This window comes from Rhopalosiphum padi, chromosome 1 (assembly GCF_020882245.1).
Source record: "Rhopalosiphum padi isolate XX-2018 chromosome 1, ASM2088224v1, whole genome shotgun sequence".
NCBI lineage: Eukaryota > Metazoa > Arthropoda > Insecta > Hemiptera > Aphididae > Rhopalosiphum > Rhopalosiphum padi.
The window spans coordinates 9,244,347-9,361,366 of record NC_083597.1 but is presented as its reverse complement, the minus strand read 5'-3'; the positions used below and the strand labels follow the sequence as shown (position 1 = coordinate 9,361,366).

The window sequence follows — 117,020 nt, the reverse complement described above, 5'->3', positions numbered from 1 at the left end:
TATCAAAATATAATGCAGATGTTTTAGACTATAGTGCAGTTTAGTTTCAATACAATATATAACTAATAAGACTATCTTTTACAATAAAAATAAAAATAGTTAAAAATTCAAAAATAGCCATATCGCAGTTATTTATTTGTTATATAGAAAAAACAATTAAATTTTGAATGAACAAAAGAAACTTCTATTTCAAAAAATACAATCTAATATTGTAAAATTGTATAGTTTTGGTAACTATAATGCTAGATAGTCCAAAAGGTAATAAAGAATAGGTGCGCTATTCATTGAAATTATATTTAATATTTATTTTAATAATATTGTTCAATATATTTACTATAATATATTGCTAATTCTATCAAAGTTAACTCCATTGTGGTCTTAATCTAAATAAGTATAGTCTTATCTATGTTGTATTTAAATTATAATTGGCCTAAAAATATTCAAAAGTAGGTACCTAAATAAATAAAAAATCATACATAAGATATTATCAATGAATTGTGTGTTCTTTATAATTTATTAAATTATCAAATTAGTAATTAAAGTGTAAAAACACTAAAAACCATACAATTTAACATAATATTAAACTGCATTTTTTAAAATAGAAGTTTTTTCGTTTACTCAAAATTATTTTTTTCTTTGTATTACAAATACACTCTTCAAAATTTTCGAATTTTTAAAATAAATTTGATTTTTTTTTAAATCTTAGACTATTGTAAAAGGTAGACTATTAGTCATTATTAATTTTTCGAATTATAGCTATTGACTTTCCAATTCATTTACATAATGTGTGGTCTATGTGACTATGTATATGTAATTTTTGAAAGTTTTAAATACTTAAATTTGTGTCTTAATCACGGGGGTATATGTAGGGAACGGAGTTCGTTTTTATTTAAAAAAAATATATTTAAGCGAACTTCTTCTAATTATTTCTTAATAATACATTTTTCTTACACTTTTTCATCTCCCTTCAATTTTTCCCAGATTCAATCAATATAACTAAAATGTTGTAATTTATGTATAGAGTGGCTAAATTTTTAATTTAAATTAGGTAACCTGCTATAAGCATCCAGCTCACTCTGAAAAGAAATATTATTGTTTTGTAATCAAAGGAAATTATTTTAATAGTAGTATTAAAATGTGTTATTTGTTATTAGGTATAATACAAATATAACTATATAAGTTATAATGTTATAAATTATTATATAAAGCCGTAAAGCCTATAAAGGCATAGTAATAGATTATCATATTGTATTGATCATCATAGTATTTTATATTATACATTATATAGATATTACAAATACAATATTAAAAACCCTACAGTTCGACTTTGTTTCTTCTGTGTCTTGATACTCAATTTAAACTATAAAATATTATAAATAATAATAAATAGTGTAAAAGTACTAATAATACAAAAATAAAAATGTATTATTATTTAAATTTTCTGTGTGTATAAATAATATTACTAATATATAGTATTTGATTGTCTGAGTTTGGGGTATATTATAATACATGTATACCTGCCGTACTATTAACATTTTTGTTCCAATGTAATCGATCAAGCAAGATGACTACGGAGTATCGGACACGCGCGAACTCGCAAACAGTGGCGGTCCAGTCGTCCCTCCACTCATCCCGGAGACTTGGTGACGCAAGGCCGCGCTATCGCTGCAACCCCATCACAGGTTGCTGTTATAGCGGAACAGTGCGCATCGTTCTCCCATTCTCTCCTATACGGTTTATTCGGCAAGTACGTGTCGACCGATTTTTACTTTTCGCGCGATAGATTACGGCGCCCGTTCGGACGTTGTGTCGGACAGTCGCCGCAGTCGTCGGCTGAATTCATAGGACATAGGTTAATTATTATTGTATTATTATTATTTTATTACTGCTATACTGTTATAGATAGATACTACGTCCGAGTTTGTTTTTGAACAAGATTGTCACTGATACAGGTGGTAAGTAATAACAATAATATTAATATATATACATGTATATAGGTGTACCATTTTTATTTTGTTTTAATAATTTAGGTATTAATACGTATAAGTATAACTATAGTTTAACCTAGCTTGTTCATTTTTTTGTGTACAGTTTCCGTAGAAATTTAATAAGTAGTATTATATTATAAAACTTCAGACTTAGACACTTAATTAAATTTTTATTTTACGTTTAATTAACATCGAAATCTAGGTACTGGTCATCTGCAGGACTCCTGCGGCTTTAGGGCGCGAGAGGTCCAAATTTTTATTTATTTATAAAAATGATCATGACTCGATTATTGTTTATGATATGATTTCGATTTTGATGAATAATAATACTTCAGTAAGTACCACCCCGCCTTACTTGTTCAGTGTAGTCCATTTATATTTTCTGTTTTTTTTACAAACTTCTAATTCACTTAAGAGTAAATAAATAGGTAATAGGTGGTGGTTACTTCAGATAAAATCATTTTTTAAACTGAACCATTCTAGTACCGTATTTACCCTTTTATTTTGTTATTATCTCCCTTAACATTTACTTGTACATATTGTAATACATAATTATTATTTATTTCCTAATTTATATTGTATTGCATCTTATTTATATTTGAGGGCTTTGGACACATTATAATAATTGGTGTTTTATTTTGTGTCTTGTGATCACTCTTTGCTATATTTAACAATATTTAAATTAAAATAATAATGAAAACACGGGCTTCCGAAACTATATTGAATGGTTTGTTGACCTACAGTTCTGCCGAGTATACTGCGAGTGGAAAATCGATAAGGCCTCAAAAGGAAAAGTGTTTACTCATAAAAGGAAAAGTATTTACTCGTCACTATCCACCGCGCCATCATTATCTGCCTCTTGTTCTATATTGATATTACTAATATAAAAACATTTGAAATAGAATATATTCGCAAACAGTATAGGTACTTTTAAACATCTAGGTGGTATTACGTGTATGAAAAGTCTTACACCGACATTTTTCTACGCAATGATTTAAATAACTGTACATAATATAGTAATATGTTTAAACACCATACTACGCCATAGTCGCAACTAAATATTGGTGGAGGGGGGGGGCTGAAGACAAACAAATTCGTGGGCCCTATAGCTTCTACGCCCCCAAACACAATTTCAATATTTATTTTTAAATGCATCTTAAATACATACACACTCTGATATTTTAGAACCTATGTAAATAGTAACATATCCTACTTTTTTCATTAAAATATAATATCATAAATGTCTATTATAAGGTCATAAAGAACTAAGTAATAAACAGATTAAAAAAAATATATATATTGTTAATCAACTTCTGTTAAAATAATTATATAAATTATTTTGAATTTTCAGTCATTACATATAACCAAATCTCTCTAATTCGATAAAAGTATATATTTACATTAACTATATATATTATTTATATAATAACATTGTAGTATTTCATAGTCTTATTTTGCGATTACTAGTGGAATTTGAATACTTTTCCAGTATTTCTGAAAAAGTAATTTTATTGCAAACATTTTTCAACATTTATTATCGATTTAAAACTTGTTTATTATAATATTTTACCAAATAGCACCTAAATGTGATAAAAAAACTTAGAAATCCTGCTGTAATATTTCCATTTAGTCCACAAGATGAACTTTGACAAGGGGCTGCAGGGTCATCGGTCATCAATATTTTCATCTTCCACAGACTTAAAATACTTTAACACTTCACACTTCACACAAGAGATAATATTTTAATAAAGCAAATATTTTATTTAAAAAAATATGTTTAAACGTTAGATAATCATAACGAGTAAGAACATATAGATTATTTTTCGATTTTTTGTGTTTTTGAACGGGGGGTGCTAAATTATAGCTTGGGGTGGCATAAGCACCTCCCTAAGCCCCCTCCCCTAGTTAAATTTATATTCTATTATTTGGGACAGCAGAAACACACTCTTCCTTAGTAGAACGTGTTCGGCGTAAACTTCGTCAGTTACAACCTAAAGATTAATGGCCCCCCTACCGATTATACACCCATTCTCAAATCCCTCAGTTTTGCCTCACTAGCTGGCAAGAGACCATGCCAAAAAAAAAGTTTTTATCAAAACTTATATCTGTTGATGTTGATTTCCTCACTTTTGTGTATATTATTCAAAGCCTCTCCTCTTATAGGACACGTCCAATATATCCATTTCATATTCCTCCATCTTTTACGCTCTATGGTTCAAATAAACCTGTTATGCATTGTATGCCATTGTAAACTTCGACGCTTATTTCTCAATTTTTACATGATAAATTAGAATTTAAAACTTATATTATCATTATTACAACTTTATTTATTATTAAGCATATGAACACAGAATACAACATATATATATGTCTATTTTACTTCTTGTATATTACCATTAAATGTTTTATATGATATATATATAATATATATTTTACTTTCCTGAATACAGTGAAAACTGTTTATAACGAATCTGAAGAGACCAAGAGATTTCTTTCGTTAAAGAGAGTTTTCGTAATAGAGAGGGTTTTAAAAAAAAACAAAATTACGTCGATAATAAAATGAATATATTCGATATCGATAATAACGGTATTATTATGATTAGAGCACGGATTTCTATGCAATTGCATAATTTTTTCTTTTTAATATTTTTGGATTTTTATCAGTTATCTCCACAAATCATCAAAATTAGAAGCTAATGGTGAAAATTTTTTTTGCATATTTCTGCATATTTAAAGGTTATTGCATATTTTTGTATATTTTGGAAAAATTCAAAATTTATTGCATATTGAAGCGAAAATTTAAAAAAATGTATAAAATAATATTTTGTCAAGTAGAAAAATTAAAACCAAATTTCATAGTCACTAAATAATAATTTATACATATATTTCGTTATAAGATAAATAATCGATTACAACGTAAAAATTAATTCAGTGTTATTAGGCGAAAACATTCAGCTCGAAGATCAAGACCCGACAATACTAAGTTGCTTCAAATATGCCCCAATAACTTCGGTTGACGTCGAACGTTCGTTCTCAGTCTTTAAAAATATGTTAACAGATAAGGCGATAAATGACACAGCTTCACAGAAGAAAAACTTGAAATGCATATGATTATTCATCTTAATAATAAATACAATTTTAAAAATAAATCAAGTTCAGAAAATTCCCTAAATTTATTTTTATTAAGTATTTAAGTAATTAATTATTATAAGTTTTATTGTAAATTTTAAATAAATAAAAAATTTTTGCATATTTTTTACATATTTTCATAATTTTGACTGCATATTTTTTGCATATTTTCATGATTTTTACTGCATATTATATGGCATATTTCGATACTTTTAAGTGCATAAAAATCCGCGCTCTAATTATGATATTAAAAGTAGATAATGAAAGAATGTAATCGTTCTTGGTAATTTTGGCATTTTTGCCGATTACTTTTATAATTTATAATACAATAAACCATAATCAGGTAAATTGTAACATAAAATATTGTTTCGTTATTGAGAGTTATAGAGAGTGAATTGACTAATGGGTTATATAGCAAATCAACCATTATTATGGAATGTTTACGTTATATAAAGTTTTTCGTTGTAAAGAATTTCGTTATAAAGAGTATTTAGCTTTACAAATGCATGCTGTAATTGAGCAAAATGCCCGTAAATAATTCAAGTAAATAAATATAATATACTCATCGCTCATTAACGTGAATTGTATAGGCATTTTATACATGGGTTACTATAACTAATATGATACTTAGTGACTTGGTTCATAAACATTTTTTGGGGAGGGGGGGAGTTGAGACCCATTACAATATCAAGTTAATGTGTCCCACGGAGGAAATGTCCCGGTAACCCATTGGCGCAACCAAGGGGGGTGTTTTGGGTGTCTGGACACCCCCTTTGAACCGTAACTTTTTTCCATAGTATACTGCAAACAGATTTGAAAATTTATTGGGGAACTACTGTATACGCTACTGGCGGACATCCCCTTTGAAAAAATCCTGGTTGCGCTACTTCAGTAACCTTATATATCTATTATACTTATATCTTAATTGTTTTAACGTTAACTACATTGAGTAAGACATTAATTCATTTTGTTAATTTGTATTGATATTGACTAAAAAAAGGCTTGTTTTGTTGGTGGGGGGGGGGGGGTAGCTCGCCCCCTTTCGCCAATCAATTACATCACTGGTGATACAGCGATTGTTGTTAGATTTTCTAGTATTTCTGTATTTATTTCGTATATTGAATATCGTAGATTGCTATTTTTACTGTTAATGTTAATACTCGTATTTTTTCAAATATTTATTATTATACCCTACGATTATTTTTCATAAACTGTAATATCATATTATTAAGTTACTATTATAGACTTTAATTAATAATTATAGTATATTTAACATTTTAATACGTAGTAAGTTGGTATTGGTTTACCGGCTAGATCTAGGTGTTTCTAGCATAGGTCAGGATCGGGTATACAAAAGGTATATTGTACGGAATAATATGTCGTCCAATAATATATTATTTTCACCACTATTACATGACCTATTCAATAGGTACACTTGAAATCTATTGTGCAGCAACGTTTGCTCACCTATTTGCTCATTTATTTTCAATTTATTTCCATTATTTTTATTTTTTCAGATTAATACCTATAATGGACTTCCGCTTTTCTAAGTGTTATTTTTTACTATTAATTTATGATTATTGTATCAATATCACTGAAGAAGAAGTACGCAATTGGATCATATCAACAAGAATATCCATAAAGCTTGTAATTAAGGTATTAATATGTATTTATAAATAATAAATTTACATTGTTTAATAACTAATTAATTTCGTCTTGATCAGTAGATACATTTAACAAATTATTTTATTTATAAATATATTGGGACACATCATCAGGCATTAATACATTTATTATTTTTTAAATTAATTTTTGTATAATCAAATTAAAACTATTCCAACTATTAGGGTTTTAGTATCATCTAAATTTCAAAATTGCTTGATATTATAAAATCAATACCCCTTGTCCAGTGAAAATTATTTTAACATTGGTATTTGCCATTTTCAGCTTTTTTACTTTAATATTAATAGTTTTTATAACATCTGCCAGTTGTTATTATAATGATTAAATCAAATATTTAACTTTCTTGTTGGTATTTTAACCGGATTACTTAATATTTTTGTTTATAATATGTCTTTAGTAAGTATTGTAACTGTAAGGTGCATTAGGACACTAGTTGTGCAGTAGAAACTATGAAATGTGCTGTCGACTAAATAAATATATGCCCTTGAGAAATATAAAAAATATAAAGAAGTAAATTTGTTGTAATGGACCTATTTGCTATATTGTTTGTAAAAAAAAAACAAGTTAATTGCTAAAATAAAAATAAACTTTTAGCTATTAAAAATAGCTTAAACTAGCTTATTACACAGGTGTTGATTGTTTACAGCTATAGTTATCACAGCTATTGTTTTGCTCACTATATGACTGTTTAGATGTTTTTATTTACATATAATTTATAATTTATTAGGGTACATACTTGCCAGTAGGTACTTACTGTGTTATTGAGTGACGAGTGTTCAAATAATGGCGATATAGTTAGTAACTTTCCATTTTAATTTCTAAAAACTCTAGATATGACGTTTATTTGTTTTTTTTATTTTTTTCTATTTTGAAATTCTTTATTAATAATAACCTTAAAATAAAAATAACCACTTTGTGATACTTTTTGGAAGTTTTACAGCTAAAATGTACTTTTTTATTCAGTATATCAACATATATAGACTATTATAGTAACAGTAGATATAACTCATCATTCAGTTTGTTTAAAATATACATGGTGGCAAGTCATAACTTTGAAATTAAAATATAGTATAGCTTACTGTTTAGAATAATATACACTTTAAATTATTCATTTAATGATATATTTTGTATAAGTAAATTTTTTGAGGGGAGGGAGGTGAGGTTTTGTGTTAAGCCCCTATAACATAGACAACTATGATATACGTCACTATAACATTAATTTATTAATTGTTCAGCTAAAAAAATTCCTTAAAATAAAATCTGAATTTACAAAATAAAATTGTTATGTTATCATCATTTTAGATTCCGCGTAAATTTTATTTTTTATTGATTAAACTTAAATCATAATTATACACAATTGAAAGGTTTAATTTTATCTTATAGTTTAAATTAATACTTATCATCTAATAAAGTAGATTTTTTTAATTTAAATTATTTCGATTATTTCCAAATGCTATATTTGATTTTATGCTAACTAGCTACTGCTAATTAATTTAAGACATACGGTTAGGTTAAATCCAATATTTCTATTAAATATATTTATGTAAAAATATGTATACTGAATATTTGTTGTTTACAAATTATTGCCTTATCTTAATATGTGTGATTATTATTGTAGGTATGCTGAGGTACTGATATATTTATTTTTTCAGAAATATTTACGGAGAGTATTGGGCATACTTACAGTACTAATTGACTCTTACTATTTATATTTATTGGTACCCAAACTAAATTTATTTCAAAATGGTAAATAAACTAGTTTTAATATGCAAAATAGTAAATAATTTTATTAATTTTATAATTGTACTATATTTTATTGTTGTAGGAGTTTGTTATAATATGTCAAATCATGAAGTACCAATGAGCATTTGTGATATCTTCTATCTTAGTCTATCCATATTATACTTACATTTTTACTTAAAATATTATACGTATCGAGTAAGTTACAAAAAGTTCTAATTTTAAACTCTCTAATACTGTGTTATTGTGTTATGATAAGTCTAGGTAATAGAAATAAAATATGTATAGTTTTGTTAGTAGAAAATTTATTAATTTAGTTATAATTATATAAATGCTATAGTCATTCTGTTCTTTCTCAAAACAATGAATCATTGTGTATTTTATTTATAATAAGACTCAAGTTTAACTTTTAACTTAAGACCAGAAAAACTAATATATTATGATTAAAAATATTTTATTTAAATTATAAAAAATTTTAATGAGTTTTAAATTTTTAATATTTTATTTACTGATGGCAATTTTTAGAAATTTATTTTAATTGAATTCTTAGTTTTGAATATTAATCTCGATATTTGAATATAAACAGTTACAGTTTCTGTTAAAGATAATCTATTTAATAGTTATGATTATTTTACATACATTTTTTATTAATAGTAAGTATGGTACCATGTTTTATATAATTCTAAAAATATTAATTAATCATTTGTATTAATTTTTAGCGTAAATGGAAAAGTTATAAATGGCTAGAGAATTTCATAATTGTTGGATCATACATTGGAGTTTTCATAATAGTTTTAATTTTGAGCTGTACAGTCTTAATTATAATACCAAACACTACATTTGAAAAATTAGCATTTGTTATTTTGATAGTTCTAAGTTGTAAGTATAATATCAATATATCATACATAGGTAGCAAAAAAAAAAATTGCAAATTATTAATTGTTTTTTTTTTTAGATTTTGCTTATTACACAGCTTGCACAACAGATTGGTTTGATAAGTACATATATTCAGAGTGTCATACCTACACTTCTACCGTTAATCACATCGTATTTAAAGATAAAAAATATTTAATAATAACTAACTTGGCAATACGCTGGCGTCGTAGAAAAACAAAGAAAATTACTCAAAAAAAAAAAAAAATTGTCCAACTAGCTCCACAAGATCCGAGATTAAGTATCCATCAGTTGGTGAGTAAAGGCTTAAATGATAATCGTCATCGATTTACATCCTTGAAGACATCTCAGTCCCTAGATTGTGAAGGTGAATATATTCAATCCACTAGGATTGTCCGCTCAGATACTTCTTATAATCAACCAGATACTTTTGGTACGTGTTCAAACTTACTTACTTTAATAGATCTTTTTATAAACTTCAGTAGGTAAAATAACGTACCTATTGGCTATTTATAAGTAAAATTATGTTTAATTGAAATAATTATATATGTTATTGTAACACGCTGTTTAGTGATGAATCATATTTAAAGTATTTTATTTAAATACAGTTTCTATTAATTTTAATATGGAGTAAGTTTATACAATTTGTTTTTGTTAGTATTGACATTTAAAATAAATGTGAATGATTGTTATACTGCCTAGGTTTACAACAGTATTATAATGACATAAAAATATAATCAAATCAATCAATAATAATCATATCATAAGATTCAGTCATTATAGTTAGAAATATTATAGTTTTATTTTTTTACTCGTTTTTCATTAATAGTCATTTTTGTTTTTAATTATTATAATAAATTTTATGATATGTGTAAATATACACTAACAATTTCTATTGTAAATTCTCATTTGCAAATTTTTTCTTGATGTATATTTTATATATTTTTCAGCTTGGGGAATGTCTGATCTGAATGAATACTCTAACAAATTTCGCCAATACAAGCTTATTCCGTTGTAAACTGACAACTGTGTGAACACCCAATACTATTTCTTGTTGATAGTTCAATTGTATTATGTAGTTTTTTGATAGCGTGTTTTAACTATAAAATATTTAATTATTATTATCAATATTTGACATAATATAAGTACTATTAATAAATTAACACAATAATTATGATAATTAATTTTTGTATAACCATAATATATAGTCTGCAACCGAGCAATTGAGTTAATTATGTATAATCTACTGTAATCGTTTGGTTGTGACTTGCAGAACAATGTTTTCATCTAATTTACATTTATACAGATTGAAAATTACTATAAAAAAATCTATTATAAAATACAAATAAAGTATCACTTTTCTATAATATTAAACATACTCTATAATTTATTGTTCCAAAAGTTATAACCAATAAGATAGGAAAATATATCTAAAAACATTTTAGGATTTAATGACAATGAATTTGTTTTAAAGTGGCTGTATACTTGTATACCTAGTTTTATTACTCTAAGCTGTGTACTATATATGTTCCAAATTAAAAATTATTTCTGTTGATTCAATCAACTATATAGGTACCTATCAATAAATAAAAATACACAATATAGGACACAACTTACGCGATGTCTGCGACTGTCAACCTGATAAATTTGTTATTCTTATAAAGTGAATCGTATATTGTTGAATTTTTTTTCAATTGTTCTTTGTAAATATTACATTCACTGAATCTCTTCAGAATTATTACATGGATATCTTAATGTAAACTATTTTGAAAGAATTATAAAAAAAAAAAAAAATACTTATCATGTCAATTTATTATAATATATGTTTTTGTGTGTTATAAAAAATGTATTTTTATTATTTCTACTTATTAAGAAACATTTTTTTCATCTAGGTATAAAAAACCATTTTAATTTAAGGTCATCCAACTAAGATGTTTACTAGTACAAAAATATGAGTCATTATTCTATAATATAATATTATAATGCAAATAATAAGTATATAATATTATTTTATTTAAATATTATATCACATAGATAATAGCCAATAAACAAATTGTTTACCAACTGAAGTTAATTAATTAGTATTTAGTGTCTATTGAATGTGTGTTTTAGTATTATTATTTATATATATATATAAACATAATGAAATACTAGATCGACCGGTCGATCGCAAACGATTTCAAAGTCGATCGTGTTAGAATTTATTTTTAGGCTACGTACAAGAAAATTAATCATGGTGGTAGTTAACAACATAATCGATAAATGAAGTCGATCCTCTAAGGTGAAGTATATTTTTAGTAGATCACAGCCAAAAAAAATTTGGCCACCCTTGCACTAGAAAGTACTAAAAAACTAGATATTTTATTAAATGCTTTTATATTTTATAATTCAATTTAAAAAAAATAATGGTTATAAATTCACAAATGATTATAACTATTTAATTTCCAAATTATATTCATTATTGATTGAATGTGAAGTCTTGGCAAATTTCTTTATAATATTTATAATCATTTAAAAATGACCGCTTGGATTGGTTGTTGAATTGTGCCATAAACTCATTAATGATCCTATTTCTTGCTGATTTTGTGTTGTTTCAACTAAAACGTTAAACAATTTAATTAGTGGTTGGAGATTCTTAATTAATATCTACTTAATTAGTTAAGTAACAAATATATTGATTGTATTTTATTAAATACAATTATTAACATAACATCCATAAGATTTGCTGAAAATTTAAGTTTTATAAAAGTTTTTAATTATGTAGTAATTAAATATTTTAGCTTGATCAGAATTTTGCATTTTTACTTTTTAGTTAAGTATTTAAAAAAGAATATTTAATTAGTTAGGGGTATTCAATGTTCAGTTAAAACTTAAATTTTAATAAATATCCATTCAACAATAGAACTTATAGATGTAAAAACTATAATATAATTTAAGCTAAAATATATTTTATTACTAAGACCAACCAATAAGCCTAAACAAGTTTATTTACTCCTAAAGGATAAGCTTCGCTGAAAAATATTTCACTGATATCAATTGTTGAACTTTATGATTTTACAATATGAGACTGTAATATTGTTTTTTGTGTTATTCATTTATCAACTTGCCTCCAAAATATGCATCTTAATAATAAGATTTGTTATCAAAAACATAAAATTTCTATACCGCCAATATATGGTGGGCAATATTGAAAGGTCTTATCAATTCTGTGGTGTTGACCTAAAATTTTATAAGAAATATTTTTAATTTAATATATATAATACACCAGTATTGACACCCTGTAACACAGCATGTTATGCCCACATGATCCATGGGACATTGTACTATATATCATACATGGTAATAAATATTTTAAATAAAATGTAGTGATAAATAATTATATTTAAAATTATTAAAAACAATTTATAATACAAAACACAAGTATTTCCAAAAATTTTTAAAAAAAAAAAGTGAAAATAATTATAAAAAACCATAAGATAACAAAATACGGCTTTTGTCGTCGAATGATGCTAACTAACGAACATAAAGGATGATTAGTTTGAAAGGGAGTTGATTATAAGGGCTGAAATCGTTAAAATTTTAAATTTGTTTACAAAACAAAACATATTATCACAGATTAACTTCAGTGATAAGCACGTTAACTAAAATTCGGGTGGCCAGTTTCCACTCAAAATTATCAATCAATAAATAATACATACTTGCATTATTGCGTCTTTTAAATTCTTGTTGTTCATCAAAGCTTCACCATATTTTACAGTAATTTCGCGATATCTTGCTTCAAATGATTTAGTTTCTTCCAACTCCTTTGAAATTTGGTCAAGTCTGAAATAATTAAATTCTCAATAAATGTTCTGACACATTATAAATAACATTGTTCAGCTCTATAGTAAAAAATATTTTATATTTTATTATAACGAATTAAGTATTGTTTTAATAATACCTCATTTTAAGTTAATGAATGAACAAGTAAGAAAAAAAGTTTTTTTCACAATTTGATATTAGCTAGGAATCAATAAACATGTTTATGATGGTATTTTTTTATTATCTGACAATACATTTTTATCAATATCATGTTATCAAATTAAAAAATCAAGTTTAACATAATTTTATGAATGAAAAACGTAAAATATGTTATATTTTTAAAATCTATGTTTAGGTTAGTAATTTTAATTTTTCTACTCCAATATTATCATTATTTTTAATATTACATTTTAAATTATTTAAAATTAACAAGAAATTGATCACAAATGGTCGTGGTACTTACTTTGTATTGAGCTGTTTTATTTTGAAAATATGACGCCTATTCTCTAACTCGAGGCGGTTCTTTTGTTCAACTTCGCGTTCTAATTCATTTCTAGTTTTATCAAATTCAGATTTACATGATGCCATAACTTCGGACACCTTCCGGGTTCTCACCTCATCTGAAAAATGGAGCTTCTGTGTTAATTTTGAGTTGTTGGCTTCCAAGAACTTAACGCGTCTACTGTAATCAGCGATATGGTCTTTCAAATTCTGTAGCTCGTGATTCTCCTGATTACGGCTGAACCTGGTAGGGTTTAGTGTCGCTGTCCTTCTGCTCTTATTACACAACTCGTCCAGTTGCGGAATGTTTTTGGTCCCCTGTTTCTCACCATCTTTTCTTGATGCAGTCTGCGACATTTCAATGGCTGGTCTTCGATCACTACCACTATTATAGTATTCGAATAAAACGTATACAAAATAAAATGTATGATATTAACACTTCGAAATCGGGCGCGAAGAAGATCGATTTTTATAATTAGGTACAATTATTATAAACGAAATAACACGGTCACTAAAGGAATAAAACACTAAATATTTATCATAAAATATAAATCAACCGCCGGTATAGCTATAGTATTAGTATATACACAACAATTTTAATGGTGGTCGGAAACCCACGCCATCAAACCGGGAGATGCCGACTCGAATTTTTCAGTGATTCCAACTTAATTATGGAAACGGTTAGTATTTTAGTATTAGCAGCCCGTGTAACTTGGTGTAATTGATTACCTACCCTATGTTGGAGAGGGATGGAGTTCTCCCAATTACACATTTTGTGATATAAAGAAGTTTGGAATTCATTGAAGCCAGCTTTGAAAAATGAAAATCCCACCAATTCCATCTCAATGGTGACACCAACCTAACAATAACAAAAATTGCCGCGTTTAATATTAATTATAATATTATAATCACAATTTTACAATTGAATAATTAATATTATTAAAACATAATATTTTAAAGTAAAAATCTATTAAATTAAATTAACAGCAATGATCGAAAAAAATATAACATAATGATATTTTTTTTCAAATATGCTAAGTACCCAAACATTGGTATGTAAGCAAATTATGCACATTATACGAATTTTAAGAATTTTAAAAAGTAAGGACCCCCCCACTAATTTATACACTGTTTAAGGGTTTAAGTATCGATCAATAATAGAAATTATGTCATTAACGATTAAGAATTAGATTTGTATAAGGTGTGATGTGGGACTTTTTCTCCCTATATTCGTTTAGCCATAAGGGTATTTCCATTTGTATTTTTATATAGGTATTGAAAAAATAAGATACCTAAAATTGTAAGACTTGATCATGATAGGAATTTCTGGGACCTAATATTTAATATTTAGTGTAAATAACACCATTAAGATTACACTATCCCAATCACAAGTGAATTTTCATTGTTATAGTAGACAGTAAAAATCATTTTTATATTTTATATTTTAATTGATAGACTACAGACATAATATATAGAGTACAAGATAATATGATTCTTTCAAGTATCTCTAATGTTCAACACATACCAGTGTAGACAGTATAATTGTACATGATATTACATACTTTATACATCATACAATTTATATTTTAAACACAGTATTTTCATATTATATTAAAAAAATAATGGAAAGTTGCAATTATGATGTGTTGAATACATATGTTGATATTGATAAAATAGCAGTAGATAATCACTTAGTTGATCACAATTATTACATACCAAGTAAATCAATTTAACTTTTTATTTCCAAATATTAAAAAATAAATTTGATTAACTATAATATGCTTATATATAACATTAAAATATATTAATTAACAAATCAGTGTTTTTACAGTTAATGCAGTAAATAATATTTATTATTAGTATGTTTGTAAAGAATGATTGAACTTATTGCTCAAACATAAAAATGTATTACTTTGTAAAAATACTCATTTATTTATATTATCTAAAAATATATACCTACATATATGTATAATGTTTAATATAAAAGTAATTGGGTTAGTTTAGCTTAAATTAAATTTTTTTAGTTGAAGATAGTTCAAATTCAGAGTTGGATGAAAGTATAAGTAATAAATATAATTGTCCTTACTACAGTCTACAATATCTTTACATAAATATAATTTATTCTAGTAATTTAAGAAAATGATGAACCTATAATTAATAATGACACCAGTAATTTGTATTTATATTTTATAAAAACAATTGTTATTTATTTAAACATTGGTATTTAATTTTAATTTTTTTAATTTTAGAAAATGTAGAACTCAATCGTACATATAGAATCATACTAGGAGTACAAAATAATTCAAATATATATATATTATACATGGATAATTACTATAATAAATATTATAAGAGAAGTGTTGTAAGGAATAAAATGTTAGTTTATTAAACTAATCCTTTATATTTTGTATGTTTTAATAGTTATATTTTATTCATAAGGTAGGTACTTGATTTGTGAAAAACAAAGAAATAAAAAAGTGGAATAATATTGTCCAGTTAAGTACAGCAATTATAAACATAAATTATGAGGGAAATAATTTAGTTCTTTGGCCTGGTGGACATAACCATGGAACTGTTGAATTGGATATGCCATACTTGAGGTAAGCAGTAGACAGAAGATCGACTGGAATAGGCGCTTATGTTTCTAAAAATTAGAATATATATAAGAAGAAATCATTAGGACATTAGGTAAATAAACTTATTGAATAGTCACTAATAATAGATGATTACCTTATACATAAATAATTGTTTAGTTATCCTCGAGGAAGTTGGGCGTATACTTTTCAGCAGGCCCAGTTGAGATAATAAAAAATAATAGTAGTTAATATGTACAGCTATAAGGAATAATGGTATATAACTGTTATTATTATTATTATTATTATTATTATTAACACGAGAATATATTGTGGTGTTGGCACCGGCTAAGTGTGTAGCTGGAACCACTTGCAAAGAGCTCCATCGATCCGTTCGTTGCGGCTGGGTGTGTTCATTGCTATGGATACCGAATGCCGTGACCGAAAAGGTGTGCGCAAGGACCGTAGGTGATAAGTAATTCATGTAGTGTTGGCCTAGTTCGCGGTTCATTACTCATTCGTTTACCGTCGTCCTAGGTTTTGTCCGTCACGTTAACACCGCCATCAGTGAAAATGTAGTCGTTTCGCGCGGAGACGTTGCTCAAAGAGCGTGTCAACAATGCCTGAAACAGATACATCGATCAGGACAAACTTACGGTCGTTTAAGACGTGACTTATTTATATATATTATAGCGCGATGACAATATAATATAATACGACTGCCACGGACTCAGTGAACTACAACTGCTGCAGCTGCTGTTGTAGTGAGTATCTTTGTAAAAATATGATTTATTTCTTTATCAATATTATAAAATGTATAAAAAGGAATTGCCACTCGTCTTTTTTAGTGTTCATAAATAATATATATATATATAATATTATAATTTTTTATTAAGTAATATAACAATAGCTAAATATTAAATAATATGTATGATCTATAATATTATTAATTAATATACCTAAATAAATAATACGGAGAAAAATATAAATGGTAAATAAATAAATATTATTAGCAAGTATAATAAAAATTGTTACTTTTCATTAGGTATATATATATCTGTAAAGAGACTCATATTATGTATACTATAGGTAGGATGATAGAAGTGCATTGTGATACATTTGTTTTTGAATGACCACCAAGAAGTGTAGGTAGAAGACGTGTAGATAACTACTCTGCATGACTGCATACATTGGCGCACATACGGGGGTGCTTAGCATCTCAAGTCTTAAACTGGCACCATCGGCTTATTTTGAGCTAAAATGAAAGTATTCAGTATTGATTATAATATATTGGACAAAAAAAGATTGTTTATTGAAAATCACATTTACTAGGTACTTCGATTTTTTTTAATGTAGTACTACTAGTACTTAATTTATATATTTTTTTGAAATTAAATTAATTTATGTCTGGTATATGTATAACTGTATAGGGGGGGGTATAAATACAACTGTATAGACTATAAGGTAGGTAGGTATGTGGGGGAAGCCACGGGTCACTTTAGCACAGAGGTTCCCAATTTTTTTTCCCCCGTAAACCACGTGCCAATTTTTTCAATTTTCATAGACCCTTAAAATTGAATTTTTTACAAATTTATCTAGATATTTTTTATACCTTAAACAGAGCTGTTCACTTGAATAGGGTTTACTTATAGAGTGCAATTTTTTAAATAAAAAACACGTTAAGTTTGTTTTTATTCATACCTTTTTTTCTTTAATAATGACAATATTTATTTAATTTTTTTAATAATTTAAACTACAGGAAATGTTAATTAAATTAAATTACAATAATCGCATTTTTGACTTAATAACTCTCGGGACCCCTATTTAAACCTTGTGCAGCCTCAATTTTTTTTCGTTTATATAGGCCCCTCGCATGTCAGAATCGACCATATGAGGTCGATATAGACCACTATGGGAATCTCTGCTTTAGGGTAAAACATTTTAGCACTCACTAGTTTAAGACAGAATGTGCGCCTATGTCTGCATAATAATATTATTTAATAACATTAAATTTACATAATACCCGTAAATATATTGTAGATATACGAATATATATAAATATATATATTATATATTTCACATACTGTAGAATGCCATACTACCCTGCAGCCAACCATTTCGGACATGCGCTTTTACAGCACCCTCCAAACTTAGACGCAGTGATAATATACCTAATTTATAGATACGCGTTGCTTTATTGAGAATCCGTTTTCTATGGTTATTGCGTGATTTAATGGCTAACTAAAATATCATCAAACCTATATACAAGTGCATATACTATTTTCCCAGATAACCACACGACCACCCACCAATATTAATATGTTTTATTTTAAATTATTGTAAAATAATTTATTTTTAGAAATAACTATTAAATAAATATTACTATTATACAATGAAGATGATTTACACACAATCCTTCACATAGATTACATATACCTCGTTTATTAATTTTCAATATAATTTTTCGACTTTCTTTACAATCCTTTTAATTTGAACATCAAACATATAAATACTTCACTTCACTAGCATTTTACGATAAGAGTATAAAATTAATCGTACATATTGTTATTTTTTTTCAATAATTTTAATGACATCACTCATTTGTTTTCGAAATATAGTAAATAGTAAACCATATCAGTGGCGTATTTACAACTAGTTTTTTTTTGGAGGGGGGATGATCTGAAAAGTTTATTTTATTAAATATTTATATGTATAAATATAGTCAAATTATAAAATGAAACCAATCTTTCTATTCTTATTTGCTTAATCATCAATCCCTGATGGAAAACCTCCCGGCCCCAATAAATACGCCACTGAACCATAGTAATTTTATCACCAATAATTGGCTTAGATACTTAAAAGTTAAAATGTATATTGATAATTTATCAATTAGTATAAATACCTGAATTTAGTTTTTAATAATATTTATAATAAAACAGCCTAGGTACATAAATTAAATCTAAATTATTATTTATAATATATCTATTACCTACCTATACTTAGGTATAGTAGATAAACAGGGTTTAACTGAAATGACTAACAAATGTAAATTATGATGAGCGTTAACTATAAGTAATAACTCATTTTTTTTTCAATAAAAATTTTTTTTTTTAAATATATGATTAGCATTAAATTTTATAATAATTAAATTAAAAATATATTTTTACATTAGTGGATAATAATACAATTTGGTAATTTGGAAGGTGTTTTTCTGTCATGTGTAAATTCTTATGTTATAGTTGTTATACTCTGTATTGTGGCTGTATCCTTGTATTTCTACATATATGATATGTATAAAATACAAGGGGATTTTTTTTGAATATATCATATTATTTAAGCAGATATTCAGGTCGTTAGGTTATTTAAATATGCATACAAATTAATCATATTAAATTTTCTTTCTATTTATTTACAGCTAAATTCTAAGATACCTGCCTAGTTACAGTGCATGACTGAAACATTGCCAACGAAGTCTGCTGTATAAAGTATTTGTGAATTGAGAATCTATAGCAGGAAGAATGTGTAAGGGTTAAACCTTATCGAAAATACTGTTCAACCACAGATCTTTACAATCAATGTACCGGTAGAAGATATACAGAAATATTCACTTCTAGTGGTGTCAACATTTGTGATTTCTCAACCAAGTACATGATGATACAAGCTTTGGGCGTAGTACGCTTAACTACAGTTCAGCTGATCAAAGTATTGATTTTAAAGTAGAGTTGCTGTATAGACACACAAATGTGTATTTACAGTCTTGCGATACTGGGTGTTGTGATGATAAGGTGCAGTTTTCAGTCCCTATTTCATAATAATAATTTTTGCAATTTTATAGAAGGAACAATGGCAATCTTTGGTCAGTTTTCTCCGATACAACACAGAAGATATCAATGCGAAACGAGGCCATTACTATTTGGCAAAAACATTTTGCTGTGGTATACTAATTCTTGTTTCGTTTCAAACTATTTTACGGGAATGAAACTGATAAACAAAAACATGTTCAATTACATAAATTCTTAGGACATAATAAAATATAGAGTTAAAATAATGGTCTATGCTTATAACTATTATTTATTAATGATACACAATAGGGTGGAAATAATATGGTTAAATTAGTTTATGTTCTAATTTCTTTAGAATAATATAAATAACTGGTGTATAATGAATAAGTACTTAATATTTTATTATTAATTGTAGTAAGACATTAAAAATGTAAAAACAAATTAATGTATTAATATGTAATTAATAGGTAATACAAACTATCAATTGTATTTCTTTATCATGTAACCTTAGTCGCATAGATACCTAACTAGATAATTATAAATAGGTAATAAAATACTAATATGCATGTTATGCAATTGTTACCAAATTATTAATTTATAATATAATATACATATATATATATTAAACAAACTTAATTTATTTATAATTATATAATAATAAACATTACTTACAGTTTTCTCTATATAAAATACAGTACTTAAATGTTTTCAAAGTTCATATTTTGGTATACATTCATAACAAAAATTATCATAGAGAATGGTTGAACATTAAGCATTGTGATACCTGACATTATTGTTAAAAGAATTCTCTATAATTATCAACATTAACTACTTACTACTAAGTCAATATATTTATACTCAAATTAACAATTTAATAGATTCATTAATCATAAGTACATACTATTTAGTTTGACTAATTTTTCAAAATTTAAGTAACTCAATTTGAATAATTTGAAACATACAAAAATAAATAGCAACAAGATAATAAAACTTAAAAATATAAATAAGTAAATAAATGCCAAAGAAATTATATTTTATTAATTATACATTCATAAAAAATGTATTGAGGATGATTAAACATAAAATTCTTTACTATATTCAACATCATTAAAGCCATTCTCTATAATTATCAACTATGAACTAATAAATAGAAAATAAAAACTAAATTATACTTGAACATATATATTCCAAAAATCATGTATAATTTCTCTCAATTAATTAAAAAAGTTTATTTTAACTGATTTTTCTAAAATAATTTCAATAATTTAATATAAATTATATATATGTGTACAAACTACATTGATAAGAGATTAACCTAATAGATATTCATACAATATGAACCTATATTATTTCTTAAGTATAATAATGAATAAGTACCTAATTATAAAGGTAGATCAAAACAACTGTGATAACTATTTAAGATTAACTTATGATTTTATGTTTTAAATATTAAGCTAATTGTAATAATTATTAATGTTATAACAATATAAGATAGAAATATATCTAATTAATAGTTAATATCTGTAAAAACGTTATTGTATTTTATCATTCTATGTATGTATATAGGGATAATTTTAAAGAATAGCTAAACATAAACACTTTTGGAATACCTGACATTACAATTTATTTAGTCATTCTCTAAAATTATTAACAATCAACTTAAATCAAAATGTGTTCACTTCAAAAATTATATTCAATAACCCTATTACAATATATCTTCTAATCACAATTAAAGAGTATTTTAAATTGATTTTCCTAAACATTTTATAGTTTTAAATTTTAACTATGTATGTAAACAATAGGCAAAAATAAAATAATGTAAGTTTAATTGTATTGCTAAAAAATATGTATTTTGTCATAAGTTTAGGAGCAATTAATATATAAGGAGAATGACAGCATAAACATCTTAGTGATACCCAACCTCATAATTAAATGCCTAATGATTTACCACTATTAACTTATGTCAAATGTACTTATTTCAAAATTTATGTCAGGTACATAAAATGTATTTTAACAGATTTTCTAAAACCACAACAACTTAAATTATAAAAAAATAAAAGATAAACCATATTAATATTTGTATATAATGTGTTTTCTTGCAATAAAGGAATAATAATGGGAGGCAGATTAAAATTATTACATTAAGCATAAAAAAAAGTCATTAAAATTAAACACCTTCATCTCACAATTAAAAAGGCCATGTTATTATGTTAATAATTATTACTACATGTATTAAAAACAATTATAAAATAATTATAAACCTTTATGACTTAAGACATATTGAGAATTTTAATTAATATTGTAAAATTCAGATTTAAGTATTTTTTTGTGTGATCATTTAATAATTTATAATATTATATTTTATAACTCAATTATAAGGATAATTATAATGTAACACTGTTAGAATAATTTTTTTTAAAATTATGTCATGACTTATTATTTAAGGTTGGTTTTGTGTCTTCTAAGGAAAAGTTATAATTTAATATTAAATAATATCACCATATATGATTACTAAATCCAAAGGATTTAAATGTAAAGATGTTAGAATAATTTTGTAAATTTATGTCATGAGTTAATTAAGGTTGTTTTTATGACTTATAAGTAAAAGTGACTATTTAATAATATATAATATTTCATGTTAAAATTCAATTATAAGGATTTGAATAAAACACTGTTAGAAAAATTTTATTAAATTATGTCATGACTCTTAAGTTATATTGTTTTTGAGGCTCCTAAGCAAATGTGATAATTAATTATGAAAAATTATAACCTTACGTGGTTATTAAATTAGAAGGATTTCAATATAATGCTGTTAGAATAGAATTTATTAATTAGTGTAATAACTTTTATCTAAAGTTGGTTTTGTGGCTTATAAGTAGAAGTTATTATTTAATACTATAGAACAGATATAGGCAACTGAAAGTTATTAAAGGGCCAACGTTTAGGAAATTAAAATTTTAGCGAGCCAAAGTATAGAGAGAAAAAAAATGCATTTTTATTTAGTATAGACGTAGTTAGAGTATAGACAATTGAATTTGAAAATGTAATCCTGCTATAGAATATAACATGTAATAATTTAATTATAAGAATATAATTGTAAAGCTTTTGTTAGAATAGTTTTTGTTAATGTATGTCATGACTCTTTATTAACGTTGATTTTTTGTATGCAAAAGAAAAGTTATAATTTAATATGAAATAATATCACCTCATGTAATTACTAAATTATAAGAGTTTCAATAAAACACTATTAGACTAATTTTATTAATTGATGATTTGAATCTTAATTAAGGTTATTGTTATACCTCCAATCAAAATAGATAATTAAAAATATATAATAATACATATAATAACTAAATTATATGGATTTGTGATTAGGATTGCCGTGATATTAATTACCAAAACTTATGAATTGTTACCAGCACATACAATTTACTTGAATGTAATTATAATATTATACAATATCATTAAATAAATGAATTATTAAATGCATATAATAGCATGTGCTTAAAACCAAACATAATATAAATTGTTACAAACACGTGTTGGTTCTTATTTAAACGGCGAACAATTTACTATTTAAACTTTAAAATGTTTGAACTTCTACTTTCTAGTAAAATATTAGTATATAAATAAAATATAAAACATTAAAAATTCTCATATCGGTTATATCATAATACTAACTATTATTTGAAACATATCTACTTAATTTACCAATTAATATAAATACTAAAAAAATATAATTATACGTTTACCTTTTTATAATAATGTTTTTTGTCAAAAGAGTGTTTTATATAATGGTATTAAATTATACCAAATGTTATTATATATTAATATGCATCGTTTTTGTAATTTAAAGTTATTCAAATGCTATGTTAAAAGTCTTGGCTTATATAGTTTGTAATTAATATCAATAAACTTTTTTAGATTGGTACTATATGTTTATTCTATTTAACCTTTACTTTTTTCATACTTGACAACCATTAAAAAAATAAAAATAAAATAAAATGATGCATTTTAATAATATTGTATTGATAAGAAATGCTAGCGCAAGCTTTGCTTGTAGAGTTGTTGAGATTACTGCAATATAATTTATACTTAATTTTATATATGCAATGTATCATATTGTTTATTTTTCAAAATATATTATTATTATATTTAGCTTAAAAATTAAAGTATTGAAAAAAATCCAACACTACGATACTGATAATGTTCTAACTTTTAACTTTGATAATAAGTAAATTCACTCTTATATTAAAGCTAACGACACATAATGGATTCTACTGAATGCAAATTTGCCATTCAGTATAGACATAGAAAATACAAACGGCCGTGACGTCCTATACGACTACAAAAAATAGAAAAAACGCCACAGACCATGCAATCCTGTTACTTAGATCGCGGTTTATAATGGTATGCTCGTAGTATTATCATTATAATTGCAAGTCCATATTCTCTTATTACCATAACAATAGAATTTATATTATACTTCGACTTTATTCGCGCATCAACTGCGGTTTGATCTATGCCGCACCGCGAGTTATGTAATATTGCCGGGGTTCGGGTACCAGGGTTACATAGGGCTACTGCTCAGTTGGAGAAAATTGTAATGTGCCATAACTAGGGCTGGGATTTCGATGCACTTAGCATTGTTTTTCAAAGCTTACTGTGCAATGCTCGTCTTGTCACAAATTTGTTTTATGTACATTTGAATAAGAATAAGAAAGTTTATTTTGCATTTTTTTGCATTTTTTGGCATTTTTTAGTTTTTAGGTCATTTTCTTAATTTTTTAGGGCATTTTAGAGTTTTTGGAGCATTTTTTGAGTTTTTGGAAACCAAGTGCATGAATTTGAAATTTTATTTTAAGATTTTTACACCAACATGGTTTTTAAATAAATATAACAGATTATAAGTAGGTACTCGTAATTCGTATTATATTATCGGTTTGTCACCATTATCGGAGTATTATCGAGTAACCTCTACCCGCATTTCCTGTTAAATAATCTTAAATCGGTAAAATCGACGTCCGATGATATCGTTCGACACTTCGACGTTCAGTACGAGTTTTGTCGTGGTTAACACCGTTTTATTACTCAGGTTAATTTTTTTTGGTAATTTAATATAAAAATGCCAAAAGTCTATGAGATTAAGTCTATGTGTACAACTTTTTTTTTAGATTTATACTAAAAATATGTATTTTTTAAGGGCATTTTTCGAGTTTTTTTAGGGCATTATTTAGAGTTTTTAGATCATAAAAGCATTTTTTTTAGGACATTTTTCGGGGTTTTTTAGGGCATTAAAATCCCAGCCCTAGCCATAACGGTAAACGTCGTAACCGTTTTATAACAGACTAATAATTCGGATTGTTTACTCCTACGTTAGGTTAAAACATTTGGCAAATGTTGCACTCATTCATATAATATAATATGATTTAGCGTTTCGTCTGTTTATTTCAAATAACCAATATCGTGTTTTATAACAATAAAATACATAGATATTTGTTACTACCATGGAGTATAATTATTTATGACTTATTTTTTTGTTTATAAAGCCCGCTGGGCATAAAGAACATATATGTTATTTCAGAATACATTTAAAATCATGTTACAATTAACCAAGGTGGAGGAGGGTTTTATATTGTGTATAGTCTAATAAAATTAGGGGTGTATTACACACCACCTGTAATACACATGCACGTATAATATTTTAAATATATGTGTACTTACCTATTTATTTAATAATTTAACCTATTAGTTCAATCTTTTTAAATTGTAATACAAGTATTATTAAGTACACAAACATTAAGGTAGGTAAAATATTATATATACATTTCTGCATATAAAAAGGTAGGTAGGGGTTACATCATTATTGAAAATGTACAAATTTTTTACATGCATTTAAAGCTGTGTATATGTTTTTAAGTAACTCCTAATATATGTTATCTGTAAGAAGAAGTATCTAACTTATATTAATAATTTACATTTTTTTATATTTGTTTACTCCCTAAATAAATATACTAGATACTTTTGTTTTAGGTTATTTTTTACCATAATAGATGTTTTCGACAAAATATTTGACAACAAGAATATTCAATTACAATATTGTTGTACTCAGCATTCTGTGAATATAAGTTGTTCAATGATTTTTTTATGGATTACATCTGAGGTAGCCAATTAGTTTTATTTTAATAAATATATATGTTTAATAATAATATACTTTTACATTAATACATGTGGATATAGTAAAGCACTAAAGCAATATAGAAATTTATTTATCGAAACTAATATGTAGCATTAAAAGAAAAACATATTAACTATTTTTTTTAAATTTTATGTTGAAATTTGTATTATTTTAAATAAATGATTACATAGGCACATAGGTATTGGATAGGCTAAATTATTATAAATTTGTTAATGTTATATATATTAAGATAAGTAAATTTATCATATGGATATAAGCAAATGGCAGTACTTGAAGTGTCAAATGCTGTAGCATTTCTTATGCACAAGGGCCAATCATGTGATAACAATAGAAATGCTTTTGGGCTTCTGAAAAAACATAACACCCACTATGCACCCATGGAATCCCTAGTGTTCGTTCGACTGGTCATTATCATTATTTATACGACAACTGAAAGGTCCAAACGACGCCACAGACCATGCTACCCTGTTACTTAGACAGCGGTTTATAAAATGGCTCGTAGTCTAATTATTTAAATTGTAAGTCTATATTCTCTTATTATAATAACAATATAATTTATATTATACTTTGACTTTACTCGCGCATAAACTGTGGTTTGATCACTGCCGCACCGCGAGTCTTATGTAATATTACCGCGGTTTGGGTACCAGGGTCACATAAGGCTACTGCTCAGTCGGAGTAAATTGTATAGCGCCATAGCGCGGTTAACGTTGTAAGCGTTTGACTACTTTCAGACTACTGTATGCTAACCGACGGTGTAACGTTGGCAAATATTGCAAACTCCATCATGGTATAGCTTTTTGTCTGTTTAGTTTAAATAAACAATATCATGATATAAAACAATATAATATCATAAATATTCTTTTACAATCACGAGTATATGTATTTATTATTTATTTTCTTTTATTTATAAATGTCCGGCAGGCCTAAAGAATAGATATCTTATGTTATTTCAGAATAAAAAATAAAATCTGGTTACAACGAAACATGTTTGTGGAGGGAGGGGTTATTAATTGATTTTGTCCATGGCAGTTTAGCTTACAGTTTATATTTTTTATTTGAGGTGACTACAACATACAATTTAATAGTTACACTTACCTAACATTACACCATAACATATGCACTTCATTACTATTATTCTAATATATATATATAACATTAATGCTGATGGGTGCCACAAGTGGGTGCACTTTCACCCACTGGCCTTCAAAAAATAAAAATAAAAATAATTGAATGGTATTGATAATATTTAATTTTGCATAATTATCTGTTGGAGTTAATTCTATTATAATACTTATTTTAAATAATTTTCTTATTGTAGCCACTAGCCTACATTACTTCGTAGCCGTTGAAAAAAACTAAAATAGCATTTTATCGTCTTATATTTTGAGAAAAATATTTCTACGTATTTAACTAAAATTATTTATTTATGTGAATATTTATTATATATATGTATGATTATTTTATAGTTTAACAAATCCAATTAGTTCAATCTTTTTAAAATGTAATACAAGTATTATGTACACAAATATTAAGGTAGATAAAAAATAATACATGTAATAATACATGTATTCCTGCATATACAGAGGTAACATCCACATTGTAGGTGTAACAATATATTTAGAAACATTTAAAGCTGTGTATATGTTTTAAAGTAACTCCTAGTATATGCTATCTATAGGAAGAAGTACCAAACTAATATTAATAAATTACATTTTTTTATATTTGTTTACTCCCTTAATAATTTTATTAAATACTTATGTTTTAGGTTATTTTTTTACTATTAAGGACGTGCTTTGACAAAATATTTAATAAAATTAATTTGAAAACAGATATATTCAATTACATTGTTGTTATATTCAGCTTTAATGTTATATCTCCGTTCTCGCTGTAATAATAATTTTGAAAGGTCTAGTATTTTCAGAAATTTTTTGTCAAAACATAACTGTAATAGCAAAAAATTACCTTAAACCAAAGTATCTTGTATGTTTATATAGTTAGTAAACAAATATTAAAAAATTATTAATATTAGTTAGATACTTTTTCTTATAGATAACATATATTAGGAGTAACTTTAATACATATTATACACAGCTTTAAATGTTTGTAAAGATATTTGTACATTTTCAATGATAATGTATCCTTGACTAATGCCTATTTCATGCCAGGCAAATAATAAAAAAACATTTTGTATTATTTTAAAAATTTAAATATATTTTCTATCAGTTATTTATTGCTATTTTATATATAAAAAAAGCTGTGTATTATTTATTAATATGAAAAACTATGATAACTATACTGAAAATATGTACTCGAATATGAAATAATATGTTTAATTTTGTGTTAATTATTATTTAGTATTGTTTTAAAAATGAAATCATAAATATATTCAGGTAATAACTAATTAGATGTGATAGACATAAATGATGGTACGAGTATATTGTACAGCATATATAGCCAGTATAGTCTATAGTACGAGCAGTGAGTTATATATATTTTTATTAAATAAAAATAAAAGTTCCATTGGTTTTTACCTTGGAAAATTAACGTAGGTACTAGGTTGTATGAGAACCTTATCTATATTGAGTACCGTGGGACAAATTATAATCTTATCGATTATAACGATAAAAATATGATGTTACGGAAAAAGATACAGAATATGCGATTGAATTGTACAATAATTTAGTTTAGTACGTCTATTACGTTTACGTAAATCGTATGTAGTGTGATCGTGATTGCATGTAATATTGTAACATAGGTATACCTATTGACATTTTTTGTATATTTAAAATTTTGATTGTTTTTATTTGTATTATAAAATATAATATAATGTCACACAGTGTATTGTTTTATGAAAAATTAAAATCAATTTACGACAACCAAGATAAAAAAAAAGCCACGGAATCAGGAAGACTACGACAAAGCTCTAAACGAAATCAATGATGCGAAATTGAATCCAGGTAAAACTAAAACTCAAAACCAATATTATTTATGTCGTAAATATGATCTGATTGAAGTAGGAAATGTTAAACATATTATTTTAAAACCAAAAACTAAAACCGAAAATATTATTTATGTTGTACCCTATGAAAACTATTTTGAAAAAATCGAAGAAAGTCATAAAGCGACTGGTGACTAAATGTCTAGGCGGATAGTGAAATTGCATAAACATTAAATTCTTTGACTATATGCCTAGGCATTTAATAAAATGCCTAATTTGACTATATGCCTACGACATATATATACAGATATATTTACATTATATTATATGTGCATGTGTGTTACATCTTTTAATGTATCCCCAATTTTATTAGACTACCTATATAATGTAAGATATAAATTAAAATAAAAGTTATAAGACATGCATTAATATTATATATATAACCACAACATATAAAGTACCTATCGAATGCTCTATCCATACAGCTGAAGCACTTAAAATATACAATGCGGTGTTATACATATTACAAAACAAAGTAATTACAACCAACAACTACCTTGTAATCAGTGACTCACTCAGTAGCATTACAGGAATCCAAATCATAACACACCCATCAGGCATATCCAATCTAATCCAAGACAAAACACAAGAAGCTCGTGATATGGGGATAGATATATTTTTTTTATGGGTACCCGCCACTCGAACACTGTGGTCTGTGGCATACTCAACAACAAAAAAGCAGCTTAGAAGCGTCAAAAGCAGCCTCATCAAAGACACCATATTTCACAATATATATACATACAAATACAAAAAAAAATACCAAGCAAATCTAAACCACAAATGGCTCAAACTGTTAATAAACAAGAACACAAAGTTAACCCAAATAAAAAACCACATAGATACATGGCATATCACAGGACTTAAGAAGAATGAGGAAACCATACTAAATCGACTACGAATAGGGCACACATTCATCACACATAAGCACTTCGTAGAAATAAAGACCTACCCATATAAGAAAAGAGTGTACAGTCAAATACATAATCACCGAATGCCAAAAATATGAAGATATAAGAAAATACCACATATCACAACAAATAGGAGAAACGCTCAGACCCTCAATCAACTATCATACAATTCATAAAACAGATCCAGCTAAATACGCTAATCTAAGCCATACACTAATATTATTCGATAAAGATACTAATATAAACTAATTATAAGCTAATGTTAAACTAATGGCCACAGATGCCGATGTTTTGTACAAAGATCAATAAAAAAAAATTTAAACAGAAGTTACCTCGTGTAACTATTAAATTGTATGTTGTAGTTTCCTGAGTTAAGTACTTCAAATAAAAATATAAACTGTAAGTGAAGCAGCTCTGAATTAAATCAATTAATAACCCCCACAACAAACATGGTTCGTTGTAACCTGTTTTTATTATGTATTCTAAAATAACATAAGATATCTGATCTTTATGCTTGCTGTGAGAGTTTATAAATAAAAAAATAAGTAATAAATAATTATTCTCTGTGATAAGTCTGTGATAGTAAAATAATAACTATGATATTATATTGTTACATATCACGATATTAGTTATTTGAACTAAACAGACAAAGCGCTATACCATGATGGAGTTTTCAATATTTGCCAACGTTTACACCATCGTTTAGCTGCTAAACTTTAGCATACAGTAGTTCGCGTTATTACTCTTTTGTCAAACGCTTACAACGTTAACCGCGCTATGGCTACACAATTTACTCCGACTGAGCAGTAGCCTTATGTAGCCCTGGTACCCGAACCGCGGCAATATTACAAAATACTCGCGGTGCGGCAAAGATCAAACCGCAGTTGATGCGTGAATGAGGTCAAAGTATAATATAAATTATATTGTTATTATAATAAGAGAATATGGACTAACAATTTAAATAATTAGACTACGTCACTACGATCATACCATTTATACCATTTATCAATACCATTTTATAAACCGCGATCTAAGTAACAGGGTTGCATGATCTTAGGCGTTGTTTCGACCTCTCGTAGTCGTATAGGATCGTATAGGTCACAGCCGTATGTATTTTCTCTGTCTAATATTATACATATTACATATTGAATGGCAATTTTGGATTCTGTAGAATCCATTATGTGTCGTTCGCTTCAATATTAGAGAGAATTTACTTATTATCAAAGTTAAATGTTAGGACATTATTAGTATCGTAGCGTTGAATTTGTTTCAATACTTTAATTTTTAAGCTAGATATGATGATATTATATATAATATTAATATAATATTTTGCAAAATAAACAAAGTGATAAATTGTATACATAAAATTAAGTATACATTATATTGCAGCAATCTCTACAAACAAAGCTTGTGCTGGGGGAGCATTTCTTATCAATACAATATTATTAGAATGCATCATTTTATTTTATTTTTTTAATAGTTGTCAAATATGAAAAAAGTAAAGATTAAAGAATAAATACATAGTACCTATCTAAATAAGTTTAATGATATTAATTATAATCTATTAAAAACACTCTACTTACTACATACTCTACATACTTATATTTTACTAGAAAGTAGAAGTTTAAACACATTAAATAGTAAATTGTTTGCTATTGGAATAAGAACCAACCCGTTTTTGAAATACTTTATATTATATTTGGATTTATTGGTTTTAAGCACATGTTATTAATTGCATTTAATACATTTATTTAATTATATTGTTTAATATTTAACACTAACTACTATTATATAATATAACAAATTATAAATTTTTATTTTTTATTTTTTTTGCATTATTCTTAGTTTGGTTTTTGTTTGAGTAATTATATAGTGTATTGATGAATTCATACTGTTATTTAGTGTATGTATTGTGATTTATGAGCGTTATATAGAAAGATAGTTACTTGTTATATTCAGAATAATCACTTCTTGGTTTAAATGTAGATAATTACTTAACATGTTGGTTATTTAAAAAAAAAAGTAAGGACTACATTAGCATTTAATTTTTCTAATGCAATGTAAATGTATAACATTGTAAAAACATTTGAGTTAGTTGTATGTACTGGTAATAAATAACAATTCATAAGCTTTGGCGATTACATAATACTTGAATGGTATTACATTTTAAAAAGGTTGAACTAATTGGATTTGTTAAATTATTAGATAATCATATATATAATATATATTCACATAAATAAATTATTTTAGTTAAATACGTAGAAATATTTTTTCTAATTATAAGACGATAAAATACTATTTTAGTTTTTTTCAACGGCTAAGAAGTAATGTAGGCTAGTGGCTATAATAAGAAAATTATTTAAAATAAGTATTATAATAGAATAATAGAACACCAACAGATAAGTATGCAAAATTTAATATTATCAATACCATTCAATTATTTTTATTTTTATTTTTTGAATGCCAGGGGGTGAAAGTGCACCCACTTGTGGCACTCATCAGCATTAATGTTATATATATATTAGAATAATAGTAATGAATTGCATATGTTATGGTGTAATGTAGGTAAGTGTAACTATTAAATTGTGTGTTGTAGTCACCTCAAATAAAAAATATAAACTGTAAGCCAAACAGCTCTGGATAAAACCATTTAATAACCCCCCCCCCCTCAACAAACATGGTTCGTTGTAACCTGTTTTAATTATGTATTCTAAAATAAAATAAGATATCTGATCTTTATGCTTGCTGTGGGCGTTTATAAATAAAAAAATAAGTAATAAATAAATATTCTCTGTGATAGTAAAATAATAACTATGATATTATATTGTTACATATCACGATATTGGTTATTTGAAATAAACAGACAAAGCGCTATACCATGATGGAGTTTGCAATATTTGCCAACGTTTACACCATCGGTTAACATACAGTAGTCTGAAAGTAGTCAAACGCTTACAACGTTAACCGCGCTATGGCGCTACACAATTTACTCCGACTGAGCAGTAGCCTTATGTGACCCTGGTACCCAAACCGCGGTAATATTACATAAGACTCGCGGTGCGGCATAGATCAAACCGCAGTTGATGCGCGAATAAAGTCGAAGTATAATATAAATTCTATTGTTATGGTAATAAGAGAATATGGACTTGCAATTATAATGATAAAACTACGAGCATACCATTTTATAAACCGCGATCTAAGTAACAGGGTAGCATGGGCTGTGGCGTCGTTTACACCTTTCAGTTGTCGTATAAATAATGATATAACCAGGCGAACGACCTCTCGGGATGCCACGGGTGCATAGTGGGTATCATGTTTTTTCAAAAGCCCAAAAGGATTTTTATTACTAACACATGATTGGCCCTCGTGCATAAGAAATGCTGCAGCATTTGACACTTCAAGTACTGCCATTTGCTAAAGTCTAGTAGCAGCACTCATTGCATCCTTAAAATACATATGAAATACTTGTTCCACCATAACCAACAAAACTATTTAATTTAACATATATTTTAAATTATTAATATTAAATAATATCATATCCATATGATAAATTTACTTATCTTAATATATATAACATTAAAATAATTATGTTATAATAATATGTGTCTTTGTAATCATATATTTAAAATAATACAAATTTCAACTTAAAATTCTAAAACAATAGTTAATATGTTTTTCTTTTAATGCTACATATTATTTTCTTTAAATGTAGATAACACATATTAGGAGTTACTTTAAAACATATCCACAGCTTTAAATGTTTGTAAAAACATTTATACATTTTCATCAATCATGATGTAATTCTTACCTACCTTTGTATAAGCAGGAATGCATGTATTATATTTTACCTACCTTAATATTTGTGTACCTAATACTTGTATTAAAATCTTAAAAGATTGAACTAATTTGATTTGTTAAATTATTAAATTAACATATACATATATTTATATACATATATATTTAACATATTATATGTGCATGTGTGTTACAGGTGATGTATAATACATCCCTAATTAGTAAAATATTATCAATGACCTACATTATTTTTTTAAACATAATTCGGTGATATCATTTTTTAAATTTTTGGGAGGTCTAAAATTTGGAAAACCCTGATAGTTTATTACGATAATGTACATAAATCAAGCATGACAGGTTTTTCGGAGTTGGTAAGTTCTTGATGTGCTATGACCCACCTCTATAGGTTAAAAATTATAATATAACAGCAGTGAATTCAATTCTCGATAGTCTCTTTATAATAATTTATGATAATGTTGTTAAATACCTGTGTGGTATCGGCTGGTGGAACGCCCATGTTGGACGTTGACGGGCTCGCCGTGGCGGGCGGTATGAGGCTGGGATTCCATATGCACGATCCCTTTGCGTTCGTGAGTGGCGGCGGGGCCGTAGCAGCTGACAGCGAGAATTGCAGGGACAACTGGACAGAGTAGTCGAACGGATTCGGGTACAGCATACTGGTGACTGACACCAGAGGACACCGCCGCGGTGATGGTGCTGCCGGCGGATACGATTTGGACTCGAACAGCTAAACGCCGTTGACCGTACACACGTTACACCTGTTCTGCTGGGATGAGTGTATCACCGTCGTCGTCATACGTGCCATACAGATAGGTACTGCTGATACCTGCGGAGAAAGACAGAAAAAAGATATTGAAATGCGCATTTCGTGGAGAGGCGTTATTCGGGAAAAAACGTGTTGGGGTCGCGTTATTATTATATTATATTTTTTTTCCTCCGGACTCTGAACAACTATCACAATACATCCATCAGGGCCCAGGCGAGGGGGTGGACGTTATAACACATACATATATCGATGGCCATTTACAAATATATAGGTATATACCAACTCGTATACATATTATACACGATATATATAATATATAATGTGTTTGTATATTATAAAATATATAGAGTTAGGTGGGTAGATTACGGTTATATTGTATTGTATAGAGATATCTATAGGTATATCGCGGTCATAAAATAGGAGATAATATGAAATGTATACATGTATAATGTACACGCATGTGGAACTAATATTATAATTATTATATGCTACTAATAAAGTCATTGCCGCCGCCGAAAACGTAAAAGTAATTAAGGCACCATGGATTGTGGTGGATTCCTATCGTTCGTCGTTTCTTTATTTTTTTTTCTTAATCGGAGACTCGGATTCATCTTCGATTTTTTTTTTATTATTATTATTTATTCGAATCCGAACAATACACCGCGTCGTCTGCGTCGGTTTCTAGCTGTTATAACACAAACACACACACGCACACACATACGCATTATACTATTGGTCCGGCTCTGGATGCGCGTTTGTATTCGTTATGTTATTACTTATACCTATAACATGATCACAGCCACCGGAGGCCTAATGATGATAATTAACAATAATTTAATCAAACGAATAAAAATTATCATTTTTTAACTATATTATAAAGTCGTAGGTAACGATAATATTTTTAGCTCTAAAAATGTAGGTTTAAAAGTCGAACACTATAGCTAGCGGATACTATATAATAAATAAGTAGCAACGAATCTGACCCTAACCTCATGATTTAACCTAACATAATACATGGCGACTACAACGAAGTTCGATCAGTCGGCACACCGTCGAGTCGTATATGGCTAAGAAGGGTTGTAGACTTTTTGGGTGTATGTTTGTTTGTACCTACGCATAACGCTAACGGGTTATTATAGTCAAACACATCACGAGCACACGCGTATAATATAACCATCGCTCCCTGTTATTACGGAGGCGGTGTGTTTCGTGTGTTGACTGTGAGTAAATTTACACAGGAAATAGGTCACATAATATTGTACACTGGCATCATCGTCGTATGACTCGTATGAGCTATGACGGCAGCAGACGTTCAAATAAGAATACTACACCCAGTGGCGTAGCCAGGATTTTTTTTAGGGGATTTTTTTTAGGGTGGGGGGGGGGGTAGTAATAAAATAAAATAAATCTACAACCGTTTTAAAATAATAAAATAATTGAATGATATAATGATTATTATCACCAGTGCAGTCGATAACGTGAATACGGCATAACAGAATACATTTCACCACGAATAAATGATTGTATTCCTATATTATAAACATTATATTTTTGATAAAAATACGATCGATGGGGGGCGGGGGGGTTCAACACCCAAAACCCCCCTGGCTACGCCACTGACTACACCGGTCGCGTTCTATCGAAACGTTTTTATCCGCTCGTACGGAAGAATATTGTAATTTTTTTTTACGCGATATTGAAGCATAATAAGAGTAGAAAACATTCGTTCTCGAGTCCCTTACGACTGTTTTTAATTAATAAATAAGGCTTTTTGTTTACGCGCCCGTCTGTCACCAGCATATAATATTAGCGAGTTCTATTCCTTAAACGACGATATTAAAAGTTGCAACACAGATGTGTTAATACACGGCCATTATTATACAATATACATGATATTATACTAACCTACACTCGAACTATCGAATCGCAACGAATCTATCCGATTTCGATCGTCGTCGTCGTTTTCGCGTGACGATAATAATTAAGTGTCTCTTTTTTTTCTGTTGTCAATAATGCTTATTATATATACGCAATGTACACACAACCGTCGTCGTCTCTGGACTATCGTGGTTCCATTTATTATATTTGCACTGTCTTGCACGATCCACTGCTATTAACTCTCTCTCATGCACACACGCGTGCTCGTCTATATACGATCGCGACTCGCGCTCGAGTATGTGTGAATGTGAAAAAACATAAAAAATAAAATCGTCTCCTCGTCATCTGGTCGCCGCAAGTTGAGTGATAAACGGTGTTTCTCTCGCCGAGATTTTTATCGTGTCGGACACGTTTTTCTGCGTAAACCATAGGTTCATTTTATACTAGTTATAATAATAATAATAATACGGGGCATGTTATCATCTGCTATCCCGACGATGACGACTACACAAATGCGTATTTCACGCGCGTATATTATAATAATCATGGCAAAATATATATAATTATAATAATATAATATTATCTATGAATAATAAGCCATAGACTATAGAGTATAGAGGTACCTTTAAATATGAGATCGATTATTTTTTCTCGTAATTTTTTTTTTTTATTCTCCTTTTTTTCTGTTTTTCTATTGTCTTCCGGAAAATAATATACAGCGTGCTCTGTATTACATTATTCCCGCTTGATAATAATCACTAATCACCAATAATATATCGTAAGATTTTCTTAAGAGGACACCATACCCGCATGTGTTGTGGTTGTTTCTGTCTTACTAACGTACATGTACATCATAACAAATTTTCATTCAGTAGAATACATTTTGTGATGTTAGCTTTAATATTAAAGTAGATAAATTTACCTATTATCAAATGTAAAGGTAAGAATATTATAATAATCTTTTTGATTTAAATAAAAATTATCTAGACAATCACATGTGCATTTAATGATACTATATTATTTTAAACTTTTAAAGTGAGTTACAGCTATGTAAAATATTACAACTTTAAAATGATAATATCAATAAAATCATATGTCTAGATAATATTCTTACCTTTAAGTTTATTTTAACTGATTTTTCTAAAATAATTTCAAAAATTAAATATATATTATCTACATATGTACAAAAACATTCATATGAGATTAACTTAATAGATATTCATACAATATGAACCTATATTATTTCTTAAGTATAATAATAAATAAATACCTAATTATAAAGGTAGATCAAAATCACAGTGATAACTATTTAAGATTAACTAAAATCATTCTCAATAATTCACTAATAATACACAAACCTATAATATTCATAATATGATGTACCATCCAAAATATAATGTGATTTTATGCTTTGTAAAATGTTTTAAGTATTAAGCTAATTGTAATAATTATTAATGTTATAACAATATAAGATAAAAAGATATCCAATTAATAGTTAATATCTATAAAAACGTTAGTGTATTTTATCATTCTATGTATGTATATAGGGATAATTTTAAAGAATAGCTAAACATAAACACTTTTGGAATACCTGACATTACAATTTATTTAGTCATTCTCTAAAATTATTAACAATCAACTTAAATCAAAATGTGTTCACTCCAAAAATTATATTCAATAACCCTATTACAATATATCTTCTAATCACAATTCAAGAGTATTTTAAATTGATTTTCCTAAACATTTTATAGTTTTAAATTTTAACTATGTATGTAATGTATGTATTTTGTCACAAGTATAGGAGCAATTCATTTATAAATATAATGACAGCATAAACATCTTAGTGATACCCAACCTCATAATTAAATGCCATTCTTCATGATTTACTACTATTAAGTTATGTCAAATGGACTTATTTCAAAATTTATGTCAGGTACATAAAATGTATTTTAACAGATTTTCTAAAACCACAACAACTTAAATTATAAAAAAATAAAAGATAAACCATATTAATATTTGTATATAATGTGTTTTCTTGCAATAAAGGAATAATAATGGGAGGCAGATTAAACTTATTACATTAAGCATAAAAAAAAGTCATTAAAATTAAACACCTTCATCTCACAATTAAAAAGGCCATGTTATTATGTTAATAATTATTACTACATGTATCAAAAACAATTATAAAAAAAGTATAAACATTTATGACTTAAAACATATTGAGAATTTTAATTAGTATTGTAAAATTCAGATTTAAGTATTTTTTTGTGTGATCATTTAATAATTCATAATATTATATTTTATAACTCAATTATAAAGATTTAAATGTAACACTGTTAGAATAATTTTTTTTTAAATTATGTCATGAATTATTATTTAAGGTTGGTTTTGTGTCTCCTAAGGAAGAGTTATAATTTAATATGAAATAATATCACCACATGTGATTACTAAATTAAAGGATTTAAATGTAAAGCTGTTAGAATAATTTTGTGAATTTATATCGCGAGTTAATTAAGGTTGATTTGATATCACCTTACGAAAAGTGATTTTTAAAATGAAATAATATCACCTAAAATTTTAACTAAATTATAAGGATTTCAATTTAATGCTGTTAGAATAGAATTTATTAATTAGTGTCATAACTCTTATATAAGGTTGGTTTTTTGGCTTCTAAGTAGAAGTTATTATTTAATACTATAGAATATAAAATCCATTTAGTTTGACCTTTTTAAAATATAACACAAGTATATGTTAAAGCTTATGAATTGTAATGATCACAATACATATACTAAATTACAGTAAGAATACATCAACACACCAATTACTCATACATAAACCATAATAAAAAGAATGCAAAAAATAAAACAAAAATATAAAAATTTATAATTTTGTTCATATATAATACAAATACAAGTAGGTAGTAGTTAGTGTTAAATATTGTACAATATCATTAAATAAATGTATAAAATGCATATAATAACATGTGCTTAGAACCAATAAAACCAAGTATAATATAAATTGTTACAAAAACATGTTAGTCCTTATTTAAATGACAAATAATTTACTATTTAACTGTTTAAACTTCTACTTTCTAGTTAGATATTTTTATGTTATAAAACTATATAAAATTAAAAATTCTCATATCAGCCATATCTTAATAGTAACTATTAATTGAAACATTAAATCTACTTATTTTATCGATTCTAATAAGTACCAAATTTTATGTATATTTTTAATATTAATAATTTAGTAGAAACTTATACAAACAAAATATAATTATATGTATACCTTTTTTAATAATGTTTTTGTCAAATTAGTGTTTTATATTTATATAATGGTCTTAAATTATGCCAAATGTGATTAAATATTAATATGAATCGTTTTTGTAATTTAAAGTTATTCAAATGCTATGTTAAAAGTCTTGGCTTATATAGCTTAAAATTAAGATCATTAAACTTATTTAGTTAGGTACTATATATTTATTCTAAAATCTTTACTTTTTTCATACTTGACAGTTATTAAAAAAATTAAAATAAAATAAAATTATGCATTTTAATAATATTGTATTGATAAGAAATGCTCCCTTCAGCACAAGATTTGCTTGTAGAGTTGTAGAGATTGCTGTAATATAATTAATACTTAATTTTATATATGCAATGAATCATATTGTTTATTTTTCAAAATATATTATTATTATTATTATATTTAGCTTAAAAATTAAAGTATTGAAAAAAATCCAACGTTACGATACTAATAATGTTCTTACTTTTAACTTTGATAATAAGTAAATTCACTCTAATATTAAAGCTAACGACAAACAATGGATTCTACTGAATACAAATTTGCCATTCAGTATAGACATAGAAAATACAAAAACGGCCGTGACGTCCTATACGACTACAAGAAGTCGAAAAAACGCCACATACCATGGAACCCTGTTACTTAGATCGCGGTTTATAAAATGGTATGATCGTAGTGACGCAGTCTAATTATTTAAATTGTTAGTCCATAATCTCTTATTATAATAACAATATAATTTATATTATACTTTGACCTCATTCACGCATCAACTGCGGTTTGATCTCTGCCGCACCGCGAGTCTTATGTAATATTGCCGCGGTTCGGGTACCAGGGTTACATAGGGCTACTGCACAGTTGGAGAACATTGTAATGTGCCATAGCGGTAATCGTCGTAACCGTTTTATAACAGACTAATAATTCGGACTGTTTACTCCTACGTTAGGTTAAAACATTTTGCAAATGTTGCACTCAACTCATATAATATATGATTTAGCGTTTCGTCTGTTTATTTGATTATTTCAAATAACCAATATCGTGTTTTATAACAATAAAATACATAGATATTTGTTACTACCATGGAGTATAATTATTTATGACTTATTTTTTTGTTTATAAAGCCCGCTGGGTGCATAAAGAACATATATGTTATTTCAGAATACATTTAAAATCATGTTACAATTAACCAAGGTGGAGGAGGGTTTTATATTGTGTATAGTCTAATAAAATTAGGGGTGTATTACACACCACCTGTAATACATATACACGTATAATATGTTAAATATATGTGTACTTACCTATTTATTTAATAATTTAACCTATTAGTTCAATTTTTTTAAATTGTAATACAAGTATTATTAAGTACACAAACATTAAGGTAGGTAAAATATTATATATACATTTCTGCATATAAAAAGGTAGGTAGGAGTTACATCATTATTGAAAATGTTCAAATATTTTTACAAGCATTTAAAGCTGTGTATATGTTTTAAAGTAACTCCTAATATATGTTATCTGTAAGAAGAAGTATCTAACTTATATTAATAATTTACATTTTTTTAAATTTATCTACTCCCTAAATAAATATACTAGATACTTTTGTTTTAGGTTATTTTTTACTATAATAAATGTTTTCGACAAAATATTTGACAACAAGAATATTCAATTACAATATTGTTGTACTCAGCATTCTGTGAATATAAGTTGTTCAATGATTTTTTTATGGATTACATCTGAGGTAGTCAATTAGTTTTATTTTAATAAATATATATGGTTAATAATAATATACTTTTACATTAATACATATGGATATAGTAAAGCACTAAAGCAATATAGAAATTTATTTATCGAAACTAATATGTAGCATTAAAAGAAAAACATATTAACTATTTTTTTTAAATTTTATGTTGAAATTTGTATTATTTTAAATAAATGATTACATAGGCACATAGGTATTGGAAAGGCTAAATTATTATAATTTTTTTAATGTTATATATATTAAGATAAGTAAATTTATCATATGGATAGTATTTGAAGTGTCAAATGCTGTAGCATTTCTTATGCAGAAGGGCCAATCATGTGATAACAATAAAAATACTTTTGGGCTTCTGAAAAAACATAATACCCACTATGAACCCATAGAATCCCGAGTGATTGTAAACTCGGCCCGAAGAAAAAAAATGTTTAAAAGGTCCATTGTAACGAGTTTACAAAATATGCTGAGTGCCCATATTTTTTTCAGGTAAAAATTATTTAGGTGTAAGTTCGGCCCGGATAAAAATGTTTTTATATAATTTTCTTATAATATTTTTAAGAACCATTTAGCATTACTCAAAGGATACCACGAGGAGGCGATTCTCATTATCCTCCAAACATTATTTTCATTTTTGTATTATTATTCAAAGTATGAAAATCGTTATATAACTGTAAAATATATTTATGTAAATTTGTAAGTGTAGTGTTTAACGTATTCACTTACTGATATTTCCTCATTTTAATATTTTGTTAGTGTTCTTTCTAAGAGTTTTTTTTTTTAGTTTTTGTATTCTGAAATTTAAATGGCGCATCTAGGCTGTTGATTTTAATGTACGTTTCTGTTTGTATTTCTTTTAATTTCGCAATGACGGAATATATATTGGGGTGAGTGGAATTGAAACTTGAATCAAAATGCGCATGAAATAATTCACAGGCATTAGTTGTTATTTATTATTTTCAGATTAAATTATGTCGTATATTTTATTGGTAAATATTATCGGGCCGAGTTTACAATCTACTTATTTTTACCTAAAATTTTCGGGCCGAGTTTACATCAAAAAAAGGTAATCGCGGGCCCAGTTTACATTTGCCCGGAATCCCGAGTGTTCATTCGACTGGTCATTATCATTATTTATACGACAACTGAAATTTAACTAGATACTTTTGTTTTAGGTTATTTTTTACTTTTACGGACGTGTTTCGACAAAATATTTAAAATTATTAATTTGATCATAAGAATATTCAATTACATTGTTGTTATACATAGCATTCTTTGAATATAAGTTGTTCAATGTTTTGTTTATAGATAACATTTGAGGTAGTCAACTACCTTATATTTTAATATAGTTTTAGCTCCACTAGCAGAAACCGGGGCGATGCTGGAGAAACGTTTCCCCAGCACCCCTTATCAGAACCGATGGCATCATTTATCATTTAGTACGTAATTTGTGTGAATTTGTATGCCCATTACCGAAATTCGTACGCAAATTGTTCCACGAAAGAAATCCATTTTTGTGTGGGCGGGCTTGGGTAACGTTATCCCAGCCTCCTAAACTGCCTAATCGAAATACAGAATACAAAAAATTTAAATATGAATATAATTACAAATGTATTTTCTTAAAAATTGATATTTAATAAAAAAAAAAATTGAATAAAAATTGATGTTTAGTATAAAAATCAATTGACTAAAAAAATATGAATTATTTAATTTGGCGTTTTATATTTAATTTTGTCTTATTTTATTCAGATTTTTTTTTATTCAACGTCATTTTTATAACTCATTAAAATTATTAATAAAATTGATATATTTTAATAAAAATAATAATTAATAAACACAATCTTTAAAATTAATAATTGAATTTGACACGTACTAATTATGAGTAAGATTAATAATTATCCTATATTCATAATTAATAAAAAAAATAAATAATAAAAATAATAATTTATAAAACAAATGTTTTCAATATTTCATAACAAATAATAATATTTTAAAAGTTCATATGAGTTATAAATATAAATAATTACAATTTTTTATTAATATTATTAATATACATGAATTTTATGGTTTTTTAATGAGTTATAAAAATAACCTGTTGAATAAATAAAAGTAAATAAATCCATATAATTTAGTTATAATATGTAATATTATATATTTTTTAAATAATCTCTTCCTATAGATAACATATATTAGGAGTTACTTAAAAACATATACACAGCTTTAAATGTTTCTAAATATATTTTTACATCATGTGCATTAATACGTAGACAATTTTTTTCAAAATATAGAACTATAAAATGTTATTTTAATTTTTTTCTACAGCTAAAAGTAATGTAGGTTAGTAGCTACGATTAAAAAAATATAAAAAATAAGTATCATAATAGAATTAACACTTAAAAATAATTATGCAAAATTAAATATTTTCAATACCATTCTTACCATTTTTATTTATTTTTTTTTTTTTAATGGCCAGGGGGTGAAAGTGCACTCACTTGTGGCGCCCGTGTGCATTAATATTATGGATATTAGAATAGTAATGAAATGCATATGTTATGGTGTAATGTTAGGTAAGTGTAACTATTCAATTGTGTGTTGTAATTACCTCAAATAAAAAATATAAACTGTAAGCCAAACAGCCTTGGACAAAGTCAATTAATAACCACCCCCCCACAAAAACACACATGGATCTTTGTAACCTGTTTTTATTATATGTTCTGAAATAATATAAGATAATTGTTCTTTATGCCAGTCTGGTTTTTATAAATAAAAAAATAAGTATTCTCTGTGATAAGTCTGTGATAGTAAAAGAATATTTATGATATTATATTGTTTATTTGAACTAAACAGACAAAAAGCTATATGATGATGGAGTTTGCAATATTTGCCAACGTTTACACCATCGTTTAGCTGCTAAACATTAGCATACAGTAGTCCGCGTTATTACTCTTTTGTCATTCGCTTACAACGTTAACCGCGCTATGGCGCTACACAATTTACTCCGACTGAGCAGTAGCCTTATGTAGCCCTGGTACCCGAACCGCGGCAATATTACATAAGACTCGCGGTGCGGCAGAGATCAACCGCAGTTGATGCGCGAGTAAAGTCAACGTATAATATAAATTCTATTGTTATGGTAATAAGAGAATATGGACTTGCAATTTAAATAATTAGACTACGTCACTACGATCCATTTTACGATACCATTTTATAAACCGCTGTCTAAGTAACAGGGTTGCATGGTATGTGACGCGTTTGGACCTCTCAGTAGACGTATATAGAAAATAATGATTGTATGTCCCAGAGACCGGACGCAACAGTCAAACGACCACTCGGGATGCCACGAGTGCATAATGGGTAATGTTTTTTCAGAAGCCCAAAAGCATTATAGTTATCACATGATTGGCCCTAATGCATAAGCATCGCTACAGCACTTGACACTTCAAGTACTGTCATTTGCTAATGTCTCCTAACAATTTTCATCCGATAACATTTTGCTATCATGTAAGCGTATCGCCTTAGCAGCCATTGCATCATTAAAATACATAAGAAGCACTTGTTCCCCTATTTAATAACAAACAAAACTATTTAATTTGACATCAAATTATTAATATAATATACATATGATAAATTTACTTATCTTGCTATAAATAACATTAAAAAAATTATAATAACTTAACCTTTCCAATATGAGCCAATGTAATCATATTATATTTAAATTATACAAATATAAACTTAAAATTCTAAAACAATAGTTAATAGGTTTTTCTTTTAATGCTTATTAGTTTTGTTAAATGTATTTCTACATAGCTTTAGTGCTTAACTATATTCATATGTATTAATATAAAAGTTTATTATTAAACATATATATTTATTAAAATAAAACTAGTTGACTACTTCAGATGTAATACATAAAAAAATCATTGAACAACTTATATTGACAGAATGCTGAGTATAACAATAATGTAATTTAATATTCTTGTTGTCAAATTAATAATATTGAATATTTTTTCGAAAAACATCTGTAATAGTTAAAAATAACCTATAACAGAAGTAACTAGTTTATCTATAGGTACGGTACAACACGATTACGCAGTTTCTATCTTTTTATATTTGAGAAAATACAACACGATTGTGCGAACCTTTTACCCTTTTGCTTTGAGAAAACACAAATATTAAAAAAATGTAAATTCACGGTCAAAGAATATAAAAATAATAATAGTACTTATATATATTTTTGACGCGTCTTAATAAATTAGTGTGATGTATTATTTTTATTTTTTTTTTTTTGACTACATATTACGTTATTATTAATTGTTGATAAATGTTTTGAATTAAAGAATTGTGTTTACTCAAAGAAAAAAGGTAAAAAATGCGCAACCGTGTTGTATTTTCTCAAATAATATATATAGGTAGGTAAGAAGTGTGCAATCGTGTAGTATTTTTTCAGGTAAAAAGGCAATCGTGTTACCCACCGTTTAGCATACAGTAGTCCAAAAGTAATAAAACGGTTACAACATTAATGGCACAATACGATTTTCTCCGACTGAGCAGTGGCTCTATGTAACCCTGGTACCCGAACCGCGGCAATATTACAAAATACTCGCGGTGCGGCAAAGATCAAACCGCAGTTGATGCGTGAATGAGGTCAAAGTATAATATAAATTATATTGTTATTATAATAAGAGAATATGGACTTACAATTTAAATTATTAGACTACGAGCCATTTTATAAACCGCTGTCTGAGTATCAGGGTTGCATGATCTTTGGCGTTGTTTCGACCTCTCGTAGTCGTATAGGATCGTATAGGTCACAGCCGTATGTATTTTCTCTGTCTAATATTATACATATTACATATTGAATGGCAATTTTGGATTCTGTAGAATCCATTATGTGTCGTTCGCTTCAATATTAGAGAGAATTTACTTATTATCAAAGTTAAAGGTTAGGACATTATCAGTATCGTAGCGTTGAATTTGTTTCAATACTTTAATTTTTAAGCTAGATATGATGATATTATATATAATATTAATATAATATTTTGCAAAATAAACAAAGTGATAAATTGTATACATAAAATTAAGTATACATTATATTGCAGCAATCTCTACAAACAAAGCTTGTGCTGGGGGAGCATTTCTTATCAATACAATATTATTAGAATGCATCATTTTATTTTATTTTTTTAATAGTTGTCAAATATGAAAAAAGTAAAGATTAAAGAATAAATACATAGTACCTATCTAAATAAGTTTAATGATATTAATTATAATCTATTAAAAACACTCTTTTGACAAAAAAACCATATTATAAAAAGGTAAACGTATAATTATATTTTTATTGTATAAGTTTCTAATAAATTATTAAAATTAAAAATATACATAAAATTTAGTATTTATATTAATTGGTAAAATCAGTAGATATGTTTCAATTAATAGCTACTATTAGGATATAACCGATATGAGAATTTTTAATTTTTTATATTTTATTTATATACTAATATTTTACTAGAAAGTAGAAGTTTAAACATTTTAAAGTTTAAATAGTAAATTGTTCGTCGTTTAAATAAGAACCAACACGTATTTGTAATAAATATATAGTACCTATCTAAATAAGTTTAATGATATTAAATATTAATTATAAACTATATAAGCCAATACTTTTAACATAGCATTTGAATAACTTTAAATTACAAAAACGATGCATATTAATATTTAATAACATTTAGAGTATTAAAATTAAAAATATACTTAAACTCATTGACTAAGTTCCTGATCAATTACTTTGGTACTTGTATGAATTGGTAAAATAATTAGATATTTTGTGTTTCAATTAATACTTACTATTAAGATATGACTGATATGAGAATTCTTAATTTTATGCATTTTATATACATACTTATATTTTACTAGAAAGTAGAAGTTTAAACACATTAAATAGTAAATTGTTTGCTATTGGAATAAGAACCAACCCGTTTTTGAAATACTTTATATTATATTTGGATTTATTGGTTTTAAGCACATGTTATTAATTGCATTTAATACATTTATTTAATTATATTGTTTAATATTTAACACTAACTACTATTATAACAATAATATAACAAATTATAAATTTTTATTTTTTATTTTTTTTGCATTATTCTTAGTTTGGTTTTTGTTTGAGTAATTATATAGTGTATTGATGAATTCATACTGTAATTTAGTGTATGTATTGTGATTTATGAGCGTTATATAGAAAGATAGTTACTTGTTATATTCAGAATAATCACTTCTTGGTTTAAATGTAGATAATTACTTAACATGTTGGTTATTTAAAAAAAAAGTAAGGACTACATTAGCATTTAATTTTTCTAATGCAATGTAAATGTATAATATTGTAAAAACATTTGAGTTAGTTGTATGTACTGGTAACAAATAACAATTCATAAGCTTTGGCGATTACATAATACTTGAATGGTATTACATTTTAAAAAGGTTGAACTAATTGGATTTGTTAAATTATTAGATAATCATATATATAATATATATTCACATAAATAAATTATTTTAGTTAAATACGTAGAAATATTTTTTCTAATTATAAGACGATAAAATGCTATTTTAGTTTTTTTCAACGGCTAAGAAGTAATGTAGGCTAGTGGCTATAATAAGAAAATTATTTAAAATAAGTATTATAATAGAATAATAGAACACCAACAGATAATTATGCAAAATTTAATATTATCAATACCATTCAATTATTTTTATTTTTATTTTTATTTTTTGAATGCCAGGGGGTGAAAGTGCACCCACTTGTGGCACTCATCAGCATTAATGTTATATATATATTAGAATAATAGTAATGAATTGCATATGTTATGGTGTAATGTAGGTAAGTGTAACTATTAAATTGTGTGTTGTAGTCACCTCAAATAAAAAATATAAACTGTAAGCCAAACAGCTCTGGATAAAATCATTTAATAACCCCACCCCCCCCCTCAACAAACTTGGTTCGTTGTAACCTGTTTTAATTATGTATTCTAAAATAAAATAAGATATCTGATCTTTATGATTGCTGTGGGCGTTTATAAATAAAAAAATAAGTAATAAATAAATATTGATAGTAAAATAATAACTATGATATTATATTGTTACATATCACGATATTGGTTATTTGAAATAAACAGACAAAGCGCTATACCATGATGGAGTTTGCAATATTTGCCAACGTTTACACCATCGGTTAGCATACAGTAGTCCGAAAGTAGTCAAACGCTTACAACGTTAACCGCGCTATGGCGCTACACAATTTACTCCGACTGAGCATTAGCCTTATGTGACCCTGGTACCCGAACCCCGGCAATATTACATAATTCGCGGTGCGGCATAGATCAAACCGCAGTTGATGCGCGAATAAAGTCGAAGTATAATATAAATTCTATTGTTATGGTAATAAGAGAATATGGACTTGCAATTATAATGATAAAACTACGAGCATACCATTTTATAAACCGCGATCTAAGTAACAGGGTTGCATGGTCTGTGGCGTTTTTTCGACTTCTTGTAGTCGTATAGGACGTCACGGCCGTTTGTATTTTCTACGTCTATACTGAATGGCAAATTTGCATTCAGTAGAATCCATTGTGTGTTGTTAGCTTTAATATAAGAGTGAATTTACTTATTATCAAAGTTAAAAGTTAGAACATTATCTGTATCGTAGCGTTGGATTTTTTTAATACTTTAATTTCCAAGCTAGATATGATAATAATAATAATAATAATAATAATATATTTTGAAAAATAAACAATATGATTCATTGCATATATAAAATTAAGTATTAATTATATTGCAGGAATCTCTACAACTCTACAAGCAAATCTTGTGCTGAAGGGAGCATTTCTTATCAATACAATATTATTAGAATGCATTATTTTATTTTATTTTTATTTTTTTAATAATTGTCAATTATGTAAAAAGTAAAGGTTAAATAGAATAAACATATAGTAGCAATCTAAAAAAGTTTAATGATATTAATTACAAACTATATAAGCCAAGACTTTTAACATAACATTTAAATAACTTTAAATTACAAAAACGATGTATATTAATATTTAATAACATTTGGCATAATTTAAAACCATTATATAAAACACTCATTTGATAAAAAAAATTATTATAAAAAGGTAAACATATATTTATATTTTGTTTGTATATTGTACTATGATCATGATCTAAGCCGATAATTAAACGATTAATTTTATAAAGTATTAAAATTAAAAATAAACATAAAATCATTGACTTTAAGTTCTTGACCAATTACTTTGGTACTTTCATGAATTGGTAAAACATATACACATCTTTAAATGTTTGTAAAAATATTTATACATTTTCAATGATGATGTAACCTTACCTACGTTTGTGTATGCAGGAATGTATGTATTAGATATGACTGATATGATTATTTTTAATATTTTATTCGCTAGAAATTTAAAATCTTTAAATAGTAAATTGTTTGCCATTTAAATAAGGACCAATACGGTTTTGTAACAATTTATATTGTATTTGGTTTTATTGGTTTTAAGCACATGTTACTATATGCATTTAATACATTTATTTAATGATATTGTATAATATTTAACAATAACTACTTTTATATATTAACAAATTATAAATTTTTTGCATTATTCTTATTTTGGTTTATGTTTGAGATATTGGTGTATTGATGCATTCTTACTGTAATTTAATATAAGTATTGTGATTAAAGAGTGTTATAACTGATAAAGAAGGTAAATTACTTGCTATATTCAGTATAATCACTTAATGGATAAAATGTAGATAATTACTCAACATGTTGGTTATTTAAAAAAAAAGTAAGGACTACATAAACATTTAATTTTTCTACAGTTAAGTGTAAATAAGTGTATAACATCTTAACAACATTCAAGTGAGTTGTATGTACTGGTAACAATTCATATGCTTTGGCAATTATTATCACGGCAATATGTTGCTTATTTTTGCTAGTTTCTACATAAACTATAATTGTCTAGTTCATACAATTTAAAAACATTTGACCGATTTGAATACACAGTGACTTTAAATTTCATCTATACGCCACATAATGTGAAATTACCTTTAAAATATAAAGGCTAAATATAATATAATTATTAAATATAATACAATCAATTTTTTAAATATTTCCAAGAAAAGCTCGAGAAGCATAAAAACTCCAACGATATAAGAGTTTGTACCCATATTATAATGATTGACAAGGAACTAGTACTGGTTTTTAGATACTTAAGTTTAATTTTGTGGGCAGGTTAGATGTATGTTTATAACATAAATCCATTTAATTTAGTTATAATATATAATATTATAAATTTTTAAATAATCGCTTCTGCTAGAAATAACCTCTCCCTATAGATAACATATATTAGGAGTTACTTTAAACCATATACACAGCTTTAAATGTTTATAAATATATTTTTACACTTTCAATAAGGATGTAATCTATATATATATATATGCGGGAATGTATGTATTATTTTTTACCTACATTAATATTTGTGTACATAATACTTGTATTACATTTTAAAAAGGTTGAACTAATTGGATTTGTTAAATTATTAAATAAACATATACACATATATTTAACATATAATATGTGAATGGTTACACAGGTGGTGTATAATATATTTATACATCCTTAATTTTATTCAACTATATAATGTAAGATATAAATTAAAATAAAAGTTATAATACATGCATTAACATAGGCGCCATCAGGAATTTTTTTCAGATGGGTGCATCGTGCATAGTATACGCTGATTTTTAAATAATGCTTAAATTATTTAAGTTAAATACATAGAAATATTTTTTCAAATTATATAAAATAATTATTATAATAGATTTAATACAGATAATTATGCAAAATTAAATATTTCCAATACCATTTGTTTTTTCTATTTTACCCACTTGCATTAATATTATATATATTTATATTAGTATAATAGTTAAATAGTGCATAGGTTATGGTGTAAAGTTAGGTAAGTGTACCTATTAAAATTGTGTGTTGTAGTTACCTCCAATAAAAAAATATAAACTGTAAGCCAAACGCCCAGGACAAAATCAATTAATAACCCTCTTCCCACCAACTTGGTTTGTTGTAACCTGTTTATATTATGTATTCTGAAATAACATAATTAAGATATCTGCTCTTTATGCCCGTTGGGCATTTATAAATAAAAAAAGTCATAAATAATTCTACTCCGTGATAGTAACAGAATATCTATGATATTATGTTATATATCACAATATTGGTTATTTGAACTAAACAGACAAAACGCTGTATGGTGTTGAGTGCAACATTTGCCAACGTTAAACGAAGGAGTAAACAGAAGTCCAATTATTATTCTGTTATAAAACGGTTACAACGTTAACCGCTATGGCACAATACAATTTTCTGACTGAGCAGTAGCCCTATGTAAGCTTTGGCGATTAATATCACGGCAATATATTGCTTATTTTTGCTAGTTTCTGCATAAACTATAATTGCCTAGTTTGAACAATTTAAAAACATTTGACCGATTTGAATACACATTGACTTTAAATTTCATCTATATGCCACATAATGTGAAATTACCTTTAAAATATAAAGGCGTAATATATGTGACTGCATGTGTGAGTATATAGTGTGTCAAATTTAGAATCTATGTAAAACATATAAAATAAGACAGTTCAGAGTCAAAATGAATGAAAATTTATTAAATATAATAAAATTGATTTTTAAAATATTGCCAAGAAAAACCCAAGAAGAATAAAAACCCCAACGACATAAGAGTTTGTACCTATATTATAATGATTAACATAGGAATTAATACAGGTTTTTAGATTCTTAAGTTTAAGTACCAACTATTACAGATAAATTAACAAAATTATTATTATTATTATTATTTTAGTTATCACATACAGTTATATTATTTCATATTAAATAACCATTTTTGTTTAGGAGCCACAAAAACAACATAATTAAGAGTTATGATATAAATTCACAAAACTATTCTAACATCTTTACATTTTATCATTATACATATTACATCTATACATTGGAATCTAATTAAACAAATTAATTATAGGTACCTACATAATATAAAGAAAACAATAAATTATGGTTTATACTTTGATAATACCTAATATAAAAAAAACATTAGAAATTTATAGTGATGCAGACTATGCTGGCTGTATACAAACAGGTCGATCAATATGAGGGTAGGTACTTATTCAAACTAGGATCGTCAGTAGTTTCACGGACATCACAGAGACAAAATAGTGAATCTCTATTATCAACAGAAGCAGAATATATCACAGTAAGTGAGGCAATTAAAGATTCAATTCGATTAATACAATATATTCACAGCTTAACGACCGAGAAAGAAGCTCAACCAACACTTTATATTGATAATCAATCAGCCATTATATTTATAAAGAATCCAGAATTTTACAAACGAATAAAACATATAGATGTTCGTTATCATTTTATTAGGGGAAAATATGAAGATAACATTTTTTAATAAGAATTTATGGGAACAGAACATGGGGCCTGTTTCATAAGAAAAACAAGTTGTAAAATTATAAGTGACAAGTAACATATTGTAAAAACAGACAAGTCCAATGAATAGGTGTTTCATAAAAATGTAATCCAGTATGAAAATGACTTGTCAAATTAATAGCGTTTTACATACTGATAGCTGATAAGCGATGTATGATAATATTTCAGTTTATCAATCCTAAATTTTGAACAAAAAATTATAATTAAGAAAACATTTAAACTTTTTAATATGACCAAAATAACCAATCAAATACTTCTTGAATGCACTACAGAGCATAAAAAGATGTGTTGTTTGATGCTTTTTCAAGTTAATTTACTCACCAAGGCAATGAAAAATCTCGGAAAAAAGTTTTAAACTGCTAAAAATGTGAATCACAAATTACCTGAAAATAAAGAAAATTATTGGATCTATGGTATGCGATACATTTTGGCAAAACCAAAAAAAAAAGAGCAATGGTAAGTTATATATCTAGATACATTATAAAGTTAAAATTTATGTGAAAACATAATGATACATGATATTTGAATATTTAATATTTATAGTACGTAGTATATTACTTTTTTATTTGGTGCTAAATTATTAATGACCCTTAAACTTTGGTTGTGCATCACTATTATACAATTTAATAAATTTGCATATTTGTATCCCCTACTTAATTGTTTTATCTATATTTATTTATGGAAATACAAGTATGGATGATTACTTATACATATTTTTTATTGTAACTTAAAATTGGACCTAAAACTGGCTCTGCAGGAGGAAAAAATTGCACTTATCACAACCGATGAATCGGTTTTAGACATCATTGGTCGACAATCACCAATTGTACAGGGTCTAGATGAGTGTGGTGGCTCATTCAAATACATTTAATGATACTGTTGAATTTGGATCAGTCTAATTTACCAGCAGACACATCAACCATAAATGTCATTACAAATGCATCACCAAAAGATAACGTTAAAAATATTGAATAATGTAAGTTTGCATCATGTAATCTAGTCATGGTTAATAACCAAGTCCAAGTAATCTAAATTATTCTTATATTGCATCACTATAATTGTTTTTTTATAGCAAAGAAAAGAGTGGTGGTAGCCAGTTCTTCGAATCAATATAGTGATATAGATACAATAAAGGTATTAAAACGCTGGAAGTTGGAACGTCAAGTAGAATGACTTGAAAAACAAAACAACAAAGAAACACTGGACATATTACAATTAGGAAATAAATTATTACTGGAACATTCTAAGTATACATTTGATTTAGTACTGGATCTTAATACTGATCAATAATGTCCGGATTTTTATGCAAAAAAATATTTTTAACAAGCATATACTGTTTGATGGGAGTAAGAAATGTTTGCATTTCATAACCTGAAGAATCTGTCAAAAAAAGTTTTTTGCATATTAGTGCATATTTTGACTTCAGAGAATATTTCAGGATATTTTAGTTTATGGTACATATTATAGAATATTTTAGCATATTTCCGTTATATTGGATTATATTAAAGGATATTCAGTATATATAAGACAATAATCATGGACCTCCGTACTGACTTTACTCCGGAAAATTTGGAATATTATTGTACATTCTTTTAAAAACATTGTATAATATATATTTTTTTTATGTTTATGTATTGCATAATGTAACATAAGATATAATTAAATAAATAATAATAAATTATAAATTCATAATCATAATCAATAATCATATTGCATTTTTTTTTTTTTTTACTTATTAGTTGGTATTATCAATATTTTTCAGAATATTTTTGGGAATATTTCATCAATTTTAGATGCATATAAACTTAATATTTCAAACGTTTTAACAGAATATAAATCCGGACTCTACTGATCAATCATATACTTAAGTTATTTTTATGTATATAATGTAATATATATTTTAGATTTGTATTTGTTGTTATTTATTATTAAACTTAAATACTAGAATATTGTGATAAAGCTATTACACTCCTTAAGTAAGGATATCAATTAGTCACTTGAAATCCTATATAAGTTATTTCTATTAATGTGCAATAATATATATTTTAGATTTGTGTTTGTTATATTTTGTTCTTAAACTTAAATATTATGATATTATGATAAAAAATATAAATCAAATTCAAATAACGTTAATTTATTTTAATTATGTATGATTTTGTTTGTATAATATTCATTATTAATGTTATAAATATATTATTAACTAATTATTTTATTGATTATATAATTACATCAATTATTACTAAATATATTATAATTATATTCTGTGATTTATTTTTTTGTTTTAATTTTAATTGAGATTTTAATTCTTATAAATTCTTATTATTATTATTTATTTTCATTTAAAAATTTAAGGTATACATTCATGAAAATTTATACAAATATTAATACTTATTATAATAACATTATACATAAATGATTGTCTCCATAAGCTAGGCTGTTGTGGAGACAAGAGTTCTTATTATATCTTGTGCAGTTACTAAAAATAATTAAATTATATTTTAATAGCCACATAAGTCGATCGTGGTTGATATAGTGATTATAAGCTTATCATAACTATATATTTTTAAATATTTTAGAATTACATAATAAATATAACAATCTGATTGGAATACAGTTAACAAAATTATCTATAATAATAATTTAATTTTTTCATTTACCATTTTCTTATATAACCTGAAGATTTTAAACAAACCAATGTCTATATTTAATTCCAACATTAATGGGGTTTCTTTATCCAAATTCCGTTCTACACATAGGAATTAAATACATATTGGTTTGTTTCGCTCTTGTACAATAGTTATGTTTAAATTTTAATTTTTGAATATCAAGGAAAAACATATTTGATAATATATGTCGTGTATATAATTGAGTTAAATTTAATAGATTACATTCTCTATATAACAACACAGTGCTCATCTTATAGGGTTTTTTAAAAGATATTTTAATAAGAGAATTTAGTGGTTTCAAGTGAATTAAGATGTGTATTGTAGGCACCGCCCCAACCAACTCCCAATACCATATGAATAAATTAATTGAGCCATAGCTATAAAAACCATTCTCATTGTGGTGGGTGATAGTATGTTACTAAGAATTTTAAATTTAAAGAATAATAATCTGATTTTTCTAGTTGTATTAATAATATGATTTTGCCATTTAAGGATAGCATCTATAGTAATACCTAGGTATTTTACTTTTTGTACTGAAGAAATAGAAGTGTAATTACATTTACTGCCATTACTAATAGCAGACACTGTATTCATATTAAATTCATTACAATTTTTGAGATGTGCCATAAGATAATTAATTCCAGTAAGTGACAATTTGTTTATACTAAAGTTTATAAAGCAAGTTTTTTGCAAGTTCCAGGAGGTTATTATCAAACCATGTTTTGACGATACTTAATACATGAGTAGATTTATTATGAATATGATTTTTATTTATGTCATCTATAATGATTGATGTGTCATCAGCAAAACTGAAAATTGATCCGTTACATTTAATACTCAATAAGTCATTAATATAAAAAATAAAAAGAAGAGGACCCAATACAGTACCTTGTGGTATTCCATGAATTTAAATCAGATAATCGCTTAAACTATAATTTACTCTAACTATAAATTGTTGAATACGATTTTCTAGAAAATTACATATAAGGTTATTTGCATTGCCCCTGATACCGTATTTTTCTAATTTGCCTAAATTTAGCTAACAATATTGATTGGTCAACAGAATCTAAAGCTTTTTTAACATCTAGAAAATTCCTATTACTGCTCTGTTCTTGTCTAATTTGTTATAAATATGACTAATTACAGCCATTAAAGCTTTATCGGTACCTTTGTTTCTCCTAAAACCAAATTGGTTATTAGAAAATATTGAGCATGTTTCTAAAAAGTTATAAAGCCTATCCTTGATGCACTTTTCTAAGACTTTAGATAGTGTAATTGTAAGAGCTATTGGTCGATAATATTTTGTACAATCATTTTTGTTAAACTTTTTATGTAACAGGATAATAATAGTATTTTTGAATTAATGTGGAAAAACACCAGTATTAAGAACTAGGTTAAATGATTAAAAATATATTGTAATGGTGTAAGAATATTAAAAATAATAGCTTTTAAAATTGTGTTTGTTAATTCCCACCTATTGAATGAACATATTAGTTTAATATTTAATATACACTTTTTAATTTTATCAGTTGTAATAGGATTATTTTTATCATTTAAAAACTTACATTTTCTTATGCTTAGAGATAATTTCAGTTTATTCAAAATATTAGTACCTATAGACACAAAAAAAGAGTTGAACTCATTTGCAATACTAATATTATCTGTTAAACATTGATTTTGATGATTTAGGATTGTTGGTATATAGTTTGTTTTATTACATTTATTATCTAAGGCTTCATTTATAAATTCCCATATTTTTTTAGTACCTATTACCTTTTGCATTAGAAAATTGTTTATAGTAATATGCGTCTTTTGCTATTTTTATGGTTACATTTAGTAGATTCCTATTTTTTTTATCTCTTGTAATTTAATGTTAAATGGTTGATTTTTTAATTTTGCATGTTATCTATAGAATTAATAATACCTAGTGTTATCCAATGTTTTAATCATTTTCTATTTTTTGGAATTTTTTTTTATTTTAGTTTCTTGTGATTTATTTATACCATTTTCAATGATATTGGGAATAAGTCAATAACTACATTTACATCAGTTGATTTTAAAAATTCTATCCATTTTATGTTTTTTAAGATATTATTTAAATTATCTATATTAACAAATTTATAATTAATATTATCAGTATTATTATCAACTGTAGTTATATTATTGTTTCGTGAGGTGGATAATACAGCAATAGTACTGTAATGATCCATAATAGCACTTTGATATATGTGTTAAGGTGTATGACCGCAGTAGGCAAATGTTGACAGTCACCGGTGTATGTCGACATTTACCAAAAATCATAGTGAATGTTGACAAATGGTCTTAACGCGTTCTTACACCGATGATTGTTCAAATTTACAATTAATGTTAGCAAATGTTGACCAGTGACCACACATGAAGCACGATGTAAATCATTATACTAAAAGGTATTTTCTTATTATTTTATAGAATTAAGACGTTATTGTCCAGTCACAATATGCGTTGGAGACGTTTTAACGTTAGTATAATGTTATGGCATGATTGGCATGAGATAATCCGAATGATATTAAGGATAAACTAATCGTCCCATTGAAACTAAAACTATTCATTATGTAAAGAACGAAGAACTACTCAAAGTTCATAAAAAAACATATGATCAACGAATTGCGGAACCAATTCAAAAATATATTGTAAAAAAATATAATACAAACAAATGTAACCGTATAAGAATGGGGGAATACTCTGTAACAGTAAATGCCACGATAGTTAACCGTGTTGTAATAAATATAACTTAAAAAATTAATACTACTTAATCTATAAGTTAAAAAATTAATTTGTTAAACTACGAGTATATTTATTTATGAATTTATTACCTATATATTTGATTATATATGTTGTCAGGCATGTCAATATTTAGTAAATAACTATTGTGTTTATCAACAAACACAGGTAAAAGTCTACATTCTAAGATATTTGTAAAAATTGATAACATTCACTAAAATGATCGGTAAATGTCAACATACACCGGTGACTGTCAACATTCACTGCCATGCGGTCATACACCTTAACATATGTATCCATAAATATTATTTAAAGGAAATTTGTTTTTGATGAATATATGATCAATACATGTGTTACTATTACCAAAGCTACGTGTAGTGCCATTAATACATGATTTAAATCCATAGTTACTAAGTACATTAAGGTATTTTATACAAACTATGTCTTCGATCTTAATATTTAAATTTATGTCTCCACAAATTATATGTGATTGAAATTTAGAGTAATTGTTTAAAAAATCTTCTAGATTATTAATTAAATCAATTAAATTCAAACTGGGTGATCTATAAATGCATGTTAATTTAATTAATATATTATTATAGGAAATTGAGAAATCTAATGAGCTACAGTGATTTACCGCTCCAGTTATTACATAATTTACTATAATTGAGTCTTTAATGTAAACACTTATTCCATTTGATATATTTAATGATCTATAGTGATTATAACAATTATAACACTTTATATCAAAGTTACCAATGTTATCATCTAACCATGTCTCAGATAACATAATAATATCAAATTTAATATTAGCTGAACTTAAAACCACTAATAATTTGTTAAAATGTTTTCTGACACTTCTAATGTTCAGTGAAAAGACAGTAAGATCATTATTATGTATACTAAAATTGTTACAGTCATTAATAACAAACGTTTAGTATTTTAGTACGTTAGTATTTTTATCATTACATAAAAAATTTAGTTCAAAGTTATTAAAGGGACTCATTATAACTATTCATATTTAAACATTAAATGTCATTAAAATATTTAATATTACAAAAAAAAAAAATGAATAAATAAGCAACTTAAAACAAAACAGAATAAAAATTATACTATTCCCAGTACACTAATTTTTTTGTCTGTATTATGATTTTGAAGAATTTGTGCAGTTTGTATTTTAATAACTTGTTTCCCTTCTTGTTTTTTATGTAGACACCGCTAGAATTTGACCAGACAAATTTGTAACTATATGTTTTTGAAATTTCTTTTGCCAACCAGAATAATCTTTTGTTTTCCTTGGTAAGTTGATCGTTGATAAATATTTTAACATCAGGAAAGTTAGTACCTACTATGTAAATTATTTGCAGTTACCGGATTTTATTCTTATACCGTAATTTTATCAATTTAATAATACAGTCTTTTAAGGTCGTGGAATTGAATTTAGCTATTATTTTGCCATCAGTATTCTAGTATGGTTTCAATCTGTAAGTATCAGCAATATCTTTACATAATTTTGAGGTAATCAATTTCTTTTTCAAGTTTAGAGCATCTAAGTTCTATTTCCATTACCCTATTTTCCATACCATTAACGATGTTTACAACAGTGTCCATTTTCTTCTTGATTTCATCAAGTGATTAACCATAGAATTTAATGTTTCTATTGATGTGACGTTAGTAGTAAGTAATTCAATTTTTCTGAACATTTTTTTTATATCAATTTTTATTGATCCAAAATCATAATCTTCCTCATCACTCCGACTCATATCTTCAATATAATTCAATTTCATTCTTTGTGTAATATTTTTAGTGTTATAATTACAATATTCACAAGTCCACTTAGTACTAATCTTATTATATTCAGCAAGCTATTCAAGATTTGTACATTTCACATGAAATTTAAAATCACAAATTTTACAAATTACAGTTTTTTTAGGTGATATGTTGATATTACATTCAGCACAGCATAATAATATGAATATATGATGAACACATTATAATACACAACTGGCTTTGACGAGAAGTAGATAAGAACTATAAATATTTAATAAGTATAGGTTAGTATATTTAATAAGTATTGATTTACATTATTTGTTTCAACATTTATTAACCAAAGTACTAAAAGTTATTTCATTTACTTAGCTATGATAAAAATGTGATTTCAATTATCTATTGCAACCAATGTTCTCCATTCCCTAATGGAAAATGTTTTAATTCTTTGTCTAGTTTATTATCGTTTAATTAATAATTACTAATGCTATTTACATATTCCTCCAACATAATATCTTTATCATTGAAAATTTTATTTTGAATAAATCTGATAATGCTACAGAGGAAAATTATTTAAATATGGTTCTTTTTCAATAATTTCTGATTCTAATTTTTAAATATAACGAAAGTTAATATACCTTAAACTGTTTAGCATGATAAACTGTGAATAGTGTCAGGCCTGTAGCTAGGAATTACAAGAGGGGGGGGGGGTGTTATTCAAAATTAATTAGAATAAATTATACACATAAAATTAATAACTTTACGTATACTTTATTTTACAAACGTATTACAAATGAATAGATAATGGTTAATGAAAAAAATTCAAATATTATTAAAAAAAGAAATGTTAATCTATGAGTATACCACAATTATTTTTAAAAACAACATTAAAACTAATATTACAATTTCTATGACCATATAATCCTTATGTTGTAACTCTTATTCGTAAATACCTCCTATATTTTAATTTATAATAATTAGCATTTGATTTAATAACTTAAGTTTTTGTAAATATTTCTTATACACTTTTAAGAATGAAGATAATCTAACCACATTGTTAATTTAAAATTTATACTTACAATTTATAATATCATAATTATAAATGGTTGTAACCAATTTATTTTCATTGTTTTTATTCATTTCAGATGGTTTCATTTTAAATGCATTTTGGGTAACTAAACCATGATTTATTATGATAAATTATTTTTTTAGTTTATCATTTAACACACAATTAAACCTTTCAACAATTGAGGTCTTTTTTATTTATTTAGTATGTACTAAATATTTTAATATTGTTTATTTAAAATGTTTTTTAATTTCTAGTTATAAAATTCTTTATCTTTATCAACATGTAATTTTTAAATATTAGAAGATTTTTAAAAGAAAAAATATTGAATACTTCTAAACCAGTTTCTAATTTTAAAGAAATAGTCCAAAGCTACTTATAAAATGTATCTATAGTAAGAACTTCACAAGATTATGTAACTCTTATTAGATTTTAACAATGTTTTATGGTTATCTATAATGGAAATTATTGTGTTTATTTTTAAGTTTGAAATCTTAGGTCATCTGTTTTCTTTTTTTATCTATAGAAACGATATAAAATCAGCTTGCCAGGTATCTGTTTGAATAAAATGTCTTGATTCATAATTTTTTCTAGCTGGTTTAAATAATTAATTAAAAAATTGTAACTAAATATTTTATGTTAATTTTATTTTATATTAATTAAGTACTAATAAAATAATAAATAACAATATAGAGGTAGGAAACATTGTAAAAATTTGACAATTACTCACCCGTATGACCATATAAAATATATCAATAGCTATGAACCCACAAAGTTACATTGAATAATAGCGGACTTCTTAGAACCTCATTAGTTTTTACATATTATTTAATATTTATTAATAATAATTTATACGATTGACAATTTATAACATACATAGTACATACGTACAATTTTATTGACATTTCAAACTAATTTACCGTGATTGAAAAAATTGGCTATTTATTTTATATTTATAAATTATTGACATTGTATTATATATATTTTATAATTAGGTAGTAACACATAGGCGCAACTAGACCTCTCAAACATGGAGTGCTAAAACTGTTGACAGTTTACCAATTGATGGTACAGTAAAATCCCGTTACAACGAACTTCAGGGTCCGAATTTTTTTTTCGCTATAACGGAAATTTCGTTGTAATGAAAATTCGAATAAGCTTTTTATAAGCCCTGATTTTCGGCAGAGGACTTCTATAACTTTCGTTATAACGGGATTTTTCGTTTTAACGGGAATTTACTGTATTTCATTCAAATAATAATAGTTGGGTTTAAAAAACAAGGGGCGCGGATATTGAACGCGGATTTCAACCACCATGTCATACAATCCTGATACTTACATTGTGGTTTATTTAATGTCGCACACTCGTAGTCACACACATAATGTACAATTTACTAACATCCGTAGAACATAATAGAAGCGACAGTCAAACAATGATCGGCAATGATGTTGGTGGATGTCAAGGTCAAATGAAATATTTATCAGTGATTAATGGGAAATTAATGGGATTTTGATAGCTGTCGCTTCTATTATATTCTAAACTATCGTGGTTACTATACATTATTATAATAACAATATAATTCTTAATATGACCATTGATATGACTTACTTCGCTCAACAACTGTAGCTTTGATCTCTGCCGCACCGCGGGTTTCATGTAACAAAACCGCGTCTTGAGTACCAGGGTCTCATGACATAATACGCGGTGCTTTGACCGCTCAATAAGACTAAAAATATAATAAAATATAAATTATATGACTACGAGCGTACGAAATTATAAAAGCCACAACATGAATATCGAATTGCATTGGCCGGTGGTGGTGCTTCTTCGACCGTTTTGTTAGTATGTATTAAAATTCTAGGTATGTCTAAAGTAGAAATCGACAAAGTGCCGTCGATCATTGTGGAGCACTGTACGAGTAGAACTCAGCCGTCAATAAGAGAGTACACTTTTCAATAATATCAAAGTTTTAGTTCGCTGCCAATAGCAGTCAATTAATTGGTGAGGTGGAGATCCAGGATCAGATTATTCAGATTTGTATTATAATTATTTATAACAAGTTATTTCATACAATAAACAAATTGTTAATTGTTTTCTTTGCGGAATATTAAATATTTTTAAAATGTTGGCTACCAAAATTATAATTTCTATTACAGCGATATCAAATTAAATTAAAATAAACAATAATCAAAAATTTACGTTTAAAAAACATTATTTTTATAAAACATAAAATTCCTCATTATGATAAAACCATAGCGTCTTAAATACTCAAAAAAAATATTAATATTAAATATGCATAAATAATAATAATAATAAAACGATATTACTATATTAGGTAAAATATTAAATTTAAAAATTAAAAAATTAGTAAAATTAATCATAGAAATACAACAAAAATATATTTTTGAGGTTCTTAGATACATGATTAATAATGTATTTATTTTATTTTTTATAACAAATTTACGGATGTAGCCCTTGTTTATAATATATATAATAATATAATACAATTATTTATTTATAATTATTAAATACATTATTTTAATCTATGCTCTATTTGAAGTTTACAGTTGTAATTTGTAACTATTAATTTGTGAAGCATATTATGATAATGTAATCTAGTTCTACAAGTTTCCATTAAGATGATACTAGTAATGCTACCAAAGAAAATACCATGCACTCCGATAGTTCTATAATATTTCATGGATTAATTCGTGTCTGTCTCATTGGTGCACATACGGGAGTGCCAGGGGGTGCTTAGCACCCCAAGGCTTAAACTAGCACCATCGGCTTATTTTGAACTAAAAGAAATGTATTCAGTGTCGGTTATATTGGACAAAAAAGATCGTTTATTGAAAATCAGATTCACTAGGTACTTCGATTTTTTTTAATGTAGTAATTTATAATTTTATTTGAAATTAAATTAGTTTATATCTGGTAGGTACGTATTACTGTATAAGGGGTGTAGAGGAAAGCTACCACATAAAGGTAAAAAATTTTAGTACAGACAGAATGTGCACCAATGTTTAGTCCTATATATCTTAATCCATGAAATTCGTTATAATTTAAAAAAATGTTAAAACTATCACAGATGTTTAATGTTTTTATTATTATTATTTATTATTAATTATTTTGTTTACAAATATGAAATTACAATACAATACATCATAGACTTTTAATCGTTGAGCGCTTTGGATCAACTAGTATTCCAACTCATCAGATTAGGTAACCTACCTATTTAGTAGTTATAGTACTTATTTACTGTGTTGAAACGTCAGAAATGCTAAAGGGCGACAGCGCCATTTTCGTCTGCCCCGTCGATTCATACCATAGCTATGTTTTGTCCAAAAATCCATGTGTAGCGTCTAGTTTACCTGCATATTCATTATATCATAGCCCCCACATCAGTTCACAACCGGCTAAAGAAGCGAGTGAAACTCAATTTTCATGAATACATTTACCCAAATAGAAAGCACCTCTAATAAAAAATAAAACATTATTGTTACCTACAATCTACACAAGCATTTATTTTAAATGTATTATTCATGCTCTTGTTTATACAGTTCCCATTGTTATGCCGTTACGTTTTAATATTATAAATACAGTATAAAAACGTTTTGAATATTTTATCCCATTTTAACAATTGATATAGGTAGATTAGTACATCATTCAGTCAGTCTTATTAGATAAATATATTATGTAATGTAGTACCTGTTGAAAATATTTATTTTTAATTATGTTTAATTACTATGTTATGCTAGAAACATAAATTGTTTCTAATTGGATTCACAATTCAGGGTCATCATTTGATATAAATCAAGTACTTCGACAATAGAGAAAAATCAAATTGTAATTTAGACCTCATATATTGAATTAATTTTATTTATAAAAACTATAGGTATATAGGTATTATTAAATTATTATTTACACAAGGAACATAGAAAAAACTATTAATAGGTTTTAACAAGTCAAACTAATTTATGAGTCGAGTATTAAAAAAAATATTTACATCAGTTAAATATTTAATTTAATGATAATTGCTAGTTCGTATAATCATATTTAAAGCCACCATATATATCTAATAATTTATAGGTATAATATTAAATTTTTATTTCATATAAATTATAATTATTAATAAGTTTGATTTAAACTGTGTGGAAATGGAAAACTAAAAACATTTCTTTTTACTTATAGAAATTTTAATATACGCGCCTATTTCATATTCATTATTTTATCTATAATAAATATGACTAAACAATATTTAAATTATTTTATTAGTACCTATGTGCATTTATAGATAGTTTTGAATTTACTTACATTGATTAAACCTAATAAGCAATTTTAATAATTGTAAATTATTTAATTATTAATGATTTTAAATATTTTAATAATTTCAAAATTTTAACTATTAATCCTAATATAGTAAAACCTAATAGTCTTTTCTTAGAATTATTGAAATTTCTTAAGACATGGATTACACGACATAAACATAATTTCAATATCAACAAATATTATTTGTGTGTATTAATTATATAAATTACTTCTTTTTGTAATCAGACCACCACCATGGTTAACAAGTGCTCTTCAATGACATGCAGAAAACGAAAATTATATAATACACATGTTACATACCATAGGGTAATAAGTAATTAAATACTATAAACTCGTAAACATCTTTATAATATATTCAAGGTAAATTATTACAAAAAATATGCTGTTTTAAAGTAAATAATACATTTTTATATTTTTTATTTAGATTTCCGCTCAAAAATAAAGAAGCATTTCCACTGTGAATTTCATTTACTGGTAAGCTTATAGAATAGATGCCTACACAGTAGCAGATAATGTAGCAAACATTTTTTAAAGTCCGATTATAGAACCAAGTACAGATTAAAACCCACTGCTGTACCAACTATCAAATATTACATCTATATTCCGATAAAGTGATTGATATATTGAAGAATAAATAAACATATTTTTAGTTATTTATTTTATGAATTTTTAAAATATCTAAATTTCGTATTATTATAAACCACACAATATTATATATATTTATATAAAATTTACAATAGATCACAAGAAAAATCTATGCAAAATGCATATATGTTGTATAAATTGTCCATATACTAATATAAAACAAATATAAACTATCATTATGTGAATATGTTTTTGACTAAAATAGTTCTAAAATAAAAAACTTTGTTATACCCTTTTATGTGATTCACAATCACAACATAAAAGTTGTGATATGTTTGTATAAAGTTTATTATGAATACAATTATCAAAGTTAAATCAATATTAATTAATAATAATAAAGTTGCAATTATATAATAAAAATTAAAATACAATTTTGAATATATAGATGATATGCACAAAATAAATGTTTGTACTGTGGCAGATGCACAGACATATATATTGCCACAGCATTACAGATATGGATAATAAGATTGCTAACTATTATTTATTTATTTATTTATTTATTTATACTTTATTGATATGATGTGATGTTGTTATTTGCTATTTTGAGTATGTCCAACACATGCCAAAATTCCACTAAAGTTGTATAAATGAATGACTATTTATTAAAATTTAATTTAAAATTATTTTAATTTATTAAAAGTTTTGAGACTAAAAATTGTGTTATAAAAATTATGACGTGATAAGATATAAATAACCTACTATTAATGACAAATATTATGATTTCAAATGTTTATATAGTAACATAGGGAACTTGAAAATTTAGTTTATTATCTTTTATTTATATCTGTGATTATTATAGAACAAGGTGGCGATGTTGCTCATAATTACTGTGAGGTTTTAAGAAATAGTACAGCGACCAGTGGTGGTAATTTTTTAGCCATCTAGGATGTTGCCCAGGGTACACTACATGGAAACGAATCCCCTTTATACCTATCGAAACAAATGTCAATACTCCGCTACCAGTTGAAAACACTATTGGAAGAACTGATTACCTTTAAAGTGATGAAATTATGCTTGTACATACAAGATATTGAATAAAATGCAATTATAAAACGTTAAATAATTATGTTAATTTAAAATAACTTGAACAATATTTAAAATGAAATTGCAGCTCTAAATAAAGATTTTGTAATGCTAATTGCCAAAATTCATACATAGTACGTAGTGATTAAGGATAGTAAGTAGTGTTGGGTTGTTACTGCATGGGCGCAACTAAGGGGGGATCAAAATTAGTACTCCCAAATTTTCTATACTGTTTTTTTTTTTTTACAATATTTGTATCTGTTTTTGATAATTAATAATTTATGAGTATTGACCAGTATAATTGATAATTTATCAAAATATTATAAAAGGAAATTTCAAATGCGTTTATTATTGTAGGCTGTAAGGCGAACAGTATACACAAATACGTAGAATCAGTAGATTTTATTTTTAAGAGGACGTAGTACCCGCATTTGTTGTCTCCGTCTTACACACGTACGACATAGAACATTTTTGTTCACCATTTTCAATATAGTAGTGTTAGTTTTGATATTAGAGTGAATTTACCTATTATAAAATTTAAAGGTAAGATTATTATCTAGGGCCCAATGTAGCTTTTTAATGATATTATTATTTTTAAGTAAGTTATGATCTTTTTAAAACTGTACATTTTAAAATCTTCATAACTGTTAGATCCTTGCAGTTAACAATTGCCTGTTAAAGTCTTTTTCTATAATGCGAAGAGTGAAGAATTGGCTTCTAACAAGCATGCAACAAAATCGTTTTAAAAATCTAGCTTCAATATGTATTGAAAGAGAAATTACCAATAACATAAATACTGAAAACATTTTAAATAAGTTTGCACTAACTAATAACAGAAAAATTAATTTATTATAACAAAGATGAGCATTAATGATATTATATGCTATATTAGGTATATTAAAATTTTTTTTGTGTATAATAATTTTGCTTATCATAAATAATGGGGGACTCTCATGTGGTACTATAGGTTTAGCACTCCCATACATTTTACCCTAGTTGCGCCCAGGGTCGTAAGTCGTTACTGCTGTAATCGGTACAATATGTAACTTATGTAACGATTACATAGGTGGAATGAGTAGTAACGAGTACATTGATCGTTTCACAGTCGTTGCATCGGTACAAAGTTTCTAACTACAAAATGGTCCCCATTACTGGCGATACCAAGTACCGACGATGGTTGACTGATTACAAGTTGTCACGATACAACAGTTGCCGGGCATTCTGTCGCGGTGTACCTACCTACTAAAAATAAAAAATAAAATCGAAATCAAATATTGAATACTATGGGACCTATGGGTTTTTTTTAATGTTTTTGTTCACTTGAAGAACATTGATGAGAATAGTTAGGTACGATTAAACTGTTGAGTTAGTTCACGATTTTCGATAAGTGACATATAATCGAAGCAGTTAGTCGTATCGTATTTTCGCTTACGTTAATAATTTTTAAGTATAAACTATTAACCGTATCCCTACATTAAAATAGATGAAAAGAAAAGTAACATTTAGTGTCATTTTCGTTTAATTGATGGTGAAAAAGCGAAGGAGGCTCTACTAGTAATTTGAGTACACACCTTAAAAGAAAGCACATTGTTCAATACGAGGTAAAACAAAAACAGCGTACTAATAGAAAAAATGTTCTCAAACCTAATAAAGTTCCCGAAATTTCCAATCAACCCGAAACATTTACAAGTACGACCTTCTGTGAAATCTATGCATACTTTGCAAGCAACTCAGACACGTATGGAAACTTATATTTCAAAGCCCCTTTCTATTAATAAATTTCAAAAACTTGATGAACAAATTGGAATTATGATTTTATGATTGCTACGGAATTTTAACCTTTTAGCTTAGTGTTGAAAATACAGAATTTAAACGCTTTGTCCACATGTTGAACCCAGAATAGTCATTACTCATTACTAGGGCCCGGATTCCAATGCAAAATGCATCATTTTTTGATTAATCCTAGACAATGCTTTCCAAGTTTATAATTTGATTCATGTAACAGAGACTTCAAAGGTGAAATTTTTATTTTGCATTTTTTTGCTTTTTTTTGCATATTTCAATATTTTTTCATTTTTAGAACATATTTTAGCTTTTTTCGGTCATTTTTTCGTTTTTAATGCATATTTGTATAATATACAAGTATAATATATAGACATATAGTATTTATACATTTTACTGCCAAAGATTAAATATACTAGCAGTATTAAATCTCTGATACAATATTCTTTACTCTATGGAAGAAGTGCGAGAGCATTTTCCTAAAGTGGATGCATTGATATCAAATGTAAAGAAAATTTTTTTAAAAGCACCTTCTAGAGTTCTAAAGTTTAAATGTATGGGCCCAACTATTCCTTTACCACCTCAACCAATACTGACACGTTGGGGTACTTGGTTAGAAGCGTCGGTATACTACTGTGAATATTTTCAATTTGTTAAAACAGTTATTGATGGATTTGAAGAAAACGATGCCATAGCTATCAAAAAAGCGCAACATTTAATGGCAGACAAAGAAATTGAAGCTAACTTGATATTCATAAAATCCAACTATGGAAATATACCAAGCTGTATAACACGCCTTGAAGCATCAGATATACCTCTAGTTGAGGCAATTGGTATCGTAAATAATGCCAAAACTTGTATTTTAAATAATACAAGCAGTTATGGAGAAGCAATAAAAAAAAAATTAGAAGTTGTTTTAAATAAAAATAATGGTTATACTGTAATGGAAACGATTTCAAGTATTTTAGAAGGTAACGAAACCGCTCTAAAAAACATACCAGGAGAATTAACACCAGATGACATTTGTCATTTTAAATATGCTCCTATAACATCAGTGGACGTCGAACGAAGTTTTTCAACATATAAAAATATTCTTTCGGACAACAGAAGATCGTTGGTGTTTGAAAATATTAAACAATATATTATTGTTCAATGCAATGCTGAACATTTTATAGGTAAAATAGCTTAACGTAGAATTTAACATAATCTTAAGTGTATATTTTGGTATGTTTAGAATGAATAATATTTCCCCTAAAACGGCCAAAACATGCGTGTCAACATCATATCAGTCAATATTTCAAATTTTCAGTTTTTTTTTAATAAAATAATTATTATGTCATTTATAAATTACAATTTGTATAAAAAAATATATATGGCATTTTTAAGGTCATTTTTGTGGTAAATTGTATTTTTTAAGTGCATTTTTAAGGTCATTTTTGTGGTAAAATGCATTTTTTAAGGGCATTTTTGGCTATTTTTTAGAGCATATCTGTATGGTTTTAAGTGCATTTAAATCCGGGCCCTACTCATTACCCTCTAGAAGAACCATTTCCAAATCCATTATACCGCAGTTATATGAAAAACTAAAGAAATTGTAATAACCACAACTTGGAACAATCAAAACTTATTTATTTTACAACAGATGGGTGAACGTCATTAAATAATGATATTCTTGTTGCTGTAACAGTTCATTTTTTACAAGAAGTAGACTGTGTACTAATATCGCATTAATTATTGAGGTGCTATTATTTTGAAAAAAGTCATACAGCGTCTCACTAATCGGAATTTATGAATATGTAAACACTTTTTAGAGTGGAAAATATTAGATACAATTAAAGTGGGTGTAAGTGACAATGCCACTAATATCATAGCAGCTATACATTTAAACAAACAATAGAAAATAATTGTAAATACTTGAAATTTTCACCAAATGTTTATATTAGCGTTATATATTTACGATTAAATTTTCAAAATATTTAGAACTTTTTCAAGCTACTTATAGACAATTGAAATTTTTTACTTTTTTAAGTTTTTTTTCTTAAAATGCCGATAAAAAAAATTTGGCTATCCAAAAAATCTTTAAAATTTAATACAAGGTTTATTATAAGTTGAACTTATCGTAGTAAAAAAAAATCAAAAATCGTCAGTCACAATTTTTGTTTATAAGCATTTAAAATTCAAATATTTACGAAATATATCAAAATCGCGAAAATTTGCAAAGAATTTTGAAGTTGAAAATTCATAAAATTTTTGTGATTTATACTTAAGGTTCAAAAATCAAATACAAGGTTATCCATAAGTTTTCCTTTAAGTAATTGTAAAAAAAAATTCTAGCGTCAATATAGAAAACATTTTATGAGCGTATGAAATTTAATTTTTTACGAAATCGCGTAAAATAACGATATATTACAATTTAAATATAAGTAATAACAATATAATATAATATCCAACTAATTATCATTGACTGACAAATCATCTCCGTTCAGAATCGTTTTTCGTATACAATGATACCCGTCATTGCATTCAAATTTAACACATCCATACGACCAGTGACCTACTCTCTATCTCTACTATACAGCAGAGCGATACCCACTTGCCCACTTTTTTTTTAATATTTTTATAATTTTTTTGAAGCAATAAATATACATATTTTATGTATAAATACTATTATTTATATTTATTCATGTATCTATATATTGTTTAATCTCAATTTTCATATGTTAAGATATGTTATTCAATATTGTATAATCTGAGTATAAGTATTTGTTTTGTATTGCTCAGTGCTCACCGATCTATTGTCGTAACAGTTATCATTCCATGAAAAGTTCCAAAGTAACGAGAAATTTGTATTCATTACTTTTATGTACCTGTAACAACAGTAACGATTTCAGGAAGGTAATGAAAAATCCCCATTAGTGATGGTAAGACCAACACAACTATTACTGCTGTTATTAATGCTTATTAATTATGCACTATAGTGATAAAATGAATAAAACAACAATATTGAACTATGAGATAATTATTAATATTTTATTGATATTTTATCAATCCATTAAATATATATTATATATATGTGTATATTGTATATACTAGGGTGTTCCCCAGGATGTTCCTTAGCCATATGAGAAAATCATTTCAAATCATTTATAAATTGTAAGTCTTGATTAGGAGCTTTTTCTGGTAATGGGCAAGTAAACCAAGCTTTAACATAAAATATAATGATAAAATCACAAATCTCTCCAATTGCTGTTTTAGTAGACTCAACAATATTATAATAATTTCTAAACAAAAATATTTTCAAGCAATAAATTGCCTGTGCCATCCACCGAGCTTGATGCATAGCACCAGGAGGATGAATGTAATATTGTATTCCAAATCACCACCAAGAAACATTATAGTACTAATTCTAAAAATTCACAGAGTAAATTCCACGAGTGTTTAATTCTTAGTTTATTTTTGACAAAATTGAGAATATCTTCATTCACATTTTCTAAAATAGCACCACATGCTTGATCTTCAATCCCACTATTATATTTATTAATATTTATTTATTTTATTTATTTATTTCAGCCAAAAATTAATTACAATTATATAATAACAATAAGTAGATTATTACATTAAGAATACATTAATAATAGCTGATACGTATACCAACTGAGCTAAGCTCGTATCTGGTACGAAATATGTATTTCATACCATTGTTTTTGAAAGTTTTTAAATAATGGAATACTCGGGCTTGTTGTAACTTGAGGTATTTTAATTTCAAAAACGGCTCTTAAAATAGGCTTGTAAATATATGTCTACACGGAAGATATAATAAATCTCTACTTAATATTTTTTCAATTTAAATACATGAAGAATCAATAACACAAATAAGTAGATAAGAAGTATATAATATTACTGTGAACATTTTATCATTTTACTCAATATTGAAAGTTACCTATGATTATTATTATTAAACCTACAGTGAAATACTAAAATGTAAATAATACATTTGTGGAAAAATTGTGTATTTTAAGATTAAAGGTTATGCATCTTATAAATAAATAATAAATAGATTTATCATAAAATGTTATTTTACAAAACATATTGAAAATTTAATTTACTTGAAAAATTACAATTTTCATAATGGTTTAGGAAATATTTACGGAAATACCAAAAATGTCTTGAATTATTTAAAAATGTATTAAGCTCAAACTTCAACTTCAAGTCTGCATACTTTAAGTCTGTTAACTTTATTTGATTGACCTAAAATTTCTTGCATTTCATTTTTATATGTATACACAACAATATGGCTAATTTTCAATTTGACAATTACTGTCAGGTTATAAGTAAAACTGTTTCTAAAATATTTTTGAAAGCCAAACTAGAATACAGTCATGAATCATATAGTACTTCATGTGATTAATGGATTCAGAAATATTCTCTAGAAACCAAAACAAATTGGAATGTTAAATGTACTTATCCAAATAAACAAAGATATTTGTATCGCAAAAACTATTCTTGTTAACACTATTCAAGAAATAAAACTCTATTGAATTTAAGTAATACTAACAGAACCCAACTAAGAAATATGAATTTTAATGCTAACATTAAAATAATTTTAAAGAAAGACACTACAGATACAAAAAAAAAAGATAAATATATAAGACAAGGATTAAATATTGAAATAAAGGTAAATTAATGTGTTATATGTACCTTATAAGGTAGTTAAAAATTTAAAAAAATAAAATAATGATTATTGATTAATATATATGTACTATGAATTAATGTACTATAATAATCAAATCTATACCCGTGTTACAAATAGATTTATTCACATAAAATAAAATATGATAATATTGATAAAAATATTATAAACATGGTTAACATAATATAAAATAATAACAAAATATAAGCAATAAACATATATAAACAGTAGACAGTATTTTACCAAATATGATAGAAAAAATAAAAGTATTACATTTTTATATTTAATCCTTATTGACTTAACTCATTATTTACCAAATATAATGTATTAAATAATATGCATAATATCCTATATAATAATAATATAACCTATTCTTATGCATATTATAAAAATTAAAAGTAATATAGTATAATATAATATATTAATATGGATGAGTGCTGAATACCAGTAGGGAATGTATTTAATTTATTAATTTCCAAACCGTACCTGTATTTAGCATTATGGTGCTCGATTCAAGTAGCATATGTAAATATGTGCCCCGGTCATAAAAATACTTCATACGCCACTGGACACCAACCAACCTGTGTAAATGTGTATAAATCTATTTAGGTATAGCACTTAACAGGAAGAGGACAGGATCACCGAGCAAATTCTGTGAGTGATGTGTGGGTGGTGTGTGTATGTGTGTAGACTTAAAGTTAGTGAACAGATATGTAACTCGAATAAAAAAGGAAGGTAACTCAGTGGCAAATATAGGTAGTAATAACATATAGATATAACATAATAAGCCTAACCAAAATGCCGGTTTGGCACAACTTGTGATAATAATAATAATATGTAATAATTAATTAGGGCAAGTATACAAAGAAATCATGTTAACAGAAAGGTATAATAATAAATATGGTAACTGCACGACCATTATGGCCAAACAGAATAAAATATAATAATATAATAATAAATATCAATAAGTATAAAAAATAACTCACGACTTTGTCGGCGTACTGATGGCCTGCAGCTGCTACCTATGCCTTTACACTAAGTGCAATTTACTCACAATAAATATATTATAATTACAACGATATAAAATATAATAATATAATACGAACGTGGTAATTCGCGCACACGTATATAAAGTAGAAAATGTGGCGATTAGCGCATACACAACAATATAACCAATATTAAAAACAAAATAACGATTAATGAGTGACGATTAGCGCCCGTAAAACCAAAAATTATATAAAAACACGGCACACGATAAAATATTATAAATTTGTTAAACAATAATTAAAAAAAGGACCACAGACGTTGTTAACGCGAGACGTGCAAACGGTGCAGTGCCAGAGAGAAGGTGACAATCATGACAAAATACTAAATGGATCTATTTTACAGTGTTCCATTGCGCGCACCAGCGTGTAGCGACCCGGCAGCGGCCGATAAAGCATCGATGCAATCTGCATTTTATTATATAACTCTCGATAAACATTACTAATAGAACAAAAATAATCAATAACGAACGAATTGGTTCACGTGTGTTGATGTGTGTGTGTGTGTGTGTGTGTGTGTCGATTGGTGGCGACGATGACCGTGAATTTACCATTTAGTTTTTATGTCTATTTATAATTTGCTATTTTTCAACGGCGGCGCAAACAAAATGAACACATCGTGTGAATGTACTTCGGTGTGGCGTCCTCCACGGGTAAAACCTGATTATACTTTTGATTAGACTCATTGGCGAAACTAGAGAGGTAATTAGCATGTATTTATAGTTTATACCATTATTTTTAATCGTGTAGAAACTAGAAATTTGAATTGCAAAAATGAAAGCTTGATAATTTATCAATTTACAATTTATAATAACACAATGACAATTATTTTATAATACAACAATTATTATGTTGAATTACTTGAATTTAATGTACCTATTGATAAATAAAAAATCACCGCCACTCTGCCTAAGTTATTTTAAATTGACTAATGACTATACTACAATATTGTATTGTTATAAATATATTAATCATTTAAATCAGTAATCTAATTTTATCTGAGACACGGACATTTTCGTCACGATCAGGGACGTATGCATAAAAAAGTTTTGGGAGTGTTTTTGAAAATTAATTATTGAAAAGTAGAACTTTTTTTAATATATATACAACAATTTTTTATGAAAATTAGGTATAGTTAAAATATTTTTTTTTAAATACAAACATTGATATAACAAAATTAACATAAAAATTGAATAAGTAAATAATCATACAAAAACCCAAGTATTTCCGGGGGGGGGGGGTGTTTGAACACCCAAAACTTATACTAGTGTCTATTTACATGCTATTTACTATACGGACAGCACACTGTTGTACTGTACAGTGTACATCACGGACTAGATAATCTTATACATAACCTGCATTGCAGGCTTTCAAACTCGTTGCCAAATCGCTATTCGTTACCTTACCTACCTAGTCATTATTAGGGCTAAGAAGTTTGGAGCTAAAATGGACATAATATGCATGCAAATATATGCTAAAAAATTGTAAAATATGCACAAAAAAATGTTAAACTCAAAATGTATTCATCATACTGAAAAAAACATATTTTTAAAAAATACTGTAGAATGTAAAATCTGACAATTTATCAAAGAATAAACAATAAATAGATTTACGATAAAATATTATTTCACCATATTAGCGAACGTAAATTAAAAACATATCGTATACCGTTATCAAATTAATATACGACTGTGACGACGACAATTTATTATTTAAATTAAATAGGTAATACGGATAATATTGATTATTGAGTTTTAAATTCAATAGATATACCTAATACCTACCTATTATTTAATATATCGTCATACCGGTGATATTGAATTGGGTCCATGATGCTACTTTAATTTTTACTGGAGCAGACAAACAAATATATATATATATAAATCCTGAATAACGCTAATAGACTGAAGGGACTTAACTCGAACACAACTTAACTATATTGGTCGCACTCAATTCCGATAACCCAAAAGTATTTGCGGGACTTAATTCAATATTTGGGACTCAATTCAATGTCAGCCTAATATACGTAGGTTAAGAAAAAAAATTTAATTTTTTTAGAAATTATTAAATATTCTTAATATGCGTATGAAAATCAATGACGGTAATCGTTCAAAAAGTCCATTTTAAAAAAAGTTGGACAAAAGTCCGGATTCAGTTTTTATAGTCGAACAAAAAGTTCAAAAATACAAAATATTTTACATAATTAATATTTATTTTAAAAATTTAAAAATTTAAAAATGTTTGTAGACATTATATATTATATACATTATATTATTATATTTTTTCTATTTTCTTATTTTAATTTATAATTATATAATTTATTATTAATTGTAATTAATTTTAATAGGTACGTAGTAGAATGTAGAATGTATAGATACATATTGTATTTAAAAATATTAGCATACAATCACACAATATCTTAGAGTCCTTTTCCATGAGCGTTTGAAAATAAGCGTAAAATAGCGTTTTTTTCGTGGAAAAGGGCACTTAGGAACAACAATATCAAAATTTATTTGTACCTAACTAAATACCTATACATTTCAACAAACAATACATTTTTTTTTATATAAAAACGTCAACTATAAACTTAAACTAAAAAAAAAAATAGTATATATATTATATTATAATAAAAATATATAAATTTGTCATTACTATATAGATACCTAAACTATAGTGGATTTCTGTTATATTTTTTTTAGTTATACGAAAATATAATAAAATAATATGTGTACAAACATTTTTAAATTTTTAAATATTTAAAATAAATATTAATTATAATAATTATATAAAATATTTTGGATTTTAGAACTTTTTGTTCGACTATAAAAACTGAATCCGGACTTTTAGTCCAACTTTTTTTAAACGGACTTTTTGTCTAAGGAATTTTTGTCCCTAGACTTTTCGTCCACGATTCATCAATGACATATAGGCAAATATGCATTTTAAATTTTGTGATCTACCAATAAATGACTGGTCTAATGTGCAGTTTTCTACCGACTAAATGTATATATGTACTTATGCAGTATGCGTATGCTATTTAAAATAGGTAGGTAGTAATGTTAATATATTTACTCGTACTATAATGTTGATTGTTATATTCATATAGCAAAAGTTATTTTTAAATCTGATAAAATAATCATCAAATATTTGAGTTTTTTAGGTTTTATATAGTACTGAAGGTAAAACGTACTGTAAATTATATTGACAATTTTGTGGATCCAAAATCACTCAAACAATAAAGTCATTGTGGAAATTAGTGAAGTCAAATATAATATAAAAATTAATGATGAATCTCCACTATTAAACTGCCAACTTAAAGAAGAATGGGAGCGATTATGACACCCGATAAAAACTCTAATATTTAATGATTTTTTACCAGATTAAAAAAATCTTTTGTTGTATGAATGTAATAAATAAAAATCAACATTATAGTACGAATAAGTACATTAATATTTTAAGTAGAATATAGGTACCTACATAAATATTTAGTCGGTAGATCTCTCATTGGATTAATCATTTATCGGTAGATCACAGATTGGAGTGATTGAACCGGTCCCAATTTATATAATTTTTTTCTATTGATAAAGAAGCATTACTCTGTGAAATGACTGTAGGTAGCACTCAACCGCGCCATACTGTAGATATAACCACATTTTAATTTAGAAAAATATAAAAAAAATAATTTTAAAAGAAATGTATTTTAATATTCATTATTTTCTTTAAGTATAGCTCTGATACTACCGACCAGTTATGTAAATGATTTTTCTCAGCCATTTGTCGTACCAAAAACTTGACTTAAACACATCTACGTATGAGACAAGATCGTTTTAAATATTTCAATAATCTTCTCTTATTACATATCATTGATATCAAGAGAGATATCATTGATAATCTTGACATTAATATAATAATATTATAATAGACGAAAGACGAATATTCCAAAGTAGACGTTCGTATGAATTTAATATTATGCATAATATTTACTATGCATATTATTATTATGTAATAATAAACCATGTTTTATGACAAATAATTTGATAATTTGCATAAAGTATAAGTTCTATTAATTAATTATTAATTTCAAAAATGATTGTATATTATAATATTATTATTTATAAGCGATAAATGAAAAAAATTATTTTTCTTTGAACGATGTTTTGTTTTAGTGTAATCGTGTTTACATATTATATACAAATAATGGTTTGAGGGGACTAGGGGAGGAGGTCTACTGACGAGTTACAAATAAATTAAGAGCTTAACCCTTAAGCACCCCTTTGTCCAATTATCTAGTTGATCCTATGCGTATCTTCGTTGTACACTGTTTTCACTTTTCGGTTTTTGATAGATTTCGTCTACTCCTTGACACTAAACTATTTTCAAACAAATTATTTCGATTAAATGGTTTAGTAAAATTATATCTATATAATTAATTATAACTTAAGAGTAAATATACGGCCACGGGTACTTTATAATTGTATCTGCATTAATGCATTAAAATATTAAATTATACATCGCAATACACTATAATATTGATTGACATAGCAAATTGAAATAACAAATTTATTTATAGAATTTATAATTATTTAAACAAATTCCATTAAGTTAAAATATTAAGTAACCACCTCCAATAATGTACATATTATATACATTATACATATATACTTGAAACCAGAGTCCGCGCCTCCGCGGAACGTGTCGTCGAATTAAAAAAAAAATCATTATGACCGACAGATAACATAGGTAGAAATATATATATATATAAGTATATAGGTAACATTTATCATTATCGCACTCTGCCGTAATATACGCTTTGGTTTCGCTACATATAAATCGCCTTGGTTATTTAGATACAGCCATACAGCCATACAGGTATATAATAGTTACAATATAATTTGTAATAATCGCCACTGCAGCCGAGACATGTTTGATATATGTATTTTATTATACGACGCGAGAGTCACGATCGCCACACGTCGGTCAACGATATCAATAATTACGTTTAACTGCGGTCAATGGATTTATTATACTCATAATTATTAATAATACTATTAATGCTGCATTTGGTACCTAACGCCCTACGACAGCAGTGATATGGCAAAATCCGAATGCTTTTTTGGTTTTTTAAACGTATGCGGATGTGCTCTCTCAATAGCTACGTTCAACATGGTAAATATATCTAATACTATAGTAATAATAGCCTAACCTTATATAATAGATATAGTTATATTATTACAATATATGCACATTGCACAGGCAGTACGTGGTACCTACTTAAAAAATACCTTTTATTATATATTATATATTTCAGATAATAAATTTAAAGTAGGACACTTATTATATTTATTATTTTGTTCAAAAAATATTAGCGTTTTTGGTAATATGTTTTTATATAATTTTACTATTTTAGTCATTTTAGTTTATAAAAATTAATTCTATTTCTTATAGTTCATTTTTTAAAAAACAAAATACATTATTAATATTTAATTCTTTGTTTCAAAACATATTCTGTAGAATATTTTTTAGAGTTCTTCGATGTATAAAAATTAAATTTTTAATGAGTATTTTATGAATTATAAATTAAAATTTTGGTCTACTACTCCACTCAATGAAACTTTAAACATTTATTAGTTATAAGTATTAAGTTTTAACTTATAATTAATAAGTTACTTGTTCAAAATTTGATTTTTCAAATCAAAATTCTCCGAATAATATTCTGCTAAGAAAAAATGTATGATAATGATGTCATTAAAAAGATAAAAAATTAAAAATGTAAAACGATAAAAGTGGTTCTTGATAGCAAATCAGATTTGGTAATTGTTTTCAGATATCAGTATTTTTCAAAATAATCGGCAAAAACAATAAAAAAATTCAATGAAAACTGGAATTTTTACTCAAAATTAGTTTTTAACAAAATCGATTTTGTTATATCGGTGTAACTAAAAAAAAAACGAATAATAATAGTTTTTTTAAATTTTTACCAAATGATATCAGAATTGTATAAACATAACATTTTCAAAATATTTTGACTCTTTTTTAAATTATTTATAGGTATATGAGAAATCTCCTATTTTGCTTAAATATTTTTTTAATATGCTAAGTCGAAAAGCTTGAAAATGTATTACAAGGTTATTCCTTATAAATTATTATTAAAGCTACCTAAATAAAAATCTTTAAGATATATAATAACAATTTTTTTTATAAGCATTTCAACTTTAAATTTTGATAAAATTCAAGATATTTTAAACCAAATTGAATTTCAATGATAATGGTACATTTGCACATAACAATAATATATTATAATAATCGTCTTTTAAATACATAAATATCTACCTAAAAAAATAACAATAATAGACAATAGTATATAATTGGTGGTGTACTGGTGTGCCACACAATAAATTATGTATCTACGATTTGTTTGCAATGCAGAAATTAAAAATTGACAATATATATAGAAGTACGAAAGTATCCAATTGGTGGTTTTAAAAATGTAGTTAACATTTGATTATATATAATAGATCAAATATTTATGCAGTAAGGCCAAAATATTATATAACATATACAAAAATACAGTTATCAAAGTCTTAATTTGTATTAAGTTGAGATTTTATTTAAAAAAAAAATGAACAGTACCTAAATAATAAATATACCTAATATAATATAACAGATGTATAGTTTTTCTTATATTACAGTGCAAAAAGCTTAAACAGATATAATAGGTACTCTTAAAGAAGTAATAGATAGTTAGGCAGGTATGTAACTTAAAACAAAACCATAAAAATTCCTTTTGTGTTGCTTGTGCTATTTTTTACTGGTCTAATACATATTGTGATCGAAATTCGAAATAATCTTCAAGGTAATAAATATTTGCATAAATATATACTAAACCGTCTAAACTATTATATAAATTATAAATAACAAAATATACATTAAAAACTTAAAAAGAATATTTATATAATTATATATGTTCGGCAATGTGTATAATATTGGTATTTTATAAAATGTCTAGGAACTCTATATAATACCAATACTACAGTAGGCAATTTATAAAATTGTTTAAATTATCTAAGCATTCTAAACATTATATAAAATGCCAAACAATGTACCTATAGGTAATGTATTTAATCCATGTTATCAGTATTGATATTTGAAAATGTACCTTCACCTAATACAAATTCATTAGTAATCTGTAATATCGATAACTTTATAATGGAGTATAGTTTTGACTGTCGTCAGATGCCTAGATAATTATTTTGTCACCGACCACCGTAGTCATATACTATTTTCACATTTCAGTCTTTGACAAAATGTCGTGCGTGGAGAGTCGAGTGCAGGTTGTGGAAGAGTTGTAATTTTTCTTTATAAGTACCTACGTTCTACATAGATTTTTGTATTTTCTAGAGTAATATTATAATTAAAGACCGGATTTAATTGCATTGAAAATATGTCAAAATTGCAATGAAAATAATACAATAATTGCATAATAAAATCATATAATTACTTCAAAAAAAGTACAAATTGCATTATAAAATGTATTCTTAAAATATTAAAAAATGTATAATTATTATTTATTTTCTTACAAACATGATAGACATTTACAAATTATAAAATAAAAAAGTTTTTGAAAGTATTCAATAATTTAAATATATTATTTTTCTGAATTAAAATTTATAATTATGTACATTTCTAAATTTTGTTTTTTAAAATTATATTGTTGGTTACTTAAAATATATTTATATAAAGAAAATGATCTTTCAACATCCACACTGGTTATTGGCGCATATTTAAAACAATTAAAAAAATATGGAGTTATGTTTATATCTAAATTAACATTTAATTTACCTACTTAACCTCAGAGTAACTGTTTTAAATCCATAATTTTTGTCTAATACAGTAATACATAAGTAAATTTATCTTTTATTATTTTTCTATAAGGACCGGGAATATTTATTAATATATTTTCAATTTCACTAAATATATTTAAATTATTGAGTAATTGGCTGTTTGATTCTTCTAAATTTGTGAGTTTTGTGGGTTATTTGGATAAATGTAACTTTAAAAATGTCAAACCACATTTCACTACATTATTATTTACTAATGATTTTAATTTACCAACACTAATGGCATTATCGTCTAAATTTTTAAAAGTGATTTGAAATTGATTTGTATATTTAATTTATGTAAAATATACAAAATTGCAAAAACATTAAAAATTGCATTAAATTGCAACATAAAATTAAATAGAAAGACTGTAATTAATACAAATTGTGTACATATTTGATCAGATTTGAATTATTAATGATACAAATAAGTTGCAATATCAATTAAATCTGGTCTTTAATTATAATATTATAGTAATAATAATTAATAACTGTGTACTACCCATACAATTTACAAATTAATTTTTCTTGTGTGCTAATAAAATTAATTGTTTTTAATATGATAAAAGGAAATTTATTTTTTTGGATTTTTCCAAGTGATTTCCATTTTCTACAGATTGGCAATTTGTTTGTCATTTTATGAAATGCTTATAGTTATTATACAAAATATTTAGGAAATGTACGTAAAAATAATGTATTATATACTTCTTTAAAAATCACCAGGTATTATATAGAATTATTAGAATTCCTATTATGCTTAGGCATTTTTTATATTAAATATATTATACACATTGTCGCTAACATAGGTACTTATACAATTATGTGCTCTAAAATGTATAATTACAAATACTATTTTGACATTTTATTGGAATTAGGACTTAAATGGTAAAATCAAATTTTGATTTAAATGATCAATATACTACGTAATTAAGCTCATAGCCCTAATTAATTAAAATTTCTTAGCCTCAGGAATATTATATAGGTAACAGTTAGTTATTGATGACTGGCATAATTTAAAGAATTAGCTTTTGACTCAGCTACCTATTAAAAACAATTTTATAATATTTCATATATACATTAATATTAGGTATCTTTTAATTTCCATATAAATGTGATGTGATTATGTAAATCATATTCAAACACATTTGTGGAAATGGATAAAAGCGAATATTACAATAGAATTTGTATAGACGTGCGCAATCTTTCATCAAGTACACATCATAATAAGTAGTATTTAATGGTAGTGTTATATAATGATTGAGTATTATGCAGGTGTTCATGTATTATATACCTACATAATATATTATTCAATATAAAAACATTAAAAAAAAAAGTTTTAACATAATTAATTCATGTTTATCTTTTTAGAGACTAGAGAGTAAAACAGTAATATATAATGATAACACAGTATTATAGTACCTAATATAATATATTTGAAGCATGTCCCAAAATCATAGTTAACCATAATTATTGTGTTGAGAATTTAATTTTAAATTCAGACTAAAATAAGGACTTCATCTATTAGTTTTTAATTATTGCATAGATAATTTGATGGTTTTATATTCCTTAAGCAGACCGTGTCTAATTATAATATGCTAAATAGACAGTAGGCAATCCCAGCAGTAGATTAGTGGAAAAATATTATATTTTAAGTGTCAATTAAAATAAAAAATTAAATTTTTAAATTTTATAGAACTGCAGAAAATTTAGAAAATATACACCAAACCAATAGGTTTGATAATTGAAAAAAACAAATTGTATACATTCCATACTAATAGTTATTATTATATATAATTGCACATAATTTATTACTATATTTATTAGTCCATAATTGCTTGATTAATAAAATTTATAAGTGAAAAAAATATATATACCTACGTATTTATCTACCATAGAACAGTGTGGATAAGTATATGTTGTATAAATAACTTAAAATTATTCAAATTATTTTGAAAATATTATAAGTTTCAGGTATATTATATGAAAATTATAAGTACAACAAATTAAATTAAATCGTTGTTTTTCGTAAAAATTAGAATTTGGAAATGCCTATAAAAACTGTACTATGATATTTTTTAATAGCAGAAAAAAAACAACTTGTGAGGAACTTTGGTTTTTTTTTTATTTAAATTTTCAAGTATTAGTTATAAAAATTGAACATTTTATAAATTTTTAACTGCAAAACAATTTGTAATTTTTTGTGATTTTAAATAATTTTTATCAAAATTTCAACTTAAAATGTTAACAAAAATAATTTGTGAAAATGTATTTTAATTTTTAAATACTTTTATATAACTATAAAAATACCTGAAGTGGAATCTTTTATTAAATTGTCAAGCATTTTGACATAGCAAAACCATTTTTAATGAAATTTATTGAAAAAAAGTTTAAAGAGTTGAAAATGTCAAATGTCTATAAATAGTTCAAAAAAAGTCAAAACACTTAGAAAGTTATACTTTATCATATTATGCAGGAAATTCTAAAGTAAACATTGCGAATTTTGTGAAAATTTTAAGTATCTATGGTTATTCATTTTCTAATTAGGTACAATAAATAACAAAAATCATTTGAGGAGAAATAGTTATTATAAGGATGAATATCCATTACCATAAAAATTTGAACTTCAAACGGTTAAAACTTATAACCTATATAATATATTATTATAAGTTATAAGTTATAACAATTAATGTGTCTTTCTGGTAACATTTATTTTGTTATAGGTTAAAATACTAATGAAGTAATGAAGAATCTTTACTGCATTTTTATATCTTAAATATAATCCCTTTAATATTTGTATGCATGCCTATGCAAATAAAAACAATTTTAATTGACATAAGTTTAAAAATGTATTGATAATAGTACAATAAAAAAACTTCTTTTACTATCAAAAATTATGAGTAAATATTTAATAGGTTCAACTTAAGATGTGGACATGTAATGAATACGTTTATCATAAATTACATCTACAAAAATTAAATTTAAGAAAAAATATATATAGCTAGCCGCTAGCCACTAGGTACATTAATTACAAATATATTTAATAAACATTTAATTCAGGCTTATATACAATAGTTGTAAATCATTATAATATTTATTTTTAGTTTATAAATTATTATATAAATAATATATTTTATATATTTTAGGGTTTTTTTTTGCTTTGCGTCATCATTATAATTATTCTTCTATATAAAGAGGATAAATTAATAATAACTGGTAAGTTAATATCAGATAAATATTATACTCAGTTTTCTTTTAAAAATATGAATTTTGTTTAAATAAGTACTGAAAAGTTTTATTTTTTTTTTTTTTGTTATTTATGAATAAATTAATTTTTATGTTTTTTAATAAAATACGAGTATTTAATAATTTAAATTTTTACCAGGGCTTGTTATTATAATTTAACATATAATGTATAACACATACCTACCTACCTACTTCATAAATAAGCTGTTATTTTATTTTAAAACTTACAAATTTGCAAGTAAAATCTGTTTTGGAAATTATGTCTCCTGAATACTTTAATATTATTAAATGCAACTCAAATATTTAGTTTAATTTATAAACCTTATACTTATCCGAAATAAATAAGTTAATCAATATAATATTAAGAATGAGAACAATGTATTGATTAAAATGAAAATAAAATATAACATTTTATCTGTTTCAGACCAAACTTTTGCAAAGTTTTTCAAACTAATAGCAATTGTACTTTTATTATTCTTACTATATTTAATACTTTGCATCAACAATAAATTGAAGAAAGCAACATTTGTGGTAATAAGAAATATTAATTTCCTAATAAAGTCCAAATATATTGTCTATGGATTATGAATATTTTTTTTCCAGCACAATATTCTATTCATTCGACAGTGGCTGATGTTTCATTGTATATTTTATACATTATTATCTACTTTATTGTGTTATTATCTATTTATAAATCTACATTATAAAATTGTAATTGTCACAGTTATTATTATGATTAGTAAGTATTAGTTGTTAAAATCTGGTTTAAAAAATTTGATCATTAATGTTTTTTGATTAATTTCAGTTATGGAAATATATCAAATACACATAGTTCGAAGGTTTTATAACAACGAATTAGAACACTTAGCCACTTCAAGTTGTAACGCAGACAAAACAAGTATAAAACAAATATATTCCTAGTGGTTATTGCAAAGATATAATTTGTTCATTTAATTATTATTATTATTTATTATTATTGAAATGTTTACAGGGTGCTTTAGTTTTACACCAATTCAAATGGAAGAAATAAGTGTTAAATATACCCAATATAAATGTATAAAAATGCCAAACTAAGATACTATATTTCATAAAAATATACTTGGATTTTTGTGTAAAAAGCATTAATAAAATAAAAGTTTATGATTATTTTTCTTAAAATGTAAATGTTAAGTAAAATGATTTATAATTATTAAATTATAATCCACACATTAATTTTATACTCTAATAAAAAAAAAATTAAAGATAAGAAAAAACATTTTTTCAGCTTTCTTATAATATTTTTGTTGATATATTTCAAAAATATATAAAAATGTTTAACACGAGCAAATTAAATATAATCTAATTTATAAACGTTTCAAAATTCAAGAAATGGAAAAACATGTATATAATTTTTTTAGTAAATCGAGAAAATACATATACATATACATTATATATTAATTACTTTTATAAATTGTATTAAAAATGGTTTTATTATTTATTTAGAAGAATTAATACTACATTTTAAATAATACTACAATTATTTTGGGGTCCTTGTGGCTTAAACAGTATATTGTATAAAAGTAACAGACAGATAATTAAGTATCTCGATTAAAAAAAATATTATTAGTATAATAGTAAGTATAAAGAAAAAAATGTAAATATATAGTGAGATGGAACGATCTAATTCCTCTGTACACAATATCAATAGGAATAAATTATAAGTGAATTTGAAGTATATTTGAATTGTGATTCCTGTTTTCTAAAAAAAAAAAAACTTCAATATTGTACTAAACAATTATTTATTATTAAATATTATTAGTAGCTGTACTAGGTACTACAGTTTGTTATAATTTTGATGATTATTTATTGTATAATGTATAGGTTTTAATTATGTATCTATTTATGTCAGAGATTTAAAAGAAGATGGAAATCTTATACTTCAGCGGTTGTCAACCTTTTAGACATCAACTATAAATTCTACAGACCACTATAAATTGTATAATGTTTAATTTTTTTACTAGATACAAGATCTCAGGTTTTTATTAGAAATGTTGAACTTACAGCTTTTTTCATAAAGACTTATCAGTTGAATACTGAACTCTTTCTCCAGTATTTTATCAACTAAAAACAATACCTTACTAAAATAATAATAAAGGAAATTTTTTTTTAAATTTTTTTATATTTTTAAAACACAATTTAGTTAATTTCATTACTTCAAAACAATTTATGCTAGTTGTGTGTATATTAAGTAGGTCTCAGAGAGTGATGTTAACTATTTTTTATACCTCTAGGTGTAAAGGGTGGCTCACCACAAAGGGTTGAAATCAGTAATAATAATAATAATAATATTATAATAATCACACGTTGCCACGGCTAGTAGAATATTTTTTTTATGTGTGTATTTTATCGGCGTGTAGATATGAATTGTTCTGAAGCGTAAGACACCGACTAGCTCAATTATATCAGCTTTTTATTATGTTTAAAGGATGTGCATTTATTTAATCGATTATTTGAGTTATAAATTAATATTAATAAATATTTAAAGTTCAAATGTTTAGGAAATATATCAAAATCGCGAAAATTTGCAAGGAATTTTGAAGTTGAAAATTCATAAAATTGTTATGATTTATACATTAGGTTAAAAAACCCAATACAAGGTCCTTCAAATAACTGAAAAAAACTCTTGCATCATTATTGAAAACATTTTATGAGCATATGAAATTGAAATTTTTATGAAATCACGTAAAATAACGATATAATATCCTAAAACGATTTAAAATATTTGTTGTTATTCAAAAAATATAAGTCGTACTAGTCGTAGAAACTTGAAACTTTCACCAGTAATTGAAAAAAATAAATCGCTTGTAACAAAAAAAAAAAATTATAATTTAAAAATAGGGAATAATATAATATTATATCCTAGAATATAGGAAAATCGATTTTATCTACAATAACTGGTTTTGCGTAAAAATACTCGTTTTTCGTTACTTTTTTGGGGTTATTTTTATGCTTTTAGAAACTACTTGAATGTTTTTACTTTTGACCTCCTTAATGCACCATGAATAATCAATTTTTCTATCGGAAACCACCCCTGAAGTTGAAAATTGAAGCATTATTTCGACAAGTAATAGTGTAAACACACATAAATAAAAATAAAAAAAAACATCATTGTAAAATCAATTCATTCATTACTCCGTTGACCGATCAGAATCTAAGACTACGAGCATCAAAAGTTTTAATTTTTACGAAATAAAAAATTGACATGTAAAATAACATACCCACTATAAATCGGTTTTAGATTTTTGTTAATATTCTAATAAAAATTATTATTTTTTAGAAACTCGGAACATTTACCAAATGTTTGAATTTGCATTTTCTTTTCAAAATATTTTGCTTATTTTCAAGCTAAATAACCATATGCAATATTCAATTTTTAAAGTTTTTTCTTTATACATTTTGATTAATTTTTACACGCCCTTTACTTATTCAATGACGAGGTCCGCTCAAAACCTACTATATACAGCGGAATGAGTTCCTGGTTATATTTTTATTTTAGATCACTTTGAATCTAAAACCTAAAATTAGTTTTCAATCGTTTTAGTGCTAAAAATATCGTTCAGCTGTGCATGAAGAATAATATTTTGAACTTCGATGTGACGTATCCGATTAAAAAAGGGTGGGCAAGTGGGTACTGATGTACTGTATTAACTGTACAGTGTACAGTAGAGATGGAAAGTAGGTCACTATAACGGATGTGTTAAATTTGAATGCAATGACAGGTATCATTGTATATGAAAAACGATTCTGAACGGAGATGATTTGTCAGTCTAGGATAATTAGTAGGATATATTATATTATTACCTATTACCTATATTTAAATTGTAATATATCGTTATTTTACTCGATTTTGTAAAAAAAATATTTCATACGTTTATAAAATGTTTTTTATATTGACACTGGAGTTTTTTATTACAGCTATTTGAAGAAAAAGTTATGGAGAACCTTGTGTTGGATTTTTTAACCTTAGGTATAATTCAAAAAAATGTTATGAATTTTCAACTTCAAAATTCTTTGCAAATTTTTTGCGATTTTGATATATTTCGTAAATATTTGAACTTTAAATGCTTATAAACAAAAATTGTGACTAACGATTTTTGGTTTTTTTTTAATACAATAAGAGCAACTTATAAAAACCTTGTATTAAATTTTAAAGATTTTTTGGAAAGCCAAATTTTTTTTATCGCCATTTCAAGAAAAAAAAAATTAGAAAAATCGAAAATTATAATAGTCTATAAATAGTTTAGAAAAACTCTAAATATTTTGAAAATTTAATTGTAAATAGATAACGTTAATATAAACATTTGGTGAACATTTCAAGAATTTACAATGATTCGTTTTTGAGTTACAGCAAAATCAAAAAATCGATTTTGTCGAAAACTGGTTATGCGTAAAAATTATCGTTTTTCCGTTAGTTTTTTAAGGTTTTTCCTGACGCATTTGAAAACTATTGAAAATGTTTACTTTTGACCCTCCAAAGTAACAACTAGATTCAATTACCTTTTCAAAGAGGGGTTGAAGTCAAAAATCAAAATTCCAAAACATGATGACAGGCTCAAAAATAAAAAAAATAAAAAAACACACATCATTGTAAAAACAATACATTCATCACTCCGTTCAAAATTTAAAAGTAAAAGTGCGCAATCGTGTTGCACCGGAGTCTATTTTTCATTAATTGTACTACAATTTGTACCTACTAGTAACACTAAGTTTGGAATTTATACCTAAATATTTGTTGCAAAAATATCAATTTTTTTCCTTCAATATATATATACAAATATTAATAACATAAAATCTTTGTTATAGCTTTTCTTATCGTTTATTTAAATTAAAATCTAAAATGTGTAGGTACAATGTTTTTATTTTTATTTTGCGTATAACAGTAGCTCGAAATTATTCTTTTGGTTTTTATATTGCTGTACATTTTCTTTTAAATCATCATAAACCTCCCACCTATGGTTAGACCTAAATGAGTATGCCGTATAATGTCCGCTTGTCACTCTCAGTCCAGGTCTATTGTCACTTGTAAACACCACTGCACCCCTAAGAAAATATGTTTGGTCGTTCACAAGTAGTATTTTAGGTATTTCGTCTGCGGTCAACATCACTTCACCAGCATAATTTTGGTGTACTAGATCTATATCACTGATACTACAGACACTGGTAGATAATTCAAGTCCTAAAAAAAATATTTAATTATATTATTTGTATGTGTTTTTAAGTAATAAAAAAGGTTAATTTACCTTGAGGTATAGAAACTAGATCAATTAAAATATGTGATTTCGTATTTATTGTAATTTTTCTATTTGAATCACACTTGGAACATTTTATTATTTCATTTTTCGTAAAATTATCAATGTCTTTTTGAATATTGATGCACCCGTTTAAAGCACTTAAGGTTATTACTTCACAGCTGTTTTGAATGGAAAATTCTGGACATAAAAAATTGGTACATTGATTTATTTTTCTATAAGATGGCATCTGATGTAAAAGTTTCTTGGCTGTTGAAGTTATTGTATCCATTGCGTCGATCATTGTTATACCCCCAACAAGTTGTATATTATTTGATAAAAAATACGGAGCTAATAATAATATTCGTTCTTTGTACCTATATGTTTTTTTTTGTTTTTGTAGTAAGCATATTTATTATGAACTTGGCAGTTTTATTTTTTTTTATTAAAGATGTTAAATGTTTAAAAACAAATTGACTATCAGCTGCAGCACATGCCAAAATTGTTAGTAATGAATCGGCTGAACAGCTATTACTTAGTAAGGTTTCCTATTCTAGGTAAACTATAAGGTTTATTTTGAAAAGCATTTCCATTTTTAAGAAATACTATTGATTGTTCACAACCGTTTTGATTCAAATTTATTTTATCGAATCCCGGCTGTGAAACCAGATATGATTTTACAGACCTACAGCGAGACAATGAAGATGATTTGCCTTTTCTTTGCCAATGTTCTACAGCCACATTTTCGTAGTCTTTTTCAGCACACGATAAACATACACGTGATTCTCCATAACCTTCTTCACTGTTCACATTTTCAACCAACAGCCAAATAAATGTACCGGTTTTTGACATTTAATACACCTGTGTATTCCTGTCAGAAAATCTCCATTTTTACATGGTAAACAAATTATATTACCTTCTTTTAGTTTCGTTTCTGTATGCATATCTCTCATATCACTCTCCTGTACAAATGTTTCTTTCCTTATCTCTTCATTTTCATTTATACATGTGTCTGTATGTGTTTCTTCATTTCCTTCTATACCTATCTGTTTCTGTATGAATTTCGAAATTATTCACATTATCTGTCTCTCTGTATGTCCATGTGGACATCGTCATCTACATCTGTGCCAGTATGTGTTTCTTCATCATTTACCGATTTTTTAGTTAATAATTCAGTATTTTGAAGCAGCAAATTATCTCCTATATAGTAATTTATTAATTTTTGTACAAAATCATCCACTCTAATAGGTAAGTTTTCTGTTTTAAATACTCTATTTTTAATTTGGTTAAAATTACTTTCAACTCGGCTGCTTGAAACAGTAGCTTCGCCGTACCCAAACCATTTTGTCATAATTCCGGACCAACAAGGAGACAATTTCATACATTTAATCACCAACGGAATTAATTCAGGTGTATATTGACAATGTCAAACTCACCTTCAATTTTATCAATTTTGCTTCGACAATCATCCGCTATTAATAAAGCCCAATTCTCAAAAGAACCTACAAAGTTTCAATGCAAGTTAAAAAGTAAAAAACAATATAGTTAAATATGTGATACTAAAAAGTCAATACAAAATTATCCATAAATATATAAAAGGAATACCCGAATACAGAACGTATTAACAAAATGTATGAATATAAAATATAAATAAAAGAACAATATAATAATCAATAATAATAATATACACATTTAATATACAATATATAATATTATGTTTGACTTACATTTGCCTTCAGCTTCATTTATTTGTAAATCACCAAGTATTTGATTTTTATGGTTTAATATTTCATCGTCAATTAGATGACTGGCTACAGCCGGTTTTTCACCCATTATTCAATGAAGAACGGGGAGCAAATGAAATAAAATTATCAATATACAATAGTATCAAAAGTTATTTGCTAATATAATCCATATACAATTTAAAAATAAAACAACGAAATCAATGATTGAATAATTTCCAAAGGTGATAATATAAATACGTGTCAGTATACTTATATTTTAATTGTTACAGGAATATAAAAATAGCATTGTCGTCTACAATGACAAAAGCCATAAAGTAATTGTGACTCATATTATATAACCTACCTAATACTGGGTACAAATTACATTACAATTAATAAAAAATAAATATATTTACAATTATAATATAATAATATAATAATTATATATTATAATAATTGTAATATATTTACAGAATTTAGTATTGTAGAGCTGAAGTGATGTACTCCGTCATACCAGCGGAAAAATTGATTTTTCCGGTGGAAATATTTAGGTACAAATTTTAAAACTGTTGGTACAAATTGGTACAAATTATAGTACAATTAATGGTTAAAAAAAAAATAAGAAATTCGAATATAGGGGTGCCAGGGTAACCCACCTTAATAATATAGATATTTATTAAAGCAATTACGTGAGAGAGATATCTAGCCAGTATTATATACATTTGTGTTATGCTCTAATATTATTTTGAATCAGTGATGTTTGTGTTGTTGTATTTTATTATATAATAATGGAGTATTTTTTGTTAAACAACAAAATTTTTATAAATGGTTATGTTATGGTCAAAAATAAGAAACTATTAAACAATATTATTGATAATAAATTAAATAGGATCACCATAGATTTTCTAAAAAAATAAAAAGTAAAGCTTATAATATAAAGCTTTAAATTAATTTTGTTTTTTTTTTAATTTTTTATTATTAAAACGAATATTTTTTAGACAATTATATTAATAAATATGAAAATGAAATATGAATAATAATTTGGAATTTAGTAATACATTTTTTATTTTTAAATACCTATATATAAATTAGAATTTTAAATAACCCTGTTGGCCTGATATTCTATCGTCCGACTACCTAGTTGTCGGCTCAACGTCCTGATCCCACATAATATACGTGGGTGATACACGATTCCGCACAATATACCTTTTTATTTACCCGATTCCGCACATATTCGTAATACAAAAGATTAATTTAACACTATTTCGCATAAAAATTGCTGCGACGTTGCCAGTTATGAGAAAAAATTGTCAAATTAGTTAAAATAAATAATTAAAAATGTACGAAATGAAAAATAGTTAAAGTTATAATAATACAAAATAATAATATTAAATAAATCAAATAATTAAAAATAAATTTAAATAAAACACAATAATACGATTGGAATATACGTACGAACGGGTATCGAACAGGTAACTGATGACTCCAGATAAAATATATGTATAATACACTGTAGACGATTTAGATAAGTTAGAATTTTGGAAAAAACTAAAATAATGTTATAATAATATAGCATATACAATATACATAATATGTAATATTGATATCAACTATTTTTATGTCAAAAATAATTTTTAAAATACAATCGGCAACGTCACAAATTCATTTTGTGCGGAATCGAGTGTTTGAAAAGGTATAATATGCGATATCGTATAATGCGGAATCGGGAATCACCGATATTAAGTATTAAAACAAATATATTTTTAAAATTATATTTTTTACTTAATAATAATATGCAAAATATTGACATTTTATTTTGAAAATGGTTGATGTTGTTTATATTTATTTATAAGTTATTAGTTATTATTATTAAATTTATATATTCAAATTAATTTATATTAGTGCCACTTTTAAATGTTTCTATTGTTTTAAGTCTGGGGTTAATGGAGAATTTGTTCTGATTTTTGAACGCATGTTTATCATTACTCATATTTTGCATAGTTGCAAAACGAATGTTTTAATTAAACTGTGTCATAAAATTTGGAATAGATTTCTCATTACCCTGGACTTATAAATTATATTAACATTTTATAGTGGTCACTAATAACATACAATAAAATGAAGTAGGGATTCATTTGAGACTAGGACCCGGTTAGGTAGAATATGAACGTATTTATGCATTAACAATTGATATATTATCGTCTGTGAAATGTGAATATGTTAATGGATAAAAATACTCTGAAAATTATATTAAGTAGGTACCTATTGGATATGCGTAAAAAAACGCAAAATTGCTAACTTCCAAAGTCCATAACTTCGAAACTAAGTTCGAGCGACAAATTCTGATTGCACCATCATACTTAACTCTTCGAGTTACATAAATTTCGATAAAAATAAAGCAAATTGGCGAAAGAGCACTAAATTGCATTTTTGCCAAAATTGTATACGTATATTTCAATAGTTTACTACTATGAATCTATGATAAAGAATAAATATATATAGACATATTTTTAATGTCTTTTTTGGGTCGAAATACCAATTGCGCTCTATTGTTTTCAGGGTTTATAATATTATTCTACATTACACCTAGTATATAAAAATATGTATTTTAAATACTCGTAGATTTATAGGTACTATTATCAGCTTGTAGCTTGTCGTATTTTCCCGTAATGTCGTATACGGTTTGCTTTAAATTAAGTATATTTGAATGTATATTAGTTAGCTATATTTAATTGTGTATATACAATAAACATATGTAACTTTTTCCGCCGTGTAGTAACTTACATATGTCCAATGTCCATGTAAAAATAAGGAACCTAAAATATAAGTAGCGCAATTGGTGTACTGAGTACTGACCTAAAATTTAAGCGGTGCAATCGGTGTACGACCTAAAATTTAAGCGGCGCAATTGGTATACTGACCTAAAATACAAATATTGTTTTAGGCGCAACTGGTCCATGCCCACAGGTACGGTAAAATAAGGTAGGTACACGTGTAAGTTCCTACACTAGGAATATTATAAATTATCAATCTAATAACAGTTATATCATATTATAATACTGTCATACATTTTAACTCTTTATTCTATATAATATATAATTTATAAGCTATTTATCTAATTTAATTTAATAATTATTTTAAAAATAATAATAATTGTAATAATTCATAATTGTAAAAAAAAATATAAGTAATAATAAATATTATATAGAATGCATTATTTATATATATTTTTTTTTACAATAAATGACGATTATTAAAATGGGGTGAGCATGCTTAAAAAAATACCTTATAATATATTATAGTATGAAACGTGTTGTGGCGGGTGGCGCGGTGCGATAAACTATTTGACATACATTAATTGTATACAAATTCCTTCTATTTTATGATAATAAAAAATTAATTTAATTTCTAAATACACATAATTGTTATAATTAGCATTGTTGAATAATAATGCTCTTATAGTCTAAAAATTTTTCATTCTGATCAGACGTAAATTGTAACCATAAGAATATTTAGAAAAATAAGTTCTAAATAGTTCAGCCATAGGTCTATTGTTATGAATTAATTTAGGGCCCGGGGATTTTGTGTACCCCTACACCCCCGGTAGTTGCCGCACTGGTAGGTAACTCTATTATTACAATGTTAAATTTTTCTTAAATATGCAATAAGATTATTTTAGCTATAGAAATAAAATCTATTATGTATTAGGAGGGCGAATGTAAGTTCCTACACGAGACCTAACAGGTAAACAAGATACATATTATGTTAGTTCCTACACTAAGTATATTATAAGTTTTCAATCTAATATTAGTTATATCATATTATAATACTGTCATACATTTTAATCCTTTATTCTATATAATATATAATTCTTTATAATATTTAATAATTTACCTTATAAATATTATCAATTTGATAATTTTAAAAATAATAATTGTAATAATATAATAATAATTTGTCATTTATTGTAAAAAAAAAAAAAATATAAATAATGCATTCTACATAATATTTATCATTACTTATATTTTTTTTTACAATTATGAATTATTACAATTATTATTATTTTTAAAATTATTAAATTAAATTAGATAGATAGCTTATAAATTATATATTATATAGCATAAAGAGTTAAAATATATGACAGTATTATAATATGATATAACTGTTATTAGATTGATAACTTATAATATTCCTAGTGTAGGAACTTACACGTGTACCTACCTTTTTTACCGTGTAGGAACTTACACACGTACCTGCTTTTTACTGTGTATGAACTTACATATGTATCTTATTTTATCGTGTAGGAACTAACATATATATATTGTTTACCTGCTAGGTCTCGTGTAGGAACTTACATTCGCCCTCCTAATACATAGATTCTATTTCTATAACTATAATAATCTTATTGCATATTTAAGTAATATTTAACATTGTAATAATAGAGTTACCTACCAGTGCCGCAACTATCGGGGGTGTAGGGGTGCACAAAATCCCTGGGCCCCGGGCGACCGGGCCCTAATTTAATTCATAACAATAGGCCTATGGCTGAACTATTTAGAACTTATTTTTCTAAATATTCTTATGGTTACAATTTACGTCTGATCAGAATGAAAAAATTTTAGACTATAATAAGAGCATTATTATTCAATAATGCTAATAATAATAATTATGTGTATTTAGAAATTAAATTAATTTTTTATTATCTAAAAATAGAAGGATTTTGTATACAATTAATGTATGTCAAATAGTTTATCGCACCGCGCCACCCACCACAACACATTTCATATAAGTATACTATAATATATTATAATGTAATTTTTTAAGCATGCTCACCCCATTTTTATGCTTAAATTATGCACACATTCAAATTCTGAGTTTTGGAATTTTTAAATGTAATTAAAGACGATAGTTTCGAGTACTTAGATTTTTCACAACATTTTAGAAGTATTCTGTGGCGATAACAGCATTGGTTTTTTAAATGAGAACATATATTATGTTTTAAAGCAAAATGTGAATCAAGTAATTTTTCTGAAAATTTTGACGTATTATAATCGAAATTTGAATGAAAACTTCCGGAGTTATTTTACTTTAAATACTAAGAATTAAGGATAATAATCTATTATACAAAAATAATTTGTAAATGGATACGAGCTCGATAATTATAATTCGGTATTCAATATAAACTATTCGTTAATAATTACTACTTATTACTAAATGCTTATTGATTAATATTGCACCACCTGACAGTTTTCAAAACATGGAATATTATCCTCATTCCTTAGTATTTAAAGTATAATAAATAACTCCGAAAGTTTTTGTTCAAATTTCGATTACAATACGTCAACATTTTCAGAAAAATTACCAGATTCACATTTTGCTTTAAGACATGAAACATGTTCTCATTTAAAAAAATAAAGTTGGTATCGTCATAGGAATACAGGATACTCATTAAATGTCGTAAAAAATAGAAGTACTTAAAAATATTGTCTATAATTACATTTAAAAATTTTAAAAAAAATCAAAATTTGAATATATGCATAATTTAAGCATAAAAATGGAGTGAGCATATTTGAAAAATCACTGTGTAGTGACATTTATAACAACAATACAATAAGCACAAAAAAATAATGGTACAAGAAACATATTTTCATATTAATAGTTTTATACAAAACATTATTGATATTTCCCAATTTCCCAATTTTATCCTAATGAAATTGTAAAACCAATAGACTGTTTTAGGAACTACTGGTCATTTTACTCCTCATCCATCTATGTACAATAATGTATTATATAGCTACAAACAGAAAGTTATATTTTTAAGGATCTATTAGGTATTTAGGTCCTTGACTAAATGGGCCCTATAATATTTTCTTGCACACCCATCAATATATACCAAGTTGCGGCACTGTTAACTACAATACCGGGTGGATACAAGTTTAATATTTTATAATGTAATAAACATTATATGTATGACATTTCAATTTTCATAATAAATACATCTTTAAATACCTACGTTATGATTTACTACGCTTTTCATAAATTTTTATTTTCTTTTTAGATAATTACGTATTTTAACCCGATTAAAACGATGGTGCAATCAGAGTTTGTCGTTCGGACTTACTTTTAGCTTTCCAAAGTTTGCAATTTAACGTTTACCTATACGAATGTGCGAAACATAGCTTAATAATGTCGCAAAATCTGAAACTACGACATCATTCAAATCCACTCATTTCTCATTCCAAACTTTTCCTCGCGCACACTACCTATAAGCTATATAAAATAATAAATCCTATAAGCTGTTTCAAAATACGAAAGTGTCAAGACTTCCTTAATTAATACAATTATTATGTTCCGAAGGGTTCTATCAATATATATATAATATATAGTATTTCTCCAAACTAAAATTAAATCATATACATTTAAGTCATTATTTGTGTAATCACATTTGCAAAAGGGCAAAATCAATTTAATATAATGTGTACCAACTATACTAACATTTTAAGGATTAAATTAATAAAAAAAATATGAAATATTAAAGTATCTTGCCTATATCTATTAATTATGAATTTGGTACTAGCATAAAAGTTTTTAAGATATAAGACACAACTTATTACTTTGAAAAAGGTAACTAAATAACTAATAATTATAAAATATGTAACTTAGCTAGCAACCGGCCTTTTTTTGAAGTTCTTTGGCAGCTGGTATCAAACTGTGTAAATGCTGTGCCCGGCTTAAGTCCGTCGGATGTGTTTCCATCCACCAGATTTGTCTGGACGGACTATTTATAATAGACATGAATTTCCAGAATAAGTAGCCCTGGGTGACGTCCACGCATGCATTTGCGGCCAATACTAAACCAACGCGGTCGGCCTCTACCTCGTGGGCTCTTTGCCTCGTCAGCTTCACACCCACATATAAAACCATTTGGCAAAGCATGATCGCAAATAGTGCCTTACTAAATGGTAGTAAGGCTGTTAAGGCCGCAGTTACTGGCAATACGAATAACACGTGCAGTGCCAAATTGACACTGATATCATTATTTTGATGCCGGAGTAAGCAATGTGCTAGTTCGTGTCCAATTATTATAGCTAACTGGTCATCGTTGGCTATTTTCGCCAGCCCGGTATACACAAAAATGTACCCATTTGTCATGACAAATGCATTGATAATATGAGGACTGTCCAATACTACAATGTTCCATTTGTAATTCCGGATCATGTCCACATTGGAGTTGGCATTTAACAGCCGAGATGTTACACCGGCAACGCGTTTATATGTCGGATGGTCTTGGCTCAAAAGACAGCACTGTTTCGCCGAGTTCATAATAATAGCAACCTGTTGGTCGGCGCTTTTCACCAGCACCTCATCATTAAAAATGTACAGGCGCCGGAGGTTCGTCCATGAATCCAGTTCCATGAAATATGATAGAGATGTGCCAACTAGGCCTAGCCCGGTCGCCACCGTCATACCGATTGCTCTGCGGTATGCCCAAGCTGTGTCCGCCAACCTCTGTTTTTTTTCAGGCATCTGCTTAAACCACCAGCGCCGCGCAGTTATACCACCAAGTATCGTCAGTAACAACGAGAACTCGCGCCTCTTCGGTTGACTGTAAATTTATATTGCAATAATTTATGATTATTATGAATGTATTGTTATGACATGTAAGGGGAAAAACTTATGATCATGACTCATGCATCTTATTAGTTATTGAATTAGGTAATGGGTGTTTGACCACTATATCAAGTTAAAATAGTATTCGACATGATTTTAAATCTTATAAAAATTTACAGTAGGTACAATAATATTTGTAGTATGACTAACACTGTAATGTCAATAAAAAATACTTCGTAACTCTCTGTAAGTATATAAAATTGTTGTTTGATAGTAACGTCAGAAAATTCATTTTACGATATCATCACAAGTTTCATAGCATATATAATAGTTAATATTATTAGTCAAACTATCCTTTTAATTTAAATAGATTACCAAACATGATTTTGAAATTGAAGAGTCTGTTTCGGTATTTTCAGCATAGGATTCGGCGTCTTACATATCAAACCGCTCATACGACTATAAGATGATATAGTTGATATATTCATCAACCTTGCTGTTGGAATTCGCAAAAATGGAGAATTTCTCAAAATAAGTCTAGAAAACATTGTATAATCAATTATTCCAGAATATTTTAATTTATATAAAAGCTTTTATGGCAAATGTAACGTAATATGAAAAAATAACAAGACGTATCTTAGGAAACGTATTTTTCGAATATTTGGATAAATAATGTATAGTCTATATAAATTGTATAATTATTTAAATAAAAATAATAATGGTTTTATTTATTTATTGGTATTTATTTTTTTTAAATCATAAATTTTGCATTTCACAAATCAATAAATAAATGTTAATTAATAAGGTATAATATAATAAAATTATTCAAAAATCCTACTTTTCACTTGATTTTCTGCAATAAATTTACCCGAGTAGGTACTCAGTTTTTCGATTAAGCGCTGTGATTAGTTTCAATGCACACTGGCACACTGCACAGACGTACAATTGAAAGCAGTGGCGGCTCGTAGTAGTTTAGCACAGGAGTGCGAGAACTATAATACATCATAAAAAAAATTAAAATGTTAAAATAATAATACAAAATTAAACAGGACGTTGCCGTCCGATTTGAGCGACAAAATTCATCGCACATTATAACATTATAAGCTTCTATAGCCGCCGCGCCGTCGTGATGATATTATTACCACAGGGCACAGATAGTCTGTGTTATTACTCGTATATTAATATTAATATTATTAAACCTGCAGTTTATACGGGAATCCGGTATTTTTATGTGCGATTCACTATGTCGCACAAGCTGCGGCGTTGCATAGGCGTATAATCCATTTACCCGTATAATAACATCGCGAATTCGTAACGATATTCTACTGAATTATGAAAATTATTTTAATAATAATTAAAAATATATTTAATTGTTAATTTGTTAATGTATAATAATATACTATATGTACTAAAATATGTACCTATTTATTTTGTAAACATATTTTTATTATAAATTATTCATTTTTGTAGGGAGTGCGATCGTACATATGAGCCGCCACTGATTGAAAGATAAATAAAATGAAACTTTCAGGGATTATATGAAAGTTGTTGACTTACAAATTTTGATTTTGTCCTTACAAATGACTTACTAATTACTGACCAAATATGAAATTGGTTGGACAATGTTGGGCAGTCAACTTCACAGAAATCAGACTATTATCCCGTATCCGACGAAGACCACCGCCGCGGAACCCTCCACCTAAACCAGACCAATTAAATGGACGAAGTTCTACGGATTGCCTATTTCTCATTCTACACGGGATTATAAAGTTTGTAAAATCTTGTCGTAACAGACGTAGGATAATATCTTACGGTGACTTAGACTGAAACTCGGACGCAGGTTTTCGATGGGTCAACAATAGCTCTGTGAAGTGTAAATAATTAACCTGTTGTTTCCGACCACATTAGTTATAATAATATATTATATAATATTATATTAATGCGAAGCGAATCTTCTCCCCCCCCCGGAAACACCGACAACCATTAACAAAAACATAAAATTTTAATTTGGGAAACTTGCTTGATCGAAGTGTACAGGTTTGGACAAAAAGCCAAAAGGGAATCGATCTTTTATAAATATGGTCAAGAAGAGAAAAGTACATTTTTGGTTAAAAAAAGGTCTAGAGAAAAGTATTTTGTCAGAACTATATTTGATACAAAAAATATAATTCCAGAAGCATATTTTATCCGAAAAATATAGTTTACGAAAATATAAATGGAGAAAAATATTTTATCCGAAAAATATTGTTTACGAAAATATAAATGGAGAAAAATATTTTATCCGAACTGTATTTTATTCGAAAAATATTTTTGTCGAAAATATACCATCCGAACCGTATTTTATCCGAAAAATAATTTGGTCGAAAAATATTTATATATATAGACGTCACAGTTAATAAACCAGAGTTAGTGTCGGTTTTGGGCGCCCACGGGGATGGTAGTGAGGCCAATGCCTCCCCCTCGTTTTTGTCAATGTATGTTATTTGTGTATATATATTTATTATATATACCTAGCCTTATATTATGATAAGTACTAATTTTACAGACCAATGTTTTATTACAAAAATGAAAATTTAGCCTTCAGTCTTTGACTATGTTATAACTATTGCTTTTTTTGTTTACTAAACAAGCCTTATTAGCAGTTAGCACCCGAATCATTTATTCGGGTTTCGGGTTTTGTGTGTTGGATGCGAAAGCAAAGACAAGTTTGAAAATAACTAAAGAAATCATGGCGTCAGATGTTACAAAAAAGTGAACTTACTATATTATATATTTACATAATTATGAAGTTAGGGCTTTAGAATGAGTATTGTTTTATAAAAATGATTTAATTAACCAAAAATAACCATAGTGAATCATCTATAAAACTTTTAGAAAATAAAATATTAAAACAAACCTAAGTATTCAGTGTTGAATACTATTTGATATTTAAAAAATAAAATAGATTTGATTGCTTTTATTAAATAATATAATTTATTAAGTTTATTGTTATTGAATTATTTTATTTATACAATGTATTATTATTCAACTTTGTTATTAGTAAAAAGTTATAGTTCACATCTTTGTTCAAAAATATAATAATTATTATCAGAGAAATTGTATGAATTAATAAACTAGCATACCTACCTATTACATTGTTTTTAAAACATGATTTAAAAATTAAAAAACAAAATTACCTATTTTATTCAACTTTATAGGTATAGTGATTGGAAAGTTTAATTTAAAGCATGTAATTTTAAGAAATGTAGGTATATTGAATGTTTTCTAATTTTTTAATATAACTTAGACTACTTAGAGTATATAAAATTGTTATGTTATAATTGAAATACCTATCATAATTAATATGTATTTTCCATTGAAATTGATTTTCAATGTACAAACCTAAGTATTTAATACCATCCATTTTTCCAATATCTGTACAATTATAAGTAATTTATAAAATTATTAGCTATACATAATCATGAGTAATTAATAGTTTTATAATCGTTTTTAAAGAATAAATTGTGTACGTTGAAGACAATGTGTTGTACTTTAAGTTCTAGGAAGTAACCTAACTTAAACTTAGTTAATCAGTTTCAATTCTTACATATATACTATATACATATTAATATAAATTGTAAATTCATCAGAATAATATTATTATATAACATATAAGCAGTATAAAACTTAAAATTGCATTTAATTGCCTAAAATCTATATATATTTTATGTACAAGGTACATAGTTACGTAAGAATATAAGTTGATACAAACTGTCAGTAATGTATAAATGATAAAACTAAGATTTTAAGTATTTATTAAAAAAAAATTATATAGCTGAAAATTAAAATATAAAATAATGTATTAGGTATATATTTTTTGTCTAAGTTTATCATTAAATAGAAGCAAAAATAACATTGAAATATACATAAAATAGACGAAATACAACTAAGAAGTATGAGCTGAAGAATACATTGTTGAGTAATAGAGATGGGACATGTTAGTTTTAATGAACTAATTTAGTGATTCATTTTTCAATTAAATGAACTGGTTCAGACAGTTCATTTGATCATAATTTTATTCAACTTGTTTATTTGTTTGTAACCACTAAAGTTATAAAAGAAAAAATTATTAATCTATCAAAATTATATCAGCTAACCCCACTATCCCAAAACTGTACTAAGTTTTAAACAATTTTATGCTTTTTTCTATCTATGATTTTGAAGAGCAGTTCATAAAAATATGTGATGTATCTTATTGGTGGGTGGGTACATTTAATACTAATTCAACACTTAATAGGTAGGTTTACCCGATATAGTAGTATGTAAATGTAGTAGGTATAATTAACTAAATAATATATTATAATATAATATTATATGATGTTATATAATACTTTATAAATAGTTATTATAATAATAAGTCAAATAATTATACTAGTCACACGGTTTACTGCAGGCTGAAGCGCAGCTGCTGCTATAGGTATATCTACTATATACTATTACATATACTAAATATATTTTTATTTTATTATAGATTATAGATTTTGCAATGGAGTATGTTTTTTTTGTCTTTAAATGCTTTAATTTTTGACTTCAGCCCTTCTTTGAAAAGGAAAATTCATCTAGTTGGTACTTTGGGAGGTCAAAAGTAAAAATTTTCCAGTAGTTTTCAAAAACGTCAAGAAAAACCTTAAAAAAGTAATGACAAAACAGAAATGTTTACGCATAATCAGTTTTCGACAAAATTATCTGGCTTCATGTATCCGTTCTTTTTTGCATTGAATGTATATGATCAAGGCTTATTGCTATTTGGTTCCTAAACAAAATGTTTTTACAAGGTAGGTTCGTTGGCCCCTTAATTAACACCAGAGAGTACAGACTTACCCTTCTTAGTCAGGCTGAAGGCTATTACTAATTACTATACACTTGTAGTGTGTAGTCGATGGGTACGTCTCATTCGCTACACCATCTTCCTACTGGAATCGTTTGGGCCCAGGGTTCGCCAAACCCGTAGTGATAATACTGATAATTACTTAGCTCTTCTCTGAGGGGATCGTGATAATACCTCCTAAATTCAATTATTTTATAAATTCGAAATAACTTGTGGATTGTGTTTATTGGTAGTAACTTATTTTCGTAGTAACTGCATGATAATACAAATTGGGTATAATTGAAAGTCGTAACTTTTAATTTTCAAGGTAAATACTGCAACCCTAAGAGCCTTTCGTATTCGTAAACATAGATAATGGATATATGGATAGACTATGGCTATATTAATACTGTACGAGTTCGCGTTATTTTTTGTTGGAGAATTAATATCTTCAAGATTATTCTCTCTCTGACGTAGGGCACTATTATGTTTAAACTTCAAATCAAGTCGTATTGTAATTAGAATAAAAAAGGTTTGCGCGCAAAAAATATTTACACCATATACCCTAAAATTAATAGTAATATATGAACGCATGATAAACTCAAAGAGCCTATTTCAATATCCATCTCGTTATCTTCAACGTTGTTACTAACGGCTCGGTATTGCCGTATGGAGGTCAAATGGTTACTGATGTCCTTTTACCTCCAACAATCACTTCCACGTTCTAGCTGTATGGAGGAAGGAGACGACAGTGAGGCAACAGTGTAATATCGTGAATATATGTTTACGTTTATTTAACAAGAACGACGACGCGAGGACATAACAATTATATAAATACAACAACAATCGCGGACGGGATGCGATGACAGAATAGAATAGATGTCACGAGGTTTTAGTCGGTGTGATAAGTGTGACAAAATGGCGGTTGATCGGGAGTCGCTCGTGCGGATAGTCGGTACACCACGGTAAAAGGGAACTTGTTGGAAGACCGGTCGCCGCCCGACGTGGTGAGCGGTAGTGCCACCTAAAACGTGGTGACCAACCGACTAACATGTCTATCAGTCTACCTATCCCGGATAAATAATCATATAAATGTGATGTTGGCATTTCTCCGTTATTCAATGGTCCGCCAACGCCGCCGATTGCCACCACCACTCCGCCGCTTTTAAGTGGGAGAAATGCTTGCGTTACAGACATACGCATCACGTATTGCTAGCATACCTAATTTATTTGTTACGAACCACACTATTCGATGGTCATTGTTGTTGCCAGTACATTTCACTGCTACCGCGTTTTCTTGGCTTCAACACCGAACGTCTTGTTCACCAATTTTAAAACTCATATCAGAAATGGCTAAAAACAAAGGAGTAAGTATTTACAAGTTAGCGAAACGCGCGCAAAATGAAAATACAAGTCGGCGTTCTGTAATAGCGTCGGTTGATGAAAAATCGACTATCGATCGCGTCTGTTGCTCACCCATTTCGATGTTTGCTCGTACGTGTTGACACCTGCTCAATTCGGCGTCGTGCCCGACGCCCGTGCATATTATTTCTTAATATCTGTCTAGTACATTAAAAGTACGTCATACCCGCATGTGTTGTCTCTGTCTTACTAACGTACAACATAACAAATTTGCGTTCAGCAGAACACATTTTGTGATGTTAGCTTTTATATAAGAGTAAAATGACTATACTCTGTCGCGCCCTTCCGAGACATTGGTTCCCAATCTGGTTTGTCGACGTCTTATTTCATTCCCACACACGCTTATTTGTTTCATACACGTGTCATTAAACACTCAAGTTTTCCTAAAATTCGACAGTGCTGCATAGTGTATACTGGTCAACCATTGAATTTTGTCATATTGAAGGTCGTTATGTGGTAAGTCCTAGAAGTGGTGGTACCATTATTAAATGTATCATTCATAAGTTTAATTATTTACCTAGAACCTGACCTGTTGACCATTATTATTGTTAATATTGATTATATTTAGGACGATAAATCGACTTACCTAAGATTATTTAAGTAATTATTTATTAAAAATCAATTTTGGATTGTGTGTTAAAAGTGTTTTGTTACGATAACAATAACTTTTTATTGAATTATTAATTTATCTAATTTTATAAAATTCGAACATTAATTACAAATTTTAATTTTGTTAGTTATTAAACATCAATCATTATTCAAAATATCTTTTATTTTAGAATGCCGGTGAACTGATTTCACTTCGTCTTGAAGGCCTAGCTGATGATTTTCAAATGCAATTCAGGATCAATAAAGATGCTTCTTTTAAATGGCTCTTGGAAATGTATAGTAAAAGAATTGTAAGTATAAGTTATTAAGAAGTAATTTATTGCAATTGTTACCATTAATAAAAATAACTAAATTTAGACTACATTTTTTTAAATAGAAGATATTCAATCAAGAATTAATTTAGCTACTGAATTTATTGTGCTAATTTACTCACTGATTGGCAGTGAACAAAACCATGGTTTTTTAGCAACTAGTTGCTAACATGAATTTAGTAGCCATATCTATTAACTAAAAGATTAAAATTACTAACAAGTAGTGGAAAAGTAAGGTGGTCATCAACTTTATTTGTGTATGTGTAATGTGTATGCAAGCATAAGTTAGTTAAATATTCAATATTAGCATTTATTTATTATAACACTGATAAAACTAATGATAACCTTGTGAAATTGCTTGAATTTTATTGTATAATGTATATTGTATCTTACCATATACAATTGTACATACATAAATACAACTTGGTGTTATTAAATTAATTTTTTTACTTTATTAGGTTTTTGAGTGATTCGGTTTAAATATGTTGTACATTAGTAAAATATAGACAAGATATTCAGGTGAAGCATCCTTTTGAAAAAAGACTAAGTTATCTTTCTGGAATTTAAATTGTTGTACAATAAAGTACAACCTCAACATTAATAGTGTAGTCAAAAATGTGCAAAGTTATTGGCTAGGGGCTATACGTTCAGAATTATCACTTCTTGGTTTAAGTTGTGTGCATACCTTGTTTTATTTTAAGAAAAGCGATGATGCCACACTTGTATTTATTTTTACAATGATATAACATTATAACAGTTACCTAACAAATGTTTGATAAATTAACATTTAGCAATTTGCATTTAGTTTTATTTTACTCAAATTGGCACATTTCCACTACTTGATAGCTCCCACTGAAGTTTATAATTGTCCAATGTCCATATATAATATTAGCTGTCCCACCTGGCATTGCCCGAGCAAAAGTCATCTCAGATAAACACCGAGATTTTTTTACATTAATAGCTGACCCGGCAAATGTTTATGTATTTTTTTAATTTGTATAATAATGGTTATGTCTTCTAAGCGATTGTTAGGATACTAAAAAGCTTATGTCCTTTCTCAGTGTCTTCAGTGTAGTTTTGGAGCCTATTCAATACAAACAATCAAGCTTTCCTTTTTATAATATTAAGTATAGATGATGAATAAATAATTTGTATGTGAATTTCTTAATGTTCATTGTCAAAGTGACATATTTATGAGATGAAGACAATAAACAGAAGTATGGTGAACAAAAAAAATACCGTAAGATGTTAGTTAATGATGAATCATTTTTTCAAAGAAATATATGTAATTAAAATTATATTTTAAACATTTTGATAGATATTTTATTCATCTATATAACAAGTATTAACTAAAAAATATGTGTTAGTTTAACATTTATAATTAATAATTGTAATGTTTTAGGGTACAAATAAACAATTCTTTTATGATGGAAAATTGATTTCTGAAACAGACACACCTGAATCGTTAGAAATGGAAGAAGAAGGTACGATAGAAGTCCACAATGCGGTCTAATATAATGTGCCTATCTATCTATTATACTTATTCATAAATAAAGGTCACATCTAGTAATTGATTTATTAATTGGTTTATTTTGTAACCGAAAATGCATGCACCTAAATTATTTACGAGTTTGAAGTCTGTGCCATTAATACACTGATTGGTGCTAAGATTATTTATATAAATATCAATATGTCTATGTGACTATGTGATTTTGTTAAACATTCCTGGGCTTTTTCTGATTGCACGTGTCCTCTTGCTACATCACTGTGGTGGGTGGCAAGCAAAATATAATTCAACGCCTCATATGTTTTTCTATGCTGTTCAACTACTAAATTAAAATCCTAACAAGACATCCTGTATTGCAGTATGTAATTTTTTTGCATATTATATTAGTATTACTAATTTAGTAGTAGCCAGACTAGGGGCATATATCGATTATGCCGGTCAATATTTGGATGTGTGTAATACATTGTTGTAATATTGCTTGTAAATATTGTCAATTTCACCAAAAAATATTAGGAAGGATTCCTAAAAAAATATATATATGTATATTGTATAATATTAATGTCTATTACCATTGATTTTAGAACTTACATAGTTACAGATAAGCTGAGTTGATCATTTGGTAAATTAGTAATTTACAAATATATGTTTGGTAACTTTTGATTTTGATAACTACAAATCTGATTTTATGTGTTGGATTACCTAGTTTAATCTAGTTTTTAGTTATTAAAAATTGAAACTCAAGATATTTCAATGATATTTAGTACAATAAGTTGCAACGGCCATACAACTCAATAATTTTTGTTACGTATTGACTCCGATATCAAACTATCAACAAATTATAAATAATAACTATATTAAGCATATTATTTATATAAACTAAAATTGTTAAAATTTAATCAACAGACATTTTTATAATAAAATGGGTTAACCATTATTTTTTAAAAGAGCAATTGATGTATATTATACAGGTAGTGTCCTAAATTCGGCGCAATTGACGAACACCAGTAGCCAGTAAGATTAAAATAAATAAAAGTTAAGTTAACAGATCTTGTTTACTTAACTGAACTTCAATTAATAATGTATTGAAAAGGTATTAAAATAAGTGAAAAACTTTATTCTGAAGTCAGGGTTGATTTAAATTTTATGGAAATACTATTATAATATTTAAATTAAAATTGTCAAAATTCATGATAATCGTCAATGGTACAAAATAATTATTAATAAATATTAAATAATATGTAAAAACTAGAATAATTTTGGTATAGGGATATTTTAATAAAATAAGTTTAATAAAGCCATTTAAACTTACCCAGAGAGCACCTTTATAGATATAGCTGTTATATTCACTCTCCAAAAAGTTTTTGTTTGTGTAAATCAGAAAAAAAAACTATATTATACTTAATATTATGATTATTAAAAATAATTTCAATCATTTATAAGGATTCTAATACTATGCATTATAATATACCGATAAAATTGTCACCAATCCATTGACATTATTTATCAAATACGATTATTATAGTTATTATACTTATTACTTATGAGTTATGACTTAACATAATATCAGGCATGGATATTATTATTAATATATTATTATTTGTAATTTTTAAAACTATTAATTTATTTGTACATATTTTATATTAATGATAACATATAATATACTTGAATATTTATCAATACTTTTGTTATTTAACAACTTTTGGGGGGAGTGAAGTTACTCATTGGCCCTCTCCGGGATATGCCACTGATGAGACCTATATACTTTACTTATATTATATTATATTATTTTTTTCCTGCATCAATATAAGGTTCCAGTTTCAAGAACCGGTTCTTTTTGGTACGGTTCTAGTTCCTGCTCTATATAGCTAATAAATACATCATAGTTGTATTATTATACTATAAGTATATATTTCAATATTTGTATTTGTTTTTAATTAAATTCAGCTGTGATTTTATTTAACTAATGCATACGATTTATCATTTTTGGTGAGAATATTAGAAAAGTATGTTTTAATTAACAACAATAACAACCATACATTGACTGATTCACCTGATTCTATAGAATATTCTAAATTAAATACGTGAAAAATCTTTAAGCATGTATCAAATGCTTTTAATATGAAGAACATTTTATATTTTATGTTGTTGAAATATACTAAAATAAATGGTTGTATATGCCCTCTACCAGTTATAATTGTTTGGAGTTGAGCTTCGATCACTGTTGCAATTTGAGCAATTTGTATAAAAGAATTTTGTAAATCTTTAATTGAAAAATAAATCATAGATTTCTTGCCGTTTTCATTCAATGTACTTTTTCTACTTGTACCTAGGTAAAAATACTGAACACACATTATACATCATGATAAGATCTTTGCTGTCTGAAATTTGAAAAATAATAGCCGTTTAGAGTAAATAGATATAAATATATAAATTTTATAAAATCATACTATCTGAAAAATCTGGTATGTTTTTCAAAGACTCGAATAGTTTTATAGTATTACAATCTTTTACTCGGCTATCTACTACAAATAATAATTTAGAAGTTAATACTTCCAATGTTCGTTAATGTTTTTATTTAAAGTTCATTATACGACTACGACTTCGTCACTATATAATCTTTAAACCCGGGGTTTTTTTTTACCTATTTAATATATTTTAGCATTTAGCAATAATAACAGGTTCTTAATTACAGAAATGCGGATATCGTATTAAAATATAACCTCCGACTCTGTAAACATAATATGAATATCATAAAAAAAAAATAGTATACTTTCTATTAACACAATTGATTATAAGATTTTTAAAGAGATGGAAAATTGAGTACTATATAATAAGGAAACATTTTTTTAAAAACATTCAGTTTTATTGTGAACACAAGTGTACGCAGAACACCAACATTTTTTTCAAACATCTACAGAAATTTAAATGTAAGTACTTATTGTTATTATTTCAGTTTTTATTCTATTATATAAAATTATTTATAATGAATCTAAAATTTATCTAAAAAAAAATAAATAAATAGTTGAATATAATACCAACTTTTATCATAATAACGCTACAGTAATGTATCTATTTTGCCTATATTATATGTCAGGTAACATTTTATTTAAAACAAAATAAACGATAATAATATGATAAAATTCAATATTTTCGTTCTTAAACTGTGATATGAACTTGGTTTTTTTTTTTTTATTATTATTATTAAGGATAAAAGAAATATCGATAATATTATAACCATTAAAAGAATATTAAAAATGATCTAATACAAGTTTTTTTAATTTTTTTAATTTTTTTTCTATCTGTCTATTTTATTTAAATATTATCTATTAATGAAATAAATTAAACATTTTTTTTTAAACCATTTTTATTACTAGTAATAGTCCTAATCTATACTTAACAATAAAAAAAATATATAATATAAATACTAATAAATTATAGAATAATACAATGGAATCTCAAATCAAATATGTCAACACATTAATCGAGGAAAAATTAAATCAAAGACAGCAAAATGATGAATTTTCAAATAGGGAGGAAGAAATTAAAAAAGAAAAGATTAGAATAATAAATAAAAATATTCGTCAGGCATATAAACAAAAAATACCGAACCTAGTAGAAATAATAAATTTAAGAGATGAAAAAAATAACATTTTAAGCGAGTACAATTATACTAATTATATTGGTTTACAATGCGATAGACGCATACACCAAAATTTATCAAATTTGTATGATCAACTAGACGATCTAAAAAATGGTAATTGCGAATTTGTTTCTATATTATAATCGTCCGATTTCAGATCACTGGTTATTCAATTAACCATATTTAATTTAGTTTTATTTTAATGTTATTATTACTATTGTTTAAACTATTATTAATTGTTATTTTTATAAAAAAAAAATAAATATATCAACATTCTGAATTAATTTTTTTACTTTAACAAAAATAAAGAATATTAGGTATACACTGAACCTAAACAAAAAAAAAATCATTGCTAATGATATGAAACTGTTTTAATATAAATAATTATAAAGATGAAGATAAAAAGTTTTTTGAAAAAGCGGAAATTTAAGTTAATCACAGAATAATGAGTACTATTTGTATCAACAATAAAATAAATATTAAATATTATAATTATGTTTTTATTTTTTTATTTGGTTTTTCAAAAAAATACTGTCCATTTATAATAAATAGCATGTAATACATTTGGTTATACATTAATTTTCAATCTTAACTCGTCAACTATTGATATGAATAAGACAAGTATTGTTTTTGTAAATAGTTCATATATTCGTAAAATTTTCATAGAAAATGACCTTCTGTAGATGTGGTCGGTTGTATGAATCAATGAATCTAGCGTACAGATGGCAAAGCTCCAGTGACTTTTATAGTTCCACATTACACTCGTTTTGTGTGTCGCTTAGACGATTCGTTAACATTTATAACTGACCCGAATCCGATAATTCGGTGGCTACAACGGTGTGGAATAACATATGAAACTATTTAAAAACTAAGTTTTATTCGAGTCAATAATTGGTTTGGTAAAATATATTTAAAAAAAAAGTTTTCATATTTTTTTAGATAAAATATATAATAATACAAAAAAATATTTTTTTATAGAAAAAATGGATTTAGAAATGGATTATGCACATCCATTATTTGATCATATCAAAAACGAAATCAAAAGACTAAAAAATCAAATGGATAACAACGAAAAACAAGAAATACTAGATCAGAGAGAAAAAAAGCTGCGCTAACTTTAATTAAAAGAGACATTAAAATGTTAAAACATGAAAATTTTTTAGCAAAAACATACTCATTTGACACAGAAAAAGAAAAAAATTAAAGGAAACACAACAGCTTGTGAAAAATTATTATGCCCTTTATTCGTATACAAGTTTTGAAAGAGATAATTCAACTCATAACCTATGTAATAAATTTTATGTATTGTTACGCGACATGAAAGCACTAACAGAACCTATTGATTTTATTAATTAAATTTATATTACTTGAAACATTAGATATTATTTATTTTACTCAATGATTTTTTTTATTTAATAAAAATAAAATATTCATATATATTTAAAGAGAAAAAAAAATTTTTTTTTTTTATTATAGCCTCACTATGAAAAGAAAAGTAATCACAAAATATCAGTGTATGAATACGTCGGGAACCGAACTGATTGAAATCGAGAGATTTAAAAAATGTGCAAAAACTTTCATCATCAAGAACTATAAGAAATATACAGATTATAAATCATTTTTTAGTCATATTTCAGATAAGCTAATTTTAAAGTTGAAACAATCATGTCTAAATACATCCATAAAATTTAATATACATGTTGACACTGTTTACGAACGTCCAGTAACCTATGATATTCAGCATATGGCTTTTAAAACTTCAAACATTTTAGCATGTAGTTCATCTGATTTTACTATTTTATTGAACAGAATGTTTAATAAAATATTAACTGAGGAACAAAATTTTATTGCAAAAGGTTCAGGTTGGTCACTTGTATCAATAGATGGGTTACAATTAAGAATTAATTTAGTAAACCCTTTGAAAGGAAGATCATATCTTGATTTACCTATATTTATAAAAAAAAAAAAGCCATTATAAATGTTAGAAATAAAGATGTATATTGTTTTAAATATTCTATACTTAGCAAATATGATAAACGTTCGAATAAATCACGATTTAACCAAACGTATTTCAATATTCTAGAAAAAAATGTGGATTAAATTTTAAATGTATTGATTTTCCGACACCAATAAAACAAATAAAAAAATTTGAACGTCTATAAACAATGTTTCAGTTAATATTTATAGTTTAAATAATAAAAGTAATATTTTTCCTTTGTGTACAAGTAAAATAGAAAGAAAAATCATTTTGATCTATTTTTATATAATAACGATAAAACATCACATTATTGTTATATTAAAGATTTCTCAAGATTTATTAGAAGTCAGAAAACTAAAAATTGTTCTAAGTTAATTATTTGTAAGAGATGTTTTACAACTTTCGGGAATAAACCGTGTAAAAGTAAACTTTGGGGTGAAGAAGGATTGATTAAACATAAGCAATGTGTGATAAGAATGAATTAGGAAGACCAATAATGTTTGAAGAAGGAAAAGATGATGAATTCATATATTTTAAAAGTTATAAAAAAACCAATAGAATACCGTTTGTTATTTATGCTGACTTTGAATGTATTTTAAACCTAAAACAGACTATAGAGTTGAATAAAAGTAGTAAAAAATCTAAGGTTTCTAAAACCCATATTACTCATTTACATGAAATTATGAGTTATGCGTTTTATTTTAAAGTTGACTATAACAGTATAACAGAAAAGCTATTGCATCAATTTAAAATTCCAACAAAGATAATAATGTATAGAGGTAAAGATGCAGCAAAAAAGTTTATGGAAAATATGATGGGTATTGGAAAAAAGATAAATGATGGATATGAAATTAATATACCAATGACTACATTGACTGAAAAGGAAGAAAAACAATTTCAGAGAGCGGAGGTTTGTGAAAAATGTTTATTATCTATATTTTAACTACTTCTGTGTAATATGTTATGATATAACACATATTATAATAACAAATTCTTTCAAATTTATCATGCATAATGTCTACCTCCTAATTGTTTGTCATGTGAAAAGATGATATTTTATATAAAATTGATTCTTGGTAAATTCCAGACAGTAATAACATATAGATGTAGTTATATTTTCCAAATAACTAAAAATATTACGGAGTAATAAACTATTTTCCTCGCATAGTTTGTAAGATAAAATAGATAAATTTTTATTAACTTAACAGAATACAAAAATAATTGGCTGAAAATGAATTAGTGAATTCACATATACTATTTACAGCCAAATTATCACCAAGGAATAGGTAATCCTAATATAAAGTGAACTTTTTTAAAACTATCAGAAGTACTAATATTTATTCCATTTATTTTAATTTCATTAATTTCTTTAATTAATTATTATAAACACAAATTGTTTCTTAAATTTGTTATATCAAAAATCTTAATTAGTGCAGCTAAATGTATACTAGAAAGTTTTGATTGATTCTATAATAGAAAACTACAGTAAATTGCGGACAGGGAATGAAAAAATACATGTGATCCTAATGAATTATTAATTTCAGTCATCAATATATATATATGAAATATGGAATTACTATTTTATTCTGATACTGAGATATTTTTTCTCTCCATAATCTACCCTCTACAAAATGCTTTAATGAAAAATTATCATTTAAATTGTTCATCAAAATAGTATTTTAAAGTTTTAATTACATTATTATTACTTTTGAGAAATTAATTAAATTGATTGGTAGCAAAACTCCTTTAGTGGAGTCATCCTTATAAATAATTTCACCTAAGGTAGTTACAAAATTTTCATCATTGTTTATTTTAAATTCTTTAACACTGCTACACACTTTCATTCAATAACCATTTGTTTAAATTATACTCTGAATTACACAATTCAAATGAATTAGATATATTTGATATAATTTTA

General features: G+C 26.1%; 5 protein-coding genes and 1 long non-coding RNA gene across 10 annotated transcripts; 3 read left to right on the top strand and 3 right to left on the bottom strand.

Annotated features, from left to right (window-relative positions):
* Positions 1 to 7,187: 7,187 nt before the first annotated feature.
* Positions 7,188 to 10,475, top strand: LOC132930203 (uncharacterized). Its single transcript, XM_060995976.1, has 4 exons — positions 7,188 to 7,196; positions 9,260 to 9,419; positions 9,496 to 9,867; positions 10,385 to 10,475. Exons 1-4 carry the CDS (start codon positions 7,188 to 7,190, stop codon positions 10,450 to 10,452), a joined length of 609 nt encoding a protein of 202 aa, XP_060851959.1. The 3' UTR covers positions 10,453 to 10,475.
* Positions 10,476 to 11,910: 1,435 nt separating this feature from the next.
* Positions 11,911 to 14,595, bottom strand: LOC132917822 (lamin-C-like). The gene is made up of 3 exons (XM_060978757.1): positions 13,699 to 14,595; positions 13,133 to 13,256; positions 11,911 to 12,031 (listed from the first exon to the last, which is right to left on the bottom strand). The coding sequence occupies exons 1-3, from the start codon at positions 14,091 to 14,093 to the stop codon at positions 12,002 to 12,004; spliced, it is 549 nt and encodes a 182-aa protein (XP_060834740.1). The 5' UTR covers positions 14,094 to 14,595; the 3' UTR covers positions 11,911 to 12,001.
* Positions 14,596 to 16,105: 1,510 nt separating this feature from the next.
* On the bottom strand, positions 16,106 to 75,511 carry LOC132918412 (uncharacterized). Of its 4 annotated transcripts, none has more exons than XR_009660489.1 (4): positions 75,011 to 75,511; positions 34,482 to 34,841; positions 16,467 to 16,932; positions 16,106 to 16,380 (listed from the first exon to the last, which is right to left on the bottom strand). It is a non-coding gene; the product is annotated as an uncharacterized LOC132918412 (long non-coding RNA). The 4 variants fall into 4 exon arrangements; XR_009660488.1 differs by lacking the exons at positions 16,106 to 16,380; positions 16,467 to 16,932 and adding exons at positions 17,225 to 17,564; positions 63,161 to 63,278 and having other exon boundaries at positions 75,011 to 75,503; XR_009660487.1 differs by lacking the exons at positions 16,106 to 16,380; positions 16,467 to 16,932 and adding an exon at positions 17,228 to 17,564 and having other exon boundaries at positions 75,011 to 75,059; positions 75,131 to 75,499.
* A 4,444-nt stretch (positions 75,512 to 79,955) lies between these two features.
* LOC132932050 (uncharacterized) lies at positions 79,956 to 87,333 on the top strand. 2 transcript variants are annotated; one of them, XM_060998240.1, is made up of 6 exons: positions 79,957 to 80,233; positions 86,088 to 86,157; positions 86,612 to 86,718; positions 86,791 to 86,926; positions 86,993 to 87,085; positions 87,179 to 87,333. In XM_060998240.1, exons 1-6 carry the CDS (start codon positions 80,159 to 80,161, stop codon positions 87,259 to 87,261), a joined length of 564 nt encoding a protein of 187 aa, XP_060854223.1. In that variant the 5' UTR covers positions 79,957 to 80,158; the 3' UTR covers positions 87,262 to 87,333. The 2 variants fall into 2 exon arrangements, with proteins under 2 accessions (XP_060854224.1, XP_060854223.1); XM_060998241.1 differs by lacking the exon at positions 86,088 to 86,157 and having other exon boundaries at positions 79,956 to 80,233.
* A 12,508-nt stretch (positions 87,334 to 99,841) lies between these two features.
* On the bottom strand, positions 99,842 to 102,540 carry LOC132929496 (metalloendopeptidase OMA1, mitochondrial-like). Its single transcript, XM_060994914.1, has 3 exons — positions 102,386 to 102,540; positions 101,165 to 101,326; positions 99,842 to 100,784 (listed from the first exon to the last, which is right to left on the bottom strand). The coding sequence occupies exons 1-3, from the start codon at positions 102,538 to 102,540 to the stop codon at positions 99,842 to 99,844; spliced, it is 1,260 nt and encodes a 419-aa protein (XP_060850897.1).
* A 3,961-nt stretch (positions 102,541 to 106,501) lies between these two features.
* Positions 106,502 to 109,555, top strand: LOC132932106 (small ubiquitin-related modifier-like). The gene is made up of 3 exons (XM_060998324.1): positions 106,502 to 107,002; positions 107,837 to 107,956; positions 109,380 to 109,555. Exons 1-3 carry the CDS (start codon positions 106,814 to 106,816, stop codon positions 109,488 to 109,490), a joined length of 420 nt encoding a protein of 139 aa, XP_060854307.1. The 5' UTR covers positions 106,502 to 106,813; the 3' UTR covers positions 109,491 to 109,555.
* The last annotated feature ends 7,465 nt before the right edge of the window (positions 109,556 to 117,020 follow it).

Coding starts and splice junctions, on each gene's coding strand:
- LOC132917822 (XM_060978757.1), bottom strand. CDS start 14,093: ATGTCGCAGACTGCATCAAGAAAAGATGGTGAGAAACAGGGGACCAAA. Junction 13,257..13,698: donor ATAAAACAGCTCAATACAAA/GTAAGTACCACG, acceptor TAATTATTTCAG/ACTTGACCAAATTTCAAAGG. Junction 12,032..13,132: donor TAAAAGACGCAATAATGCAA/GTATGTATTATT, acceptor TTAACGTTTTAG/TTGAAACAACACAAAATCAG.
- LOC132932106 (XM_060998324.1), top strand. CDS start 106,814: ATGCTTGCGTTACAGACATACGCATCACGTATTGCTAGCATACCTAAT. Junction 107,003..107,836: donor AAATGGCTAAAAACAAAGGA/GTAAGTATTTAC, acceptor CTTTTATTTTAG/AATGCCGGTGAACTGATTTC. Junction 107,957..109,379: donor AAATGTATAGTAAAAGAATT/GTAAGTATAAGT, acceptor GTAATGTTTTAG/GGTACAAATAAACAATTCTT.
- LOC132929496 (XM_060994914.1), bottom strand. CDS start 102,540: ATGAGAAATAGGCAATCCGTAGAACTTCGTCCATTTAATTGGTCTGGT. Junction 101,327..102,385: donor ACCAATTTCATATTTGGTCA/GTAATTAGTAAG, acceptor AATGTTTTCTAG/ACTTATTTTGAGAAATTCTC. Junction 100,785..101,164: donor CAATTTCAAAATCATGTTTG/GTAATCTATTTA, acceptor ATAAATTTACAG/TCAACCGAAGAGGCGCGAGT.
- LOC132932050 (XM_060998240.1), top strand. CDS start 80,159: ATGGCAAAATCCGAATGCTTTTTTGGTTTTTTAAACGTATGCGGATGT. Junction 86,158..86,611: donor GGATAAATTAATAATAACTG/GTAAGTTAATAT, acceptor TATCTGTTTCAG/ACCAAACTTTTGCAAAGTTT. Junction 86,927..86,992: donor CACAGTTATTATTATGATTA/GTAAGTATTAGT, acceptor GATTAATTTCAG/TTATGGAAATATATCAAATA.
- LOC132930203 (XM_060995976.1), top strand. Junction 9,420..9,495: donor TATTTTGATAGTTCTAAGTT/GTAAGTATAATA, acceptor TTTTTTTTTTAG/ATTTTGCTTATTACACAGCT. Junction 9,868..10,384: donor TAATCAACCAGATACTTTTG/GTACGTGTTCAA, acceptor TATATTTTTCAG/CTTGGGGAATGTCTGATCTG.